Source organism: Lissotriton helveticus, chromosome 5_1 (genome assembly GCF_964261635.1).
Source record: "Lissotriton helveticus chromosome 5_1, aLisHel1.1, whole genome shotgun sequence".
In the NCBI taxonomy this organism is placed as follows: Eukaryota; Metazoa; Chordata; class Amphibia; order Caudata; family Salamandridae; genus Lissotriton; species Lissotriton helveticus.
Genome location: NC_136065.1, coordinates 1330642188 through 1330786366, shown reverse-complemented (window position 1 = coordinate 1330786366; position 144179 = coordinate 1330642188).

The following is a 144179-nucleotide window of genomic DNA, read 5'->3' as shown; positions in this document are numbered from 1 at the left end:
AATCATCCACTCTGCAACAAGTTGCATGCAGGCCCTAAAGTTCGATGCGGTTTCATTCACAGAGTGAGTCAGGGATACCATAATCTGCGTGTCGTCGGCATACGACACTACCTCCATCCCCTGAGATCTTACTAGTCTTGCAAGGGGGGCCACGTAGATGTTAAACAGGGTCGGACTCAATGCCGACCCCTGTGGCACCCCACATTGCAAAGACTTAGCAGGGGAGAGGTACTCACCTAGCATGACACGCTTCTCTCGTTGATGTAAAAAGGAGCTCAGGAGACTAAGAGCCGGTCCTTCGACCCCTGCCTCCCTTAACCTAGATGTTAAGGTAAGAGGAGACAGGGTGTCGAATGCTGCTGAAAGATCTAGCAGCACCAGTACGGTGGTTTGACCCAAATCCACCTTTCTGCGGATGTTATCCATGACTTTCGTCAGGGCAGACTCAGTGCTATGCAGCTTTCTAAAGCCATGTTGGGACCCATCCAAGAAACCCGAGGTATCAAGGAAGTTTGAAAGATGGAAATTCAAATGGGTCTCCAACATCTTAGCAGGGGCCGGCAGCAAGGAGATCGGTCTAAAATTCTTCAGTTCTCCAGGGTCTAAGGTGGTCTTTTTAAGCAGCGGCTTTACAATGGCTTTCTTCCAAAGTGAAGGAAAAATGCCCTGTTCCAAGGCTCCATTCAGCGATGACACGCTCTGACCTCGTTGCGAGATTCTTCTCTTGATGCGGTGCAATGCGACAGCTACAGCGGCGACACTCTCCTTCGGAGTTGCGACGGCAGCAGCAGCGTCGGTGACACGCTTCCTCTTCATTGTGGCACCCTTCTCTCCGATGCAGTGCAGTGTGACAGTTCCAGCGGTAACACCCTCCTTCGGAGTTGTGACGGCAGGCACAGCGACGGCGACACGCTTCTTCTCGTTGAGTCGCGCTTCTAGCTTCTTGCGACACGCAGTTCCTCAGAAGGCCCAAAACAGCAGCAGGCACTTCCCAAGAACTCTGGGGAGCTGGGGGTTGAAGTCTGTTGTCCCTAAGACTTCTGCAGGAGGGAAGCTCTTTTTCAAGCCCTTGGAGATCCTTCACAAGTTGAAAGTAAAGTACATAAAGTTCCTTTCTCCTTCCTTTGGCAGTAATGCAACCACTGCAGGCCAATCCCCCAAGCAGCACTTCAGCTTGGGAATAGTCTCTCCTCAGTGTCTTCAGGTTCCTTTCCTCAGTAAAGGGTTCTTCTTGTAGTCCAAAGTGAACTAATTTCATGGGATATGGGTCCCAATATTTATACCCCAAAATCCTTTGTTCTCTGAGGGGAGAGGGGCATTGCCCAGTCCAAACCAATTCTGAAGCACTCTGTTTACCAGACTTCTCCTTTCCTTTCACAGTGCAGGGCAGGCACATCAGACACCCTGCAGGAGGTGGAGCCAGTATTGTGGAAGGCAAGTACAGTCTTGGAACACTTTGTTTACAGAACTCCTACTCTTCTTTCACTGTGCAGGGCAGATATATCTGCCACTCCCCAGGAGGTGGAGCAAGCATTGTGGAAGGCAGCCACAGCCCTATTCAAGGTTCAGGTGAAACTCCTCCCTCCCATCTAGATGCAGATCTCTCTATTCTCCACTGGGTGACTCAGCCTGTCTCTTGGAATCCCCCAGCCCTGTCACTCACAAAATCAGAAAAGGAATACACAACCTAGCAGAGGCAGTTTTGAATAATTAGACAAGCAAATACCCACTTTCTAAAAGTGGTATTTGCAAACACAGAATGTTAAAACCAACTTCACTAAAAGATGTATGTTATCGTTCTGAGTTCAGGCATACTCAAATTGAATTTCTACCATGTTCCCTGAGTCAGTTAGGATTATAAACATGTAATAATCTAACAGCCCATTCTGGCCTATGGAGAACAGGTAGCCTTGCAATAGTGAAAAACGAAAATGGCTGTAATTCACTATTAGGACATGCCACACACATCAGGGCTTGTCTTACCTTATACTTACAATGCACCCTGCCCTTTGGCCTACCATAGGGGTGACTGATATGAAGAAAAGGGAAGGTTTAGGGACTGGCAAGTGAGTGCATTGCCCAGTCAGCATGACAGCACCAGACTGCATGCAGGCTCTGCAATGGCAGACCTTAGACACATTTTACAAGGCTACTTCTGTGAGTGGCACAACCAGTGCTGCAGGCCCACTAGCGTTTTTTAAATAACAAGGGAGACCCAACAGATAGCTAAGCACCATGGGTATAACAACGTTATAGTGAACAAAACGGTTCTTAGCTCATTTCGAAATCAACACAAAAATGTTGTATAGAAACACAATGGAAAACTATACACGTTTATAAAATTTCCAAACCCATCCGGTGCCGGATGCAAGTAGGACTTGCATCCGGCACCGACCGAGGAGCAACGTGAAGACGAGTCCTCATCAGGACTGACGTCCAAATCCCCATTGATGGGATCCCAGCTGTATGGTTAATGATACCTACACGCAATTTTATTTTACTTTAGCCAAAATATACTCCGGCTAATTTCCAACCTGAGGCTTCTTTTACAATCAGGCATGTTTTGTTCATTATAAATGTCCTGATGATGATCCCATGTATCTTTTCGAGCAATAGGGATCGAAACGTCGACACCCATGAGTGGGTTTATGGTTATGAACATTGACCAATAAGATTGTTTATGTTCCACTCCAGGAGATACTGTGATTGATCTTTTACTTGAATACAGTACCCTGTCTTTGCTCTCGCTCTTTGCCTGATAGACACCCCTTTCACCCTTATGCTATCTTTCTGTTTCCCTCTTTTCATGTACGACACAGGCTTGTGTCTTGTGATTACGAATTGATTACTGAATTGAACATTGTTTCTTTATAAAATAAAATCCTTTCCCGGCTGGGTTTGGAAATTTTATAAACGTGTATAGTTTTCCATTGTGTTTCTATACAACATTTTTGTGTTGATTTCGAAATGAGCTAAGAACCGTTTTGTTCACTATAGCAGGCCCACTAGCAGCATTTGGATTTACACGCCCTGGGCACACTCCGTGCACTAGACTAGGGTCTGACAAGTAATCCATGGAGCCAAACATCGAACCACTGATTAATACATCAATTTACAACAGGGAGCACTTGCACTGTGGCTCTGGATAGCAGTGGCACAATGCTCAAAGCATCTAACACCAACAAAAACACATGAAGTAACAGCAAAAAATGGAAGCGAGACCCACGCCAATGGTGCCAGGTCTAACATTCACTAATGACAGTCTCTTTGTTCATGATGAGATGATTTGTGTGGCTTGAGGAGTAAGTTGATGTTCTTACTTGCTGTGTCCTTTTTAACATATCTTCCATTTATCAGCATTCCCAAAGTAAATACAAGAGTCAACCACAGTAGAAGAAATAGTACACCCAACACAATCCAAAGCTCATTCCATGGTAAAACCAGATAAGTCTTTTCCAGTTAATGAAAAAGTTCAGTTGCTCGTTCTTTGAAAGTTCTTTTAGCTGGCGTTATTTCAGGGTCGCTGGGATCCTCTGAAAACATATCAAAGTTAATGAAATAGCTAGAGGCAGTTCTGTCAATTGTAGGGATTGCTTCAGGATTCAATGAAATCGCTGGAATCACTTAATTACCTGTTACATTTGTATAGTCAGGTGCTTTTTCATTGTAGACAAGCGTTTCTTGATGAACTACTGTTATTTGGGTCTCAAGAGGTACAAGTTCCATGGTTTTGTTGCATAGTCCTTCTTTTCACACTGCAGACTCTTCAAAGGTGATGAGCCTCTCAGTTTAAACCTCTTGGATAGTAGCCAGATTCGGGCGTCTGCTGCATCTTTGGAGTACACTTGGCCTACTACTTATAATCGGCCACTTGATGTGGTTTTACCAGGTCGATGGACACAAACCTGTTCTCCTTTCTTCCAGCAAGGGGCGGCAGTAATACTGTTCTTGATCCGTGGATGGCTAGGACAGGTACTGGTTGTCTGTAAGAAGGTGAGTACAAAAACCAGTGTCAATTATGCCAGTGGTAGAAATCTGGGTAATGGTGTATGGAGGGCTGTGGGAAGTGAAAAAAGTTGCAGTCTATAAAGCATAAGTGCTAATGAAAAGGTGGTGAAATAAAATTGACTAACATGGTGCCTAATAAACCTTTATTCAGACGGTCACCAAGGTGCCAACATTAAAAGCAGAGTGTGAATGGATGTAAGCATATATTACCATTCGTGAGTGGATCAATCGGTCGACATGTTTCAGCCTAGAGAGACTTTCTTCAGGACCTAATAAGACACTACTGCAACTGTAATAGTGAAAGTAAAAGTACATACCATGCCAAGGACAATAACCTACCAGTTTTATGTGAATGAATTGGTAGGAGATGAAGTCATGGTATTGTGAAACCAACTGCTCCTAAAACAAAGAAATAGTGTATACAAACAAAACAGGTACACATATTGTGAATACTCACACAACATAATGGGCTACAGAGACATTGCTCTATCGTTATCAATTGATTAGTTAATTAATCACTCACCCGCAATTTTGCTGGGAGAAGACCTCACCTCGCCTGGCGCTCGCTCAGGACAAAGAGGCCCCGCTCTAGTAAGAAATAAATAAAAAGACACCAACACAAAAACTGATTATGCTGAGAACATATCTATTTCTTTAACCACTTGGTGTTTAGAAGGGCAAATGTTACAGGACAATAATGTTTGCCAGCCTAATAAAGATGATGATAGGATGAAAAATGCAAATAGAAATAGCTTGCAATCTGTGTAATGGTTCTAGCTCACAAAAAGTTTCATAGTAAACAGGCATGAGCAGAAACCTTATTAAAACTACTCCTATCTAGTGAGTGAATTCACAGAACTAGAGTAGTTTCACAATGTTAAGCTTAAGAGCATTGAGGGAACTGGAAGCGTGCCATCAAGATCATCACTAATCAATTGCGGGTGAGTGATCAATTGATAACGATAGAGCAATGTCTCTGTAGCCCATTATGTTGTGTGAGTATTCACAATATGTGTACCTGTTTTGTTTGTATACACTATTTCTTTGTTTTAGGAGCAGTTGGTTTCACAATACCATGACTTCATCTCCTACCAATTCATTCGCATAAAACTGGTAGGTTATTGTCCTTGGCATGGTATGTACTTTTACTTTCACTATTACAGTTGCAGTAGTGTCTTATTAGGTCCTGAAGAAAGCCTCTCTAGGCTGAAACATGTCGACCGATTGATCCACTCACGAATGGTAATATATGCTTACATCCATTCACACTCTGCTTTTAATGTTGGCACCATTTTGACCGTCTGAATAAAGGTTTATTAGGCACCATGTTAGTCAATTTTATTTCACCACCTTTTCATTAGCACTTATGCTTTATACACTGCAACTTTTTTCACTTCCCACAGCCCTCCATACACCATTACCCAGATTTCTACCACTGGCGTAATTGACACTGGTTGTTGTACTCACATTCTCAAAGTGAGACACCTAGTGGATACCAAGCTGGTGCTTCTTAAAACCCAGATGACGAAGTTCCGCCAATGGGTGGGCTGATGGGTTTACCTCTGTTCTCCTCTTTCACTTTTCATAGTTTATATTTCCACAATTTTGCAGTACATGTCAGACATTTGAGGCTACTATTGACCCTAGCACCCCTTATGTGTTTTTACTAGTTCTATAGGGGTAGGGTGCTGTTAGGTCTTTAATCTCATACCCCCCAGACCCCCTCCACTTCTTTTGTGTTTCCTGTCTGTAAGAAGGCCCAAATTCCTTCTTGTCCCGATCTTTTCTCTGACTAGATCCCCAATCTTTGGAATCCAGACAGGTCTTGCTGGGAGGGATGGTCATTCTTCAGTGGTTGTTGGCTTCAGGAACATGTTACTTTGGCTTTTTCTTATTTAATTTAAGTCCTGCAAAACAGCCAAGCGATCTTTGATATCAAAGGGTTTTTGTTCTACCACTGAAATATGAAAATCGAGATCTGAGATAATCATTCTTGTTCCAAAAAGGATTTCATATGGAATGATACCCCCTAGAGAACTTCTTGGCAGATTATTAACACTACATTGGACACTTATTAGATGTTTGACCCACCCATCACCCTAGCCTAATACCCTAGCTGTTATAGATTGCTTTATGTCCCGGTTTTTTCTCTCCACTACCGAATTTCCCTCAGGATGGAATGGACTAGAGTACCGCAATGCAACATCCAATTTCCTTTTCTTGAGTTGTGTCCTCAAGATTTTCGGCATGTCTGATTTTAAACCGGCTAGCTTGTTTTTGGTGAATTGAGTTTTCTAATTTTTTGGAACGTGTTGATCGTCTTTGGACATCACGCGTTCCTCCTTGTGTTCTGACCATCCTCTTCTTTCAGATTTCTGTGATGAAGTCTGAAAGGTACGAGAGAAACGAGTATCAGTATCTTGATATCTATCAGGTTTTCTCAAAGTATCCCTAGGAGTAGGAGTGTTTTTAATAAAGATCTTTTCAGGACTTTCAGTCAGTTGAGGTTTCACTGGTTTACCACTCAAACTGTCTCTACCTAGTTCTTCATAGTATTTTTCAATTATTCTTGCTAGTTCTTGAGGTTGCTCAGTTACATCAAATTCTCTTAGCTTTTGGCGGATCACCACGGATGCTGCTTCACCTTTCAATTCAATTTAAATGTTATCTTTATTTCGACACAATTGCATCATAAAAGGTACACAAATATAATACATTCCTTTAAAAAATAACTCCTTCCATGATGAAACTCTTGATTAGGTGTGATTTTACAATATAAACGCAGAGGGGTGATGCTGATGCTATCGGAAAATTAAAATACAATAAATATTTAAAAAGGCACGTAAATTAAAATGTATCAATTTTCCAGGCAGTTTAGCAGTTCATGTTTACACAATCAACTGCCCCATACCATCCAATAAACCTGGGCAAGATTATCTTCCAATTCATTCCACATATGAGGATGAGCAAACAAGGATGTGCTCTATAACTTCTCTCCTGCCTTTGTCCTAATAAAGTGCACTGCTAACAAGAATCTAGTTATAGCAAAAACATAAACTTGTCTAGTATCAGTTTTTAATATCCTTTCCGCCACTTTGTGTGATCTTACACCTATACTTCTACACAAGGGTCTAATCCATTTTTTTCTTGCATTCACATAGGCCGGGCAAAAAAAATAGAACATGTGCAATATCTTCCCTTGCTCCCCCTAAACACAAGGTACATAGTTCATTTCTATCATTTGACCATCCTGCCATGCTAGATTTTAGCTTTAATACACTGTATCTATATTTCAAATAAAGTGTTTTTGCCAGTGGGGGATTTATCTCATTTAAAAAGGGTTCAAAACTTGGACTGGCTTTGAACAAAAGGAATTCACAAGTCAATGATCCGTTTACTCTATCATTTGGTCTATTTGACTCCACATAGCCCCAGAAGGAAGATTTTAAAACCTTCCTAGAGCTTGGGGTCAAAGCGGATGGATTGTTCCAGAAATGTGTTAGACCAATCTTCTTCAACCATACCTTGACATGCTTAAACCATGTGATACGGTTACAGGTGTCCAGGTCTTTTATCTCAATTATAGCTGCCCTATAGTCCAATAGTTCAGGTGTTGTCCATAGTCTAACCCAAAACATCAGAGACCTAATAATTACATGATAGTCAGTGTGCCTAACGTTAAGGTCCATCATCAACGGTGTTAACGGGGTACGAATGGGTATCTTTAACAATGCCCTAAAAAACTTGTTTTCGTTCACCTCAAACACCTTGTTGCATGATGGGCCCCACAATTCTGCCCCGTATATGGCAGCAGATTGCGCTTTAAACCGAAATACCTCAAGGGCCGGAAAGACCACTTTGTTTTGACTATACCATTTTTTTTAAGATTGGTAATGTGTTTTGTGTTAACAAGAGCTTACTCTTTTCAATTTGGGTTTTCCACTTCATTTTTTAATCAAATGAGACACCCAAGTATGTAAAATTCTGGACATGCTCTATTCTTTGCCCGTTTAAAACCATGTTTTCTTTAAAAGATCTGTGGGGGTTTATTGCCCTGTACTTGGTCTTGTCGGTGTTAATCTCAAGATTTTTATTTCTGCAATAAATTTGAAAGGTGGTGAGTAAACTTTGCAGACCCTTTGGTGTTTGTGATACAAGAATAGTATCGTCCGCAAATACCAGAGCAGGTATAGGCTCACCCCCCAGTTTGGGTGCATCATTACTACTGTCCTTTAAAAAGCAGGGGATATCATTTACAAAAAGGGAAAACAAAGTTGGAGCTAAAACACATCCTTGATGGACTCCCCTCTTTTTTGGTATTGGACTAGTCTGTTCGCCATCTGGACCCCACCTCACTTTTGCATAATTGTTTTGATGTAATCTATTTAATTGCTCCAGGAGGTTGGCCGGTAGTCCCAATTTTTTTTTAATGATTCCCATAGCAGGTGTCTCGGAATAAGGTTGAAAGCAGCTCTTAAATTGACAAATGCCACATATAGATGGCCCTTCCTTATGTTGACATATTTCCAGCACATGCAAGAGAATCTGAACACCTGTTCTATAGTACTGGTTTTACACCGGAAACCTGCCTGGAATTTGGTTAAAATCTCCTCATCGTCAATCCAATGGGTAATGCGGTTTAAAATGTGCCTTGCATACATTTTTTGTAATATGTCAATTAAACTTATCGGGCCGTAATTTGCGGGATTATTTCTTTCGCCCTTTTTAAAAACGCAAATGATTTCTGCACCCCTCCAGGTGTCTGGTACTTCCGCACCGGCAGCTACAGAATTACATAGGTAGTTAATGTAAAGACCCCAAACACTTGTATCATGTTTGTATAGATCTCCCGGGATCTTATCAAGTCCAGGGGCCTTACTGGCTTTGACTGACTTAATAGCCATAATAGTTTCTTCTAGGCTAAAGTCTAGATTACCTTTAGTCAATCCTGCAAACGCTATGTCAGTTTCAGAGCTGCCTAAATCAGGAGCGGAGTACAATCTAGTAAAATGGTCTGTCCAAGTTGCTTCATCTAGATAGACTTCCCTGGAACCCTTTTCTTTTCTGTTTCCTTTAGCAACAATGTTCCAGAAAGTCCTATGATCCCCAATTTTCGCTGCTTCTTGCATCCATGACCATACCTCTTCATCCCATGTGGATTTGGAAAGATCTAGTACCTTCTTATATTTGGACCTGGCTTCCTTGACTACCAATCCATCTTTGTGCTTGATTGCATTTACCAATTCCATTTTGGCACGGCGCCCGTTTTTGCTATACCAGGGTTTTCCCAACGATTTTTCGGTACCAGCAGGAGTCAGGCCAACATATACAGATGGTATTCATAGAGTCAGTCTTGCACAGTTCTCATGTTTATGTTGTCCAACAAACACAATTGTTTTTACTGAGCAATATACGCTGTATGACATTACGCTGCCAACGGTCTAGCTTGCATTCTTTTTTATTGGATCGCCTAAGTAGTTTTCTTTTGTATATTCAAAGACCCCTACTCACCTTTTAACTGGAGAAGTCTGTGGTGTTAGGGAACAATCCTTCTCAACTGAGTAGGTAAACCCTATTTATTGTGTGTAGGTTGTTCAAGCTTGAATTTTTTAAAGGATCGCCCCATGGAGTAACCCTCTCTGAATTATACATCTTTATATGATTGATGACACAGCAGTTAACATACTAGTAAACAGCAGACATGAGGTTACACAAATGCTGCAACAACATGGACTGCCCATTGTGTGTTGGAGACATTACATTTGTGGTTGAGGCTCATGAAGCATTCAGGATGGAAGTATTCTATTCATGGGTTACATTCCCAGCAGTATAAGCATAAACAAGACAATTTCAAACATACACAAGGCTGAAGTTCCTAACAACAACACAGCTCATGAAGCATTAGAAATACCACTAACATACCAAGAACACCACAATTGGTTTGAAGGTGCCCTTGCACATACAAGATAAAATGTTAGACTAGGTCCCCTTTGCAATGAGGGAGCAACACAGCCAGTCTTAGCTACTTGAACTTAGCTGTTGAGATCCAGCAGACGATGTGGGCACTTAAGAGGCATCGCTCTCCAGCTGTCACAAGTGAACGGTGTGGGTCCCTTAGAGGAGGTCTTTGATGTCCCTGTGACCTCCACAGTAGAACAGGAGGAACGCCAACAAGCCCTTGGAGAGCACACTTCAAGATGCCACACAGAAGTAGATAGTAAGCCCAGGCCAGCAACTGTTCATGACGGCTACATAGTCCTTTGCAATGGCAGTAATCCTACTTGTGAACAACAGATTTCTCTGACAGTGTGCACCACACAATTCCAGGAAATCCTGTCACACATCCCCACAAGTGTATCTCTACCCTGCTGATGTATGGCACCAATGATTATACTGTGGTATGCCTTTGAAGTACAAACAACTTTTCGGATGAGCTTTTCATGTACCAGTAGCAGAACTGTGGAAACAACTTCTACTCTCTTTTCGGACAGAATCATATTCTATAAGAAACTAGACGCTTGGCTGTATTTACTGTAATTTTCGTCAGTTCCTACCAAATCCACATGTTTAGTTCCCATTCATCCTCTGCTTACGAATTGTCTAATAGCGTCAGTAGACCCCTATAGTGTATTTTGATGTATACAAATATCATAATAATAACAGCAACGACAGCATCAGCCTGGGGTTCTGGTCCCAGCCCCAGGCCCTTTCTAGGCTGTAACAAGCCCAGAGACAACACCACAGAAAGTATTCCAGCCATAACCTCTAATTACTGGATGTCTTGGGAGGAGAGTTTCACACGAGTGACAGTAGTCAAAAATGGTGTCTCCACAGTATGAGAAAAAAAACAGTATTAGTAGGTTATGGACAGCGTCAAGGGCCTTAGTGCCTTGCAAGGGCTTCAAGGGCTCTGATTGGTTAGAGCCCAGGAATTATCTGGCCTTCTAAAAATCACACATTATTGCTCATCATACATGCGCTGTATAAAAACACTACAAATCACCAATTTTTGGGTTAGAAAACCACCTGTTGTTGTGTTGCATGATTGTCATAGAAACCGATGTGATGGGTGAGGAAGACTACTCGACAAGGATTTCACACCGTTCCCAAAACAAAACTAGCGCCTGCAGAGAATGGCGCACGGTGGAGGAGCAAGGACCAAGACACCTGGGGTGCATCAAAACAAATGCATCCCTGCTGGTTTGCACATTTATCGGTGCAATATATCTTCAAACTGCACTCCATTTTTCGTTTGTGTCACTTCATGGCTCCGAAGTTAAGGGGAATCACAAAATGGATGACTGCATGAGTACACAAGGAGCTGCTCACATAACTGCAAACACCCTGTTTGAAAAGTGTTTTGATAGCGAACTCTTAGATGTCATACTCTTAAATGCAAGAAACGGTCCCAGCATAGCATTTTATTGTTAAATCTGATCACGAGCGCGTTCAGAGGACACCTAACTCCTGAGGCTGAAGCCGGGAGAAATGCTTGCTAAAATTTTAAATATTTTGATGTAATATTGTGTTTTTACTCACTACTTCTTCTCCCTGGGCAAAGAAACATTGGTAGTTCACGATCTGGGCATCCCCGCGCAGCGGATCTTAGCGCTGCCGCGGGTCACATTTCTTCTTGCCGCCATTTCCCCGGGCCATGCCCAGGCCACGCCCACTATCGCCAGGCCACGCCCCCTCCTCTTATAACTATGTGCATTTCCAGGACGCGCAGCGGGCGCGCCGTCTGCGCGCCAAAGGCGCGCCTAAGGCAAGCCCGTCTGCGCCCGTCCGCGCCAGGTTGGGCCTAGGGACTAGGACGAATGGCGAAAACTACAGCTATACTTCCCTGGAACTCTGCTCCCTACAACACTCTCACCTCCCCAGCCTGGATTCCGCCACACGCTCCTGTCTAACGGCCAATAACATCTGTCGTCCCCAGTCAGGCCAGGCCTCCTCTGATAAAACTCCCCATGGCTCTCACTCTACTAGCAAAACTTCGAGGCCTAATGACCTTACACTCCGCTGCCTATACTTAAATACACAGTCTATGGTAAAACATCTACTAGATATCTTTCTACTTCTCAACTCTGATAGACCGGACATGCTACTCATTACCGAAACCTGGCTCACCCAAGACTCTCTACCGGATGTCCTTGCAGCTCTCCCGGCAGACTATTATATACTATCAGTGAACAGAGAACCAGGAAAGCTTGGGGGTGGCATTGCCGCCATCATCCACAAAGATCATAAGTTCACCACATTACCTTTCTTGGATCTACCAGATACCGAAAATCTCGTAATTAAATCCGACACAGACAAGGGAACTATGGTACTTGTACTGATCTATCGACCACCAAAGGTTATGCCCACCTTCCCGGTCTCCCTGAGCGAGCAAATGGCTGACTTAGCTGTCAACTATGACAAGGTGATGCTGATCGGGGACTTAAACTATTGGTTCAAGGACCCAGCAGCAGGGCCTCAGGCCACCGAACTCTTTGAGCTCCTCTTTCATCTGAACTTTTTTCAATTAGTCCTGACCCCTACTCACGAAAAGGGACATACTTTGGACCAGATCTGGTATCACAATGTCCCACTGTCCATCCCGACGGCAACCCCTTGCATATGGTCTGATCACCATTTACTGCAATTCTCCTACACTCTTCATGGCCACACGAAGGCCCCCATTCCTGCAGGAGGGGTAGTAAGGAAATGGAGATCATTAAACAATCACGATCTCCTGTCCTCCTTGGCTAATTCTATTCCAGCACCCACCCTAGATATTAATCATATGGAAAAAGATCTTACTGACTGGCTCTTGGCAGCCTGCAACGAGCATGTCCCACTCACCAAATTCTCTCTTGGCCGTCGCATGGATGCCCACAGGTGGTTCACGGCGGATTTAAAAAAACAAAAACTAGAATTGCGTCAATCTGAGAGAAAATGGAGACACGGGTACTCAGATGAGGACAGAATATCATATACGACTGCCCGTAGGAATTATAAGAACTCCATTCTATCTGCTAAGGCAGCATTCTTCTCTGACAAAATTGTGAACGCACAAAATAAATCTAGAGAAATTTTCAGGGTTGTGAATGATCTCTGTAATGATGCTAGAACCTCCCCCTCCCAAGCCCCCACGCAAAAGCTGTGTAATCAGCTCAATAATTTCTTCGAGGACAAGATAGCCATCATAAAAGAAAGCATCTCGAAAACTCCTAGCACGGCGGCCATCGAGGACATCTGCAGAAACCCGTCCAAATTCGAGGCTTTCCCTCCGATAGACCAATTAAGGTTAGCGGAACTGATGAACCGTGTGAAGTCTGGTTCACCTAATAATTGCTGTCCCCCACATGTACTGAGGGAAGTTTATTCAGCACTCCCGCTCGGCATACTCCCCCTTTTGAATGAGTCCCTAGCTCAGGGAATAGTCCCCATCTCGTTTAAAAATGCAATGCTGGTCCCATTAATTAAAAAACCGGGTGCAGATCCCTCTAATCTTTCGAACTACCGGCCCATATCCCTCCTCCCTTTTGGAGCTAAGATCTTGGAAGCCCATGTGGCCAGCTGCATTTCCAACTTCATTGAAACATCTGATTACCTGGAGCCTAACCAAGCTGGATTTCGCCAGGCGCACTCAACCGAGGCAGTGATCCTCGCAGTCCTGGACACAATGAGGTCCAATGCCGACAGGGGTGTACATCAGACCTTGGTGCTCCTGGACCTGTCGGCAGCGTTCGACACGGTGGACCATACCATCTTATTACACCGTGTCGAACAAGCCGGCCTGCGAGGCTCGGCCCTCGGCTGGGTGAAGTCTTTCCTGAGCGACCGATCCCAGGCAGTTAAGCTCGGGAACTTCATAGCGCCCAAATTATCCACTACCTGTGGCATCCCGCAAGGTTCGTCATTGTCCCCCCTCCTGTTTAATCTATATCTTAAACCCCTATTACACTCTTTAAAAAACAGGAGGGTTACGATTTATAACTATGCTGATGACCTGCAGCTAATTTTCCCACTGGACTCAACCGACTCCGCCGTGGAATTTCAGGCTACCATGCTGCACATTCAACGGTGGATGGAGTTGAACCACTTAAAACTCAATCCCGGGAAAACCGAGCTGGTACTCCCGGGTAAAAGCTCGATCAGCTGGGGCCCTCATTTCTGGCCCTCAACAATGGGATCTCCTCCCTCTCCCTCTCTCTCGGTGAAAAGCCTCGGGATCACCATCAACTCCGATCTCTCTCTGAAAAGTCAGGTGGGAGCGGTGATCTCGTCCAGCTTCCTTCAGTTACGCAAAATTAGGAAAATTGCCCATCTACTTACACACCCTGCCCTCATTCAGGTGGTTCTCTCCTTGGTCCTCTCCCGATTAGACTTTTCAAACTCTATCTATTTAGGCCTTCCCCTGTTTTTGTCTAAACGCTTGCAAATTGTGCAAAACCAAGCGGCCAGATTAATCTTCAAGAGCCACGGTAGGAGTTTGGCGAAACCATTGTTGGCCACTCTTCACTGGCTACCTATAGCCCAACGGGTAGTATTCAAAGAATGATGCTTGGCCTTTAAGGCTCTCCACGGGAAAAGCCCCATGTTCATCAACAGCCTAATAATAAAACATGAGCCGACCCGCAACCCCTGCTCTGCTTATCAGTCCCTTCTCATTCTACCCTCCTATAAACGGAAACGTCTTGGCGGGTGTCGTTTTGCTCATCTTGCCCCAAAGGTTTGGAACTCTCTCCCCTTGTCGCTCAGGAGATGCACCAATCTCATGGAGTTCAGGGGTGCACTGAAGACCTGGTTATTCAAGCAAGCTTCAGGTTAGGTTAACTGTTTTGCTACTCTTCCTCACTACTAGCGCCATGAAACCTCTGGGTGCCCGTGCGCTTAACAAATTCAGAATAACATGCTCCCTTTAGGACACTCTTTGTATTTCATAATTTTTCATAGTGCTTCTGACCTCACCATCCTCTCTCTCTCTCTCTCTAAATCTCAGGGCCAGATTCACAGAATGAATTTAAGACTCAATCCTAAACTTACTACTATTTTGGTATTCACAGATTGCATTTACTACTTTTGGCATTCACAGAATTAATTTACACTTTTGGTATTCACAGAAGTTAGGATTTTGCCTTAAAACAGACTTAAGACAGACTTAAGACAGATTTAAGACAGATTTAAGACAAAATCCTAACTTCTGTGAATACCAAAAGTAGTAAGTGCATTCTGTGAATACCAAAATAGTAGTAAGTTTAGGATTGAGTCTTAAGTTCATTCTGTGAATCGGGCCCAGAGTAGCTATCTCTCCAGTCCATTTCTCTGCCTCTGCTCAGAGGCGCGGCCTCTATTGGTGCACATCCACCCAACCCTGATTATTGCGGTATTTTATCATTAAAACAACAGTCAATGCATCAATTTTCTTCCTTGCACTAGTGTCCATTGCTACTGGCTCCGGCACTGCCTCCATCTTCTATTTAAGTCAGTTACTTCGTCCATCACGTGGACTCTCTTAGTGCTTCTTGGTCTCACGCTTACTATTTTTCTCTGTTTCGCATAGGTTATCTGGTAGGTTATCTGGTAGCCCCTCCTGAACACACGCAGTCTGTCTCTCAGTATTGATCGGCGTCTCTTGCTCTGACCCGGCTCTCCTTCCCAAACTCTCTCTCTCCCGGGCACTCATTAAAGCAGACTTGGCACGGCCACCCCAGCGCTCCCGCAGCTCACATTGCAGAAGTCAGCAGATCTTGCTGCAGGCGCTAGCAGCGGGCGGGCGTGCAGCCGGAGGCAGACATCCGCCGGCAGAGATGCTCCCTGAAGAGACCCAGCCAGCTGAATGAACGCAGCATCATGCGGTCTAAAGCCCAGCCCTCAGCCGGTCCACGGAGGAAGAGGAGGGTTCTGAGGCTTGGACACGGCAGCGCGGACCCAAGACTGCACCGGTGCTCCTCTGCAGGTGAGTGCTGTCGGGTTCAGTTCATTGCCCTCTCGGTTGTTACAGAAGCATTCCGTGCAATCCAGAGAAGTCATAAATTCTAACTCAAATAATGACCCAAAGGCCCTTGAGGAACATTCAAAGCTGCGAACTGCACGGCGCACCCAGGAAGCTGCAGGGCAAGGGCCCACTGAGGCATCTCACCATTCAAGGTCATCGAGGGTTAACAAGTTAAAGTCTGGCCCTTCCCCAACTCCCTTAAAATTCTTTTCAGAATTCATTTAGACCTTAAGTACGTTGTGTCCGTTTTCAAGTGTGACAAAGTAGGGAAAGTAATAAGGTAACAAAAAGAGAATGCATTTTTCTGAAGCAACAAGAAGTGTGTTAACAGTGTAGGCAGGTGAGCGTTTGAGGCTTGCAGAGTTCAGGTCACATATCTTTGGATTATACGCCACCAGAGAGACTGACTTGGTTTTGGTGGCAAGGTAATGGTCATGGCTACGGGCCTGATCTCTAAATTATGAAATGTTACTATCAAGGCAGTATGCCTGACGTATTTATTGTGAAAAGTGCAAGAAATTGTGGTTTTAGTCATGAAAGATGGCAGTATTTCACAAGAGATAGCTCTGCTACTTTATCTTTACTGGGAATCAATTACCCATTGTGGTACTTGACTCTCTCAGGGTAGCAAAGCAGAACAGCCCAAGGCCTACTCAGAGGAGGTGGTGTGGGCTCGTACCCCATCTCGCTGGTACGCAACCCCACTCAATAAATCATTGTCCAGTTACAGCTTCTTCTTATAAAAAGGAAATGTACTTTATTAGATGGACTACCAACAACTATACATTCATTCACAAATATGTACAAACACGCAATTGGAAACACCTTTGGTGACACACATAGAACAATTTGCACCCCAGCAAGTCATAACCATAAATCGCAGTACTAATACACATTTGCATAGACACAATATCCTAGGGCACAATTATAAAACGTCATGCCTACTGGCTTTGCCAGGTGTCCCACAATTGTATAATTCGAGAAATGACATTAAAATTCATTGCAAACCACATTTATAACATTTTCTGATGGTACCATTTCTCCATTGCATTTATTATTATGTATTATGGCCCACTGTTCATGTAAGCATATTCAATAATAAATTACAGTTTCAACAAGATGTGGGCATGAGTTCTGTTGTTATCTTTTACCATGCTGCAGCTGTAGCTCTAGGGCCAACCAACCCACACTTTAAAGTCTATGTGTATAAGTCCCAGAAATGGTTCAAAACTTTAGAAACTTCTCCAGGGGTCATAAATATGCACTCTCCACTGGCAGACTTCGAGGTACATTGGGTGGCACTCGCTCTGGAGGGGATTGTTACACTCTTCGGTAGCCCTGGAACATTTCTGTACTCATTTCTGGTGCCCTTGCCCTTTCTTGAACACCACAAAAGTATATATGCAAATTCGAAACCCTTTGTGGAGGCTGCTAGTGATAGAGCGCGCAGGTCAACTGTCTGTGAATTTACTATACTCACCTGCGCCCATAATCAATAATATTTAATTTAATCAGGTAACCTTCGCTCTACTACCAGTTATTTTACCTACTAGGTCCTATACCATTGACTTATCAATCTTTGTCTTTGGTACCTGTAAACCTATTGGATTAGGGTGTTAGTATAAATTGGAAAATACCTTTGCACTTATATAATAACCACAGACTCGGGAAGTTTTAACATCTTTATCTAAGTTTCTTAAATGGTCATGATCCAAAGATTAAACACGAGTAGACTCTCAATAATGAAAATCAGAATCACAATGTAACTATGCAGAAAATGTCATAAACTACTTTCAATCATTTAGTAAAGGGAAGGTAAAGAAAGGGAACATAAAATACACAATCAAAAATGATTTAAGCATTTAACTATAGGGAGGGTAAAGAAAAGGAACATGAAATACAATTCAAAAACGTTTAAGCATTGACAAAGGGAGGGGAAAAAGGGAACATGTCAAAATTTAGCAATAGGAAGGGTGAAGAGAAGAACATAATATGCAAGAACTATTATCAAGCATATAACCTTTAGGGAGGGGAAGAGAAGGAAGCAAACTATGATAAATCCACACAAATTTATATTTACCTAGGAATGGTGTGAAGAACTAACCCTGACCATAAGTCAGTTTAAAGGACAGAACCCCGAAAGTTGCAGTCGCCAGTAGGCTTGTAGGTGCAGATCAGAATTAGGACAGGTAAAACCAGATTTGGATCACGACAGGACCACCACAGGTTAAGACCAGCACCCGCAGTTCAGTTGCAACGCCTGCGCTACTCCTTCTCTGCAGCTAATAGTCAGAACCCCGATTGGGTTATCGATTTCACCGACAAAGTGCTTCGCCAGCACCTCAGCTTCCCGGACCCCGATTGGGTCAGCGAATCTTCTGACAGAGTGCTCCGCAGCACTTCTGCTCTCGATCACCTATTGAGTGCATTGGGTCAGTGACAGGTCAGCTATTTGGACAAGTCGGACAAATTCTCTAGCTAAACCCATGCTACTTATACTATTTTCCAGGTCAGTGTACCACCCCCCAAGTGTTGCAAGTGTAAGGATTCCCAATTTTGATTGGACAGAAAATTGAGGAGAGGTCATCACACCATACCAAAATGAAACTTTTACCGTCTCATATTTAAATTTTCGTTCCGGCCCATCAAATTTAGGTTCTCATGACGACTTTATTCCACCCAACAATGAATGTTCTATTGGTAGATACATTGTTATAACATTGTATAAATGAGCTTCCTTCGACAGGGGTAAAAAATCGTCTTCCCAGGCACATCTTGGATGAAACTGTTCTTTGGCAATCATTCAATGTCATGACTGATGGATTTCAAACTCTAGTGCGCAGACTCAAAGGTTTCAATATGGAGTTCAGCATCAGGCATCAGGCCCAAAATAATACGCATGAAAAAAAAATAGAAAAGAAACAGCTTGAGAACACAGAATAAAAGAATGCACTGTATACCATGTATCTCTACTCTATACCCATTATTTTATATTTAACTATAGCATTAGGATTAAGCAGAACGAACAGCTTGGCAAAAGCAGCAGTGCAAGCTTTGTGCATGTGAAAACATAGAGCAGCCATATTAATACTAGTGCGCAGAAGCAAAAAGATTCCCTCCAAAGCATAGAGTACGTCATGTCACGTGAGTATGATAGATGCATGCACCGTAGAAACCCTCGCGTAGCAGCAGCCATCTTAGATGCAAGCATATTATGGTCAGTAAAACACATAAACAAGCTTCTCTCGGGCATCCAGTGTTCATGAAAAATGCAGTTTTAGTAAAACAAACATGTTGATTAGTTAACGTTATTCGAGGTTTATGAATACAAGCAAGTCGCTTTACGTGCGAATCCTTGCTCCATCAATCCCCTCTTTGATGATATTTTATATCATCACCAATTAATGAAACAGATGACAACTTTTCACAATTCACCCAACTCAATCTCTTCAAACTTTCTATTTTGCTTCTTTTCATTATTATTATGAATTTTTTTCATTTTCTTATATATTTTTCCATTCATTTCTTCTAATTCTAGTTCATCAATATTTCTCTTTGCTCCTCGCTTATTTACTGAGTATTTCTTTTTATGCTTCCGACATTTACAACAGATTATTATTCCTAAAACTAGTAAGCCTACTCCCACCATTGGCATCAGTATTCTACCTACAAAACTTTTCCCTGCGTTAGAAAGCCAACTACCTATAGAGGAGAGACCATCAGTGAGTCTCTTCCATACACTATCAACCTCCAGTGGTTTAAGCTCTTTTTCCAAATTAGTAATATTTCTCACATACTTTTTAATTTCAACACTTTTGTCTGGTATATAAGTGCAACAATGTTGCACTTTCAACATTCTACAGACTCAGCCCTCTTTTGCCAATAATGTAACAAGAGCAAGTCGATTTTGTAAAACCATTGATCTGATCGCAACCAATTTGGTATTGACCATTAAGAATCCTCCAGCAGTGTCAGTTGATAACAGATCCACTACTGTTGACAATTTGCAAATTCTATGCGTAGTTAGAGCCACTCCCACTGTAGGTATCAATGCACTAAATATATCACCTACTATTTCACCAAAACTAGCTCTTTTGCTACGTATTAATCCATTAGTTTCTTCATTGCTTCCAGTGATTTTATTCAAATGATATATTTTTGGGAAGACTATTCCAAAATAACAACTCCCATACCAGTGATCTGGCAATTTATAGTAAGCCTTGTTTCCACATATATAATAAATTCCAGGAAACACAGGTTCAGTTCCATCTTTGAAACCCCAACCCCCAATTACCTTATAATTGTGTTCACATTCACTGGAACCAATGAATATATTGTTATAATAACTAGTTCTTTCTCTATGGAGACAGAGTTTCCCTTTCGTTTCAAAATCCAGCAACATAGCAGCATGAGTCTTGCCACTCAGGGTAGACCCTATATTTTCAGCCCATTTGGGAATTTTATGATTCTTGTCATTTGCTTTTCTTTGGAAACTCTCTCTTCTTTTCTCTACCATATTCAAAAATATTTTCTCTTTTTCTTGTAATGAGCATGTTAAATTATTCTTGTGTGCTTCAGCTATATCTATTGTACCTATTGTTAGAAAATATTCACCCATGTAACGTGTTTCATCACTAGTAGTATGTACAGGATTCAGGTTACTACGCATAGGAAGTTCAGAAATTATCACATCTGAATTAGAATAGTAATACTGTAAAGGTCTTTTCTTATAGAATAAACTAGCTAAAACACTACATGAAATACCATATGTTAGAGGTAAATGGTGATAGGTCACACCTGCGGCTACTGAAGTAGGCAATTTCATACAAACATGGCAATCTTCTATTTCCATAGCTTCTACATAATGTACTAACATATTTTCAAATACGTTTAGGGGAGTTCTGTTTTTAAATCTAGTATAATGCAATCTTTCCTCATCTGATGCTTCTAAGTCTGCTTTTTGTGGTCTAATGCTAAGTGCTTCCTTTTGTGTATCTATTCTTACAGTGGTATCTTTTGTTTGTAGCTCATCTGTATCTACTAGTGGTTGCTTATTAGTATCATTCTTCATTTCTCTACTCATGATGTAAGGAATAGCTATTGTCAGTCCTATCCATACTATGAATACTATGGCTATACTACATACACATACTCTACAGCATGTTTTTAAACAATTTCTTTTCAGTCTTCCATTAACAGTACGATCAGCCATTTCTGACTAAGGAGAATTGACCCCTCTTTGTAACTTTTACACAGCTTCTTTACCCTATGAGAATTTCAGGTTGGTCTCACTCCTTCGTCAGTTTGATCAGTAATTAATTCTTCATCACTTTCATCACTTATTTCCAAGTTTTCAAAATCTTCCAAAACGATGTAGGTCCATTCAGGGCCTTTGTATTTATTAGTCAGTCTTTTTAATCGTGGACTTCTTCTTTTTGGTTGGATCACAGGTTGGTCAGCTTGACTTGATATCTCATTTACCTGTTCAGGTTCTTCATTAATTGTCTTTAAATGTAGTTTCAGTCTTTTGAGAAACCTAGGCCATTTGTCTCCTTTTCTGAGACTTTTAGCTGGCACTGTGCTTTGGCCTTCTTCCAATGCTCTTTTATTTTCATTCAGTTGTGGCACATCTATTTCGATGTTTTCTTCTGTATCCCTCTCTATCTGACTAGGTCCAGGTCTTATTACAGTTTCTTATGCCTGGTTACTAATCTGGCCTTGTTCAGGTATTTGCTGAATTTGAATTTTGTCTTGTTTTGATTCACCTTCTTCTTCCTGAACACCTTTTTCTTCGCCTATCTGGTCCTGCTCGGGCTCTTCGAACTCTTGCTTTTCTTCCGCCTGAGCTTTCGCCCTAATACCTGTCTGTTCCTTCTCAGTTTCTGGAGTTCTTGGTGGAGTGTCGATTATCTGAGTATTCTGATCTATCCCTATCTGATCCTCCTCAGAATCACTTTTGACTTGTATTTCTATGAACTGAGTACCTTCTTCTAAACCTGTCTCATCCTCACTATTATTCTGACTGTCTAGATAAACTTGGCTTCTGGTTCTCACATATTCGCCAGGTATATCAATTATTAGAAGCCCATCATCTTGACTGGTGCTCGGGTGTTCCTCTTCAGCTACTTCAGGATCGATATCTTGAGACCTTTCAGCTGCACAACCATCAGCTTCAGTTTCATCAGGTTCAGTCACTCTTTTTGTGTGACTAGCATGAATCCAATGTGGAACTCCTGCACATTTTACAGTTGTGGTGGTAACTAAAATCACTTGATGTGGTTTTCCCCACCTCGGTGCAAGGCAAGATTTTCGAGTATGTTTCTTTAGTACTACCCAATCACCTGGGTTCAGATCATGTGCTGGAGTGGCTTGTCTGGCGACAGCGTCTTCCCCAACCTGGTGAGAGATATAACACACTTGGTCAGCCATTTCTTTGCAGTACTCCAGTACTAACTCATCATATATACTTATCAGCTTATGTCCTTGCACCCATGCTTGCCTCATAGCTCTTCGAATTAGTATTTCATGGAGACTCAAGCCTGTGTTCTGGTCTGGAATACTTCTAAGTCCCATCAGAACAAGCGGCAAAGCATCTGGCCACTCCAATCGGGTAGACTCATACATGTTTCCCAGTCTTGACTTGATTGTGCCATTCAATTGTTCTACCACCCCAGAAGTCTCTGGACGATATGCACAGTGCAGTTTTTGCTTAATTTTGAATGCTTCACAGATTAGGCCAATTATTTCATTATTAAAATGGCAGCCTCTATCTGATTCAATTGTTACTGGAAAACCGAAACGTGGTATAAGCTCTCTAAGTAGAAGCTTGGCTACAGTGATGCTATCATTTCTGCATGTAGGGTAAGCTTACACACATTTTGAAAACAGGCAGACAATGACAAGAATGTCTTTTAGTCCTCGACAAGGAGGTAACTGAATGAAATCAATCTGCAATCGTATAAAGGGACCCTCTGCTTTCCCAATCTTTCCTGGTACCACTACTGTTTTCTTTCCTGGGTTCACTTGTTGACAAACCAGGCATCTTTGGCAAAGCACTTCTGCTATGTTCCTGAATTTTGTATTACACCATGACTGTCTGAACAGACGTATCATAGCATCTCTTCCCAAATGAGAATCTCCGTGGACCATCCTAGCCATAGGAGCAAGCATAAAGTCTGGTAACACTGGTCTTCCATCAAGATATACAATGACACCATCCTCAACTCTTCTCTGACAACCTATTTTCCTCCATTCTTCCTTTTCCTTTGGTTCTGCTTCAGTTTGCAAATCTCTCACTTCCTCCCACGTATTCACAACTTCCAGCAACATAAGTTGGCAGCTGTTTCCGCCCACCTCAACCTTTTTACTAACAGCCATTTTATATTTTGCACAATGTTGGGCTAACTGGTCAGCATATTGGTTACCGGCTGTCACTTTGTCATTACCAGATTTGTGAGCAGCACACTTGACCACAGCCACTTCTTTTGGTAATTGAATTGCTTCAAGTAAATCATTTACATATTGACCATTTTTAATTGGAGTACCTGAAGATGTCAGAAACTCTCTTTGCATCCATAGTTGGCCATAGCCATGCACAACCACATAACCATACTGGCTGTCAGTGTACCTTCCAATTTTTCCCAAATTTGCAGGCTTTTGCTAATGCAACCAATTCAGCTATTTGTGCAGACTTGACTCCAGGCAAATAGGATGCTTCAATTGGGCCCCCCAATGTGCACACCACATAGGCAGCACTTAAACCTCCTTCTTCATGTCTCATGCATGAGCCATCTACAAATAGCTCATATTCTGAATCAATTAGTGGCTCTTCTCTTATGTCAGGACATGGTTTTGTGCTATATTCAGTCAAGTCAATACAGTCATGTTCAATTTCTCCTTCTACTTCTGCAAAATGTGAATAAGGTAGCAGTGTTGCTGGGTTCAGAATATTACACCTGGCAATGGTTACATTTCCTGCACCTACCAGGATTCTCTCATACTTAGTCAGCCGACTACGTTTGAGATACTGGGTCTTAGTCCTGGTTAACAAAATTACAACTGCATGTGGAACATACACAGTCACAGGATGTCCCATAATAATGGATTCACTCTGTTCCAGGCTCATGCAAGTTGCAGACACTGCTTTCAGACATCCGGGCAAGGCAGATGCCTCTGGGTCAAATATGGAAGAAAAATATGCCACTGTACGTCGCATCAGACCATGAATTTGAGTTAAAACTGAAAGTGCAGAATTATCTCGTGTGTCACAGAAAAGTGCAAAATCTTTTGAATAGTCAGGCATCCCTAATGCTGGAGCTGTACACAAGCATTCTCGCAATTTTACAAAAGCATTCATGCTTTTGTCATCCCACTCTACTGGGTCCTTTGCTCTTTTCTTTGTCATTTGTATCAGTGGCTTTGCTAGGACTGCAAATCCCACAATCCATTGCCTGCAGTAACCTTCTCCTCCAAGGAACATTCTGATTTCTTTGGGGTAAATTCATGTTTCTGATTATCCTGATTCTTTCTGAGGTAACCCTTCTGACACCCCTTTCATTCTGGTGCCCCAGATATTTTACTGACGTTGTGCAGAATTGTAATTTCTCTGGTGACACTTTGGTGTCGATTCCGATCCGGTAAAATGCGCTCCGAATAGAGCAGCCATATTAATACTAGTGCGCAGAAGCAAAAAGATTCCCTCCAAAGCATAGAGTACGTCATGTCACGCATGTGCAGTAGAAACACTCGCGTAGCAGCAGCCATCTTAGATGCAAGCGTATTATGGTTCGTAAAACACATAAGCAAGCTTCTCTCGGACACCCAGTGTTCATGAAAAATGCGGTTTTAGTAAAAACAAATATGTTGATTAGTTGTTTTTAACGTTATTCAAGGTTAATGAATACAAGCAAGTAGCTTCACGTGCGAATCCTTGCTCCATCACTAGGAGAGTGGCTGTCCAGAAAAGTACCACGGGAACCCCCAGTATTTCCCAGCAGCTTCATTCCCTCTACTGTTCCTCTGGGGGCATAAAGAGGCCACGCCACTGGCCATGGAGATGCCTGTCCTGGGTGCCAGCTGAAGTCAAAGTTCTTCAGCCCTTCTTCTCAGTGGGGTCAAGTAGTTTCTACTTGAAGCTAGGAATTCTTTCATGGTTGTTGCTTCCTGGTCTAGTGTCTTGTAAAGAGTCTTTTTCTTGTGCAGGGGTTTTCAAGTGGTGGTGGAAAGTTCTGGAAAGTAGGCTTCTCTTCCACATCCTAGGGTGCCATATCATCACCCGCTGCTGCAGCAACCCACATGCACAGCATTCAGAGATATTTAAAGATGATGACTTTACGTGGTCCATGAAAAGACCTTCCCTGGGAGCCTCAAATCTGCCCCAACTGACACAGCTGTATGATTCCTTCTCACCAAAACATCAAAGAAGAGCAAATCCTGTTCTTAGCTCCATATATCTGGCCTTTTTCCTTTGTTTCTGTGGTCTGGGCTTTCCCAGCTGTGTGCTGTGTAAAGAGTTAATTAGCACATGCAGATCTTGTCCCCAACCTTTCCTTTCCCAGTAACTGGGCCAACATTGTCAAATGGCTCTTTTGTGTGGGGAGGCCGTTGATTGTCCTGCTGGCCAGCAAAGTAATTAACTTGGACTAGTAAAATGTAAAAGTCCTGGAATCTGATTATGACTGAGCCAAGGAAATATAATGCTCAAAGTGCCATAAGGAGTACAGTTATCATCACAAAAGTGATAGTGGCTCTGCACTCAACAGTACATGTTTACCTTAAAATTCAAACCTGGCAGGTATCTCTAGGCCTAAGTATGGTGAAACTATGTAGTGGTGCAGATTTCGCACAAAAGGTATAATGCAGTGAGCACACAGCCTTTTCAGTAAAGCACTACAGACCTGCACTATGATGCCCAATCACATTATATGGTCTACTCCAGGAGATCTACACAACATGGGACCTGCTAGACCTCCTGCTGACCGGGGCAGTGAAAATGGTCCTGTCTAACTGGAAGGATACCGCTAAGACATCATACAAAGGCTGGGTTAACTGGGTGACGTACCTCAAAGGCGCAGACAGCACGGCCCTGCAAAACTCACCCTGGAGACCAACCACTAGGGGGATGTGGAAGTCACTCGACACATATCTAGACTCCTATGAACCCCCGTGAGAGCATTTGGGGCGTCAAGTTTCTCACACAAGGCTACAAACCCAGAATAGGCTCATTGCTATAGAACACTTCTTGTATCTTATCTCCAATCTTTCTTTTCTATCCTCTATCTCTCTTTCATTTCTGTCCTAAACTTCCTAGCACGTCAATGTAAAGGGGCTCAGCTAAAACGCATACCAAATACATGTAACTACTGCAAAACCAACCAGGTTTGGCTGGTACCCCGCAACGGAAATGCGAATGTACTTGTTTATAACAATTTTAATAAAACACTTTGAAATCAAAAAAAGAAAAGTTAGGCCTATATTACGAATTGGGAAAAGCAGGCTCTAAAACTAATATGCCTTGTGCACAATGATAATGTTTACTAGGCTCTATTAGGGGGTATTTTATATTCTTTTGACAACTGTAACTTTGTATAAATTTGATATTTGATTACATTATACCTGATGATTGCATTGTGGGAAAGTGTATGCCCAACAAAGAAGGTCTGAATTCGTTATGGGGAGAAGCCAATAATAAATATTGTAGACTTGATTCTTTGTTATGAAAAGTTACCATATAGGCAGTATGTCTGAAATATTTTTTGTGAAAAGCATATGTTAAAGTCAATAAGTATTTAATGGTGTATGGATACCACTCTGTATTAAAGCCCATAGAATGGTGTTTTGTTACATGGAATCTCACAGATTACCATAGAAGACAAATGTTGTAGTGTTGGCTACCCCTCTCTTACCGTGGGTATAAAAGATTTGCACAATGAGAATCCTTCTTGGGAAAGATGAGATTTTGCTTTGCCATCTGTAATTTTGGATACGTTTCTAATTTTATGACTGTATTACTAATGGTTGCCTTGTGGTTAAGCTTACGCTGAGTAGAGCAGGCCTGAGTGGGGTATCGCGCCAAGCTGAAATTATCAGTGATGGGGGAAGGCAATGCCACAGGAACAGAATATTTATTTGGGAAAGTTATAATAAAGGCAGTAGGACTTGCTTAAATATTGTGAAAAAACATGTTCTAAAGCCGATAGGCCTCTAACAGTATCATTTTGTCACGCTATTAAAGGCTGTAAACATGTATTTTGTTACAAGAAATCTCACAAATGACCATAGTAGGAAAATAATCTCGTGTTGGCACTCACTCTGACAAACCCTGGGAGAGATTTATAGTGTGAGTATTCTTGATAGGCTCTCTAAAGAGAGGTTGTATTTTTCTTTAGTATTGTAATTTTGCTTTGTTTGTAATGTCATGTCTGTGTGTCTGATTGTTGCCTTGTGGAAAAGTCTAAGCTCAATACAGTAGGCCTGGGTTAGTTTTGGTGCCAAGTCAATAATAAAAGCTATAGGCCTGATTGGTGCAATGGGAAAAGGTATTTCAGATGCCATAATTCTGATCTATTTATCATTACAAGTTATAACAAAGTCAGTAGGCCTGATTTATTCACTATTTAACACATGTGGAAACCAATAGGCTTTTAAGGGTGGATTGTTCTTGCACAATGTTAAGGCGTGTGATCAGATATTTTGTTACCTGAAATCTCGCAAATTACTTTTGTAGGGAAGGATTTAGGTGTTATGAAACCCCTTTGACAAATCCCAAGGGTAGAAAATCTGTACAGAAATAATGTTTGTTAGAATCTCTTCGTAAGGGCCGACAGGCATAGATGTCTGCCAGGATCATGTAATAAACAAATATTTAATTAATGCATACATCAATATGTATGTAAATATACATATATATGCATATAGATATTTTGAGGGCATTTGTGTCCATTCTCTTCTACCATTGGTCTCTTTGAATATAATTTACACCCTGACCTCATCCATAACAGTGTATTGCATGGGGTAATGGTTCAGTCTTAACCAGTCATTGTGTCCTTGCCCTTTGAATGATGGCCTTTTCTTATTATATATGCACATCCATCTGAAAATGAGTGTGCTTCAGCGTCGGAGCTGGTTGGCCAGTTCTTTTGTTTTTTAATTTTCTCCTTTTATAGTTCCCCTTTCATTTCTCTGCTTCTCTTCTTTTTAGTTTATTTTTTCTTAAGAGTATATTAATACTCTCTAAATGAGGAGATCATCATGGACTGCTGTTGTCTAAAGTGTATCACTCGTTTCCCATTCCAAGATGGCGAGCACATTGGTTCTAAATGTGGCGGCCAGTTTGGAACTTTAAAACTACTATAGACTGCGTACAATACTACTGCAAGACAGACACCCAGTGCTACATTTAGTTTTATTATGGCAAGCATATGCCTGTCGTGTTAAGATGGCAGCATGTTTTCTTTTTTCTACTTGTACTCTTTTAATTTATCTTGCATAGGTTGTTGGGTTGAGTCACAGAGTGAATAAAAGAATGAGTCAGTGGATAGATGGCAGCATTAGTGCAAGGATGAGTGACTGAGTGCCTGTCTCAATGCTTATTGAGAGCCTTCACCCATCAATGATTAAAGGCATTTTGATACTTAACACAGACATATAGGGATTGCCATTGTGTGTTTGTGTTTCTTTCTTTGGAATTATATTTTATTTTAAATGTTGGTACACAGTCAAGCTGTTATTTCAAGCCATTTACGATGTTGTTGCTCTCTGGCCAAGCTGTGTTCAATACATACAAAATAAATCAGTATGTGCAGTTTTGCATTTTATTAAAAGGTTGGTGATCCACTTCTCGGTCACTTAAGGCAGTGTCACAAGGCAAGTGTTCTCAAAGGGTGATGTTCAATGATAGGGTTGTTCCTGCCCCACAAAATCGACACTGCCACCAGAAGAAAGAATTCTAGAAACATGCTGCCCACACATGTGTGTGCCACCTTCCCTCACAAAAGAAGTCAACCCTCCTGCTTCCGCTGAATCCTTAAGAATTTGAATTCTCATTCCCTTTCACCTGCAAAAGCCTCAACTGCAGGGCCACTTTCATTGCTGCTTTTAGTCTCCTGCTGTGCACTTCAAAAAAAGCCATGTACATTCTTTTACAGGATATTCACCCTGACCTCATGACTCTTAAAGAAAAATTTAAGTGGCCCAGGTGCTTATGTCCTTTTGTCAGTTCTAACTTCCCTTCTTGTTCCAGGCTTTTCACAATACGGAACCACACAGCCACTACCAACATCTTTTACCACTGTAGTCAATGCAGCATGTAGAGCACTTGGTGCCCACTTCTCCCACCTTTGCTGTTTCACAACATAGATTCCTGTCACTGTGCCAGGTGTGCTGCCCTACTTGAGGAGGACAGTGCTGCACCGTGCCCAATTGCTTCTCACTTTACCCTGCAGGACTGCAGTCAATGGGGTATTCTTAGCCCTTCTTTTGTCACTGGCTGGGCATTACTACCCTTTCCTTTGCACTGACCCCCAGGAGAATGTGAAGGTTTGGGATTGGGTGGACAAGATATGACCACCATTCTGTCACCTCTATTACAGGACTCATGATATGGTCCCCATTTAAATGGATGCAGTGTAAGCATGTTTTGGAGGATCACAACAAGGAACACATATGAAGTATGATAACAGATTTTAGTCACAATAAAAATCGTTTGTTCGTGGTTCCATACTAATTTTATGAATTGTGGTGTGTTCTAAGGTTAACTTATCTTGTGAAAATTGCTTATCCCTTGCAGGGATTTGATGAACCATGTTTGAGAGATAACTGTATTCTCTCTGAATTTTCTCATAGAGGTTATCAATAGTGTTCCAACAGCAGCAGCAGTTTATCAGTTGATTCCCCAGTGTGCAGCTGCTCCTTCACCACAGTGTTCTAAAGAACAACCAGACTGCTAACATTCTGTATTTATGGCAGAAATGTGGCGCACCTGTACTCTATATGGATGGAATGACAGCTGTAAAACTGAAACTATATCCTCTAGAAATTAAGAAAATGAGAGGGTTCATTTTGTCAAATGAATTATGGTTAGTGCTCTAAAAGTTAAAATGAATACACATTATCTAAATACTTGAATATCTCCTTTATCAATGTCATGAAAAAAGTCTGATATGCTAGGTGAAAGATGTACTTTCAACAATAGCAGCAGCATGTCAGATTTCCAGTGTTCAATTGCAGCTACACCACAGTTTTCTAATGAACAACTAGAGCGCTAATATTCTTAAATAAGGACAAACGTGTGTCACACCTAAATGCCATCTTGAAAGAATCAACGCTATAAAACTGAAAGCATTTCCTACAGAGGATACTGCAGTAAATGAAGAATCAAGGGGTTTCTCTTTGTCATAGACAGTATGGTCAGTGCTCCAGAAAATGAAAATCCTGGCACACGTTCTATGAGTTCTCACATATATTCCTCATCCAGATCAATAAAACATTTTGATATGCAGGGTGAAACATGCACTACCAACATTAGCAGCAGTCTGTCAGTTAACTCCCTAGTGATCAAATGCAGCTTCACCACAGAGTTCTAATGTGCATGTTAACATTTTGTATTTAAGAGAAAAGCTATGCACTCCTAAACACCATTTTGTTGGAATATGAGCTTTTTAGTTGGAAGCTTATCTTTATGAGTAGGCTTACATAAATAAGCATTGAGATGTTAATATAGCTATGAAACCAGTGGGCTACAATTTGAGGGATGTATTGGTTTTTAGTAGGGGTGGCCATAACACATGTAATTTGTTGAAGAGTAATTACATGAAATTACAGCAAAATTACTCGAGATTGCACAGAATTATGCGAGGAGCATAACTCAACATTTAACGCTATTTTCTTACAGCTAAATATACGCTTGCGTCAAAAATGGGTCCCAGGATGCATTTTTCCCTACAAAAATAGCACTATATGCAACAGAACACAAACCGCAGCAGCCAGCAGTCACTCGCCCTTGCTAAATTCATTCTTTCCATGCTCTTACAGTCGGATGTTTGTGCCAAATTACTCATAATTACTCAAATTGGCATAATCTTGTAATTTTCAGTAATTTCACATCAAAAGAGCAACACAAAATTACCAAAATTACTTCGACACAATTAAAATTATACTCAGCCATAACTATATTGAGGCATAATGTATTTTTAAAAGGGCTACAAATAGATAAAGAGGGAGACATCTGAATAAGTACAGAATCCCCTTTCTATATCTGTTTACTTACCCATACCATCCTCTCAGTTGCTTAATAGCCCACGAAGTTTAAAACAATAACTATGTTTGTAGACAAACTTTGTGCACAATGGGTGGTTGTCTGCTCATGCACAATTGACCGCACTGAAGGCATCCCTCGCTACACACAAGTTGGGTACCTGCAGAGAAATGCCCACAAAGGATTGGGCGCAGGCCCAGTGGCCAGCCTTATCCGCATATGGTTAGAGGCTGTGCCCAGCAGGTATCGGCTGCCTGCTGAGGGTTCTGCGCAGGGCCTGTAATTTAGGCCAAGCCTCACAGCCAACCCCAACTGTGTACGGCCTAAAGCCATGCACAGCGGGGTTGGGTGCCAACAGAGAGCTAGGCACAGGGCCTGGCCGTGAAACAATGTCTTAAGGCCAACTACTGCTGCGGACAACGTAAGGCTTTGTGCAGCAGGGTTCAGCACACTCAGGTTATTGAGAAATTGCTTGAAAAATAACAAAGATTAATGTGACTTTATAATTAGGTGTTGAAATGAGAGAACTATTAAAAAAAAAACAATAATACTGAAATACACGAGTTGTAGTTTAGTCAATTGACTACATCTCTGCCCCCATCATGTACAGACATATTTCATCACTAATGACATGTTAAATAACATAATTGATGATTTCTCTCACTAGATTCAAAGAACAATATTGTTCAAATTACTAATGAGGACTCCAGACTCCAATGATGATATATGAGACTTTGTTTTTAGAAGCTTTTGTCTGAAGAGTTGAAGGGAGAACAGGCTCATAAATAATCAGAGTGTCTAGTGTCAACATCACCCTCACTTAAGCTGCTACAGTGGGTGTTCACAACACTACTGTACCCTTCCTACTAATGAACTTCCACTCTTTTTTAAGGAGAATACATCCAGGACTGTATTAGAGAAAGTGCCCATGGCACACTTAGTTTGTGCATCTGTTTTTTAGCCCCTTGGGACACTTGGATATTATGGAAGGGGAAACAGACAGTGTGCTCCCCATTCTGAAATGTGGATTATATGTTTGCACATTTTGTGCTTGCCTGTCCCTAAGGGGGAGTTTCCTCATTGGCTTGGTGGTGCCACCCCATGCAAATGACAGAAACCTTTGCCCCGTTATGCAAAACATATTAAAGATGCAGGAGCAAGGGCAAACAGGCCATTAGGAGGCACACCGATTGTGTCCCTTAGATTAAGTTGCACACAGTCTGCCTCCTGTTGACTCCTCCGAGTGGGGGCACACAGAACCCAGGGACCCTCAGTGTAAGCACGTTGGTGCTAGGGTTGCCCCTGGCCGGTTTTCTCCTGGCACCACTGGTATTTTAATGTCCCGCTTGGAATCAACTAAAGCCAGCATTTTCAAGCCTTATCTGTACATAAATCAAACAGCAACAATAAATAAAAAGTACTTTTAAACGTGTTCTAGAGCAGCATTAGCGACCCCTGACTAATAATTAAAGTAAACGAAAGCAGAAAAGTGATTAAACAAATTAATGCATACAATTTTGTTCAAAGTCCCATTTAGTACAACATTGGAGCCTTTGCATACTCTTACAAAAACACAACAAATGGCCCTTATTTTTCTAATGGAAAGGTGGCAACCCTAGTTGGTGTAGTCTTCCTATGGGTGGATGGGATCCTTGCCGCCTCCTGGCTGCAGTCCCAGACCCTCTGCAATATAAGACAGGCAAGAACTTTAAAGCTGCCAGACCAGTCTGTCAATGCTGAGGTGCACCCTCTACCCCCCCCCCAAACCCTTGCCCCCACCATGGGAGGGAAAAACAGTGACGAATTGAGAAAGCAAGGAGGAAAAAAGAACCTACAAGAATTAGATAAGGGGGCAGTGAGGATATATTGATAAAATTAAGGAGCATGAGTTGAAATTATGAATAAAAAGCAATAGTATTCAGCACTCCCGACATTCAGCAGCCGTGCTGGGCCTCTTTTCAGAAACATTTGGGCCTGGCACTTATTATTTTGCAAATGAAGTACTGCAGGTAACCATGTCAATATTTTGGTTTTTGTTCTGTCATTCTGCCTCTTCTGGCTGGATGCCGTAAAATTCTATCAGTCCCCCCGCCACACCCCACCCGGCACATAGCCCAAAAGAATTTGCCATAAATTGCCACTTCAGGCATTTTCCCTCATAACTATTGCCAGGCCTATTGCATCCCACTTCTTTGCCCGAAAATCCCAAAATTATTTCAAAGCCTATCAATAAATTGTGTATTTTGTGGGAGCTAGAGATTTCGGGGCTAGATGAAGTGCCATCACTTACCTAGTCACCGAACCTCTTGCCCTATTAGGGCCAGACTCTCTTCTGACTTTGATGTCAACCCACAGAATCATGCTTTGTGTGAGTGAGGCACTGACACCGCAACAGAGATGTCAGTGCTTCAGACATGTTGTGCCTTGAGTAGAATATTCAGTCTCAAATACTATGTTACCAATTGTTGGGACAGGAAGGTCCCTGTATGTTAAAAGAGTGTGTAACCCAATCCTGAGTGCCCAATTGCATGGAAAACTGGTATACAGTTTTTGTTGTTGTATGGACGCGGCAAATCTAGCCTATGCATCTAGGTCTGTTCTGAGTAATGCAAGGTCCAGAATCTGTTGGGTAATCTAGAGGGGTGAACCAAGCATGCCCTCATAGAAGGCTGTAGACTACTGTCTATGACCTGTGTGTACCACATAAAGCAGTGTTTTGTGAACAGACCATTTTTTTCTCTGAAGTCAGGAAGGCACAGTCTACTGGCACCTCTCACGCAAAATTCCACTTATGTGAAACCCAAACTAACAGCCTGTGTACATGGCGACTGCGGGCATGTGCCGAGAGTATTTGTCACATGTACAGTAGTAGAATTCTCAGTGTCTGAACCTGAGTACTGTGCCCAATGGGATCCATTCTGGGCTAGCATGGCATAAGATGGAGGATGATGACAGCTTCCCAATGTTAAACAAAGGGTTCAGGCAGGTCAGGTCGATTACCCCTTTTTCCATATTTGCCCGGCGTTAGCCGCTTCTCCCCATCTCATGATTACCAAATAAAGAGGCAGGCGCTGGAGACTGGAAGGCAGGAAACAGGAGTTTATTTCCGACGGAACAGAACACGTCAAATCAGACAACAGGGTATCTTCTCGAGGTGCTCTAACAAGTTTCTCTACGGATCCGTCTTTTATACTCAGGTTTATGATGCACAAACATTCCTTATTGCAATAAAGACACTTTGAAGTACAAAAAAGAGCATGTTTGGGATCCCAGCTCCAGGCCTATTCCCATACCGGTCGCTCTGATGTTGTTTTCCCCTCCCAAATGTAACATGTGATTGCAATCTGCAGCCGGACATTCCAACAGGACACGAGGGCAGGAGGGGGTGGTCTGATCTAAGGTTGGGCAGGCGATAAGATCACGTTTTGCTGTGCGGGCCGGGGGGGGGGTACATCCACGAGACCTAGTTTTATGACTTGGGACTGGGTCGAGAGGCCAGGTGTAGCCGGGGGTGTGTGGTACATAAACAATGATGTGTAGTCCAGTTGTAGTAGAAGATCCCTCTTTATTGACAGGTAGATAGGTGGCAGGTTACAGGATAGTAAGATACAAGTAGAAACCCCACCAGGAGAGAGCTACCAGCTCCTCAGCCTCAGATGACCAACTGACAATCTCCACACAGGGAGGCACACCAACATTCCATGATGTCACAGGACATTCTCATAAAGTGGTAGAGAGGGAAAATACATAGAACTATTTACCACACATCCTCTTCCGTTAACAAACATCAGCAAGAAAGAAGTCAAGACGGAGCAGAAGGATTCAGAGGAGACTGTAGACACCAGAGCTAGTAAAAGAGACAATTTGAAAAGCAGGAAACTCAAGCATGAAAGCAGAAACAAAGGACAATAAAAAGAGGCATGTAGAAAGATAACATAAGATGCACAGATGAATTAAATGCAAATTACATAACATGCCCATCCACCCTCCTTAATAAACAAGGTAGCGATCCTAGCAAATCAAGCAGAGTGTAACAACTTATTGACAAAATCAGTGCAGATGGAATAAGCACAATGAAATGAACATAGCTACCTACACAGAAAAGGAATGCCTTGCAAAAGAGAGTAGTGCATGACATGCACTGACAACCTCCCCATAAAGGGTACACATAGAAAGGCAACCTTAAAACCGTGGAACAAAAGAACTCCCTAGGAAAGAGAACACCAGAGGAACCTAACACCCCTGGAACAAAGTAGACAGTAGCCACACAAAAGTGGCACAACTACACCAAGAAGTAGCGCTGACAACGCACCCCGACAACCCACAAAGAGTGATACAACTCCTCCCCTAACAAAAGGGTACACCATTGAACAAAGCTGAACAAAGTAGAGATTGTTCAAGATAAAATCACTAAATGGCGGCGCTGACAATGCACACCACATTGTACAATGTAGTAATTGCTCAAGATAACATCACTAAATGGTGGCGCTGACAACGCACACCACCTTCCCCAGAAAAGGGTACACAAAGAAAACCAATCTTTGAAACTTTGGAGCAGAATAGTTACATGCAGACAACCTCCCCTAATCAAAGGGTACACCACGTGATAGTGCGCAACGTAACTTCTTCAAAGAGTAACAACAAGACCCTAGCAAACAAAAAGTAGGCACTGACCAAAAGTAAATGGAACAATCCATTATGGCCAACACACACATTAATCTTCAACATACAGCAAAATACACATAAGGTAAAGCATAGGCAAATGAAGTAAAAAAAACGAGAGTTTTTAGCTCCGGTGAGCGATTTCTCACCCGAGATCTTCATGGCCAGGATTGTCCATAGACACCGATGAATTACTTGACACCAGGCGACGTGCAGGCAAGACAAGGAAAGTAGTCCACAAGACCCTCCGCTCCAGGAAACAAAACATCCAACCAAGGGAGGAAAACTGCTGAAGAACTGCTGAAGAAGAACATACAATGTTGAGACCTCGACCGCCCGTGTGCCAGCATTGGAGAGGAGGAGAACTGAGTGATGTGCGAGAACTACACAGTGACTCCGACAGTCCCAGGAGTTCGTCAAAAGTTAAAATATCCACAGTCTCTGCACAGACTCTGCAAAGGACAGTTGAACCATATAGGAGGCAGAGCGATAGACGTCCGCGAGGGAAAACGACCACGTTGCTCAAAGGTTGTAGCTTCATAGAACCAAAACTGCTGTCGCCTGTGTGAGAATAATAGTACTCGAAGCTGCCGCAGACTGACATGTAAACCCACGAAGGCGGTATGACATCATGACGCTCTGCCTGGCGCTCACCGAGTGGTTCAAGGCACGCTGCTGCACCAAAACTCGTCAAGGCAGCAGAAGCAGTACAAACGAAGACAGACGTCATAGAGTCGAGACGGGTGATGCCAGAGGAGAGGTGAGGAGCGCGCGCCTCGTGGAGATTTTGAAATTGAAATATGTCGGTTTAACAGTGATGAAGGGGCAGAGACACAAGCTTTTATCTGATAGACAAGGCAACCAACGACTGTAAAAGCAGTGAGGAAACACTTCAAATAAATGAAGTTGAAAGGACACTCACCACAAAATGCAATCCGGCTTTCTAGACTCATAGCGAGGACGCTGTTCTCGAATTCACTGAAATAACACTGAACGAAATTTGGAAAAGTGAAGGGTAGTGCCAGCGCTGGGCAGTCGTAAAAGGATACTGACTGATGTTGGCAGTTGTGAAAACTGCTAGTTTTGGGCAAACTGTCAAGGTGCAAAAGCCATAGAGAAACAGTAGGGTGATCAGGCCAGATGAATCTCACACGCTTTTGTGGCTGGAGAAATTAAATTTCCAGATGACAGCAAGGTCGCAGTGGACTCCTTCACTTATCAAACGCCCAGGGTGGAGGCTGTCCAGGGTGAAGAGGACACTGGTGGGGTTTGCTGGGCGTTTCTCCAATTACAAAAGGAAATAAACTTACTTCTTTTTTAATTTTGACTGGGTCCCAAAACAGTCCTTGGTTTCCTTATAGCTGAGTATCGGTATTCCTTCTTGACTGCGTAGGTTAGTTCAAGAAACGTCGCCAAACTGTGGTACATAAACAATGATGCGTAGTCCAGTTGTAGTAGAAGATCCCTCTTTATTGACAGGTAGATAGGTGGCAGGTTACAGGATAGTAAGATACAAGTAGAAACCCCACCAGGAGAGAGCTACCAGCTCCTCAGCCTCAGATGACCAACTGACAATCTCCACACAGGGAGGCACACCAACATTCCATGATGTCACAGGACATTCTCATAAAGTGGTAGAGAGGGAAAATACATAGAACTATTTACCACAGGGGGGTCATCAGAAGAGAGGAAGGGTGTTTCTGGGAGGAATGCAGGGGTGTCGGTCAGATCTAGGGGTGTGAAGGCCTTTATTAATCACCGCTCCTCTGATGTGAGGCGAGGTCCTACTGTAGGAAGCAATAAACTGCATCTGTTGGGCTAGGTGATGGCCTGGGATCAGGCCGGGCAATCGGGCAGGGAGGAAGAGGTTACCGAAAGGATCTGTTCTATGGGTGGGATGAAAGAGCGAGGGGGCAGGGGTTCAGCACGGAGGCAGGGTCGTGTTTAGAGGTGCGTTTATGGCCCGCACAGGAGAGACCGGGGGCTGTCAGGGCGCGGGGGAATACTCGCGAGGCTGGGGAGTGGGGGGAGAGAGAGAGACGCAGGCTATTGGCAGTGGGCAGAGAGGTCATGACACAAAAATGGCTACTATCTTTATTCGTGATGGGGCCTAAAAGGGGACAAGATGGCGGGGCCACTGTTTCGTGACTTTCGTTTTACCTTCAACAGTGGCGAGGGTGAACACAAATGAACGCCGCTTATGTACATATACATTGTCATTTTCCACAGTCGCCGCTTTTTAACATAAGTTAGGTCATCATAACTGACGGGGTGTACATATAGTCATGTGTTGTCAATGAAATAGCGTTTGTCAATACTGGTGGACTTGCATATAACCGTGTGCAGTTGATGCGACATACGAGGTGGAATACATATAAATTTACATTTGTCGTATTTAAAAAGTGACCGATGAAACATTTTACAGGCAAAAAGTGGTTGAGGGAGGAATCTAGTCCAATACAAGCAATTAGTCAAGGGGTGTAGAAAGTTCAGAAAAAAGGGGGGGGGTCTTCGCCACAGTGTCTTTTTAGTAGCGAGCCATCACTGGTAGGCTCTGGTAGTTCGTTTTCTTCCGTTGGCGCTGTTGAGCACCGGTGGTGGAGCTATAGTTCCAGCTCGGATCCTTCTTTACACGTCGCAGGGTGCGATCTGTCTTCTGTTGTTAGACCACAGTCCTGTTTCCTAACTAATCTTTTTAAGGGCGCCTCATGCTGGGCACCCGCATTTCTTTCTCCTTCCGTGGCAAACCCTATTCTACCTAAATGCTGTTCTTTTTCTCTGAGTCAAAATCCACGATAAAGGGAAAGAGGGGGGTTTTGTAGGATAATCGAGGGAAGAGAGGGCGGAGTGGGACCAGATCTTTGAGACAAACCAAGGGAGCAAAGGGTGATGTGCAGGCAGGTCCATCAATCGGGCTCAAAGGGGCGGGGACTTCTGGCACGCGTTGGTCAACAAGTAGAGGGCTTTAAGGCGGCCCTCCATTCCTTCATTTTCTGCGTTTGAGAGTGGTGCATCGTCCCGCGTCCCGTTGCTCTGCGGCTCCATCTTAGGTCGAGGTCACACGTGCCTCATGATCTGTGGCCAGGCTGTGCGTCACGTCCGGCCCCTCTCTTCCGGTGACTGTGTATCCTTGAATGGGTACAAAACAGGTTTTAGAAAACTGACAAGAGAAGATATTTATACATTTCAATTCCGTCCCAAATCTAAGTAGTTGGGGGTTCGTTCATCGGTCACGGTCAGAAGTTATCACTGTGGAGCATGTATACAGGCATGTCTACTGGGTATGTGCTAAGCCTATTTGGCGTTCATTCATGACGTACAGGGAGAGATCCGACTCTTATTGACTGTGTACTTCATCAAACTCGAAATCGAATCCTTCGGTAGAGACTCGTTTTTCTACCCCAAGCCCTGGCAGTCTTCTATCATCATGAGAGAGAGGTAGAGGCTAAACACTCTTTTCTCGGGGAGCAACAGTTAATCGGGGTCATCAGTTATACTTCGAGTTTACGGAGCTGGGGTCAAGCGGGAGGAACGGGGACGTTTTGGACATCCGTACTTGGGTGCAGAGGGGTGGGGCAATCTGGGCATAGGAGATTGTGTTTCTAATGAGCTGAGAACAGAAGGCCACTGACGTATATTCCTCCTAAAAAAAGGGCCAGATTAGGGGACATCAGTCGTCTTACCTGTCCTTTCCTTCATAGCCAATTCAAGTTCTATCATTTTTACAGAAAGGAGAGGTAGTAATATGGCAAATCACAATTGTTTTAGTTTCTGGCAATTTGTCGAACACCTTTGTGTTCGAAAAACCAATTAGGCTCGTGCCGGCGGGGGCACAACGTTACCACACAAAGGAAGAGGGAACAGGGGGACCCTCGGAGAGAGAGTCGTCCGCATTTCAAATGAACTATTCGGTACACGTACGACATGGAGAGAAAGAAAGAGAGAGAGAAACGTGTACAATAATAGGCCATTTTAGTGCGCACACAACACAAAACAGTAGGGGTCATGTTATATAGAAACACAGACTGAGGGACAACGTAAATCCATATACTACGTACACATGAATTCAGGCGGGGGGGTACATGTATTACATACAGAACTCAAGACAAAACATAGAACAGTACTTGGCCAAATATATTTCCTCCTGCATGCTGCGCATCCTTAGTTTCCTATTTAATTCGCCTGGCTGTCTTTTGCTGTTGGTCTCTGTTGCAAATACTTACACTTTCGTCAATTGTTCGGGAACTAACCTGGTCGGGCTAGTACTTACGGTGGGATCTTTGAATCGTTTTTAGCGAATGGGTATCCAGGCTGAGGCAACGGAGGGTGTCAGTTGGGGGAACAATGGGCAGCTTCGAGTTTCATGTCGTAAGAATCTACTCGTAGGTGCACTTCATTCTTCGTTGCATTATTCGGGGGCCGGTTGGAGTCATATTTTAGTCATACTGTAATAACCCGCCAAGTCTCTGTTTCAGGCCACCCCTCCAGTCGCTGGGTTCAGAGAGAGAGATGGTCGTTTCTAAGTAAGGGAGTGTTATATCTATGTTTGTTCATCGTGTATAGGTACTATGTTCAGACCCCCTTTTTCCCCATTCCATCGGCCGTTCAATCATCACTCAAGTCGTACAAAAACATCTCTCTTATCAGGTCAACGCGTGCAACGTATATCCAGTCGAGTTACACACATCCGGTCATACACGCGTGCATTCATATCACCCAAATTCGCGTTGCTTAGGTCTTCTCCACACTTTAGTCGATGTTCCGATGCGACCTGCAGAAAGAAGGGGAAGAAGAAGGGGTGGGGGCAGCGTTTAAAACACATCCGCGCGCATAAACCCAAACGGCTTTTACTTACCACGTATTCGACCTATCTCCGCGGGGTGTAGTCCCTTCCATCTCGGCGTTTTAAGCCCAGAGGGACTGGTGGTGCGGGAGGCATAATCATAGATGGACTGTATATTGCATAGATCGCCCACGTGTGGTATTGCGGATCTTGTGTGGGGGGGGTCGAAACAAAAGGGCAGTCCGTGCAAAGTGGGGGTGAACTCGTGTTCTTCCTTTGAGGAGGAGGGGTGGTCTACAGTGGTACCGGGTCCGGCTTATGGGCATCTGAAACAATTTCCCTGAGATATGTGGCATATAAAGAAAAGCAGAACATCGGGACCTTTGTCGATTGCTTTATGTTGCACAAAAGTAAAATAAAATAAAAAAAACACAACACACGCAACGAACTTGGACCATTCATATTTGCAATATTTCTGGGTACTTTGCTTTTTAACCTTTAAGTGATCAAATTGCTTTATTTTGCCTGTACTTTACGTATATCGGAAACAATGGTCATGTATTCGAACTTACCAATCCAAGAGCTACGACTATATTTGCTTTTCACAAAACTTTTATTTAAGAAATGCTGACGTACAAATGCAGGCCTACAACCACGTGGGCCGGCCACGGAGCAGACTGGAACTGTACCTGAGGGCATATTTATTTGAGGAAAACGTAACTGAGTCGGTGGTCGTTTTATTTCATCAAGGTACAATAAGTGCAATAAAATCATATCGAAAATTCATTGTGAGCAAGTACCATAAGTGTTGAAAATTCGAACTTTCAATAATACTGTAATCAATGACGCGTCAGAACTTAATATCAAATCATTGTCCGAATGTTCAATCAATACTCATCCCCTCCCGCCATGTGCTTAAAAAAAAACTGCATACATATCTCATGATATCAAAATCTGAGCATCCGGAACACAACAGGGAGTTGCGGGTTTCGTTTGTACCGGCGCCATTTTAGGTGGGGTCAGGTGGGTCCAAGTATAGTCAAAAATGTCTCCACCAACTCGTGGTCGGACCAGAACGTCTTTCGGCAGTCCAGAAGTTTTGTTAAGGGGCAACAGAAGGGACCGGTGACATGAACCATCAATCAAAGAAAAGGGAGGTGGCAACAATCTTTCCTACCGGGTCATACTGATGTTCCACCGGAACTGATCAAATCGGTAGTCTGCAGTATTTTTGGTCATTCAAAACTGAGGCTGGCGCCAGCATGAGGGCGCCAACGTCTCGTGGCTACGTCTTGGTCGCTCTGCGGGCAATCATGTCAGTCGTTCCCCATCGGGGGCCTGGGGCCCCTGCAGTTCTCGTAGAATCTTCAAAGCTGAGGAGAACGCTTCTGGACGGGGAACTCGATTTCTAGCTGGCCAGCGACCCGGCCATCCTTGCACGCCAGGTTCATTCCTGCAGAGTCGACCGCCATTTTTAGGAGTTCTGCAGCTACCGGCAGTCACTGGGTCGAAAAAGCAGACGGATTCCAGCCTGCCGGGCGAGGCGTCGTTGCACCGCCGCAGTGGACGAGACCCTGCTGGGTGAGTGGAGCGTCGCTGCACCGCAAGAGTGGACGAACCCTTTGCCGGGTGCGTGGAGCGTTGGGGGTGCAGCTGAGGAGCCTCCACCTGGGGAGGTGGGAGAGGCTCGTCTGCGCCGCCTCTCCCTCCCAGTGCACCCCACGCCGTCTCGCTGACATTCATTATGGCTGGACCAGGCGATGAAAGAGGTGGGGGAGGGTCAGAGGCATATGCAAGACATCCCCCCCCCCCGTGGCCTGCAAGGTGCCGGGAGAAGAAGGGAATGGGAGGACCAGTACATTCCGGGCCGGGCCATTCACCCCACGACTTCTCCGGTCGATGGCGGCCAGCCGCTCTTTGCCACGGCCACAGGAGCGGGTCCCCCGGTCAGCCAACCGCGGGGCTCGTCGAGCGGAACGCTGATACATCCTGGGGGCAGGCCTCGGCGCGTGGTGTCGTCTCTGGGCTGTTCACGCAATGGCCCTCTACCCCAGGCCGCCACCGACGCTACCTCGCCAGCTGATGGCTTTTGTAGACTTTCTAACGCCCAAAGACCTACTAAAAAGTAGCCCAAAGTAGCCCAATATTGCTACTTTTCGCAAGGAGGGACAGGAACGGCGTCAAGCAGGCGGCGAATTGCACTATGGGTTTGGTGTTGCAGCCGTTTGCCATGTAAATAGTTGTTTAATATATAGTTGTATATTTCTAATATTTGCCTAGGGTTTGTCGTTATTTGGGCGGGGTGGGCGGTGGAGCCGAGCTGTCTTGCAGTCATAGCGTCGAGTTCGGCTCTTCTCACTAGTTTCATATTTCCTGAGGGGTTGTTCCTAATGTTTCCATTTCAGCGAGGTCGAAAAGAGATCTCATCAGTGGCCTACTGATTTTGCTCGATTCCTTTTGCTTTTCCTAACGATTTTTATGTTCTTTAATTTGCTAGCACGATACAGCGGCTAATCCGCATTTTTCTTTATATATGTCCTTTTTATTAGGGGTGTCCTCCGGTGGAGCCAGAAGGTCTACCTCTAATAAATGGTCCGGGCTGAACCAACTACTGAATAATGGGGAGAAGATAGGCATGACGGGTTACAACGGGGACAAAAGTCTGCACTACCTATCCTTCACTACTTTGCGGAGACTAGATAGAATATTTCTATTCTACAGTATTCGCAAATAGGGAATACCCAAAGAGAGAACCAATTCCAAACAATCAGTGTTCGGACAAACAATCAATCAATCAAATGAGGAATAAAAATAGGCGCGACGGGTTACAACGGGGGCAAAAGCCTGCGCTACCTACCCTTCACTATCTGCAAAGAGAGAGATCTTCCTGTTCCTCCCTGTTTGTAGGCAAGAAGATCCTTTCAGAGAACCAATTCCGAACGATTAATGTCCGGTCAAACAATCAATCAGTGGGGGATAAAAAATAGGCACAACGGATTACAACGGGGGCAAAAGCCTGCGTTACCTACCCTTCACTATCTGCAAAGACTAAACAGAGTATGGCGACTCTGTGCTTGTTTGCAAATAGAGAATGATCCAAAGAGAACCAATTCCAAAACAATAAATGCTTGGGTAACAATCAATCGAATGGAGAGGGAAGTAGGCGCGACGGGTTACAACGGGGGAAAAAGCCTGCGCTACCCACCCTTCACTATCTGCAAAGGGAGAATACTCCTATCCTTCCCCGTTTGCAGACAGAGAATCTCTCAGAACACAACAATCAAATGCGTAATACTAGTATTTTCCAATGACAATCAAACAATCAATTCGCAATTCGTCGTGTTACACGACCTTACCCGGACCGCATGGACAGTTTCTCGTCTTCCGTCTCCAGCGTCCGATCGTCCTCTATTCTCCGTAATTGCTGTGGCACTCCTGATGGTTCCCAGTCAGGACCGTAGATCACTCGAGAGAGGTCTGCTCGGAACCAGTGAAGTTCGGATGATCGGCTACCAGACAAGGGTCTATCGGGCAGGAGCTCTTCCCGATCGTTGCAGTCGTTCACTCTGTCATTGGGACCTCTCTCACTGGATCCACGTGTCGCTGATGGGCCCCACGTTTGGGACGCCAATTGTTAAACAAAGGGTTCAGGCAAGTCAGGTCGATTACCCCTTTTTCCATATTTGCCCGGCGTTAGCCGCTTCTCCCCCATCTCATGATTACCAAATAAAGAGGCAGGCGCTGGAGACTGGAAGGCAGGAAACAGGAGTTTATTTCCGACGGAACAGAACACGTCAAATCAGACAACAGGGTATCTTCTCGAGGTGCTCTAACAAGTTTCTCTACGGCTCCGTCTTTTATACACAGGTTTATGATGCACAAACATTCCTTATTGCAATAAAGACACTTTGAAGTACAAAAAAGAGCATGTTTGGGATCCCAGCTCCAGGCCTATTCCCATACCGGTCGCTCTGATGTTGTTTTCCCCTCCCAAATGTAACATGTGATTGCAATCTGCAGCCGGACATTCCAACAGGACACGAGGGCAGGAGGGGGTGGTCTGATCTAAGGTTGGGCAGGCGATAAGATCACGTTTTGCTGTGCGGGGCCGGGTACATCCACGAGACCTAGTTTTATGACTTGGGACTGGGTCGAGAGGCCAGGTGTAGCCGGGGGGGGGTCATCAGAAGAGAGGAAGGGTGTTTCTGGGAGGAATGCAGGGGTGTCGGTCAGATCTAGGGGTGTGAAGGCCTTTATTAATCACCGCTCCTCTGATGTGAGGCGAGGTCCTACTGTAGGAAGCAATAAACTGCATCTGTTGGGCTAGGTGATGGCCTGGGATCAGGCCGGGCAATCGGGCAGGGAGGAAGAGGTTACCGAAAGGGTCTGTTCTATGGGTGGGATGAAAGAGCGAGGGGGCAGGGGTTCAGCACGGAGGCAGGGTCGTGTTTAGAGGTGCGTTTATGGCCCGCGCAGGAGAGACCGGGGGCTGTCAGGGCGCGGGGGAATATTCGCGAGGCTGGGGAGTGGGGGGAGAGAGAGAGACGCAGGCTATTGGCAGTGGGCAGAGAGGTCATGACACAAAAATGGCTACTATCTATGTTCGTGATGGGGCCTAAAAGGGGACAAGATGGCGGGGCCACTGTTTCGTGACTTTCGTTTTACCTTCAACAGTGGCGAGGGTGAACACAAATGAACGCCGCTTATGTACATATACATTGTAATGTTCCACACCAAGGCCAGTGGAAGTGCTATTGCCTGCATTCCTGTGGCTGAATGCTGGAGACCTAGACAGCAAAGTGAGGATGATGAAGACATGGTTACCATTAGAAATTCAATTAGGACCTTGTTAGCAAAGTATGAGTATGGTCATTTGATAGATGGAAGGGGTTAATGAGTTAGACTGCAGTTTCTCTTGTTCAATGTAAATAATTTTGTAGAGAGGGCTTGCTCAATTGTTTGTCTCTGAATACTGCTTCAGGATGCAGATGAGAACCAGGTTCAAAGAATTCACACTTCACTGTGCCCATTGTTTTAATACTGTTCCTTGGTGCAAGCCAAATTGCTGTCTGTTGTGAGGGCCTTTACTTTCCACAAGGGCTGTCTGGAGAGCAGCCTGAAATGTAATTTGAAGATAATCAACCCTAATTGATTTTAAAGCCTTAGATAGTTAATTCAGCTCCCTATCTGGAAGATGTATATAGAAGTGGGATTCAAACCACTCCACTTTGTTCCAGTTCCTATGTCTTCCAGACCAAGGAATGGACTACCTTGCCCAGGACTGGTATCTCCAGGCAGTCAGTCTCCAGAGGGGAGGGGACATCACCTGAAGTCAGCACTTTCTGGTGGAGTAGCTGATGGACTGCCTGCTGTGAGGGGGGAGGAGTGTGCATAGCTCTGCAGGAGTAGAGACTGTACTGGAGGAGACGCCCAATATATTCCTGGCATGAGGAGTACCCAGTGAACAATGACTTCCCTAGATCACGAAGGCAGAAGTTGCCCATGTCTTGAAAGAGTCCAGCAGTCGCCCTGAGTGAGTTGCAATGTGAACTTTAGCATGACTGTACCTGAACAACTGCAGTGGACTGAGATATTTGTGCTACCACTGCCTGTGCTGTGAGGAAAGGCTGCATCGCTGTCAAAGCCCCAAACAACGTGAAGGTCACAACGGACAGCAGATACCATCTCAAAGGATTCAGCTTGGAGGATGCAACTGCAACCACAGGATGCATGTCATAGCAAGCCAAGAACCCTGCTGCTGGTAAGGTGACTGTTGCAGTGCCGGCCTTCCCCACTGATTACCTCTGTGACCATCGTCCAGAGTGAGGCTGCCTGTGCGGCCTACTCTGTAGAGTAAATGCTGTCATGAGGACATGAGCCAATCTTCTCCTGATGGGCTGCCCGTCACTGCTACAGACGCCAACAGGTAAAACATGGGGTGGTGCCTGCCCTAGGGACCAAAGACTAAAATGCTCACAAATGAGTCTGCCATGCACCCTAAAACCTTTCCCACAAAGTAGTAAAGATACATTGAAATGAGTTGAAGATTTGACCTATGAGAGTATTTGATCCATCTGCACCTGTGCCTAATCCTCGCATCACTGTATTATGTTAAGGCCTCTAGATACTGGGTCTCAACTATAGAAGGAGGAAGGCAGTGGGGGTGTACTAGGAGGAGATGGTTGTTAGCACCTCACTATTTGCACCCACCTTAGTTGGTATCCCAGTACATTATCTTTTGAATAGTGTAGCATTTAATTCTGATGTGTGATTAAAGTGCTTTATTTTCACATAAAAGATGAACACTGGACTGGACAACACATTGTCTCTGCTGGGTGGATACTGAGTTCTGAGCTCTTGCCCTGAAAACCACCTTCCTGAGAAGCCTGTGACTGCTTGCCCTCACTACCAGATAGTCAAGTGTGGAAAGGGTTGTACTTGGCCCACATTCCAGACCCAAAGTACAATGGACACCCGAACATCAGTGGCACAGTATGCTCTGTGGCCATGAACGGGGTCTATCAATGCACTCAACAGCCTTAGTATCCACGGTTCCTTGCTGCATCACTAATACACAATGGATACTAGTGTTTCACTGGTTACGCTCAATGTCACAGTCTTTTTAGAATATGTGGCGCCCCAACTATGTCACTGGGCTGATGGCAGTGGGCTGAGAGGTTTGTGCTGCCACTTCCTGTGCTGTGAGGAAAGGCTGCATCACCGTCAAAGCCCCAATCATCTAAAGGTCACAACTGCCAGAAGATACCATCTCAAATGATGTAGCCTGGAGGATGCAACTGCCACCACACGATGCCTGTCATGCCATGCCAAAACTGGCCAAATTCCAAAAAGGCTGTGCTTTCATGATTGTCAACTTTCAAATGTTCCTTGAATTCATGTTTATAGGGTCATCAGTGTTAGCGCCAGTGCTGTGCCACCTTGATGTATTTTGGGGATCTAATGGATAGTCCGAATGACTGTCCAAATATTTTGGGACATGGCTAAGCCTTGGAAACAGATCCATATTCAGTGGGAAGATCTCACAGCCCCAGAGACATGCAATCATTACTCCCATTCTAAAGAAACCTACTGCAGAGCCTGGTGTTGTGGTGAATTATAGAACAGTTTCAGGGACACCCTGTGATACCAAGATAATGGAAACAGTTGTCTTCGGACAACTCTCTCATCACCTGGAGGCTAACCCCATCTTCAGTGATTTCCAATATGGATTTAGGCCACAGAGGAGTACTGAAACAACCCTACTAAACATTGATGAACTCCTAATGGCTCGTGAACTCACCTTGGCTGGCCTGGGGTGTCCACCTGAAACAGCGTTCATGTGTCATCACCACTAATCAATATTATCAGGGTCAGAGTATACAATCCCTCCCTTCAGAGGGTACTCCATCATTGCTGTTATGATGTCTCTGTAAAGGTAACATAACTCATATTAGAAATAGTGAGGCCCAATTGATGACCTTCACTAACATACAGAGGTACCCCTTACCTATAAAATGTCGTCAATTTCTCCCCCATTAAAAAAATATCAGCTCACACAGATCACTCGTATTGTAGTGGTTCACACAAAAAAAGCCTAAAAATGTAAAAGGGAATTATGTAGAAAGTCCTTCACACCCAACACCTAATTATTGTACTAGAAACGGTGCCATCTCCCATTCCATTATCAACTTATGTTTCCCTTAAAACAAACGTATCACCACTACAATAGAGCGGGGAAACAATATCCTTCCAAATTGAACTGTACAATATATAAATATACAGCCCTGCTGACATTCAACCTGGCTTCCTACAAGATCCAGGACACAGCACAGCAGCATTTTTTCCATCTATGCCACCTAAGAGATTCTGTCACTGCTATATTTTTCCAAGAAAACCACACTGGTACTGTCAGTTCTCATGTCCCAGTTGCATTACTGCAATGGCCTCTCTATGCATCTCTCACCAAGGTGCTGCAAGTACAGAATCTGCCTGCTCACCTGGTTCTGGTCTGAGGCGTGATGGCCAGATCATAAATCCATTCACTGGCTCCCGTAGAAAGAAAAGACCAGATTTTTAAAATTTCCTCCATTATTCACAAGACTTTACATAACAAAACTCCGAATTACATCTCTAGCATATATGTCCAATACAATACGACCAAAATCCTGAGGTGAGCCAATCACTGGCATCTTGACTCAAGCCTACAGGTAGACCGATTGTCCTAGGAGTATTGATGAGTTGATATACATATGACCCACAAGTCAGATGCCTGAGGCCAGTTTGCCCTTTCCCCCCGGGTGCACACTTCATTTTTTAACGCATTGTCATCTATATCAATCTGCTAGTGGGACTAATAGCATCATAAACAGGGCTTTTTTTTATTACATATATTGTCTTTCCCAGCTCACCCCCGGGTGCCCCCCTTAGCACCCAAATGGGTTGGCTTGCAGTGCGTAAAAACTGCTTGATAATAATAATAAAGTGACTAGTATTAGAAAAAAGCAAGTCTGATGACCATATGGTCTTTTCTAGGTGATGGTCGGAATAAAACTTGGATAGGAATGGGAAAAATATTCCGGTAAAAATGAAATAGGAGTAATCTGCTGTATATGTGTTTAAGGCTGGGGCATTTGACGCGACCGAATGTTGCCTCAGCCAGTGAGTCTCTGCTTTGTTGCGTCTCGCTGTACTAGTGTGGGAAGATGTTTAAAATGCACTTCTTGGCTCTTCTTGTCGCAGAAACAACTTCTAAACCATGATACTCTGTCTGTGTATTTTGGCCATGTATGATGATGGTTGGTTGCCTATTTAAATTGTTAGATCAGGAGATGGAGCCTTCAGTTGCTTTCCAGATAATACCAATTTACGGTTATGGAACATGGTAGGCAATTTGATCATTAAAATGGGGGATTTAGAAACCTTCTTGGTTCTATGAAGTCAGCATTAGTCCAGGGAACAGTGAACGTGTTTCTTATATATGTTTGAACTAAATAATATTAGATAGACCGTGTTCTAAATATAATCCCTACTGCCTGAATGTTTGTCCTCAGGTGGCCTTCTGAAAGTATACAGCTCGAAATTTTTGGATGATGAATGTGCTTTATGTTTCGGCTCCTTACCTTTGAACCAGTTTTAATAATCTCTCCAAGCACCAACATTTTGATTTATAGATGTCTCTCCAGTTTCCCGCTCTTGGGAAGAACTTCACAACATCAGCAAAAAATGCGTGGAAGCATGGGGTTATAGTTTAGAGGTATTTTTTGAGAGGATGTACTGCGGCTCTATTTTTAAAATCGAAGAGATGCTATTCCAACTCAATATACTCGCTATGTGACTTGCCTATTCTTTAGCTCACTCCTCAGTGGCTACTCTGTTTGCAAAGGCACTGTATCAAAGGACTGTTGAATAACTATAAATAATATTTTTATATATATCTCTTCACACCGCATCTTTTGGTGTTTCAATGCGCTAATGGTACTGAGTTTATCAAACTTGGAAGGATAGAAAGTAAGTCTGGGCGGTGAACTCTGTTCCTCTCGCAGAGTTTGCGGAGTTTTCCGCACTCCGTGTCACACGGAGCTCGCGTTTGTCAACATCAAGTTGGTGAGCGTGCCTGAGGAAAATCCACATCCCGGCGAGGTTTTTCCTCGTTCGTGATCGTCATCATCAAGTTGACGAGCTCAAGCGTGGAAAATCAACCTCCCGGTGAGATTTCTCAATGCAGGTGGTTAGATTTCTCGCTGCGAGTGGTTGCGTGTGCTCGCAACCGCTTGCATTGAGAAACTGTCTGTTTGCGTTGAGGAAGCTGCCGCTTGAGTAAAAATCTACTCGAGCAGTAAAAAGGAAGCAGCGCCCGCTTGCGCTGCACATGGTGCCGTTCGCGATGATTGAACAGTGCGGACAAGCACCTGGCACTGAAAATAACCGCAAAAAGCTTTTATTTAACACACTCCGTCGCTTGCGGAGCTCTGCACAGCGGAGTTTGTTTTGTACTTTGCGGAGTAACTCCACCCAGGAGTCATCCTTGCTGCGATTCAAACACGATACTCGCAGATGAAAGTAGCAAGTATTAACTCACCGACCCAACATGCCAGGAAATCGAGGGCCCAAAACCTATAGGAAAACCTATTGAATCTCCACCCTATGTAGCAGTTCACCTTGGGGTGTAGAGCAGGCCCCTGCAGTCCCAGCGGCGAAGGGAACACCTAGTCAGCCCAAGGTGCAAGAGTATCTATGAGGTATGGGAGACGCGGGGGTATGTTTTTGTGTGACACCAATGAGTTCACCCTTTTTACTTTGTTGTTGCATTTATCCAGTAGAACAGATTTATAAAGAAACAGGCTAGCAACTCAAAGGGCAAAACAAAACAGACTACAGAGACCCAATGGCTTGTAAATTCTTCAAAAAGTTGTTCTTGAAATGTACTATGTAAGTTTAATTTATTAACTGACTTGTCAGAGGCTGGTTTCTGTTCAGCCATGTGTGGCATAATAAAGTTGATACATGTCCCTGGGTTAGCATGTCACCAGGTGCCGAAGTGACATTGACTGGAGGTTACGATCATGGATTTAATGACAGCCCAGGAACCACTTAGAGCCTGATTTAGATCTCGGCGGTTGGGTCGCTCCATCAAAACGGTGAGGGATATCTCATCCACTGAAATATAAATCCCATAGAATATAATGGGATTTATATTTCGTCGGATGGGATATCCGTCACCATAGCTCGTAGTAACCCGTCCACTGAGATCTAAATCAGGCCCTTAGACACAGTTCCAACCCAGTAAGAAGAACTGTTTGATCACTTCTTGTTTGTTTCTTTTCCTACTTACTTTTGTCACCTCCATAATTATTGTTTACCTAGAGCGGACTTTTTAGTAATCCCCTGTGCTGCATTGGTTTTTCATTAACACATGCTGCATTGTATACATTTTACTGTAGAACATGGGTAGCCCTGGAATCAGACAACAAGGCAGGAAATCCGTCTTGTGTACTATTTAATCCAAGCTATGTAAGTATCTGAGGCAGGGGTAAACGTGGTCTAAATCCGGCCTTTGAGGCGGGTACACCTTTTTTGGTCTTGCACCTGGCTACATCACTAGCACACTTTGAAATGTGGTGAAATAACTTAATTTCTGTAGCCAAAAATACTGATAAAGAAAACATAATATTTGGAATTTAGATTTCTTTAAATGTATTCCAGGTCCAATATCCCATTGTAGCACATCCTAATGACGCGCTTGCTCGAACTGTGTCCATGGGATGTCCATGGCTTTGGGAGATTCAGGATGTACTTAGCATAGAAGAAAGCGAAGAAAGACTTGCTCTGCTAAGCTTGGTCTCAATTACTACCTAAACAGCACACAATCACTCCCGCATTCAAGTTGTTTTGATCTTCACTTTGAGAACAGTTTGTTTTTTTCTTTGAATGTAAAGAGTAATTTTTGCAACGTTCTGGAAATTCTGGATGTATGACGTTATAACGCATACTTTTACAACGCCTACCTTTACAACGAAATTTTTACAACGCAAAAACTATTACAACGCATACATTTACAACGCATGTTTTTACAACGCAGATACTTTTACAACGCATACCATTACAACGTAAGTATTGGTAAGTATATATTTTTTTTTAATGTAATATAAGTAAAATTAATATAATTTAATTTAATTTAATTTAATTAATTTATTTTAAAAAACATTTTTTACCCTGTACCCCTGTACCCCAAAAACCCAAAACTGACCCTGAACCCTAAAAATACCCCTTTACCCAAAAACCCAAAACTGACCCTGAACCCTAAAAATACCCCTTTACCCAAAAACCCAAAACTGACCCTGAACCTTAAAAATACCCTTTTACCCAAAAACCCAAAACTGAACCCGAACCCTAAAAATACCCCTTTACCCAAAAACCCAAAACTGACCCTGAACCCTAAAAATACCCCTTTACCCAAAAACCCAAAACTGACCCTGAACCCTAAAAATACCCATTTACCCAAAAACCCAAACCTGACCCTGAACCCTAAAAATACCCCTTTATCCAAAAACCCAAAACTGACCCTGAACCCTAAAAATACCCCTTTACCAAAAAACCCAAAACTGACCCTGAACCCAAAAATACCCCTTTACCCAAAAACCCAAAACTGACCCTGAACCCTAAAAATACCCTTTTACCCAAAAACCCAAAACTGACCCTGAACCCTAAAAATACCCCTTTACCCAAAAACCCAAAACTGACCCTGTACCCTAAAAATACCCCTTTACCCAAAAACCCAAAACTGACCCTGAACCCTAAAAATACCCCTTTACCCAAAAACCCAAAACTGACCCTGAACCCTAAAAATACCCTTTTACACAAAAACCCAAAACTGACCCTGATCCCTAAAAATACCCCTTTACCCAAAAACCCAAAACTGACCCTGAACCCTAAAAATACCCCTTTACCCAAAAACCCAAAACTGACCCTGAACCCTAAAAATACCCCTTTACCCAAAAACCCAAAACTGACCCTGAACCCTAAAAATACCCCTTTACTCAAAAACCCAAAACTGACCCTGAACCCTAAAAATACCCCTTTACCCAAAAACCCAAAACTGACCCTGAACCCTAAAAATACCCCTTTACCCAAAAACCAAACATATAACATTTTAAATATAATTATATACTTACCAATACTTACGTTGTAATGGTATGCGTTGTAAAAGTATCTGCGTTGTAAAAACATGCGTTGTAAATGTATGCGTTGTAATAGTTTTTGCGTTGTAAAAGTTTCGTAGTAATGGTAGTGCGTTGTAAAAGTTGCGTTGTAAACGTAACATACCGGAAATTCTATACGAGCTATTTGGAAAAACAGGAATCTCGCGTGTGAAAAGGTGGCAGATAATGGATCTCCAGTATGGATGAGTGTCCTGGCTCAAGATGAGGTTTCCACACTCATCTATTGTGATCTGTTGTAGTCGATGCACACGGTGATATCCAGAGGAGCACCCAAAAGAAGCACAGATAAGGACCAAAGAAATGTTTTTAACCCCTTATGATCTTCTATTTTTCTTCACGTGCATGGAAATCTTAGTACAGAAACACGCTAATGGCACTTATAGATGGCTTCCAGCACATTACAATAGATATACAGTATTCGATTGTAAGTAGAGCATCGGCAACTCCCATCCCCTCAGAAACAACTGGTGAGAACCAATCTAACGGCTTTGCTATTTCAGAAACCACACTGTCTGTTCCCAGTCGCCCGGTTCCCCGTTCCACATCCTTCTGGAATCTGCCAATTATGCTTTGATGTTTCCCCGTCTGCGTTGTACAACCTGACCGCTTCAGGGCATTGTACAACAAATATTGATATGAGACCAGAAGTTGGTGCATGTAAAACAATTGTGGATTTACTGGGGTACAATCCAGTGTTGTGTCTCAGAGTGAAGCGCTCGTTTCTGGTGTTTGAACTAAATTAGCCCCGTCCCTGCATTAAAAAGTTATTTTTTCCCAGTGCAGCACTCCTAGACTATTTTGAGTCATTTAATTCCCTTGGCGACTTCTCCCCCCATCTCGGTTTACTCATGCTTCTAATGGTATCATGTTGTATCTCTGTCACCAATCCTCCAAGCGTTATGTTTCAAGAATAAGTCTAGTATGATTTTCTACTGTTCGAGCATACAAGAGGCAACATGTTCCTCTTTCTCTGTTTCCACGTATGTGTCATCCACGTGGACATAAAAGAATAAATGATGCAGAAGCATTTCTCACCGTCTCTGCATCATACATCTTATGAACCTACCAGGTCCAACCTTTGTGAAGCTGATGGGAGTATTCCAGGCCTGAGTAATTCTTAATTGCCACTGCATATCTCATTTGAGAAGACCTGACTGGGATATATTACTCCTTCCTTGAACTTGGCAGGGCAATTCAATACAGAATTTCATCCAGTTGTTTGAAGAACACCAACCTAGCAATAGATTAGTCGAACACTGAACAAGGGCAGTAGTCTAAGGTACAATTCGGGATCCTTGTCATTGAAGAAGAATTTTTGTGGTGTATCATTTAGTGTGGAGCTATACTATTCTATGAAGATGATGGGTCTTCAACTATTTCCATAATTTCAGAACATTTCGGCAGATCGGATGTTGAGCGGTCTGATCTTACAGGGATAGTAAATGGAGAAGGCTTATCTTCTAGTTTTCTCTTTTTGACATTTTTTTTGTTCTTCCAGTGTGTCAATGTCGTGGCGTCTAATATAATTATGGTTCACATCACTTTTTGTTTACCATTCATAGGGCCTACTGGACCCTAAGTAAGTTGGCAAAAGTGACAGATTCTTCTTGCCCAAAGTGTGGAGCATTGCAAGCAGACGATAAACATATGTTTATGGGCTGTCCTTCATTGTCAACATACTGGAATTATGTTAGGTAGATCTTAAGTGACATACCTGGTGGCCAGATCAAGGTAAGCTCCCAGTTGATCTTCTTTGGCAGCAGGAGCGGCTCTAGGCTCATGGCGGCCCTGGGCAGGGAGCGTAGGTAGGGGGCCCCGGAAGAGGGGGTCCGGGCGATGCGGAGCGCAGAGGCCAGTGAAAAGGGGGGGGGGTTCAGGGTGTTTGGAAGTGGAACAGAGCCAGAGGCCGCCAAATCCCTGCCAGGGGCCTCCATGCAAATATGTATCCATCCTCAGAGGATTATGATATTAAGGATATATATTGGCGCGGTGGCCCTGTGCAGGTGCACAGCTTGCACATGCCTAAGGCCGCCCCTGTTGGCAGAGACCCTTCATTAAGACCTTAGTCTGATGATAATATGGTGAGATCCTTTATTTTATCTAGCTCTGCTTGCAAGGCACGAGATATGTAGGAATCAGAAATCGGTGGACACCCCCCCCTCAACATCAGAGACCTACTGAAGTATGCTAACCATGTTTGCCAAGTAGATATAGCATGTGATCCAGCAGCTATGAAAGGGTATGGAAGTACTATCTTGAAAGGCAGTAACATCTGTATTGTCCGATGTTTACCCTGGAAAGCTGCGTGGATGATGGGTTGGCAAGTCCATCAAGTTTGCCGCGGTTGTCTCAGCGAGGCAGCTTCCCTCTGTGGAGGGAACCACACTTTGAGAAACTGACGGTGTGAAGAACAAAAAAAAAGTTATGGTTCATACCACAGTCACATAAAGCTAGACATATATGGGGTGCTTGTTGCTTGACAAGTTCACAAAGTATTTGTTTTGGGTCTTGTTCAACAACTCATAATTATGTTTGTCATTGCCCTTCTTGCGCAAGCTTGGTGGCACAATAGGTAGGTATGCTGCTATATCACTATCTAAGGAGATTTCACTGCTAAAGGACACATGTTTCTGTACTCATGGGATGTGTCGTGGGGGCAGCTTCTGCTAACGTTTGGTTAATGCTATCAAATGAGTCTCTGACAAGAAGAAGAGCTACACAGCAGCACTTGCTCTTTCCTTGCATTCCTCCATCCTGATCTGTCCGTCGCTATCCTTAAAGAGGTAAGGTGGCCAACCTGGGGTCTTCTATCCCATGCTCTGTTAGCCAAGTGCAGTTGATTTCTTTGTCTCCCCTCTAATTGTTAGCACTCTGGGCTAGACTGATGTTTCCTCGGTGGCTACTTTACCTCAACCCCTGAGGGGCACAGTGCAGAATTCAACCCTCATGCCATCTTATATTGTTTCCCCTTTCTCTGCTGCTATATCCTGTGAAAGTGCGTGGGTCTTTGGAAGCACGTGTCCCAGAGAAGTCGACTTTCTGTAGTAGGTATATAACTACCTTCTCGGTGCACCATTTTTCAGCCTGTTCCCTACACCACTGCAGTTCACATTAACCAAGTAACTCCCCCCCTCCTATCTGTTGACAGACCCACAATGGCTCCCACATAACTCCGTCACTCCATCTATTCCACTCCTTGCTGGTGCCCTTGCTACACCAGCGCACTCCCCTCCGTAGACCCCCAGGATGCTCAGACTGCCCCAGGGCCCATTCCCTAGAATTCTGGCTCTGCATTCAAGTCTACAAACCTGGCTGCACCGCCATTTTGAGACCGCGCCATGCTGCCTACTGCAAATTCCCCAGACACCAATGCTTCCTGTGAAAATCATCATTAAAATATTAGGCAATAACTGAAAATCACACAGAGTAGGAGAAGGACTCGGGGACCCAGGGATTCTAGAATCTTTGATGCTTCTCAGCTGCCATTACTGCATTTTCACCATCACAGACACACTCGCACATTCGTGCACATGCAGGTAAACACAAAGGTACAAACACATACAGACAGAAAGGCTCATGCGATCACACCCACGCATGCTATGGCTTCACAGATCACGGTACAGCTTTAATGGGAGCAATCCACAACAGTGAGAACAATAAAGGACAAGCTGCAGTGCATTAAAGCCAGAAGGGGCCGCTGTGTCTACTAGCGCGGGAACGGGATCGAAAGAAGAGCAAATGAGACAGAAAATGAACTGATGGAGCTTTGATCCATGAAGTAAACTCTGCGACCTTGAGCAGCTCGAGGCTTTGTGACTGAGCGCAGGGGGATGGCATGAAGGACGTCAGCTCTTGCTCAAAATGATGCTGCCGCTGCGGGAAGCTATCTGCACGGCCCAGGCGCTTGTCATACCAGCCGTTTTCAAGTGGATCGAAATGTTCTCTCTGGTTCAGGAACACTGGTTTCAGATTGGCCTATGCCCGTAAGTGCCGGAGAGTCATCAGCAGCTGGTGAAACTTGGGAAACTGCACAGGACCGTGACCCTGTGACATCGACACACTTTTAAGCGTTTGGGTTCGTGAAAGCTGCATGCTGTGATGTGTATTGCTTTAAAGTGCGTGCATGACATGTTTCAGAATGCACAGAGGGGCAAGTGAAGCACAACTAATGGAAGCTTGGAGAATAAAAAACAAACATCCGGAAAAGGGAGGGAAAAAACGTAGAAAACTAAAGCACATTGGTCAATGCAGAAAAAGGGTCTTAATCAGTGTGCTGCGAAACGGACCTGGCGGTTTGACATCCCTAATACTTGCGTAACAAGCTCTATATCTTCAAGCCCAAATTACAACCCTCATTGCAAATCTGAGCATAGGAACGTCTACAAGTGCTTAGCAATGTAACCGTTGTGAGAAATGTCACTGCAGCTCGCTATAATTCGGTGTGCACCGATCTGTGACCCCATTTGCAATGTGCAGAATGTTCATTTCAATAAGTAATTAGATTGGTATCTGTGTATACTGTTGCTGCCATGGTGCCCCTCTATTGCACTCTAATGTTTTCAAAATGGCCACAAGCTGAGACTTGTAAGAATGGTTCCTCCAATGATATTATGTAATCTTGAGCTAGCATGCATCTGCTCTAATGCAAGCAACGTCTTGATTAGGTTGTTGCCCAGTCCGGTTTAGTGCACGCCGGCGCTTACATGCCAGGTTGTTAGACTGGATTATTGTGGTGTGGCCTATGAGGAAAGTGTTTGTCTTGTGCTTGAGATTCTGAGAAGTGCTCCGAAAGTGATGCTGGAACTTGTTGTGGTGTTGGGCCTAGGGCCCGCATTCCAGAAATAAGGGATACCGACACCAGGAGAATTGCTTTAGTAACTGGCCTCGAGCACGTGCGCTCGGCCCCTTTTAATGACCGGGTCACCTGACTCGTGACACCGGTGGTGGGTGGGTGTACAGTGTGGGTTACACTTCATATAAAGACTAGAACGTGTCCCGCAGGACACTACGGGCCCGATTCACAGAACTAACTTAAGACAAAATCCTAACCTTACCACCATTTTGGTATTCACAGAAGGCACTTACTCATTTTGGTATTCACAGAAGGCACTTACTCATTTCGGCATTCACAGAAGTTAGGAGTCCTAACTTTAGGACTCCTAAATGCCTTCTGTGAATCCCGAAAGTCTTAAAATTAGGATTTTTCTCAATTTAGTAGCAGTAACGTTAGGACTCCTAACTTTAGGACTCCTAAATGCCTTCTGTGAATACCAAAAGTCTTAACATTAGGATTTTTCTCAGTTTAGTAGTAGTAAAGTTAGGACTCCTAAATGCCTTCTGTGAATACCTAAAGTCTTAACATTAGCATTTTTCTAGGTTTAGGAGTCCTAAAGTTAGGAGTCCTAACTTTACTACTACTAAATTGAGAAAAATCCTAATTGACTTTCGGTATTCACAGAAGGCATTTAGGAGTCCTTAACCACTTCCACGCTAATGACAAAGCCAGCTCGTCATGGGCGTTACCTGCGCTACGCGGATGACGAGCTGGCTTTGTCACAAACCGCGCATTTTTGAAATTCCAGCGCACAGCGGGAAAACGCAGTAGTGCGGAAGCGGTTAAGTTAGGAGTCCTAACTTTACTACTACCAAATTGACAAAAATCCTAATTTTAAGACTTTCAGTATTCACAGAAGGCATTTAGGAATCTTAAAGTTAGGACTCCTAACTTCTGTGAATACCGAAATGAGTAAGTTTCTTCTGTGAATACCAAAATGAGTAAGTGCCTTCTGTGAATACGAAAATGGTAGTAAGTTTAGGATTTTGTCTTAAGTTAGTTCTGTGAATCGGGCCCATTATTCCTCCCAAACTTTAATTAAAATGGAAAAGAACAAAGTCCGAACCTGCGGGAGGAAATAGACATATAATACACTATTGTCACAATTTTACAAAAGTTTCTTCAGCTGCTTGACGGATGACGACGGTGGAAACTTGCAGCTGGAACTTCCAGTTCATATGGGCATGACATCCTGGTGCTCCGTGGAGGTGCCTTTCTGAGCTTTCAGCCTCGCTCTTGTGGTGACGACAGACAGATGCCAAGATGGCAAATCTGAGGGATGTTGTTCTCTACCAGTCCATCTGATTTCTTTACTGGCGGCGGCGTGGCTTCACTTTGCAAAGGAGGGATAATAGCAGGACATCTTCTCACTAGGGCGCCCCTCTCGCGGGTGTTCTCATGCCACGAGATATCCCGGAGGCCCTCTTCATCAGGTTTCCACTGAGCCGGGCGTTCCCCGCAGCGTTGCTCCAACTCCACAGTCTGCGTGTGAATGGAGGAGACGATGAGAGTACTACTTCAAAGTCCGTAGCTCCACCTGGAGGGTGGTTGTTGACTCCTGCCTTTGTGCACAAGTTCCTCTTCTTCCTGGGACATACAGGGTAGACGGCGATGGATCCATCTCTCTTGTCGGGATCCTCCGCCACTGGTGTGCCTGAGGCCTTTGCCCCTTGGATATCCACGGGTTGGTGTGGAGTGGTCAGTTCTCCTTCTGCCGGACGTCTGAGCGCTCACCCCATCCAGACTTCCACTCAATCCCAAAGGTGGGTGTTGCCAATGGTCCAGCCTTTTCATTCCTATAGTCAACAGGTTGTCAGAGGACTTGTTAATAGATGCCTGTTCTTCTCCTCGTGCCACCGATGTTCTCCTGGACCTGTGTGCCAATGTGCTTAATGTTGTGGCGCGTGTCACCTTCTCTTCTGGTGTGTGTTGGCTTGGCACACCTCTTCACAATTTCCTGGACGTTGTTGTTTCTGGTGGCACCATGCCCTTCGCTTCCTTTCCTCCTTTCTTTCCTTCGTGGAATCGTGCCACTCGTTCTCCATCTTCTTTTCTTCCTCGCGACGCGGTCCTGTCATCTTGCTGCTCTTGTCCTCCTGACCAGGCTTCTCTGAGCGGCGTGCACTCTGCCCGTTTCCCTCTGGTCTTGTCCTGGCTCTAGGACACTGTCTTCTTTTCACTCTGTGACTGGACCAGTCGCCGCGACCTTCTTCTGTTGATAGTTTTACTTCTGGTTCTTGATGGTGTCGAAGTTCGTTGGTCCATGTTCGTGGACCACGTCTTTTTTTAACTTCTCGGACCTCTTGCCAGTCCACTCTGCCGATCTCTGGCAGTGGTGTTGTTTGGCGTAGGTGCTGATGGCTGGGGTGATGGTGATTGCCAGCCATGTAGTGACTCGGGATGACAGGTGTTGGTGACTTGCTGGGAGCATTGGATGTCCGGAGAGACGTGGCAGCCATGTACCTCCGCCTTGCTGAGGTGGAGTGTCTGTGGCGGCTTGACACGTAGAGTGTGGGGATACTCTCTTGCCTGTTGTGGGGCCACTGCCAACTCCATCTTGAGGCGGTGTGAGGGTGGGCACTCAGCACTGATCTTCACCTGTGGCATCTGCGGACAGGAGCAGGGATACGCTTGACTTAGACTGCCGACGCTCAGGGACGGGCGGTCGCCTGGGAAAGCGTTAGGATGAGACGCGGTTGACGTTTGCTGCGGCTTACGTTCGGTTCATCCATGAGGCTGTATCCAGTGCCGTCGGTCCGCCTTGGTAGCTGTCTGGTGTGTCATGGTGTGCTTTTGGCTGGCTGTGAGTCCTCAGTCTTCTCCTTTCGTTGGCTTATTCAGCCTGCCTGTGCTCATCCGGTCTTCGGGGTGACAGGGCTGTCACTCTTCTTCTTTTCTTCGAGGGCGTTGTGTTTGGACCTCGAGGCGGCGCTGTCATGGCGCCGGCTTCTGCCTTTGCTCTGGCATGCTTGTCTGGACTAGTCACTTGGTGAGGTGCTCCTTGATTGCTGGGCGACGTGACGTCTGGTCTTGTGTCGCTGGTTGTTGGAGTGCCTGGTGCTGTGGCAGCTTGCCACGTGGGGTGTGCGGCTTCTCTCTTGCCAATCTTGGGTTGCGGCCGACTCCGTCTTGAGGCAGTGTGAGGAAGGACACCGTGGGTGGTCCTTGGCCTGCAGCAGGGCTTCGCGGTGGAGATGTGTGTGCTCTCCAACCTGCGTTCAGCAGTGCTTCTGTGTGGAGATGTTTCCTGGTTGCTGACTGTGCAGTCAGGTTCACTGGCGCGACCTCCTACGCGCTTCCGGCTTGGCGTACTCGGTCTCGTTCCTGGATGATCTATTCTGGCACTCGGGGTGCCTGCGTTGTGGTTGATGGTGGTGCCTGTTTGCCGGCAGGGGCGAGTGATGTGACCTTATCACTGGCGGTGGCTTTGGGCTAACTGTGGTGGCCGGGCTTCCAGTCTTGCTGGTAGAAGCCTGTGTTGTAGTGGCTCTGATTTTCTTGTAGCTCCTTGTGGGGTTTGCCCATCTCTCCCCTGAGTTTGTAGAGGTGGCAGGCAGTGCTCTTGCCTATATGAGGCTAGTGCGGCTTGGGGGTACCTTGGGTGTGGTGGCCACCTGTAGACTTTGCCGTCTTCGGAGGTGTCCTTGCTGCTCTCGTTTGCAGGGTGTAGAGGGCTACCCTTGTGAGCATTCTTCTCTGAGAGCACGCTCTGCTGTGCCTGGCGCACGTCGTCTCGGCTGCTGGGCATGGGCCGGTTGGTTAACAAGATGCGGTGTCTTAGTACTGCAGGTCTGTAGCGCAATGTTGGGTGGCGTAGGACTCCGTGCAGTGATTGTCTGTGGGTTGCGGCGTGGGGCCAAGCACACTGTGTGGTTCCCTTTCTGGAGGGCTGTGCTGTGTGGCTGATGCCGGTGGTATCAGCAGCTTTGCTTTACTTGTTGTGGTTGCTTTTCGCATGGGTGTGTTCAGTGCCGTCCGGGTGCATGGGGCTTCTCAGGGTTGAAGTCTCGCTGGGTTTCCGTGTGCTGGAGCTCTGTGTTCCTCCCTATCGCCGGCACCGTGCTGCTCCTGGTGCTGGGAGGTTGAAACCTGTGGGGTCTCGCGGAGACTTGTGGTGCGTCTATGCAGGCTTTGGTGGCACCTGGTACGGAGGGACCAGCGAGTGCTGGTGGCGCGGTCGGCGCGTGCAGCAGGTTTACTTCTGAGAGTAGGAGTTGGGGCCTTTGGGGGGGCTGCTAACGTGCAGTAGCAGTGTGGCTTTGGCCCTTATGCTGGTCGACAGGACCATCTGTGGCGTTCTTTGTAGTGCTGCGGATGCGCAGCAGCAGCAGTGTGGCTTTGCTTTTGAGTGAGGCATATGGTGTGACCTCGGCAAACATCCGCGAGGTGGCACGGCCTGCGGAATCACCACGCAGCAGGCTGGGGAGGCTTTCTCTTTTCCCCGGGGTAGGGAGGTGCGTTGCGAGCAACCGGTGTGGGACCTCCCTCAACGTCAGCGCCTTGCCTTCCTGTGGTGCCTTTTCTCCAGGCAGCCATCGACGAGCAGGGACCGGCTGGTGCTTCCGGTCCTAGTCTGGGCGGTCTGACGGGATGGCCTCGGTGCGCATCTGCCTCCTTTCCTATGCCGTGTCCCTTCGGACCCTGCTGGCACTTCCGGCAGGCTGCTGGGGCTGTACTGCGCTACCTCTGGGGGCCGTGGGTTTACCCTGCTAGACGGCAGGGGATACTTCCGCTTCTCCTGTGCGGGCCGGCGGGGGTCGTGGCTGGCGGCTGTGTGGTCAGCGAGACGTGGCTGGGCCACGGGCGCTCCCTCCTTTCAGGCTCCTTCGGGCCTCCATGCCCTCACAGTGTGGTGGCGCCGGACATTCTCCCTGCCACACGGGCAGCAACCATGGAGGCTGGTAAGTCCCCACAGTGCCAGACGCAGACGGACAGTGCAGGGTGCTGCGCGGCATGCAGGGCTGGTGCAGTCTCTCTGTAGTGTCGTAGGCGCAGGGAGTGCTGTTTTTGGAGCCGTGCTCGTGCTCACGGGTGGCGGGGATGCTTTTGGGGGAACCGCGCAGTGAGGGTCGCGGGGCTCCTCACTTTCAGCGGAAGTTGCCGGAGTGCGACAGCAGCTCTCTTTCTAGGTTAGTGAGGGGACTCACGCTTTCCTAGGCACTCCGGTGGCTGCTGCAGGGTGTCCGTCCACTTCCTTATCCTGCCAGACCTGCTGTGGGTAGAAGACAGCCAGGCGCCATGTCACCCTCCTTGCCGTCAGAGGGTCGCGTGGCGTGGTGGAGCCTGACCTTCCAGCAGTCACGGGTGGCAGCTCATTTCCTCCTCACGAGGGAGGACAGAGCATCGAGCGGCAGGCGTGCGGAGTTGGCTACCCGCCTCGTCACCAGTGTGGTGTTGGGCCTAGGGCCTGCGTTCCAGAAATAAGGGATACCGACGCCAGGAGAATTACTTTAGTAACTGGCCTCGAACACGTGCGCTCGGCCCCTTTTATTGACCGGGTCACCTGACTCGTGACGCCGGTGGTGGGTGGGTGTACAGTGTGGGTTACACTTCATACAAAGACTAAAACGTGTCCCACAGGACACTACACTTGCCACATTGTAAAGACACATTGGTATGTCATAAGGTGGATAGAGTTGTCTTCATTTGGTTCAATACCTATTCCCACTGATTACTCACTTCAAATTGATATCAAATTGATGTAGTATTGTGTTAGGTTTGTCAGACTAGTACCATCTAGCCCATATCTCTCCTAGCAGGAGACACCTATTGATAATATTTTGAATAACACTATACTGACATATACAAGTCATTTTTACAGGTCTTTCTTGGTAAGACCAAGTAATTGGTGTCCTTATAGCTTAACTGGATGACAGCTATCAAATATGTGATAGCTATGTATAGATGTTTCTGGAGAAGAGGGAAAATCATGACTGTCCTTGGCAGCTAAATGTGAGTCTGTCGCAATCAAACCATATACTTTTTTTTAAAGAAAAATTCCATTTATTCAGGCCACTCTTGTTGAAACTGCTGCACCTCTCAGATCTGCCCACAGAAATAAACAATGTTTCATAGAACCCCTGGACATTCTACAAGAGATAGCATAGTGACCCCCCACGATGGTCATTAGAACATGGGGCGTGAAGTCTCCTTGAGCAAACTCAAATAATGCATCTCTGAAGATTCTTGAGCAATTCTTCTGGCGTCAGTGGAGTGCATTGAGAAAAAGCAGAAATCTGCTGCTCCGCAACCATTTCCTGGGAGTGGCTTCCTTTTTCAACTTTCTCCTTGTGTTTCTCAGGTCTGCATCCGTTCGTTCTCCTCCAGCTCCAAAGTGTAAGTAGGAGTGGAGGTCGAAGCTCTACTCCTACTTCCACTTTACATATTTCCCTTGATTTCTACCTTGGCACTTGTCCTCTTGCTTCAACAATTGTGCTCTTAACAAGTGTAAATTACCAAACTTTCATCCCACTCACATTGATTAATCAATAATCTACAAACTTTGAGAATTTGCTGAATGCGTACTGTTTTTAACAAGCTCATCCGCTCATCCCTCGTGTATGTATTCAGACAGTTGACTCCATTCACCCTTTACTTGTGGTTCAACATTGTCTCCAGGAGCTAAGACTCTGCTTTTCCTGTAGTGGTGACGTGATAGGGTCTTGATTTGTTGGCATTTGGGTGCTTCTGTGTGAACTCCCTGTCCTGGGTTCCCAACTGCGGAACTCGCTTCAAAGGACAAAGAAGAGTAGATACAGTCATTCTAAAAACTGAAAAGCAATAAAGACTTGACTTTTCCCAAAAGCAAGATTCAAATGACTCCAGGTCATACTGAGTTGGTATCCGCATACTGTGATGCTCGCCCTCACACCCACCTCACACTGAGCTCCACACATAAGACAATGCTGCATGCTTCTGCAGCAAGTCTGGAGAACATTTCTGGACTTCATGCATGACACCAAAACTTACCATTTCTGGGTGACACTGCTAAACATACTTCCCCAACCATGCACAACAAATGGAGGCGTTACTCAAACAATTAGAAAGGGATTTGAGCTTTGTCAAAGTGTAGGGAAACCCTACTGGAATACCACAATGCAGTGCGTGATCAATACCCAGCAGCGGCTGGTGCAGCTAAGCGCAGTGGGGCAGGGTGGGGAGGATGTCAACAGAGAAGGAATAGGATTTCTATATTTTCCCTATTCCGTCGTCTGTCAACTCCCCCCCTCCTAACTCGCCCCTCCCCACCACGCTTACCTGCATCGGCCGCTGTTGTCTAAACCTCAAGCGATCATACATTTTCTTTTTGATATGCTGTGTATTCCTGTTACAATTTTACAGCAGTTTATCAAACTTACTTTTGTAATAAATGAATGCATAAAAATACTTATAATCAAATAAATGAATAAACTATATATAAATGATGAGTTCGACTAGAGACAAGGCAGTTGCGTTGCCTTCAACTATGAAAGATAGCTGCTCATGGGAATTCAGTACGCAAGCCCTCTTTAATTCTCAGTGGGCAAATGACGGACATCCCATTAGAAAAGGGATTGCAAATAAATTGAATTTCCCTGTTTAGTACTAAATTGAATATTTCCCAGGACATTTTGCGTTAGTGCTGTTCTTGAAGGATGTGCTTTCTTATAACAATCTGATTCCAATAAGAATGTAAAGAAGGACTTGATTCCCTTGTAAAATCTTTGCTATTAAATAGCAGGGGCGGTGGAGAAAGCTAAAGGGGTCTTCAGGAATACAAAAATTATGCATAAAACAGAGCTTAATCTTTCAATAACATTTTATCCATCTCAGGAAATAAGTGCTGCTGAGTGTTTGAGCGGCTCATCATTCGTGGGTTTTCATTTATAGATGGTATACAGCCTTTACTATGCAGTGTTTACCCTCAGGAGGTAATCACGCATGCCTTTACCATGCAGGTAAATACTAAGCAGACCTATATTTTGTAACGTTACCATGCAGTACTTCACCACTCGGATAAGTATTGTTTTTTAATAACATAATTAAGTCATTTAACACCTTGTCTGTGGCACGAATTCCGCCGGGGTGCTGGCATTCGAATCAGTGGGGGGGTTCGGCTGGTCCCCGGCCGTCATCCGCACATGCCCACCGTCACGTGGGACGGCCGGGGGCCCTCTGCTGCATCGAAAGAGTTAATAAAAAGGGGATTCACTGGTTGTGGGAGAGTGTAAAGGTTGAAGGTAGTAATGGTTTTGAAGGTGTTTTTAAGAGTTTGGGGTGGGTGAGGTCACAGGTTAGTAAGAGTTTAAAGGAGTTTTTAGGACTCAGGTATGGGGTGGTAAGGGGTTTTATAGGGTTCAGAGATGGGTAAGGGTAAGCCATGGTAAGGGCTCCTAGGGTTCCAGTAAGATAGGGTTTTTTAGGGTTCAAGGTTAGATATTGGTACCGGGTAGTACGGGTTTTTTAAGTGTTTAGGAATTGGTAAGCATAAGTGACACTAAGGGGTACATTTAAAGGGGTAGCGGAGAGAAAAAAAATATATATATATGTATTTGAAATATATATTTCTCTAAAAAGAGGTTAATGGGTGTGTTCAACAAGTGTGTGTATTTATATATATATATATATATATATATATATATATATAGTTCAAACCAATTTGGCGATATTCCTCTTGCCGGCAAGGTCGCCAACCTTTGTAACTCAGCACCAGTAATCCTTACAATCTCAAGGAAAAACGCCGAGCCCCAGTTTTCTTGAAGCAATGCTTTATTCACAAAGCGATGGCAAACAATCCCCGACGCGTTTCGGAACCCTCCGGTTCCTTGGTCACGGGTCAGTTGTTGTTAGTGATCATCACATGATATAGTGCACAAATCAAAAACAAAACATAGACAAAGGACTACGCAGTTGCCCTTAAACTTAAGCCAGCAGAAACACCATTTTGTAGTGGTTTAAATTCATTCATATTGTAATCAGATTACATAATTCCAAAAAGGGTTTTTAAAGTCCATTTTGATGTTGCAATGGCATTTTTTCTTATGTTAAATAACATATTTAATTATCGGGTTATAACCAACTGTCACCAATGTCTTGTGGCAATTCCGCCCAAGTGGGCTTTCAGTTCCAAACAAAACAAAACAACCAGCAGCAATTCTGCCCCAGTGGGCAATGATTACGTGGTTTCATTCATACTACAAAGGCATAATGCATGGTGTCTTCATACCAGGGCAGAAACACTCCGTCTCCAATAAAAAAATTAAATGGTCATATCAATAAAAGGCATCATATGCAAATTTTAAAAAAACAACAAACTATTTGGAGCAACACTGCGATATTCATTATTTAGAAATTGTTAAATCTCGACAATCATGCATAATTAGAAGAAAAAATTGTCCATCTCAGCCGAGATGGACTGATAATTCCTCATCCTTATTGATCCCTCCTGGCTGCATAGTCTCATATTTGATTATCATTCGAGACTCTAGTCTACGCAACTCTTGTAGTCTGTTGCCACCTCGTTCAGAAGCAGGAATTCTTTCCAATGCACAATATCTCAAAAGGCTAGCATCTTTTTTATGATATTCTTTAAAGTGGCGGGCAATGGGATATTGTTTGTCCTCGTTAGTAATTGCCCGCATGTGTTCTAAGATGCGTAGCTTGACTGCATTCATAGTGCTTCCAATGTATATCAATTGGCAAGGAGAGATCAAAGCATATATACAAAAATCCGATTTACAATTCAGATGTTTAGTGATAATAAATGGTTTTTTGTTGGGTGACAATCTGATTTGTTTACAGTTTGGACTGTTCCTACAGGTCTTACAGGCAGAACATCTAAAGAATCCCTGAATAGTGGATTTACTTTTAAGCTCTGTAGGTAAACTGCTTTTGCATAGTATATCTTTGAGGGCTGGACAGCGTCTAAAGGTCACACTTGGATAACTTTGGATATGTTTTTTCAATGTCTCATCGGTACCCAAAACATGCCAAAATGTATTAAGACATTTCTTAACCTCCTTAGCCTGATTACTATAGGTGGTAATGAATCTTATAGGATCTGTCTCTACCACTGTTTCTTTCTCGACCAGGAGGTCCATTCTTTTGATTTTCTTAACTTTCTCATGGGCTTTTTTTATTATTTTCTCTGTATAGCCTCGTTCTTTGAATCTAGTCTGCATGGTACTGACTTCCTCTGCAAAACTAGCATCCGAACTACAATTGCGTCTGGCTTTAATAGTTCGCCATAAGTTATGCTGTTAATCAGTTTAGGGGGGTGGCAGCTGGTAGCACATAAAATGATATTCCCAGCAGTGCTTTTACGGAAAAGTTCGCTTTCTAAGTGATTTTCTTTAGTCTTGACAATTACATCTAAAAATTCTATGCACTTTGTGTCCATAGTGCATGTAAAGGTAAGGTTTAATTTGTTGTCATTTAGACTATCCACAAACGCTGCCGCTTCAGAACAGTCACCCCTCCAGATGCAGAAGATGTCATCGATATATCTTGCCCAGAGGACCACATGTTGGGGAAAGCCACTGATCTTTTTGGCCACCTGCTCCTCCCACCAGCCCAGGTATAAACCTGCGTAACTGGGGGCGAAGCAGGTTCCCATCGCGGTCCCCCGGGCCTGACAATATATCGTGTGATCAAAGATGAAAAAGTTATTTTTCAAACACCAAGAAATCATATTTAATAACATCTCAGTGTGCAAAAGAAAACAAATTGGTCTGTCTTTTAGGTAGTGCCTGCAGGCTTCCAAACCTAGCTCGTGTGGTATGCACGTATATAAACTGTTGACATCCAGGGTCAGCAGTAGCATGTCCGGTTCCCAATGTATCTCATCAATTAGTCTTAAAAAGTGTCGTGTATCCTTCACATAGGAAGGCAGTTTCTCAACATATGATCTAAGGAAATGGTCTATATATTTCGAGGTGTTCTCAAAAAGACTGCCCATTGATGACACTATAGGGCGTCCTGGAGGTACTTCTGTGTTCTTATGTACCTTGGGTAACAAATAAAGTGATGCCAGTTTAGGATATTTGCAATACAGGAATTTATGTTCCTCCTTAGAAATCAGATTCTCTCGTTTCCATTCATCAACTTGTTTTCTATATGCATCGTTACATTTTTCATAGCAAAATCTATCACTGCGAATGTAACTTTCTGTGTCACTTAATTGTTTTTTACCTTCCTCCAAATACATTGTCAGCGGCCACACTACAACGTTTCCACCTTTATCCGCTTTTTTTATTACAATAGATTTATTCTCTTGTAATTCTTTTAGTGCAGTTTCTTGTTTCTTAGTTAGATTACTGACAAATTTACTCTTATTGTTTGAGAGTCTTTTAAACTCTTTCAAAACTCCTCTCTCAAAAACTTCTATTGCATTGTTATGTAACTGTGGCAAAAAAATAGATGTTGGTTTAAAACCACTGTCACATGGACTGTTATACATGATTCCTTCCTGCTCTAGACTAGTTAATGGATCATCAGCCCAATTGCATTCCCCCAGTTCTCTCATGGTGTACAATGTTTCAATATCACCAATCAAAAGTGCACTGTCTTTCTCCACAATAGTATTTCTTTCACGCTCATTTCTGTTGGCATACCACTTTTTCAATTTCAACTTTCTAGTAAAAAAGAATAAGTCAATGCGGCTGTCTGTATAATTAAAACTTCTAGAAGGACAGAAGGTAAGTCCAAGTGAAAGTACATCATTCTGTGCTTTGGTTAAAATAATATTTGAAAGGTTCAATACCGTGAGGGTGTTCTTCATTTGGACATTGCCTTGCCTCTTGTCGTCATTCCCATCAGGCTCTGGATATTTCCTAGCTGCTTTGCGACCTACTTGCCTCCTCTGCCGCCTCGTCCTCGACCTCTTGTTGTTTGCGGGCTCGCAGATTCTTGCCGACCCTTTGCGATGATATCGTACTCCCTTAAAATGCTGGATTTTACTCCTTCTGGTGTTTTGATAGACCCTTTATCCTTTGTACTTTCATCTGGTGGTTGCGAGGTTGAAGCGCTGCTAGCTATCATTCCGTTAGTACTTGTTTCCACAATGGTGGCCGCTTTTGTTTGTGCATTGTTGCTGCCCATTCTTTCCCTCAGGTGGTCGAACCTTTTCCCAAAGGTAAGAATTTGTCCCTGATTATAGTTTTTTCAGTTTTATTTCTTCTTCCGCTTTATCTAAGCGTTTTTTAGTTTTTCCATTTCCGTATCGAACTCACTCGTCGTGCATATGTTTTCCAGCAGATCCAACAACTTTTCAATTTCTTCAGACAAACGGTCCGTTTCTTTAAGGGCATATTTTACCAATAATCTCAGCATTACGATAGAACACTCATGATTGTTTTGTGTCCATTCTTCGATTAACTCTGGGTCTGGGTCTTGAAATGTGGGTGTAATGAAAATGCGCAAACCTCTTGGCACTCTTGCGCAGTCAATATATTTCTGTAAGGCCGTCGCCTCCCACCACTTTGACTGTTCGGTTTTGGCCGCCTTCCACAATTTGTCCCAGAGTTGCCGTTTGTTGTATATATATATATGAAATACCCCAATACTTATTGGGATTTCCAGGAGGGCTCCAACATACAGCATGTAGAAGGTCAGCAGGAGCAGCGTGAGGTGCTTTGTATCGGAGAAGCGGAGGAGGGGCAAGTGACCACCTGACTGGGCGTGGTTACAGCTATATCACTGCAACAGCTGACCCCAGGGAGAAGAGAAGCTACTTGAAACATGGCACTGAGGAAAGCCATACTGGATGCGTTTCAAGGACCTTTTTTACTGAGCGCTTTTAACATCCTAATAAAGCCTCTTTTCAAGATCACCCCGGAGCGGTGTCGTATTCTTCCCTACCTGGGAGAGTAATTTGTTCTTGTGTTTGGCCGGCGCAGCAAGAGCTGGCGCACAACACCCTCTCGATCTGGTTCACCGCGGTAATCCTGCATTTCTGGTTGTGCAGTCATCTGCAACGAGGAGCTCCTCAGTCATGGTGATTCCCACTTGGAAGGTACGAGGACATGGGGAGAGAGAAGGCATCATTGAGTGCCTGAGAAGGGGGACTGGAAGAGGTTTTAACTACGGCAGGATGTTGCGGTGATGTGGGGCCCACCGGCCACAGAAAGTGGGACATCACTTGATGTGGGAAATACCCCAATACTTATTGGGATTTTTAGGAGGACTCCAACATCCAGCATGCAGCAGGTCTGCAGGAGAAGGGCGAGGTGCTTCGTATCGGAGAATGGGAGGAGGGGCAAGTGACCACCTGACTGGGCGTGGTTACAGCTATATCACTGCAACAGCTGACCCCCAGGGAGAAGAGAAGCTACTTAAAACAGGGCACTGAGGAAAGCTGTACTGGAGGCTGTAACGCTTCTGCCAGCGTTTCAAGGACGTTTTTTACTGAGCGCTTTTAACCTCCCAATAAAGCCTCTTTTCAAGATCACCCGGGAGCTGTGTCGTATTCTTCCCTACCTGGGAGAGTAATTGGTTCTTATATATATATATATATATATATATATATATATATATATATATATATATATATATATATATATATATATATATATATATATATATATATATATATCAGTCAATACCATTGCATTGGATGGCAAACCCCTGCGTGGTAAAATAACATTGTATAAGGGTTAACGTGTTGAAATGCCTACAGGGTAAAGGCATCCGTGTTAATGATATTCTTGATATTGACTGATATTCTTTATAGATAACTCAAGTTCTGATTTGCAGTAAAACACGACAACATAGTACCAGCTGTCCCTCCTGAAAAAAGTGAAACCCTACCTTGCCTAAACTTCAGAATGACAGTGCAAACCGTAGTCATCTCTTACAGCCTCCTCTTTGGAAATCTTACACCCCTGAAGCACATCCTGCATTTTGCCTCATGACTCATCAAGATCTGAAGAAATGCGACCACCTCTCCCCAAGACTGAAAGAACAACTTCGAGAAAACCTCAACATCAGCATCATCTTCAAGATCAACTGCATCATCTAACAGCCTGCACCCCTGCTTACCTTGATGAGAGCCCAGCTCAAATACGTGGATACTGCAAGGCTGCAGAAGAAAACAGACAAATGGAACTGCTGCATCTATACCTGCAGGATTTGTGAGAACATATCCATCAGAATCAGAATGACTCATATAATCCTGCAATTCAGAACGTACTTGAAATCTCTATCTCTTCCAAGAACACAAAGCCTCACTCGAAAGGAACCTACCCTTTTTAGTTGGGACTTCTAAATACTCATTAATTGTATCCTAGCTTTAAGTCTCTTGTTTATTTGTCTGTAGCTCTCAAGCTAGTATTCAGTTAATAGGTACTGCAACATACATATTACCACAAATTTACTAAGAAAATCCATATGGTAGCCAGACTGTCTAAAACAATGGGGGGGCAGGGTATTCCTGAAACTTAACCCCCTGCGACAGCAGTGAGAGTAGGAGTGCATAATAACTTTTATTGACAATTAATTAAAACCTTATCAAGACCGCCACATTACACAGTATAGTAAGCAGGCAAAGAAATACTTTTTCACGTTAACACTTCTTCAGAGACGACCATGAAAAGGGGCCTTATTTGTAGGCTGGTCACACTCAATAAGCATCTCCCCACAGAGGACTCTAATATCTCCAATACAATAGTCCCAGGTTTGTTGTAATTATCTTCATCAGTTTCAGAACGGCACTCAGTAAGTGCCCGCCAGGCCAATGAAGTAATAAAAGAGTATTGTCCTTGCTTGACCTAAGGCTGAGCAGACACAAGGACGGTTGCCGTAGTTTCTTGTAATTAGAGGAAACGGCGGGACGGCGTAAGATAGGATGTGGAAAGCTTTCAGGTTTATAACCGCAGAATCAGCAGCTGTCGTTTTGCCATTTGCGTTTCCACGCTTGTAGAATTTCATCTCGATCAAATAGCCCATAATGTAAGCAGAGATATTGCAGTTTTAGCTCCCATGAAAGGGGCAGATGTTTGTAAGCCTGATGTTGTGCAGAGTCATAACTAGCTAAAACAAGTTTGCTGCGAGATCTTTTTTTATAAGAGAGATAAATCATTGGCAGTAGAGTTTAATGTGATCTGGTTTATTTTTTCAAAATTCTTTCAACCCATGAATAAGATAACCTGTGCTCCCATGGTGTCTGTATTTTGGTTTGTTGCAGAAGGAAATATTGCTTTCTGTCATGGTGTTGCCTTTTGGTCGAAAGAAAATTCCAATCACTAAAATAAAGTTGTCAGGAGCGTTGCCCTTGTAACTTCTAACAGCAGCATCATTGAAGGACCTGCCAGAATTTGTGACAATTTGTGGAAAGCAAAATGTAGGGGTGCAATCTTGTTTTTCAATGAGCTGTAACGAGCCGTGATTGAACCATTTGTCTGAAACATGACTACAAGATATTTATAAGATTTAACACTTTGTACATTTATACTCTGAGGATTCCAAGTGTAGGTAAGCCTTGTATGGCTTACTAGATCTACCACGTTTTACTTGTCATGGTTAACCTCTAGTTTGTTTGTACAGCAGCATTTCTCCAAGGCATTCAATGTGAGTTGAAGTCTATCCCTGCTTTGGTCCAGCAAAACAACTGTATCATATGCGTATTTGTGGGACCGGACATCCTTGGCATGGTTTTCCCTTCCATCCTCCTCTTTTGTGGACTTCCTTGTTGCTGAATCCGCACAATTTACCATTGCTGTACAGTGCTAAAATGCTTGTGGCCTCGCCATTAAACATGGTAACATTGGCTTATACCTAATTGGCACATTTAATGTACCTGTGTGTTCCTAGAAAAGTGGTACTACATCTACCCAGGGCCTGTAAATTAAATGCTGCTAGTGGGCCTGTGGCACTTATTGTGTCACTGACTTAAATAGCTTTTGAAACACATCTCAGCCTGCCGTTGCAGCCTGTGTTTGTAGTTGTAAAGTGCCATTTCGACCTGGCAAGATAAACCTGTTACCAGTCCCAAACGCCCCCTTTTAATATACATAAGTCACCCCCAAGGTAGGCCTTACACAGCCCAGAGGGGAGGGTGCAGTGTATTGAAATGTTTGGATATGTACTTTTAAGTTGTAAATGATCTGGTAGTGAAAAAAGTCAAAATTCATTTTTCAGTACTGTGAGGCCTACCTCTACCATAGGATAACATCAGGTCCCCTTAAAGTAAAGTCCACATTTGTAAAGCGCACAATCACCCGTAAGGGTCTCTAGGCGCTGGGGGGCCTTCGGGAAGATTAAGCGAGCTATTGCCCAGAGTCACATGGTGCTGGGCTAACCTGCTGCCGGAGCCGGGGATCGAACCGTGGTCCCCAGATTCCAGCGTCAGTCGCCCTGGCCGCGGCGCCACACCTCTTCCACAGTGGTAAATTTCAATTGGATGGAGATTGGAATGTCAACTTTGGTGTCTAAGGAATACCAATTTAAATCCTACTTCAATGGTAAAGTAATATTTTATGTCACTATTCTGAAAATGAGAAAGTTGGCATTGTCTTGTCCCAACCATTTGGTGCCTGCAGTCTGCATCCTAGGTCGCATGACTAGGTGTAGTAGCAGTTGGTTTTTGTGTATTACTAACAGCCAGTGAGACAAAGGGGAGATAGATATTGGCAGGATGAGCTAGCCTTGACTTGATGAGAGAGAGATGCAGGCACCTACCATGCTTCCACATCACAAAGGTTCTGCCTTAGCACACTCACAAAGGGCTGACACTAGTCCTTTATGACCCCAGACAAGCTGGGGCCAGGGCAGGGAACAGGAAATTCCAGACACCGCTGTGGGTGAAAACATCCAGAACCTTCTCTTACTTCAAATGGGCATCCGGTATAAATAATAGACCCTCAAACCCAACTCTTCAGTACACCTCTGGACCTGTGGAAGACTCAGAAGGACTGCTGTGCTTCTCTGCAAGAAGGGCTGATGCTCTGCTGCCCTACTGTCTGAGTTAAAGGACTGGACTTGGATCTTAAACCATTTACCACCGGAGTGACTTCAGGATGTAATTGACTGGCCTCCTGATCAGAGTCTCAGGAACAGAAAATGCTCCAACCAGCTGGAACCCAGCACCTGGAGACTGTCTGCTGTGAGCCATGCCCCCAAGTAGTGCCATCCCAGTCCCAGACTCTTGGAAGTAGTCCTGAAGGTTCTCTGCCTGCCCAGCTGTGGTCCTGTACACTGAACCGCGTCAGTACAATTCATGCCCGCAGCCCATAGTCTCCTTGGAACCACTGCTGCAAGACACATCCTCAACACAGGCCTTGACATCGCAAGCCCCTCATCTAATGCTTTCTGGATAATGATACATGTCTCCTCATTACAGCCCCGCAGCTCTTTGGAACCGCTGCTGTGAGATGCATCCTCTACACAGGATCTTGCAAAGCTCCTCAAACCTGGATTTAATGTATTTTGTTCACATGGCCTAACTTGGTCCCAGTATCCAGGCCGTGCTCCATCTGGTCAACCTGAACTTGTGATTTTGCTCTGGTCCGTCACAAGCAGATAACCACAGTTGGTGTGACTTTAGGTACTATTTTCCATCTTAATTCTTTGAATTTGCATATCTCCGATTCTACTAATGGGATTTTTGTTGTTTTGGTCTCAAATAATTTATCAAGTTTTACTCTATTTTTCTAAACTGGTTTGGAGGTTTTCTTGTGTTGTGGTTTCACTTTATTACTGTTGAAGTGCTGCGTAAATACATTATATATTGCCTCTAAGTTAAGCCTGACTGCTTTCGTTCCAAGCTACCAGAGGGTTAAGCACAGGTTAAAGTAGGGTTTGCTTGTAGTTCACCCCAACAAGAATTGTGCTTGCCTTTTGGGTAGGGTTTCACCCCCCTCAACCAGTAACCCAATTTTCAACAGTATTGCTTTGTATATACTGATTGATTGCCTAGTTTTGGTGGGCATGCTCTTTGGTTATTTAATGCTGTTACAATATATGTATCATACACATTGAACATGAGCAGTGTCAGGACCCAACATTGTTTTAAACCTTTTTCTGTGATTATTTTATCAATGAAAGTTGATTTGTCACCCAATTTTTCCTGAATCCCATTTTTTTGTCTACAGCGCTATGAGCACTCTAGGTAGGCTTGCAGGTATTCCCCATTTTGGCTATATTCCCCAGAGTAGACCGATATTTACACTATCAAAAGCTGTTTTAAAGCCAATAAAATGAGCAAAGAAGTGTTTTCTCCTTATATTGCTTCTATATCTTGGTAACGGTTGAGCTACTATTTTTCAACTGTTCCACAACTTGGAAGAAATCTAGTTTGAAACCATGGGATTATATTTTGGGCTGTAGCCTAAGCATATAGTTTGTTTGCAAATAGGATAGGATAGTTTTTTGTGTCAACATCTAATAAGGCTATCAGCATGTGATTTGACGGTTCAGATTGTGGGCCTTTGTTATGTGCAGGGTGAAGTATTGCCCCACACCTAGATTCTGAGATACTGTTATCATTTTAACAAACATAAATCAGTGCTGATTGTATCTGACCAATAAGAAGGGTTTGATTTAAAGACTGCAGTTGGGAGGCCACTTGGGTCAATGGATGTGTATTTCTTGCTTGCTATTATAGATCAAATAACTACATTGGCGGAAAACCAGTTGTTCAAGGTTGAAGTACTAATTCAATGGTGTAATGAGGTTGAAGTTATGCTCAACTACTCCTCAGGCATCATCTTGATTTTTCAGAGCAAAGAATTAGATTTTTTAAAGCACTGAGTCTGTTGCATTACTTGTTACATAAAGAAAGATTTTAAATATGTTTTCCAAGTTGCAATATTCACATTGTTGCCTTTGCAAATTTCCTTTTCGGTCGTCAACTGAGTTTAAATAGTCCCAAAATCTCTTTGTGAGTTTTGGGCAATGCTTACATCATCCATCTTTCTCCATTGTCTCTCCTTTGCATCTTTTTTCCCCCTGTCAAATCAGTTTCTGAAAGCACTTTCAAAAATGTGTACTTCCTCAGAGAGGCTGCTGCATGCCTGCTTTTTATTTTGTATCTGGCCATCTCCTTTTTCTTTAGTTATAGAGTAAAACATGTTTCTGTGCTTTTATAGATGAGCACGGGAGGTGCCACGTGCTTATGACCGTTAACGTATTTCTTTGTTAGTTTGCCCCAGATTTTTTCAACAAAGAGGGATCGGCGTTCTTAAAATAGTATAGGAAAGTTGTAAGATATGGTGCTGTTTCTTCTAGTCAATTTAAAAATGTTGCCACGTTAGCAGAGTTCCATTTATCCTTTTCAGTTTCTGGGCACTGTTTAAATTCCTTGCAACTGCAGTATGTGTGCACAGTTAAAGCATAAACACGGTATTAGAGGCAAATGTTTAACTTTCAAACCTGTAATTGATTTCAAACTGATTCGCCTATTCAATTGACATGAAAGTATAATCCAAGATGGCTTGTTTTTGATAAGTGATGGTATTTTAATGGCTTGCCAGCTTGAAACTGACCATTTATGGCTCTTAATCTCATACTTTGTAATAAATTGAGCAGATGTGTGTCAATACAATCATTACATTGAGCACAGGTTGAGGCCTCTACGATATTTCAATGTTTTAACTTCCTCGTGTTAGAGCACACCAAGTTTTTTTTTGTTTTTTTATTTTGTTTAGTGGCATTTTGCACATACAATGACAATATTCATACTGATCAATGTCAGTAAATGATATGCATATGGTACAGCTCTACAAAAACATAACAACCAATTTACCGGACAGCAAGTTCAAAAAGAAATCTTGTCAGCGAATCTGGTTAACCATTCCATCGTACATGCCTATACGATTGTTTTTTTTTTACACTTTTGCGTCATTTAACTACCTCCTCTAAAGCAAAATTCGTGTGTGGTAATATTTAAATCCTTTTGTGTAACTAATGTAGTTTCAGGTACTTGACTCTACCATATAGACTAGTACTACCAGCGTCTCCAGTTTGTTTTGTGCGTATCCATTCCAAGATTGGACCCCAAATATCTTTTGACCTTGAGGCAGATGGCATAAGTTCCCAATATAAAGCGAGTTGAGTCTGACAGTAAGCAATGTCCTGCAACCAGGTTTTAATCGACGGCGCCATGGTCTTACCCCAGTGCATAGCCATTCGCCTCCTTACCCGAAGCAGGAGCATTGCGTGTAGTTTCCGTGAGCTCACCGGGGTATCTTTCACGTATCCCAGTAAGCCTGTCAGAGGTGTGGGGTCTGTTGGAGCACCTAGGGATTCCCCAATTATGCCAAAGATATCAACCCAGTATTTTGCTATGAGCGGGCAGCCCCAGGCCAGATGCAAAAACATAGGCGGATCAGCCCTACATCTCCAACAGCTAGCATCAGGTCTAAGCCCAATGTGATTAAGCTGGACTGGGGTTCTATAAAATCTATGCAGAAACTTGAAATGTATGAGTTTCAGCCTGTAATTGGGAGAGAGCACACGCAACTGGGTGCAGCAGATTTCCACTGCTTTTCCGAGACTGGAGGTTGAAGTTCGGTGTTCCATTCCACCAGTGCTTTTGGGATCAACACTGGGGCAGTGTTATGCACGGTGCTGTATAATCATGTAATGAGTCTGCGTGGAGATGGGCCAGTCATCAAATGTTCAAGTGCATGTAGCGTGGGTGGGGGCCTAGGCAAGGTGGTGTGTGCTTGGCTGCAAACCGCCTATATTCGATGATATAGAAACATCTCTGAAAAAGTTGGTGTTTTCCCTTTCTGTTCTGCCAGCAGGGGGCAAAAGGTAATCTCAGGATACAGATCTGCAAATGTGTTTATCCCTAGCCCATGCGCCAGTGTCACACTCCCCCCATCATCCGGAGGGGGAATACATGGATTACGCGCCACCGGCATAGAGGGCGAACATTGGACCTCTAATTTGGCTCTGTTTCTCAGACCTTCCCAGCCCTATTTTAGTGACTCTACTGTGTCAATGTCATTGTGCGGCCTTTTATGTGGTTGGTATATAGCAACTTGTAGTGGTGTGGGTGCAGCTTTATCCTGCTCGACTGCAACATGCGGGTGAAACGGCATAGGGTGGATCCAGTAATGGAGGAACTGAGCTTGGGCGCAGTATCCATATAATGGAATGTCCGGTGCCCCCAGCCCTCCCTGTGCCAGAGGAAGCGTCAGGAGCTCCCATGAAACCGAGCTTGTTTTCCAGCCCTGATCAGAGAAGTTACAGGGATCTCAGTGTCTTGTGGAAGGCCTGTGTTAGTGAGAGCGGAATATTTATGAACAGATATAAAAATGTGGGTAAAGTTACCATTTTAGCTATTCCAATACGACCAGACAAAGACAAAGACAGTCTATTCCAAGTACCTATCTTGCACTTTAGCCTCATTATCACCCTGCCATAGTTCATGTCCCACAGTTCTTGAATATCGTTGCTCAACCATATTCCCAAATATCAAATAGGCCCTCCAGCCCATTTCAGAGGGTACTCCATTTGACAGGGCTTAGTATTTGTCGTGAGCGGGAATAGAACCGACTTTGTCCAATTTATTTGTATACTCAATAGCCCCCCATATTTCAGGATTTCTCACAGCACTGGGTTTATGTTATCTGCTTGGTTAGTAATATATAATGTGATGTCATCGGCGTATAACGATACAACGAGTCCCCTAGTGGAGAAGCCTATTCCCCTGTCCGCGTGATGTTGCCGCAATCTCGCAGCTAGTGGCTCTAGAGCGATTACATACAACAGGGGGGACAAGAGGCAGCCTTGTCTTGTACCTCAGGTGATTGGTAGGTGCGATGAAACCAATCCATTTAATCTAAGTCAGTTTGATCTGATTGATGTATATTGGGCTAAATCCCAATCTCTCCAGTATAGCAAAAAGATATTGCCATTCTAGCGAGTCGAATGCCTTGGTGGCTTGCGTTTGGGGATTCAAATAATGCGGTACAGCGAAAAAGGTGTGTAAATTATGTGCAGTAGATCTACCCGGAATGAAGCCCGATTGATCGGGTCTGGTGATCAGGGGAAGTAGGGGATGCATTTTGTTTGCCAATAATTTAGCATACATTTTAGTATCAGTATTAATTAAAGATAGAGGGCGATATGAGTCTCTCTTATTGGCCGGTTTCCATGGCTTGAGTAGTGATAATATGATTGCTTCTCTCATAGTGGAGGGTAGAATCCCAGTTTACTGGGCCTCTCCATATAAGGTCACGAGCTGGGGGGCTATCAGGTCTGCGTAGCTTTTTTAAAATTCAGCTGTGAGGCCATCTAACCCCGGGGCTTTATCCAAGGGCAGGCTGTTTATTACTTGTTTTATATCTTCTACAGCCGTGGTACTCATAGTACGGCCCACGGTCTGCCAGCAGCCCGACAGGGCTTCATCGGCGGCTTGTGGACCTTGCCTTGTCGTTTCTACGTTTCCAGTGAGGCCGGCAGTAAACACAGAAGATGACCACAAGAGCCTACTTAGTGAATACCTATTAAATGCTCCTGCAGCCATCTTCTGTGTTTACTACTGGCCTCTGTGACATCACACAGGGCACCGTCAAAAAGCTTCCCAAAAGACCCTTTAAAAGTTAGCTGTAAGCGCTTTCACAGCTGACTTTTAAAGGGCCTTTTGGGAAGCTTCCTGTTTCATGTTGCAGACGAGAGTCCTCTTCTCCAGCAGCAGCTTCATCTTTGTGTCACTATCCCTGAAAATTAGATGTAAGCACATTCAGAATTTGGACAATTGTGCATGGAGAGAGAAAGGCAGAGGCACAGAGATAGAGAGACAGAGCGACAGAGACAGAGAGACACAGAGAGAGACAGATAGAGATAGGTAAACAGATAGAGATAGCGATAGACAGAGATAAATAGAGATAGATAGAGACAGATAGATAGAGATAGATAGAGAAAGAGAAAGATAGACAGATAGATAGATAAGGATAGAGATAAATAGATGGAAATAGATAGAGATAGATATATAGATAGAGATAGAGAGAGATAGAGATAGATAGATAGATAGAGATAGATAGATGGATAGATAGAGATAGATAGAGATAAAAAATAGATAGAGATAGATATATAGATAGAGATAGATGGATAGAGCTAGATAGATAGATAGATAGATAGATAGATAGATAGATAGATAGATAGATAGATAGATAGATAGATAGATAGATAGATAGATAGATAGATAGATAGATAGATAGATAGATAGATAGATAGATAGATAGATAGATAGATAGATAGATATGTGGATGCTGGGTCTGGTGGCTCAGTGGACTAATGCGTCCGCTGCAGGGGCCTGTGTTTGACCTCATGGTCACAGCTGTTTTTTTTACTCTAGCCCCGCCCCACTCTCCCCGCCCCCACCGGTGCAGCACTCGGCCGCAAACCACGCTGTAAATTTGGCCCCCGAGAGAAAGTCTGTGAGTAGCCGTGTTCTACTGTACAGGGCTCATCCTGATAGGCCCAGTGTCCTTCGCCTAGATACAGCAACTCAATAGAATCTTGATAAGTCTGCACCTCTGCAGGTATTGTACAGGAGGATGAGGTATATAATGTGGTGTAGAATTTAGTAAATTGGTCTAAAATTTCTCGGGGGCCTCTGACCTCAACTCGATTATCATCCAGTATCTCGACTATAAACATGGCATTACCGGGTGGGCGCAGCATATGAGCTAGTGTTCTGATGGGTCTGTCTCCCTCACCATATCGTCTGGCCTGTGCATATTTCCCCAAAATGTTTACCTCTTTAGTTGCCTCCACTTCATATGCAGAGATTAGGCCCCTAATGTTTCCCAGGAGTTTTAGGTTACTCATTCTATCATACTGTATTTCCAAGGTTCTTATATTAGATTGCCATTTTTGGAGGGTCAGCCTAATTGATTTCAATATCCCAGCCTGTCTGGAGATACACTGCCCCTGTATAACCACCCTAAAGGTCTCCCATAGAGTAGCTTGGGATTGTACTGTGCCCGTGTTTGTAGCAAAGTAACCTTCAATATCCCCTCTAATTTCTGAAGGCTGTATCAGTTAGGGTGTGTGAGGGGAATCTTCAATTATTGACTTTTGGGTTACTCTCTGGTATGGTCCATCGCAACAAGATAGGAGCGTGGTCCAACAAAGTTCCGGATAGGTGTCTGACCTCTGTCGTCCAGGCCACAATGTCTGGTGACACCAACTGGTAGTCCAACAGTGCCCTCAGATGTGGCCGGGTGTCTGTGTCTCAAAATATCTGATAAGTTTCCCTCTGTTATTATGGCATTAAGTACCTTGTTAGATCTTGGGTGTAATCTGTGAGCTCCGCCCCTCCTGTCCATATGATCATCTATTAGAGCATTGAAGTCACCACCCCATATGACTGTGTCGTGTCCCACCATGTTTATTTTAGCCCACACATTTTGGAAGAAATCTGGCGGGTCGAAGTTGGGGCCGTATAGAGCCGCGAGTGTAACTTTTATCGCGCGCAGCTTGCCACCTAGGACCACATATCTGCCCTCTGGGTCTATATGTGTCGTGGTTTCCGTCCATTCTATGGCATGTCTGATCAATATGGACACCCCTCTAGCAAAGTTGGAGTAGAGTGAAGAGTAAATTGAGCTCCAGCGCTTGTTATTTAGCTTAATTTGCGTATTGCTGGTTAAGTGCGTTTCTTGCATAAGGCATATATCTATATTGCGTCTTGTCAAGTAAGCGTGTACAAGTCTAGTCTTCCTGTAGTTATTTAGTTCTCTGATGTTCCAAGTAAGTAGATTAAAGGTTGGCATGAATGATTTGCTTTACTTTTAAATGACGAATCAGTGTGCCTGCTGACTCTGGGTAGTTACAATAACAATTCTTGTTGATGTGACCCAGTAGTATTTTAAATGGTGAACCTAGTGTAAAGACCAATCTTATATTTATCCTGTGTCTGATTCTTCCTATAGATTAAATTATCAGTTTCCTACTGTCCTGTCTGACTTTATTAACAATCCCACCCTTCCCTCCACCCACACCAACCACCGAAAAAGGTTGAGTATGTGATCCCCCCATCTGTCAAACTAAATGAAGGACCCCAGGCAAGGACCCTGGGGACTTCAGTGGGAGTTCTCCCTCGGGGCATAGCTATACCAGCGTACAGCCCCACACTGCTGCAGGGTGGCAGCACAGGTGTGTGAGAGACTACCTGCAATACAACCATACGAAATGTAAATAGCAGTACCGGCTAGCGGCCTACTGTACATTATGCTAACATTTACAAGAAGTTTACTACTGAGCAACAGCAAACTGAGAATCATAGCAACTTGGTGTCATCTTATCTATACCTGGCGGCGTCAGGCATCACGATTCAGTCATTGTCACTGAGTCTGGCATCAGTTGATGCAGCCGGGGCTGGCCTGGTTGCCTTCCTCTGGCCCCCAATATGCTTAGCGTATTTCATTGCCGATTTTGCATCCGTAAAATGTGCACCGACCCCTCGTGCATGATTTAAGTTTGGCCGCTTAACAGACACAAACTCCCTCCTGGCTGCCTGTACCGCCGGGGTGAAGTCCGCGAACATGGAGATGTTGTTGCCCTTGTAGTCGATGTTGCCTCGTTTTCTGGCTAGGCGCAGGATAGTGTCACGATCCAGATCGTTTAATAACCGCACCAGTATTGGTCTTGGTGTGGCTCCAACCAGTGGCCTACGTCCCAGTCTTCTGTGGGACCTCTCTACTATGAGCATTGCTGAGAGCTCCATGCCAAATAGGTCACGTAGCAGGTCTTTGACAAATGTTTCCATCTTAGAGATCGCCGTGGTTTCCAGAATGCCAATTGTTCGTAGATTATTTCGACAAGATCTTGCTTGAAGGTCATAATTTTTGGCTCGGATTACATTAAGTAGTTTGTCCATATGAAGCAGCTGCTCTTTACGTTCGAGTTGGTATTTGTGCCCTTCAGTTGTGCGATTGTCTAATAGGTCTAATCGGGTGTCATGGGAATCTACTTGTTTCTTGACCGGATCCATTGTGAGGTAAGTAGGTCTAGTTTATTGTCTTTTGTTTTGAGGCTTGTTTTCATTTTTAGGGCCGCAGTTCACACTCTCCCCCGTGCCGGTACGCCCAACAAGTACAACGATCCCGACCAGGGGAGGGCCACAGCAGCTACCTCCCAGCAGCAGAAGCAGCCTCTAGCCCAGGCCAAAGGGCGCCCGCAGAGCAGCAGCAATTATTACCTACATTCCATTTTCCAATTCTCAAAAAGCGATTCCTTAAAAATTGCTATTTGCGAATCGCAAAATGTGAATTACCTACATATGCCCCTCAGTTTCCCTTACGTGGGGCTATTCACGTTCGCTCTGGAGCCGCGGTGTTGACACAGCAGGCCCAGTTCTTCCGACTGCATAGGCAGGCCGGGGGCAGGCTGGGGGTTCCGCCTGCATTACAGCCGATTGCACAGGCGCTCGCCAATTTTCTGCACCGCAGCCGGTTTCTGCCTCTATAGCAAGTGCATGCCTTTCAGCCCGAGCAGTTTTAGGCTGCCATTACGTTAGCATTGTAAAGGAATGTTTTGCGGCCAGCAGAGCCTCTCAAAGAGTGGCCATCTTACTGCTCGGCTGGCCACGTCCCTGTGAAGCACACCAAGTTCAAAGTGAAGTCACCTGTGACTTTAATGGTGCTGTTATATGATTTGCAGAGATGTTAAGTGGTTAGTGATCAGATACATTTTTACATGCTTATATTAAGATCCCAGATGCAGATGTACATTCAGAATTATTAGTTGGGAGAAATGTAACAGCTTTGTCTTCAATTTTAACACGACCTCCAATATCTTCAGAGTGTCAATAAATATTTCTGTAACATAAATTTGCAACTTAGCCGAAACAAAATGTGTTAATTACTAGCAGTTCTTGCCCTTTAATGATAACTTAAAAGCTGGTAATGCAAAACTTCCCTACTAGGCTAAGAACTTGGTGGCTTGGCTCTCTGTTTCTTGAAGGCTTATGACATTAAAAGTGGAAATATATGCAATTGCATAATTTTGGCTCTGGAGAGATTCCTGGCCGCGTGTACCATGAACATATGCTTATGTGACATACTTTTTTGTAATTAATACCTGATAGCTGGTGCTCTTGTTTAAAAATAGGTAAATGACATTGGAGAAACATAGCTCTTTTTATGAGCTCGTTCTTATGCAAAACTCCTGCTAACCAATTCAAATATGCCAAATGCTTTTTTGGAGCTTTTTGCTTACGTTGCATCGGCGATGGCCCTCCAAGATGTAGTTAACATAATTTCTTACTTCTATGGTATAAATCCGAGTTTAAGTACAAATAGACGTTCTTTACTTGGGTAGATTGTTTTTACTGACTCATGATGGACAGAGTTGTGAGGAATTAAAATTGTTCAATTCTGTGCTGGCTGGCAAACAAGCACTTATCTCCTTTTATGCAACAAAATGTTTGCTTGCGAATAGTAAATATGCATCCTCTCCAGTAATCGCTGCTAATTGAGGACTTTCTTGTGTTCTTCTAGGAAACAAGGATTCACATAGGATGCTAGTAGAAGAGTTATTGATTAAATTGAATCGTTAACCGGATTTTAACAATTACAGAATATTTCTATTTAATATATCCAAGCACCCTTTAGAAATATAGGGCCCGATTCTCTAAGGCAACTTTCACTTTGCAGTACGTTTACACGTTTTCCGTGTTCACAAATTTAGGGCCTAATTTACAAGGCCAATGCGCCGCTGGTGCATCACTTTTTTTGACGCATCGGCGGCGCAGTGTGCCTGCTTATAATTAACAGGCCACATAAAGTCACCCTGTGTGACATGTCATGGCCTCGTAAATATGGACCCCTTTTACGCATTACTGTGCTTGAAAGGGGTGTTCCATGGGTGTTGTGTGGGTATTCCCACACAGCATCCATGGAACCTGACACATTCCCAGATTGACAAAGTTTTGTAAAGCTGGGAATGCGTCAGAACCCTACAGCTCCCCAGGGGAGGCACAGGAGTGGCACAACAAGGAGAAATACTTTTATTTCACCTGTTTTTTTCCTGTTTCTGTGCATGCTGCATTCTGAGATCAAAATAACTTGAAATCCATTCGAGCTCACTTAATCTGCACTGTACACGTTATTTCCCTGACCAGAACAAGCCCGAACAGGAGAGCCCACTACACTCATACTGAACTCTCTGAAGTACATGCTGCATTCGGAAGCACAAGTCAAAAATGTCTGCTCCGGGCTTAGATGCATTACATTTATAGACACATTGCAAGAACACATTTATATCGCAGTCGGTTTTCAGTTGTGTGTATAGAGAGTGAAAGACTGGTGACAAAAAAACTTCAATCCGTAGGCAAAAACTATTGTATTGCCATTCAGTTTTTATATCGCTAAACAAAAAGATGATGGCTGGAAACTGGGTAAGGGCTCTGCTTATAACATATGCTGTGCTGTTAATATGCTTTCTTTGGCTGCCGAACTCTATGTGGATCGTATATTCCAATGCAATGCGCTACTCGGGTCTCTGTAATGTGCTTATATTTTTGAAAATGCTAATAAACACGTTTAAACATAAGATGATGGATGGAATGCTGAACAATGGACCTACCTGGCTTGACAGTTCCCATGAAGAGCAGGGCCAAGACTGATTTGCATATGGCTGGGTCCAATCTGGGGTGGCATGGGTAGCAAATAAATGATGGATTTAATCTAGATCTGTGACTGGGGGGGTGTGTTTGACAATGTTCAGCATTCCGTCCATCATCTTTTTGTGCTGCAACAGGTTTTATATCTCCATCACCTGTGTATCAAATGAGTATGTGCGAGGGGTAAGCTGCGGAAGGTTTGGCATTTATACAACAGGTGACGCAAACTTCCCATCTTCTGTCATGCCCTCGGGCATCTGTGTTCCAACATCTGAAGTTAAAGCTGGATAAAAACAAGGAGGGTTCCTATTTGCTACTGGTAAGGCCTGGAAAGCGTCAAGGACCAGAATCCTTCCTTGGGAAGGTTACTATCATTATGTGTCAGATTGAAAACATGCTTGCTCAAGCTCCTCATCCACATACAAACACAAATCCACACTACCCCAAATCCCATCTCATCTACAACCCACTAGTCACTTCAAAAAGCCTCCACCTGCAGCAGATGTCCATCTCATACTCAGTCATTCTCATTATTCAGCCAAGCATACAGTGAACATTTCTTTGAGGCATACATAGAAACACATTTGTGGAAGAGGACATTAAGTAATACGTAACACTGTCCCATCTTCATCTCCTAGAATTTCCCCTTCACACTCTCCCAAACAGTCGCATTCCACCAGATGTACATACCGAGGGAAATGTGACCTCAGAACAACCTATAGATATCATCCTAAAGACACGCATCACCCACACCATCAGCAGCTTCCCCACATAACTTCTCATCACTAGCAAAATACAATCCAACATACTGAACATTTAACAGTACTTCACTGAAGCTACCCAGATCCTTGGCAACCCTCTCAGTCTGATACCCCCTTCACATCATACTTCAACTGCATGCGCCAATAGCGCTGTATTGAACAGACCATCTCATCAAACAATTCACCCTTGATCACACACCAATCATTTATTATAAAATGTTTAAATCCAGGATAACAACATCTTTATTCATTAATGATTCCCTATCAACCCATTTCTGAAAAGAACTACAATGTATCGTACTGTCAGCATCTTACATCCTAAGTATATCATACATCTTATGATGAGAGGTATGACAGACTCATTTATATATCATAAGCGTATGAATGTGTAAGTGATGATAAAGAGTCCAATTGTGGTGTAGTTTTAGAACAATGACTCATATTTGTGGGGCATATTGGAGCTACTTTTGTGCACTATGCATGATGATCCAACATTGATGGTCCAGGAAAAATAAAGATGGTCCCATAAAACTTAAAGACTAAGATGAGTAAATATGACAAAGCAAATGCAGTACTGGAAAGAACTCGGCAATGCAGCGTGCGCAAGGTAAATAGTTTTATTTATTCACTTTACTCCGTTCTGTCAAATGTCTGAGTCCCTGCCCCTCCCCCGCCCCATCACACCGCCCCGCAGCACTCCCTCTGCAAGCCGCCACTGTCTAAGTATCTCAACTTTCTTTTCATCCCTTCCATCGCACCTGCTGTCTCTTGGCACACAAGCCAATTAATTTACTTCTGTCTAGCTTCAATTCTTTAATTCCGCTATGGCCCAATTTAATTTGTGACTAATTCCATCTGCGTGGCAAATCATGACTAACTAGCCTTAATACACACACTGCTTGATCAGTCAGTGGCATGCGACTCCACACACCAGTCAACATGGGCCTCCCTTGGAAAATCCAGCCCAAACTGATTTTCTTTCCCCTATCTGACCGATCAGACTCCGTTTCTTTGTACTGTTCTGACTGTCCAGCAGGCTCGCGAAGTTTTTGTATCTAACATATCATGTGCATTTGTAAAGCACACGTTCAACCAAGGGTATCTTGGTTCTGAACAACAGATGTTTATTGTTACCTAACTCAATGGTGCTTATTTTATCAACCTCAGAAGGATGAAAGGCTGAGAGGACCCGCCAGGATTTCAACCTGTGACCATGAGATCGAACAGTGGCCCCCACAATGAAGTCATTAGTCTACTAAGCCACCTGACCCGAATAATCAGCATTATTTCACTGAGCCACTAGATTCGCAAGGCTCAGTCAGAAGCCGGTTTCTCCTCTCTAAAAATACAAACTGCTAAAGTGGCATGCCTTTCTCCTTTTATCTATGGAACTGAAATGCTCAAATCCTCACACCAAAGTCCAGCCTCACAGTGCAGACTGACTGACAGGATTGCTCACACATCTCTAATGCTAAGCTGCTCCGCTCTACTTTCTTGCACCCACATAGGCGCTTTGACACCATGTACTTTATGCCTGATTCGCTCATGCTACCCCTTAAGGTAGACAGACGGACACACTTTTCAGCTCATGAAACGCAAGAACAATCACACGTGCAAGAATCTGACAAGTAATGAACATTTTAAAAAATCTGTTTAATCTTCCCTTCCATTCACCCAAGGACTTGATCAATGCAATAACAATGAGGACTGATTATTGTCATACTGTCCTCATTGGGTAACCCAATTATGAATTTGCGCCCTTAGACATGCTCATTTAAATATGCTATATATACACCCTCTTTGAAATTCCCAGTGTGATACCCACCCCCCGTCACTACACAAGGTTCGATGACCTGAGCTGAAAATAGTCCACAATAAGGGTAATGATTATTCTCTTTCATAACTCACCAACCTGCTTTCCTGCTCCTCCTTTGTAAAAACGAACTATGTTCTGTCAATTGCAAGTACTCCTCGTTGCACAAGTAACCAACTATCAAATGCCCTGAGGGGTTCCCCTCCTTGCCAGCATTCTAAAAACAACCTTTTCCAACTGGAGCAGCTGGCAAGGCATTAAATGTGCACATGTAACATATTCTATGTTTTGTATTACTTTGCCTTTGTCTTACGGCTCGTAACATCACTCAGTAATCACTGTTTCCCCCACTGCTAAACGTGTTTGGAATCATGGTCCCAGGCAGAGCTTTTGCGACTGCACCAGCATTTATAGATGGGATGCTATTGTTTTTGCTGCACAATTATTAATTAACCATAGGAGTAAATAAATCACTGAAAAATTGGAAGAGGCTGGAAAACAAAACGTGCATGGTGTATCATGGCTCTGATAAATGGCTGAGTGTATTTAGGTAGGCATGGGAGAAGAACTGCTGCATTCCACTCTTTAAATTGTTTGCATCACGTATTGGGAGATATTGAATTAGCCTGGCAGATGTCCCAATTTGTTAATGAAACATTGAAAGCTAAATTAGGCAGCACACATTTGGAATTGGTAATGGTTCTTGCATGTCTCATGTCGAAACTGGATAGCTTGTTTCACTATAATGAGAAAAGCAAACATAGTTTCACTGATATATCTTGCCCACAAGGAGGATTAGAATGTATTTCTAGCAAGTAGTAGGAAACACGTTTCTTATTGATTTTTCACAAAAATAACCATCGGCTTTCTAATAGTCCCACTGATTCTTCTGCACACTTTAATTGTCTCCACATTCCACACGACATGCATTCATACACTTTAATTCATGGGCATCAATATAATGCAGTCAGAGATAGCAGCTGTTACTGCCCATAGCTTACACTGCTTAACCTTCCCATAGCTCCTGGGCAGCAAAGAGGAGTCAAATTATTATCTAATAGTTAAGAATAGAGGTCAACGCTGTTATCTCACTAAGGGGGTCATTATCATGACATCATCCTAGCGGGACTCGGGACCGCACGCCATAAGGGCGGGGGTCCCGGGGTGGTATTAGGATGTGCCCGTCACTGTGGCGGGCACATCCTGCATGTTAAGCATTGTGGCGGGCGGTGCTCTCAGCACCGCCCGCCACAATGCTGAAAAAGCACTTTCACGTTTGCATTTTGAAAGCGGCAGGCACCGCGCGGTGCCTGGCGCTTTGTAAAGGCAAATGAAGGGGGATACCGTGTGCACCCCCCTACTCTCCTTCACCCTGGGGCCCACACGGGGCCCCCAGAGTGAAGTCCGCCTGCCTTTCCATGGTGGCATTGCCGCCACTGAAAGGCATTGCCAAAAGCGCATCATAATATGGCTGGCGGTGTCTGATAGACACCGCCACCATATTATTCTTTTTCCGCCCCGGCCGCAAGGCAACCGGGGCGGAAAAGCGGCGGACGGTCTTTCCGTCCGCTGAGGTCCCCCCTGCCATCCTAATATGGCGGGGGGGGGAAACGAGAGTGGATGTCGGGCGGATTGCCCCCGCCAGGCTGGCGGTGGCCACCACCAGCCTGGCGGGGGCAATCCACCCGCCATCATAATGGGCCCCTAAGTGTCAAAGGAGGAAAGGTAATTCCCAGTGCAGTTGACACACTGGCTGAATTGGCATTCCATTTAGTGAAGGGGGTGGCAAAAAGTGGAGCATTTGCATCCTTCACTAGTGCGGTTGATGTGCTTCTATGCTGCAGTGCTTAAAACTGTAAACATGGTGTACTTGTCCTTCTGTATGGAATGTACTGCCCACTTGTCATTGATAAGTTAAGGCTACAATGAGAAGAGTGGCTGGTAATGTGTTGAACCTGACATCTGACTTAATGACTTTGCACCCTTTACTAATGCTAACAAGTGCTAAAGGGCCTGTGCTCTCCTTTAAAGACGATGAAACAGTTTCACACCCAATTGGCACATTGAATATCTTCTACGTCCCTAGTACAATGGTAATACATGTGCCCAGGGCAAGTTAATAAGATACTACTAGTGGGCCTGCTCATTGATTGTGCCACCCACTTAAGTAGCGCTTTGAAACAAGCCTGCCTGCTATTGCAGAGCCTTTGTGTGCAGTTTAAACTGCTATTTCAACCTGGCAAAGTAAACCTTTTGCCACATCCAAACCTTCCTTTTTAATGCATAGAAGTCAACCTTAGGATAGGCTCTGAACAGCCCAGAGGGCAAGGTGCAGTATATTATAGGTTTGACATGTACTTTTAAGTTTTACATGCCCTGGTAGTGAAAAACTCCCAAATTTGTTTTTCACTACTGTAAGGCCTACATCTCCTATAGGATCACATGGGTTACCTTATTAAATTTAATAAGTGATAACTTTCAATTGGGAGCAGATAGAAAGGTCAAGTTTGAAATTAGAAGCCCTCTTTAATTAAAAAGTTAGATTTGTAGTCGCAATTCTGAAAATGCCACTTTTAGAAAGTTGCCATTTTCTTCTCCTAACAATTTTGTGCCTGACGCCTATTCCTGGGTCACATGATTATGTGTAGCTGGCAGTAGGTTTTTGTGTATTAAGCGTACACAGTGAGACAAAAGGAATCTAGCTTTTGGCAGGATGGGCCAATTCAAGCTGACGAGGGCGTGGCGCTATCACCTACCACATTTGCACACTCAAAGGCTGTGCATGAGCACACTTACAAAGGATTTGACACTGGTCTTTAGGGCAGGGAGGAAGGGGATGCCCGACAACTTGGGGTGTGTATGTTTCTAAAAATTTCTCCTACTTCAAAGGGGGCACCAGGTACAAATACTAGACCCTTAGACTCAATTCCCTAGTACACATCTGGCCCTGTGGGTAAACTCAGAAGTAGGACTGCTGTGCTGCTCTGCAACAAGGACTGCCACTCTGCTGCCTGAGTGAATGACTGGACTTACTTTCTGAACCCAGAATCACCATAGTGACTTCAGAGCTAGTTGGCTGGCCTCCTGACCAGAGCCTTAGGGAGAGAAATCTCCAATCACCTTGAACCCAGTGCTTGGACTCTGCCTGTTGTGAGTCCTACCCTCCCAAGTTGTACAGCCCAAGTCCAAGACCCTAGGAAGTGGGCCTGGAGGGTCTCTGCCAGCCCAACTGTTGTCCCAGCAGTACCAACACATCTGAGCCGCAGCGTACCTTATCGCTGACCAGAAACTCCTCATCAGAGCCCTTGCTCAACGCATCACCTCACCAAACTCTACATCATGGACCACTGCATGGTTCAGCTCTGGCACTGGACTTCGCATCACAGCCACATGCTCATCAGAAGTGCCACTAGGCAACGCACGACGACCAGGACACTGCATCACAAGCCCTGCTGCTGCTTTGGAACCAGCCAGTGCACAACTCATACTGGATGCTGGACTTCACATCACAAGCCCCTTTATCAACAGCCTCCTTGATGATGGCACAGGACCTCACATTGCAGCCTTGCAGCCCCTTGGAACTGATGCTGCGTGATGCATCTCTGACTTTGAACTCACATCGTCTGAGCAGCGCATCCTCGAAGCACAATCTCGCAAAGCTCTACAACCAGGATCTAATGTACTCTTGTTCAATTGGCCTAAATGGGTCCCTTTAACCAGCCCGCTTGATAATGGTCTGTCTGAATTTGTGACTCTGTCCAGGGTCAGTGTGACCAGATAGCCACAGTTGACGCTTTGTGTGCTTTTTGATGCTACAGTCACTTAAATCTTTAAAACTACACATCTTCAGTTCCACCAATTGGATTTTTGTTGTTTTGATCTAAAATTATTAATTACATTTTACTAATTTTTTCTAAATTGTTGTAGTATTATTCTAGTATTGTGTTTTCATTTTATTACTGTTTGAAGTACTGCATACATACTTTATACATTTCCACTAAGTTAAATCTAACTTTTTTGTGCCAAACTACCAGAAGTTTGGGCACAGGTTAATTTGGGGTTGGCTTGTGAACTCACCCAGACAAAGAATTGTGGTTTCTGCTTGAGAAGGGTTTTACCTCCCTCAACCAGTAACTCAGTTTCTTATATGATCTTTGTGTGATCATGTTCACATTATTTTATTGAACATACATTGAGATTTGTCATTATTACATCACTTAGGATGCTGTCATGTATGTGCATTCACTAGCCTTCTACACTTTTAGAGTCAACATATTTACGAGACTTAGAACCATTAAATCTAAAAATGCAGCAGCACAATATTCTACTACAAAGATCTTCCCTGAGTAGTTTCATGTTACAGTTTAATACACCCACATAACATGGTGCCCACACTGGGTGACAAGTTAGAAATGTGTAAGAAATTGAAAAGGATTAGATGTGGATGACAGAGAGGAAATACAAAAAATCAAAGGCTGGGGTAATGTGAGAGCAAAAACCCTACCTCAATATTTTAATACACTCCGAAAAATCAGAAACCCCAAATTTACCTCATACAGTTCTGCAACTAGAAATTATGGAGTGAAAAGGGACCCTCCCCAAAATCAGTTTGGCAGATTATCAACATTAGTGAGTGGGACCACTCAATAAATGAGTTCTAAATCAGAGAAAAAGTTAAAGGGTTTCAGTATCAAGTGGTACAGTATAAATGTCATGAAGGCTCAAATGCAAAGTTATACAGAGTAGTTAGAAATCAGTTTAAGTCTCAAAAGAGCAGCAAAATCAGAAAGGAAACAAACAGCATCCCTCTTAGAAAAGAAAAGTCTCTGGCTCAGCTCCAAAACAAGGGGTCCTTATACACAATGCTTGCATAACCAATGAGTTAAAACTGTAGATTTGCAATAGCATGATCACAAGTAACAACTCTCACTCCCTTAGCACAAAGGGACTATCTCATTTTAAGAAAGCACCCAGCGTTTTCTGTGCTACCGCCATCTGGAGGTGTTTAAACAAAATATGAAACATTTCAACAGTATCAATCACACAAATGAATAGGACTTGTCTGCACTACAGAACTACAGCAGAAATACCCTGGAACTTGCAACCTATCAGAAACACTCAAACGTTAATTCTAACCTTTGTATTCATAACAGTTGGGAAAATCAATTACATCAACTGTCTTCGCTTCTGCAGAGCTTGTGAGGAGAGAAGATACACAGGGGAACATGATGGGAGGAATGAATACAGGAGTGAATGACAGAAATACCATCCATTTTGTCCAATATGGACTTTTCATATAACTGTGGCACAACTAAATCATGTAAATAAACACTCTTCTGTACCTCATATTAAACTTGTTTCAGCTGTAATCATATTAACTCATTACTGGATCCAACATAAAACAGTATCATTCATTATTATTTATTATATGCAAATATAGATTTGAAAACGGTCCCACATTATAAAGTATGAATAAAGATAGAAGTTGTGACTGGCGAATTGTTTATTGATTGAAAGGTGAGCATACTGCCACAGACTGGCTATGTGATGGGGTTTCACAGGAATAGCAGTAGTGATTATTGGAGTGCACAGGTCAAAGTTTCACTGTTTCCCCACGTACTGTACCCACTCCTGGAGCTCCGACTGCTTATAAGAGCACAATCTCAAGCAAATGTTTTTCAAAAAAGGAGGGCAGCAATATATTCTTGTTTTGTTACACACATCCCTCAATTTTGTGTAGCTGTAATCACTCTTATTTTCCTTTTCTTTTAAAAACGAATCTTAGAATGTTGAAGCTCATATACACGTCCTTAATTCAAACCCAAACATCGTTTCTTGACAGACCCAGCCAACGCATTTCATCCCTTAAAGGGACTCCACCAAAGCCTAAAAATATTTAAACATATATAAGATTAAGTGCAGTACACACATTTTAAAAATATACAGTTCTTTTAAATATAGTAAATTTCTTTCTCTCAACTTTTTTTAGTTTCCTCAATATTTTCTTATTTTCCAATTTGTTTTATTCATTAGACTTTTGAATAAAAACCGCACGTACTTTGGGAATATGTATACCACTGCATTTCCATTTCAATTAATCCAAGAATACCCATGATGTCCCCTGTCACTATCTCTTATCCATATGGAACTGATTCTTATTCTTCTTTTGCTTCTCATTTTGAGTGATTACAGCTAATTCTTTCATCTATTCCTACTGTACTTTTCATGCTATTTCTATTCTCCATCGAGGCAGTGGCTTAATGAAACTTGAGGAGGGCCCCCCTGCAAAATACATGGAGGGGGTCCCCCACACTCCCAGTCAGTTAAGAGCTCTCGGGCCAGTGACCCGTCGTACTGCAGGGGCAGCGGGGGCTATTGTTACTCCACTGTTACCAATATGGCCAATATAAGTAACTATGGATGGTGGATGGTGGAGTTAATATTTAGGGACACTCTGCCAGCAGTCCAACATAGGTGGTGGTCTATCCACTATAAGGGTCTCTGCCATCAGTACGCCAGGGAAGTTTGTTATTGTTATTGTTATTGTTAGTTCCGGCTTTTATAGCGCCAACTCACCGGCAGGTCTCAGGGCGCTTGTGACCGAAAGGCAACAACTACATCATTATCGGAAGGAGGGAGCAACAAGAAGTTTAAGCTGAGCTTAGTGCATCCCTAAACAGGAAGGTTTTCAAACTTTTTCTGAAGCGAAGGAGATTACCTTCTTTTCGGAGGGTCTCAGGGAGTTTATTCCAAAATTTTGGGGTCAGAGCAGAAAAGGATCTCCCCCCTTTTGTGGCCAGCCTAAACCGGGGGCACACCAACAACTGTGCGTCTGAGGACCTTAATCTTCGTTCTGGTTTGTCCTGTTTTAGTTGGGGTTCCTGATGCAGACTCCTGTCAGGATACGCGACATCAGGCTCACTCATCTTTCAGTTTTGCCAAAAGTGCATCCACTGCTCCTTCTCTTTCACACCTCATTCCTACCTCTTGCTTTCTATCTCTTTCTTTCCATTATTTCTGATCATCCTATCTTTTCCTCATTCTCATACCAGCCTTTTTCTTTCTATTCTCTGTCACTTTTATCTCCTACTTTTCTCTCCCATCCCATTGAAATCATTCCACAATGCCTATCTCATGTGCAGTATTTCTCTCCCTTTCTCTGCTCTTTTTAGCTATCTGCTTTGTATTTCCTTCGTCCATTTTCTCACCCTCTCCTACCCTTACCTCTCTTTTCTCGTTTCCTCTTTTATACCCCACCCTTTCTGCCTTATCAGCTTTTCAGCTAACCTTGTTCTTATAGCACCTCGTGATTTCTTTCCTGCATACTTTCTCACAGTGTACCTTGATTAGAGCTTCCAGTGCATTCTTATCTATCACTATGCTCATCAATCCTATACAGACCTGCAGCCTGGATCTCTCGTCTTGAGCTCTTATTCCCCTTCTTCTTCCTCCTAGTCTCCCAGAACCTCTAGCCTCAAAGGTTGTATATATTTATTCCAGAGTCTTCACTGGTGTCTCTACAGAGGCCAGATGGTGCCTGTTCCCCAGGGCTATTTGTCCTGGCTCTCAGAGTGCCCACCACCACAGCTGCTTAATGTATTGGGTGACGACAGAAAAGAAACAGACACTGTACCTTGCCACACATATTAAAATGTCCAACTACCTATTGTAGCAAATCACTGTTGTTTGATTACAATGTTTGAATCTCTCTCTCTCTCCATCTACACACACACACAAACACTCACACACAAACAAAAAGGCCACTGATGTAGGAGAGGATTTTGCTGGAGTGGGGGACACATCCTTACCTCTGACCCACCACACACACCATGGACCATGTATAATAGTCTTGTTCAAACCCCTTCACTTCCCTTATCACCCATACAGCATTCTAGTTGTATTCTGTACAGTGACTTTTTTAATTTTTATTAATTCATTGGTGTCCACACTCTGATAATTAATTGTAAATACCAGGCAGGGCTAAGGTTTTTAACACATGCAACTGTCTGCTGCCATTCTTGGACAGATGTATTTAAACATATGATTGTTGTATTTCCTGATGCTACCAACTCGCTCTTGCTTCTTTTTCAACTTCCACAACAGTACCTCGCAAAGCCATTTACCAATAAGCAATACTATTGATCAAGGACAAAGTCACCTAAAAAAATAAGCTGTGTTCCAACCCCACACCGTCTTCCCAATAACTCACTTTAAAATACTCCCTAGAGGGCTGATCCATTTAATGTTTGACACCAGCCCTTGAAACAGACTTCCTATAGAGCATCACAACCCATCCAACCTGCTCCTCTTCAGAGAACAACTCAAGGATCTCCTGCCTACACCCAACCTACCAATATGTGATACCGCTATTCAAGACACGCTAGTTTCCCTAACTCCTGACTTATTGATCATCAGCCCAAATCTAAGACCGACCTCTTTCTCCAACCTACAGTCCTGCAGAAACAATCCAAGGTGTCTTCCACAAATTTTTCAAAATCGATAAGACAAAGACAACCAGTCACAAACATAACCTTTCACAATGTGCAGCTTCTTCTTCCAGGGTGTATGAGAGACTGACAGACAGACACACGTTCCCTGTGGAGTGAGTCTCAGCACTTCTCTTGTGAAATGACAGAGACAAGGCATTTGATTGAGTGCACTGGCCTTTTTCTGTGGGAAATACTAGATAAGGTGGGTCTGGGTACACAATTCAAAACATGGGAATTGTGCAACAATTCTAGCTCCGCAGCTTGGAAACTGAGCTGGACTTTCACGTCATCCAAAAGAAATGGACTGACATCCTCCACAAAGTGCATGCCTCCTCATTCTGTGCCTCAGGAAAAGAAGCAATGCTTAAGGTAACACACTTTTGGTACTACACCCCAGCCAAAAGGTGAAATGGAAACTCAACAGTCCTAATGGCTGTTAACGCAATTTCGGTCACACAGACACATTGACTCATCTCCTCTGGCCCTCTCCCAAACTCAAACACTACTGGTAGATCGTGTTGAAAGACATCAATTAAATGTTTGCAACAGATATACCCTGTCTTTCTAGCGACATCCTACTGAGACTCCCCAATGCCCGACACACCCTCTACACTCTAACAAAGGGAAGGCAATGATAATGGCTTTGGCTTTGTGTGGGGCTAAACATGTCATAAAAGCCAAATGAGGCACAGATACATTGCCGTCTCACTTTGACTGGCTGCATAAACTGTGGGACATTACAGGGATGGAAAAGCTTACTGCTTCCCTGCAGAACAAGTTGCTACACTTTGACAAAACGAGGGGACCAAGCACCAAATCTCTGCCACAGAACTTTTGATAACTTACTAGTCCTCTTTACTTATGAGTACATCAGCTTACAGGACGAGGGGGCATGCCTGATCAGCAAGACAAAGACTGGCTGCAGTGGGTACAATGCACTAAAAAGCCCAGCCTGCTGACACTGATTATGTTGCGAAAGTGCTAATTCTGGTGAGAGAGACTATGCTCACTGGGTGACAACCACTGACATTTATCCCTCACCTCCTGCCTTTCCCAGTCCCCCCTGGTATCTTCCTTCCTCGCCTTCTATCTCCTTCTTCCGTCCTCCCACAGTAATCTCCCACTGTTTTGCCTATTCGGCCTTTGGATTTAGGTAAGAGTATTTGTTTCTGGATAAATGAATAAAAAGATCTGAACCATAAAAGATCAATGGGTCTGCAAAATATTTAAATGTTAGAATTGTTAATATAACATTCCATCCACACAAGTAAACTTCAAAGTGTTGTACGTCAATAAGAAGCACTATTTACAAGGCGAATAAAGCTAAATAAAACATTTGATGGAAAATGCCATGGCCTCATTATAACAAGCAGAATAGAATATGCCACCAAATACTTGGGTATTTTATAAACAAAGATATTCTAATTGCACCAAGATTGAAGAATAGTACATTCACGTTGAATATTGTGATGGCAAATGTGAGCCTTAAATGTCAAATCATCATTGTATTAATCTCTGACACGGAGTTGGAATTTAATTATGGAATATGCAGTAGTGGTCCATGATTCTTAATGAAGGAACCTCGATCCCACTGAGCAGTCTTAGAAGGTAACACTGTTGGGGGATACGGCTGTGGCTGATCAGACCATTGTGAGCTATTTACACTCAACTAGATAGCTTCAAACTCTGTGCTCACAATCCAGCACATCACACATGCACTGAACACTGACAACCGAACCATGTGAAGAGAATACTGTTCTCCTCTCCCTTCGGTTTTTCCTTTATCTAATTTTCTTCCTGTGTGTCTCCTTTACTCATTGTTTCAGTGGATTTCTCCTTCCGCATTATTTCTCTTTCTTTTGCAAAGTCGTAATACTTTTCAGAAGCCTTCTCCCTTTTCCCTGTGTCTTTCACTTGCTCTCTCTTTTACTTTTTCACTCTATTTGTGGGTTCCTGGACTCTTCCACCTATTTTTCTATTTGCAATCTTTTTACCCAATATTTAAGAAGCGCTTTCTTTCTCTTTTTCAAAATTTTTTATCACCTCTCTCTGGGATTGTTTCTTTCACCCTTTCATGCCTCCCTAGAGTCATTACTATTGCTCCCTGAGGCCATACTTTGGTCATCTTTGCCCCATCTCTCGATCTATTTGAAGGGATTTCTTTCACTCTCTCCTAGGTTGTCTAATATTACCTTTCTCTGTTTGCTAATCCGCCCCCCCTCTCTTATCTATCCCTGACACACAACACAATGTACCATCTCTGGCTTTTTCAATTTTCTCTGCACAACATATTTTGATGATGTTCAACAGAAAGAGAATGTATTGTTTTCAGTGATCCTTACAAAACTCAAAATGTAAATGCTCTCTCTCTAGTGGCTTTGCTGCCTTTCTCCCTCATTCTCACGGGTGCCTCATTTGCTCTTGTTCATGTGGCTCTTTGGGTTTCTCAGGCTCCTTTGATACTTTCTCTTTTTTGACTTTCTTTCACCTTTTGATCTTGTACTCTTTCATACGCCGGAGTGTTTTTTTCCTCCGTGCAAATCAATAAATTTTCCATAGCTCTAACCCTGTTTTATTTCTCACATGCACACATTTGTGCTCTCTTTAAAGATTACATTTTTGCTCTTTGTTTATATATTCACATCTTGGGGTACTTTAAGGTTTCTCAGAATGTGGTCTAATATTTTCGCTGTTGTTCTCAAACACTGTAAACTTATTTCACTCTCCATTGGTCTGCAGAGCTCTCTGATAACCCTCTTCACCTCAAGGCACCTCTCATACTAAAGTGTTTCTTTGTTCTGTAATTCCACAATCTCAAAGGCATTACTGTACAAATTTACCAACCTCAAAAAGATTAAACTATGACTAGGCCTAGTTGAGATTCAAATTCATGAACAACAGATCAAAAAAAATGTCTTCTCTCCCTGTAAGGTCCCACAGTGTATCTTCTCTCTCACTTTCTCCCTCTCTCAAAGTCTTCATCTTCTCTTCTTAGTTCTCTTACCCTTTGTCCCTCTTTCTTTCTCTCTCTCTGACTCACTTACTCTCATTCTTTCCATTTATCTCTTTCTCATTATCTTGCTCCTCCTCTGTTTCACACTCTGTTTTTCCTCCTTCTCTCATTCTTCACCCCTTATGCTCTGCTTCTTCTAATACCTAATTTTTTCTCTGGCTTCTCACATTTGTTTCCACTCATATTGTTACACTTCTCAATCACATGTTTCCCTCTTCTCGTTGTTTTGCTCTGACGGATGCGCTCTCAGCTCTAATTTCATCTTCTACTTTGTCCCTTATATTTCCCTCTGAGAGTTCAGACTTCATTATGTGTAGATGTCTCACTTTGCACTTGAGATCTAAACTATAAAACAAGCTTGGAATCCCATAACGGAGTAATATGTTAACTAACTCCAAGGGCTGCATCACCTCCTGGATAGTCAGCATTCTAATATAACGCTGCAAATAGGTTTTAACAACACAATGCCATCTGAAAAATACAAATAGCAGCATTTTTGCCCCTATGTTCAAATATGCAATGGCTGGCGCTTTCTGGTCTTGGGTCCTCTGCAATGTTTACCATGGAGCTCAGGTCAAGGAACCTTACTCCAGCATAAGTGTTGTCCCCAAATGGACTGCTTTGAATGTAAGCACATTTATAACATTGTGTTAATGAACTCTGGCAGCCCCCAACAAATGGAAAATACTTTGCACCCCAGGAGGGACTGTATGTACAGAAAACACACTTTAGTTTAATGCCAAGTAAGTGCCTATGTATCTAGAACAAGAACAGAAGCACTCACCTTCGTTCACCCTGGAAAATCACTTTGTCTTCCTTAGATGTGTTTATTTAAACTTTCCACTATGGGTTCATTTTTATAATTTCTTCTAGCTTTTAGGGGAAAAAATGCATATAACAATTGAGCTTGGGAGTGGTGAGCAGGGCAGTGCGAGTGCTGCACTAGGTACTGACCTGGAGAGGGGGCACTGTACTCAAGAGGGGCGCTATGCATAGCAGCTACTTACGATTTAAAAACGCCTTGTTAGACCTGGCATCATTGGCCTGAGTCTCCCTTCCATTTTGTCGGATTGCCTCCTCTGTTTTTGATATGTTTTTGCTGGTTATATGCTTTGGGCACTGTGCCACTGCTATTCAGTGCTACAGTGCAAGTGCTCCCTATGTTAATTTGATGTACTAATTAGTGATTCCATGATTGGGTTATTTGATTTATCTGTCAGCCCCTAGTACAGTGCACCATGTGTGCCCAGGGCTTGTAAATCAAATGCTGCTGGTGGGCTTGCAGCACTGGTTGTGCCACCCACAGAAGAAGCTTTTAAAGTGTGTCTCAGGCCTGCCATTGCAATGCCTGTGTGCAGTCTAGTACTGCCATGTCAACTTGGCAAGTGCACCCACTTGCCAGTCCTTAAACTTTCCCTTTGCTTCATATCAGACACCTATGGTAGACCCAAGGGCAGGGCGCATTGTAAGTATAAGGTAGGACATGCCCTGGTGTGTGTAGCATGTCCTAATAGTGAATTACAGCATTTTCGTTTTTCACCATTGCAAGGCTACCTGTTCTACATAGGCCAGAATGGGCAGTTAGATTATTACATTCTTATCATCCTAACTGACTCAGGGAACATAGTAGAAATTCAAATTGAGTATGCCTGAACTCAGAATGATTACATACATATTTTTGTAAAGTTGGTTTTAACATTCTGTGTTTGAAAATACCACTTATAGAAAGTAGGTATTTTCTTGTCTAACTATCCAAGGCCTTCCTCTGCTATGTTGTGTATTCCTTGTCTGGAGTTTGAGTGACAGGGCTGGGGGATTCCAAGACACAGACTGAGTCAGCCCAGTGGTGAATAGGGAGATCTGCATCTGGATGAGAGGTAGGAGTTGCACCTGGGACCTGAATAGGGCTGGGCCTTCCCTCCACAATGCTGGCTCCACCTCCTGGGGTGCGGCTGATGTCTCTGCCCTGCACTGTGAAAGAAGAGAAGGAATCATGTCAACAAATTGTTCCAGGGCTGTGCTTTCCCTCCACAATGCTGGCTCCACCTCCTGTGGGGCATCTGATGTTTCTGCCCTTCACTGTGAAAGGAAAGAAGGAGTCCTGTAAACAGAGTGCTCAGGAACTGGTTTGGGCTGGGAAAAGGCCCCTCTGCCTTCAGAGAAGAAAGAGAAATGCAGTATACATATTGAGACTCAGACCCAAGAACTTTAGATCACTTCTGGGAACAAGTAACCTTTTGCCAAGGAGAAGAACCAAGGAAGCTGCAGGAGTTTGGACTGCCCCTCTGCCAGTCTGCTCTTTGCTGGGTTGGCCTGCAGTGGTTTCCTTATTGCCAAGGGAAATGAGAAGGAACTTTTTAAGGACTTTCATCATCTACAGAATATTCTCCAAAAGCTTGAATTTGTGCTTGCCTCCTGCTGATTGAAGTCTCAGGGAAAAAAGACTTAATCTCCAGCTCCCCCCTGAATTTCCTTGCTGGGAATTCTAACTGCATTATCCTGTGTGTCGCTGGGAGCTGGAATCGCGACGCAACGAGAAGAAACGTGTCGCCAACACAGCTGAAATCGTCGCACCGCAGGAGAAGCTTGCCGCCGCCGCATCTCCCAGAAAGCGTGTCTTCATCGAAAACTGCCTGCTGTCGCATTACCGGAGAAGCGTGACGCCATCGAGAGAGTCGCCATCGCATCACCCGAGAAGTGTATCGCAGGGCCTGCCGCGGCTCCAAAGTACAGAGTCGTCACAAGGCTGCCAGGGTGCCTACGCATCGCCATCGCATCGTCATTGCTTCGTCGCATCAAGGGCACCATCTTCTCACATTGCACCAGGATCATCGCATGACATCAAGGCACCATCTTGTGCATCGCAACGCAACGCAGACCGAGAATCTACACATCACTTCCGCACCGGTAAGGATCACGACGCATCCCATACTCTGTGCAAGCATTGAGGCAGGATGCATCATTTCACCCAGATCACGGAACCGACGCATCTCCCCTATGCGAGCCTTTTGTTCACTTTTCGTTACGCATCCAGGTACTTTGATGAACTAAGTAACTTTTACCATCTTTAGGTCAACTTTAAGTACAGTATTGTGGATTTTTGTCATTTGTGGTCTTGTGATAAGTCTATATAAAGAATACTTTTTTTTTATAAAACCTGTGTTGTGTCCATCTGTAGTGTTTTCACTGTATTACTGTGTATATTCACAACTGCTTAACACACTGCCTCTGAAATAAGTCTCTCTGCTCGTGCCAAGCTACCAAGGGGATGAGCAGGGGTTAATGAGGAGTGTAATCCCCTTATCCTGACTTAGAAGTAAGGGTCCCTATTTGGACAAAGGTGAATACCATTGCCAACTAGAGACCCCCAGATCTAACATGCCTGTTGCAGAGTTCCTTGTCCATCCAGCTTTCAGGTAGCAACAAAAATGTCAAGATAACTCTTGTAATTAAGGTTTTTGCGACAGAAATAGATCAGAGTTATGTCTAGTGACAGTTTTGACTCGCCATTAAGTAGCACAGAGGGTTAATAGGCCTGCTGCAAAGAACAGATCTGTATTTTATTAGGCTAGCTGAGTGGATTAGTAAAACCAGCCTTTAATAGCACTTTAAAACAAATTAAATGTATGTGAGAGAGGGGCTATGGAGAGATGAGGGGCACTTTTGCCAGATGGTAGTGAGGGAATCCGGGGAGAAGGTCATTGGAGGAGGGGTGCCACAAAAGACTGTAGCATCGGGCACCACCAGAGCTAAAGCCGGCCCTGGTGGTCAATGACGAACTGAAAGCATTGCATGTGCCAAAAGTACTTACCCTGCCTTCTCAGCACCCCCCTCTAAAGTGACTTGATTGTGAACTGCTCTGTCATTAAATGGCTGATGCTGCACCACTCACTTAGAAAGCACCACAGCTCCTGACAAGCAGCCAGAGCACCATCGCGATGCAGCCTCTCAGAAATAATCTACAAATTAAACCATTTGCTCATCTCTGATGCCTATCTGTGGCCGGTCTGTTTTTTCTCTACCTGCCCTTCCAGTTTCTTTCTCTCCAGTGAGAGGAAAAAGAGAGGTTGGTGCAGGGCAGATATGAGGAAAAACACTGATCTGAGGAGCCAACGAGTAAAATAAATACAGTCTCGATAGGCAAGCAAGGTGGGCACCACTGATAGCTCTGTCCCTGACTTTGTATCTTCCAATGTGTCCCAGCAGAGTCCTGTAACTGGAGCTGCAAACCTTCTCCTGCCCCAGTTAGCTCTGTGCTGCCTCGTCCCTTCTCAGATGCGCAGGGCCCTACCCCCATCCTTGTTCCAGCCTGACTGAAGAGAAACAATGTCAGCTGTTACTTTGTTTCTCTTCAGTCCTGGGTCAGCGTGAGGAGCTCAGAGCAGGCTGCACCCTGCAGCTGCCAGAGCAAGACACACACAGCTTTCTGTGGATGAGCTGAGGGGGCCCCTTCACGCACTGAAAACTGGGAGCCCCACCCACACCACCTGTTTGTCACACCCCTGTATCAAGGGATTCTCTCTCTTCCTCCCAATCTCTATAAACAGTAATATTTGCATGTAAGAGGACCAAATCCATACTCACTAATTATTATCTGAGGTTTCATTCCCTGTATCGCTATTTCTCCATCTTGATCAATATCACTCTGTTCTCACTGTCAGAAAACAGCTTGGTTTTATTTTTCCTTCTAGTCAGTGTTACCTTTACATACAGATAACATCCTCACTTTTAATCAATCATAGGTTCTGATTTCGAATTTCTACTTTTTTGCTCTTATGCTGTTTATTTTGAGACTTATCATGCAGACCAGGTATTCAACATGTGTTCAAACCTACATCTAGATCATTCAAGCCTCAACGTCCACATGTCTCAAATACCCCTCTTCAAAAATGCTCCATCTCAATTGTTTTCCATGTTCTTTCTTTGCACACATGTGCGCCATGAATTTCCCACAGGTCCCTTTAATTTTCCGTATTGCTTTATTTTCTCCTACATTCTGCCGTATTCAACATGACCTTTGTCATTCATTTTCCCAATCATGCCGTCATGCATGGTTTTACATGGAATCGTTACTCTCGTTCAGTCTCCCTTAATCCTCATTTTGTCAAGCATCACAATCTTTAGAACAGTTTCCTGACATACCAACTTTCAGTCCCAATTCACGTCCTTTCCGCATCACAATTTTTTTAACAGTTTCCTGACACACCATATTTCAGTCACAATCCACTTCCCTCCCATAACCCAAAACCCTATCATACACGCCCTCATCTTCATTCTCTTTGACCACATGCGGTTATGTACACACTCTCACTCCTACCGTCTTGTTAAACGTGTTGCGGGCTCTTTAGCGGCATCCAGGTTACTTGAATGCCCCGTGCCTCCATGGAATTCCTTAAAAAGGCTACTAATTGCCATAATCAATTTCACCTGTTAAGAAGCCTAATTCCTTCGCACTTTTCCTTCTACCGCGTGCGCCATCTTAGCCTGACGTACCATTTACTTTATATTATACAACAGTATTGGTGTAACACCCATGGCATTTGACACATTCCCAGATTTACAGGATTTCGTGAATCTGTGAATAGATCAAAAGCCTACGCCTCCCAAGGGGAGGCATAAGGGAGGCACAGTGAGGAGAAATAACATTATTTCTCATTGTTTTTCCTCTTTGTATGAGCGATGCATTCTGCAGCACACAAGGGAAGAGGAAAAAGCCTCTTGTGACTGTTTTGTGCAGAAAGGTGTGCCTTCCTGCACAAAAACAATCATCCCTGCAACGCAGGGATCATTGCACCATGGTGGGTGAGTTGGCACATTGCAGCCCACTGTGTGCCAACGCAGGGGGAAAGGACAGGAATGTGCTACCTCTGACAGATACAGCAGCATCCTGCTCTTTTCTTTTGCTGTAGGGCAGCACAGCAGGAAGGCTTGCGGCGCTGCCCTGCAGCAAAACCTTGTAAATGAAGCCACAACTTTTGACTGTTCAAAAATGTCAGTACTTGCAGTCTTTGTCTACAAAGTAACAGGAATCAGCAGCTTGTGCATGACGTGGTAAATGGATTGTTTGTTCCAGTGGACTGATCACAACCAACACAGTGAAATACCATTAATTTATTTAGTTATTTGTTAGATTAATAGGGTTGGAGAAGAACTTCTATGACTCAGAGTGTCTTACTGGGGATTCCTGGAAAATGTCATTGCACTTGTGCCACAAGAGAAAGCAAGTGGGCTACACACAGTTGCCAAACTGATACCAGGAACAGTGCACTCATTTTTAACAGTCCAGGTTAAACTGCATTTTACCAAAGGAGTGCTCCACAGGCACTAAAAGGGGTGTTTCTGAGCCTTGGCCACTTGTGGTACCAAATGTTTGCTATATTTAAATAAATTATGGATGCACCAGCCCTTGCCGCTATGCTCCAACAAAGCTAACTATTGCTAGAGAAAAGACAGTGTTGTGAATAACTTGTGTTGTTAAACTCTTCCTGGTAAACCCTTATTATACAGGGCCTCAGTCATCCATGTGAATGAGACCCTGTAAGTCATGAACTTGGCTTGCGGCATCAGATGCATCCAGCATAAAAACAATTAATTCTACCAGAGAAAATACAATGCCAAACTAAGAAAATGGGACAACTACCGAGAAGTTCAGAAAAGGATCAAAGCATATCGATCAATCAATCAGGATTTGTATACTGTGGCTAATCACCTGTGAGGGTATCCAGGTGCTGAGAGTTCTGCTGCAAAGGGGGCTCAGTTGAACAGTTGAACAGTTAGGTCTTGAGTCCTTTTCTGAATTCCAGCAGATAGGGCAAGGTCTGTAGGTGAAGTGGGAGGTTGTTCCAGGACTTTGCAGCAATGTAGGAGAAGGAGCATCCTCCCTTGTTGCTGCAGCGGATGTAGGAGGTTTGGGCAAGGCAGAGGAAAGCAGAGGCAGGTGTCCAGAGGCAGGTGGAAGTTTAGTCGGTGGTTGATGTAAGCTCGTCCCTAGTTGTGGAGGTCTTTGAAGGTGTGAATCAACATCTTAAACTGGCATCTCTTCTGATTGGGAAGCCAGTGGATCTTCTTGGGATGGGGGGGTTATGTGGGTCCATCTAGGGAGGGTTAGGGTGAGTTTGCCTGCATAGTTCTGTATTGTTTGCAGTCTCCTGAGGAGATGCAAGGTGATTCCTACGAGTGCAATGCTGTGTTCCAGTCTGCTGGTAACAAGGGCTTGTGTGATGGTCTGTCTAATGTCGATTGTGAGCCACTTGAAGTTCTTGCGGGGAATGCGAAGGGTGAGGAATTAGATTAACAAGACTAAGTTGAGATGTCTTTTTATGGGAATCTCACTGTTCTGGATGATGCCATGGTAGTGGGCATAGTCGGTCAGAGTGAGTCCTACTTTAGGAGGCCAACAGGCATCATTCCATGGGGAAGTGTTGTTCCGGAAGCATACAATTTTATCTGGCACCTCTCTGTTCAGGTGAAACGTTATCTACTGAAGTATCTGATGACCAGGAACGGAGAAGCTTGAAAATACTCTGACACTTCATTTCATTTCGAGAGCTGACAATCTTACAGGAATCAGTATCGCATATCATCAGAGGCATTAGAGAGGATCAAATGCCTCTCTTCCTGCCCCATGAGAAATGTACTGAGGGGGTGGGTATTAACCAGATGCAGAATTTACCCAGGATCACCTGCACCTTAATTTTAATGTACATTTTATGTACTATAAGGAGAGAAATTTGCTTACACAGGTAATCAGTTACTGGATCCTGAGTGATTACCAGCTTGAAATGTGGCTGCATACTAATATGGATTTATTTAGGGACAAATTGTGTAAAGACTGTAGCATGCTGTGTAGTTTTAGCCCCTCTGCAGATTTTAATTATCACATTGCACTAGGTGTGCCAAAGCCACTCAGTGACACCCTAAATCTCTACATATTTTTCTTTGTGCATGGAGCCATGTGGGTGACAAATGGCACCTTTTTGTTCTGTCTATGCTTTAATTGAGGACAACTGTCTGGGTGTTGTTTCTAGATCACCATTGCAAGACATTCTCCATACTTTATTGTTACACATCCAGCCCCATAAGACGTCATCTATGTTATCTTCATGGCTCAGAGCTGAAATTCTAGCAGCAAAAAACATTGATCGTTTTATAGTTTTACAGATTTCTCCTGCAAAACAATGTTTTGATTTATATATATATATATATTTTTTAAAGCTATTTTACGTTTGATAGATTTGTTACTTTTTTTCAGCTTTGACAAATGTAAGATGGTGCTAATGTTTGAAAAATCACGGACTAACCGGAACATAAAATCATAATGAAAGTAAAACAAAAAGCTATTTTTGTGCCTGGGGATGAAGGTGAAGCTCTATGGAATTCAGGCAGGTCTGTCCTTTCACAGCTCCTATCAATACATATGTTCCTTTTATTTTCATTCAAACCATCCACTTCATGGCCCTAAAGAGAATCCTCAGCAAGGGTGGCCCACGTCTAATGTGACACAGCTAGCCCTACAGCAAGACTGGCACAAGTGTATTGTCACACAGCTGGCCCCACATCAATCCTGGCCCATATCTACTGTGACACAGTGGGTCCAAGTCTACTGTGACACAGCGGGTCCCCCAAGAAGACTGGCCAAAGTCTATTGTTACAAAACAGGCCCAAATCTATTCTGACACATTTAGCCTAAGTCTACTGCGACACAGCTGTCCCCATAGCAAGGCTAGCCCAAGTCTGTGACACAGTTGTCCCAAATGGTTTGTGACACAGCTGCCCCAAATCTGTTGTGACAGAGCTGGCACAAGTCTACTGTGACACAACTGGCCTCACAACAAGGCAAGTCTGAGCCTATTGTGACACAGATGGCCACACAGCAAGGATGTCCCAAGTCTACTGTGACACAGCTGACTTGTGTCATACCGGTGCAACTATATTATTAAGAAAAGGAAGAATTTGTGTGCATGTTGGGGTTCGAAGAGAAAAAGTGGAAGCTGGGGCGCTAGAGGGCGCACGAGCTGAATGGCCGCACTTCAGTGAGGCTCCAGCGGCCTGGCACTAATATCCTTCGATTATCCTGTTGACCCTGCTCCCACCCGTCCGAAAATCCCCTCGAGTGAACTGCAGGCACCGTTGGACACTCGTTGCAATTTTGGTGGCTCTACCTCCATGGGTGACGAAGTTAGAGCCCCTTGAAAATCCTGCCCAGGTTCCGCCCTGCCGCTGTGAAGCCCTGAGGCGGCACGGGAGCCTACGACACTCCGGGGCTCACCACGAGGCGTGCAGGCCTGCGTGACTGAGGCGGGCGGCGCTCATGGGCGGAGGCGGGCCCTGCCTGGCACCGGGAACTTTGCCGGTAAGAGACATCTGGAGTATGCTGCTTGCTGCGACTGGGAGGGCTGTCGGATGCTAGCGGCGGTGCCTCCGCCTCTGTGACACCCGGACTCTATTGCTGCGGCTGGCGCATTCCCATAGCGCCGTGGCGGCCGAACGGCTGCCCTCACACAGTGTGTCCCAAGCCCTGGACTGTGGATGGTGTAGCGGAGTGCTATAGCCGAGGCTTCCGCTGCGAACACAACATTAGTGCTGAATTGTGCACGTGTGTGCCTCTCATTGCCCGGGCGCCTGCGGTGGGCCTCGGGGACCTGCCAGCTGCCCTCTACTGTGGCCCTGATTCAAGCACTCGGAGCCCTGCCGCTCGCGACGGCTTATGCGCCACGCTCTACTTCCCAGTGAACCTCCCCGGTGACCGATGCCAATAATTTCCTTCCTGACCTGAGGCACAGCAGATACGGCGCTCCTACTGAATGGCGCCGCATTGACGGAGGGAGGCCACTTTTTTCCTCACGCTGCACCAGGTGGGATTAGCATATTACTGGGACGGAGCGATTATCTCTCCTTGGCACCATGGGAAAACCGGACAACAGGCAGCCCAAACTGCAGTTTGAGCCCGCGGTGCAAAAGAAGGTGACAAGGAACACTGTGGATAGCGGGCAACCTCGGAGTCCGTCTGCGGAGATGTCCACATCGGCCCACACAGTACCGGACATTGCCACGATGCTGCAGGAGATGCGCCAGGGCTTTGCCACTGTTGTTGATAAAGTTGATAGACTATCCGCCAGAATGGACGGCATAGTCCAGAAGATGGATGTCCATGAAGAGCGCATTACAGAAGTGGAGCGCCGGATGTCCGAAAATGATGATACCACGGCGGGGCATACCTCGAGGCTCTCAAGAATGGACAATGTACTACGGGTGATTGCCGCCAAAAATGAGGAATTGGAAGCGAGAAGTCGGCGCAATAATATCCGCGTCACGGGCATACCGGAGTCGACCAACACAGGGAAGATGGAGCTCTACATTGAAAAGATACTCATGGCGGCGGTGGGGGCGGAGGCCCTCTCGAACCAATCCATCGTGGAGCACGCTCATCGCTCACTTGGACCTCAACCCAAGCCTGGAGCTCCGCCGAGACCCATAATTGCGCGCCTGCTCAATTACAGAGATCGTGATGCGGCACTGCGAGCGGCCCGGGCGAACCAGAACCTCACATACGATGGTGTGTCCTTCTCTATTTACCCCGACTTTACCCCAGTGGTACAAGAGCAGCGGAGGAAGTTCCTAGCTGTTAAGAGAAAGCTTAGGAGCCTGAACATAGACTATGCTCTTTTATACCCAGCCAGGTTGCGAGTGACCCATCAAGGCACACAACATTTCTTTCTCAACCCACAACAGGTCGAGGATTATCTTAAAACTCTGCCTAAACAGGGAAAACGGCCTGCGGATGCTGAGGGTCAACACGACCTGAGTTCTGAATAGGCGACGGATGGCCCGGTGCTGCTGAGGACTCGCACGCTACTGGAACGTGGTAACTACCCCTCTGCATAATGGGTGCTCTCACTATGACCAGAGACTGCGACTGATGTTTGGGGTGCCAAGGACGGGTGCTGGACTGCAGACGGTAACGTATGCCAGGCCCCCACACCCCTACTCTCCCTCCCCCTTCGGATAGAGACACTGGGGAGTGCCCTTGCACGGAGCGAGAGACATGGGGGTGGACGGACGTGCACCTCTGATGACCCCTAATGGGTATACCCCAATGATCTTCACTCTATTTCTTCTGATGTTCAGTTGTTTTGGTTGTTTTTTGGGTGGGGGGTGGGTTTGGGGTGCTGGCAAGTTGGGGCTGCTTCAGTGGGTGGGGGGAGGCGGGCGAGATGCAGTGTATGGGAAGAATGCAGATGGCAGAACGTGGCTCTCTCTGGTAGGGCCGTATAGATTGTACAAGCAGGGATGGAAGTCGATTGCTGCTGTTCTTCCTGCGCGTAATGTGTTCCTGTTGGGACCTCTTGGAGGGGGGGCGGGAGGGAGTTACATATGGGGGAAATGTTTGGTTTAAGTTCTTAACATTTGCACCGGGTATCGGAGAGTTGCTTCTCTGTCTTGGCAGGGGACATTTTGATTGCGTCCGGATGGTGGAAGGATCTGTTTTGAGCTGTGTGGGTTGTGTGTTACAGAGGCGTGTCAATGAGGAACGAGGCGATGCCCTTGAGCTGGTTCTCCCGTTCTCCATGGAGACTGCTGGGCGGGCAGGATTTGAAAAAAGTTTGCTACTTGCTGGCAGTGGTTACACGCTGCTAGCTGCCTTGATTTCTGGTTTTTATATCCCATTGCGATCATGGATGACACGAATTTGAATATCATCACGTGGAATGTGAGGGGGCTGGGTGATCATAGAAAAAGAAGGCAAATTCTGAGCTATCTTGATCGACATAAAGCACATATTGCATTCCTCCAGGAGACGCATTTCCACCCTCATAGACCACACTCTTTTGGAAAGAGATGGGCCTCGTATGCAGTCTTCTCCTCATATTCCACATATGCACGGGGTATGGCTATTTTGATTAAAAAAAATACACCTTTTCATTTAGCAGGCTCAAAGGCGGACCCACAGGGAAGATATTGCTTGATGTGGGGCAGACTGGGACATGTGGCTGTGACACTGGCCTGTTGTTATGGGCCTAAGGTGGATGATCCACGGTATTTTACTGACTTGTGGGCGGCGATAGTTGAGACTGGGCCACAACACCTCATCTGGGGGGGGGATTTCAATGTAACCCTAAATCCCGTTTTGGACAGGTCACACCCCGCCCCATCACTACACTAGTGGGAGGGAGGTACTTCGTGCGACTATTGATGGTAATAATCTCATAGATGCATGGAGATCCCGGCATGGGGCACTGGGTGAAGGTACACATTTCACCGCGCAGGCAAGTTCTTGGGCCAGACTTGATTACATACTCTTGACACCACAACTCTACACATCACTGGTACACTCGACACACCTCCCCAGGACATATTCCGATCACTCACCTGTTCTCATCACACTGCGAGGGACTGAACTGGGCCCCCCTGTTACGGCATGGCGTATGCAATCCTCGATGCTACTGGACGCGGTGTTCCGGGAAGAGCTTCGAGAGGAATGTCTAGACTTTTTCAAACATAATAAAGACTCAGTCCAAGATGTCAAAACGATATGGGATGCCTTTAAGGCCACACTCAGGGGTCTCTGCATATCTAAGGGCTCTGGGGTGCTCAAGAGCATACTGAATAGATTGAAATCTCTAGAGTCGGACCTCGGGGCCGCGGAAGAGGCCCTCCGAGCGAGCCCTGGGAGTACTACGCTAGCTGTAATACGGGAAAAATTATCAGAATATGCTGATGAAGCGGCACGGGAGGTAAAGTTCAGGAACAAACACTGGGTGGCCAGACGTTATGGGGAGGGTGAGAGGCCTGGGAAGGCCTTAGCTGCAACGATAAAACTTATGCGTTCACCAACTGTCATACTCGAACTGGAAACTGCGGAAGGGTTATTGCTCAGGGACACTGTACACATATTAAATCAATTTGTTCAACACTATAGTACACTGTACTCCTCATCCAGGACAGGGTAACTGACACTAGATGACTACTTGGCAGATGTATCATTGGGGTGGCTGAGTGATTCACAGCGGGCTTTTCTGAGTGCCCCGTTCGAACTAGATGAAGTCAGGGAAGCTATCATGCACATGAAATCGGGCAAAGCCACCGGGCTGGATGGCATTCCCATTGAATTCTATAAGACCTTCATCGACTTCATGGCACCAGTGCTGCGCGAAGTCTATGAGGATGCGCTGGAGGTTGGCCACCTCCCTGCCTCCATGAGAATCGCTCTCATCACGTCCCTGCTTAAGCCGGGGAAGCCCGCCACTCATTGCGATTCGTATAGGCCCTTATCATTGTTGAACTGCGACGTGAAGATTCTCGCCAAATTGATTGCGACGCGCCTTAGCCTTTTATTGCCTGACTTAATACTCCCTGATCAGGCTGGTTTTGTCCCGGGCAGGGCGACATCGCATAACCTCCGCACCTTTTTCTCGGTCTATGACTCTGTTCACGAAGACCTGCCAATGGCGGCCATTTTTCTAGACGCCACTAAGGCGTTTGACTCGCTGGAGTGGGATTATGTATTCCGGGTGCTCGAGCGTATGGGCTTCCCACTTATCTTCATCTCCTGGATCAGATTATTATATACACGCCCAGTGGCCAGAGTACTCATTAACGGGAGACTGTCTTCGGAATTCCCTGTATCAAGGGGAACCAGGCAGGGTTGCCCCCTTTCCCCACTCCTGTTTGCCATAGCCACAGAACCCCTTGCGGCTAAATTACGTCAACATCATCATGATAGTGCATTGCGCTGTTTTCAAAGGCAGATACTCATTTCGATGTACGCCGATGATATTACCCTCTATGTCCGCCACCCAGGTGAGAACTTGCACCCCATCCTCAGAGAATTCATACGGTTTGGAACACTCTCTGGCGTCCAGATAAACTGGAAAAAGTCATGCATTTTCCCTCTCACCGCCTCGACACGTGAGTTTCCATTGGAGTATCCGCTTGCTTGGTCTGAGGGTGATTTTAAATACCTGGGAATACATATTGAAAAAGACAGAGAGGCACTTATCCGAGCTAATTATGGCACGGTAATGAATAAAATCAGTGATAATATTTCCAGATGGATAACCCTTCCCCTGTCCATGGCCGGGAGAGCCTCATTGATTAAGATGGTGATACTCCCTCAGCTCCTATATCTTTTTTTGAACATACCATTTCATCCCGGGGCTTATTTTTTCAGACTTCTGCGCACAGAACTGCTAAAGCTGGTATGGGGCGGGAAATCCCCTAGACTCAAGTGGGAGGTCCTCATCAGGCCTTACTCGCAGGGTGGCTTTGGGATTCCAGATTTTGAACTTTATTACCGTGCAGCCCAGGCCCACTTTGCTTACTTCTGGATTCGACAACCTAGGTACATGCCCCAACTGGCGGCTGAGCATTGGCTGGCACACCCGACTCCGATTGAAGGTGCGTTATACTCACCGGTAGAAGGTAGAGATAAAACCCCCGACACTGTATTGAGCACCGTGACAGCGTGGCATCATATATGCTCGAGACTTGATCTACAGCTATTGTATGCCCCACTATTGCCTCTGACTTATCACCCGCAGTTACCGCTGTTACAAGAAACTGGCTTTCAGAAGCTGTTGAAGAAAATACATGTCCGAACATGGGGGGACCTATATCATGATGGCACCTTCCGTACCAAAGACCAGCTCTATGAAGGGATACAGCCGACGCCGCTGGAAGTATTTTACTATATCCGGCTCCGGCGTGGTCTGCAGGCGGTTACTCCCGACTTCCCGCACGAATCTCCTGTACTTGTCCCACTACAGAACCTTCTTCTGCAAGATAGCCCCAACAAACTGGTTGCTACACTATATAAATCGGTCCGTGTCAATATGGACTATACAGAGTTGCCTGCCAGAGGGAAATGGGACCAAGAGCTGGCTGTGACACTCACTGACAAGCAGCGGGATTTCTGTCTGCAACAGACGGAGCACATATCGTCTAGTAGTAGATATAGAATTATTCATTACAAATTCCTACACAGGTTATATCACACACCAGCACGCCTGCACAGATTCCAGTTACGTCCTACTGACACCTGTGACAGATGTGGGGCACCGGGGGCGGATTTCTTACACCTTGCATGGGGATGTGAACAGATTTACAGCTATTGGGATCAAGTTTTTCAAGCCATCTCCAAAATGGTACACATGGTGGTAGACCCGTCTCCGATAATGGCGCTGCTGGGCTATGTTGAACCGCTTCATGCGGCCCACCGCAAATATGTGGCACTGGCTATGCTGCTAGCCAAGCGTAGAGTGGCCTGTAGGTGGGGGAGGGGCAGGGCCCCCAAATTCAAGGATTGGATGTGGGACATGGTGTATTGTCATGACCAACTCCATATCTACTCTGAACTGTTGCCGGTTGCCTCCAGGCCTACTGACATATGGGCTCCGCTGCAATGCTACTTGCTGGAGATATCTCCAGAAGACACTAGTGATTAAGGTTGGGCTGCTGGGATGGTGCTGTGTGGTCCCTCTTCCATTGGGGGATGTGGAGATGGGGTGTGCGGATATTTGCTCAGCTGCTGTTCTTATTGTTCCCCCCCCCCCACATCGACACCTGTGGACTACTCCTGCTACGAGTGAGGTGCCCATCTCCCTATGTGACCCTGTAGTACTGTCTGCCCTGTGACGTTGATGTGGTAGATCGCTTGGTTGCCTTGCATGCCGCACTGAACTGCTCCAGCTCTGATGTGACTCTCTTGAGATGTACTTTGTGATTTGTCTCCTGCATTGGGATAGGCCAACCACCATACTGGCGTACGAACTTCCCCTACTTATGGATGTGATACCGCACATGTTATGGTTTAAGAAAAAAAAAAAAAACAAAGCAAAAAGAAATCGACTTAAAAAAAAAAAAACAAGACTAATTGATGTGCTAATGTTTAATATGTACACTGTCCTCATGTCTATACGGCGTCTATATCGAAATATCTATGCCATGTATGATGTGCATTTGAATATCCAGATGTTTTACACCAATAGCGGCCGGCCTCAGGGTTGTTGGCGTGACGCTGTGTATCCTTGACAGTACTTAATAAACGTCTTGCAAAAAAAAAAAAAAAAAAAAGTGGAAGCTAGAAAGTAAGGTAGAGTGTAGTAAAAAAAGGGAGTAGAGAGGAAAGCGGAATTATATATAAGATACATAAAATGGGTCTTACTGGTGAAGGGTGCATCTAAAGTGGCCATATCATAAACAGGAGGTAATCACACCAGAAAGAAGTGTTAATTGAAGAGAGGAGTTATCTGTTGAATCTGGAAGTGAAGGAAGGGGGTCGAGGAGGGAGGTGTAACTGATTTACCTGCCACATCAAAACAAATCTAAAATACATTTCCAAAATGACAAAAACATTTCTACATGGGAGGAAGGCCTCTTTAACAGAAAGCATTGACAAAGCCAATATGTCTTGGTTTAATGTGGTAACAAACGCAGTGTTAAACAATTAGAACAAGGCGCATAGAAGGGAGCCACAAGAGCGCACAGAGAGGTATTTAGTTGTAACTTAGTCCTCATATAGTTCAGTGAAATCGGGGAGAAGCCTACACCCAAACAGCCAATCACATAAGATGAGAGATGGCTGCTGTACTTATCTGATCCAATGGCTGAAAGTAGCTGATCGAAGAAAGACAATGGCTCAAAGGGTCAGGTCCAAAGCCTACTCTATGCATTTTGTTTACTATAGGTGTGTCTGACAGCTGCACTGTCAAAACCCAGGTCTACTTTAAAAGTGGATAGATTAGGAGCGGATGGTGGATTTACCTCACACAGGTATACCAAATAAATACCCTCAGGAGACAACGAGCACACTTGAGGGAGGTTTGAAACTGGGAAGGCGAAACAGGTATAAAAGAGAACAAGATAAGAAAAGGGAAAATGATGGGTTGAATAATAGCAGTGTGTGCAGGGAGATGGAAAAATACCAGAGCATTGTGGCGATGTCAAGCGTAATATAAAAAAGAAGCAGCGACTAGACCATAATGCGGAGACCTACTACAATTTCCACTGCTAATCTCCGTCCGTACTTTTCTGTTTTTTTGTGAATAGGGCACGTTCTATTTGGCTGGAAGGCCTTAATTGATAAAAGAAAATGTATCAGGTTATTACGGACGACAGTGTGGCTAATGTTCATGCGTTTCTTGAATATTTTCGAACCACTGAGGGCAGGATGAAACTTTATAAAATAGTTTCTAAATAATATTTTATGTAAATTGTTGTTACTGGTAATTGCACCTGTGGAATGTATCTTGGAAACTGTACACCGTATGGTAAGCTGTTTTAAAGTTATTTATTTAACCTAAATCAGCTATTTTTTTAAACTGGAAAAAGGAGAATGTGATCAAAAAAGGATACCGATGGGTTGAATAATAAAGTTCTAGTTCATACAGTGACATAGGGGCATATTACCAAGGGTCTTATCGCCGCTTTAGCGGGAATTTTCCCCGCTAATGCGGCGATAATTTAATCGCCCTATTACCTAGCTGTCGCTAACACCAGTTAGCGACAGCTAATAGGCGATAGCGAGCATTTAGGGGCCCACTATGCATGTCAGCGATAATTATCGCTAATGACATGCAAAGTGGGCGTGCCAAGATGTTAGCGACTGGAAACAGTCGCTAACATCGCTATCACCTATTACCAAATTTTGGAAATAATCGTGCTAAGCGCGATTATCTCCAAAAGCTAACACCTGCCCAGAGCAGTTCTTAGCCATGTTATCCAATGGAAGGTGGATAACATGGCTAAGAGCATTGTCACGATAATGCATAAATATCGCTGATTTTCCAGCGATATTCATGCATTTCCCCGGTTTTTATCGCTTTTGAGATAAACCTTGATTATATCAAGGTATCTCAGCGGTAAAAATCGTCGGAGCGCGGCGATATTTTTATACCCGCTAACCAACCTTATCGATAATTATCGCTATACCTTGGTAATATGCCCCATAGATCGTTGTGGAAATGGAAAGTATAACCGAGAAGAAGAAACAGAAGACAAAAAATAGAAGTACACAGTCAAAAGCATCTAACATGATAGAGATGACCATGTAATGTCATGAACCAACAGAACAAACACAAACAGGCTCCCTGAGACGGTGTTAATTTACCCATAACTCTTTTACACTGAACAATCAGATTTTGGAAAAACTCGTTATCTTTGAAGAAGCTAGAGACAAGCTCACAAACTATGATGTGAGGGTGTGAATGGCAGGGCACCTGCAGCCACTCGTGCAATAATTAGCTGCGAAGCTAAAGCCTGATCTCCAGCCTTCCACATGCAGTGTGCATGTAAACATACCTGCAGCCTTCACAAAGGCATATGCCACCCACATATCCAATCCTCCCCTGTGTATTGAATGAGACTGACATGCAGCTATAGCTATTTAGCAGAGGAGGAGGGGTCCTTGGCAGGATACGCCTGTCCCTGATGCAGGGTCGACGCTTTATGTGTGTCATTAGTTTTAACTGAGCTAAAGAACCATCTACATTTCAGTGTGGATGCCTGCCAGTGTGGATGCCTGCAACAAAAAACAGAAGAGGGAGAGAGAAAGAGATAGAGTGTGTGTGTGTGTATGGGTGCGTAAGTGTGTGTGTATGTGTCTGTAACCCATGTTGTGAGGACCGGATCGGTTCTCATAGAATGGGTAAACCCTGACAGGACCAGACTAAGCGCACATTTTATCAGGATGGGAACATGATGGAGCAGGGTTTGTGAAAATAAAACCTGCTCGGATTAACTCCTCAGTAATATTTACTAACAGTGTGCTGTGAAAATAACATACACAAACACGGAAATGCTTTGCAAATGTGAGCACTAATGCGAAGACTAATGCATGCCAGACTAGGCCGCATTTGCATTTTTGCTTTTCTTAAAAAATTAAAATAATGCTGCTTTTGCACATTAATCCTCTTGCTAAGGACATAACGTGGGATAGTGCAATGGTGGGTGGTAAACAGTGAGAAGTACATTTTGTGAAATTAATAATGTCTGTGTTTTGTTCATTGTAGTGAAACGAGTAATGGGCCTACATTTCTGCATGCCAATAGTGGGTTAAAAGAAATATTGGAGAATAAATAAGCCAAAAATTGAGCTGTGAGAGTGAAAAAAACAAAGGCCAAAAACCTTCAAGGAAAATTATATGACTGCCAAGTAACGGAAGGATGGCCATGAGAACGAGATGAAATGTACAAACGTCTTCCACAGAAGTGGCAGTGATGAACAATGGAAGTGTAGTGACTTGCAACATGTTACTTACTGAAGGAAATGTGTAGTCATGAGACGTGGCTAACATAAAGCAAAATGTATTAAACAAAGAGCACTATGAAAATTATGAACGTGACTATCAGCCACGTTCAGACCAAATTAGCCAGTGAGAGATTGAGTTTCTGTAAATGTTACAACAAATGTGGGTTGGACAGGTAGGTTTTAGGGTATAATTGAGGTACCCAACGGGGTGTGGTTTAGGTAGCACTTGTAGTGGATTCTGACAGAAGCTTAGAGGGAGATTGTCGCTGTCCGTCGGTTTTGCTGATAGAGGCCTGCCTCTTCCTGTCCTCTACCCTGTATCCTGATAACCTTTGATCCCTGAATCTGTCTCAGGGAACTCCTATTATCCCCGTGGCCTGGGAGTGGTAGTTCTCTGATATTCCTTAGGTTGGTATAGCTAAATGATCCATACTTTCCATTATAATTAGGGCTCCCGGTTTTATGGTATATATTTTTCTGCCATTTCCATCTGTATTTATCCATATTGATGTTTTGGCCATTTTATCAGTATTTATCCATATTTATTTTGTGTTTGAGTATAAATGAAGTTGTAAAACTGTACATTTCCATATCTATTTAACTGACAGACGAGCACTCATACTTTGATGTCTGTCGTGTTTTAGCTATTTAAGCTGCCAAATATTACACAATACATACACTTGTAGATATTAGCACTATGTTTAAAAGGTTAGGTGATACCCTTCTTTAGAAAAAGGAATGGGTATATAGAGACATAAATAAAATCATCTAAGCAAAAATATAAACATTATATTATTAAAAAGAACTGGTAATCCTAAAGGTACATTCCTCTTCTTCAATACAGTCAGATGTTATCACAGTTTTCTACATTTGTTTTCATATCCTACTTTGTTTCATCACATTTTTGTTACTATTTAGGGTTAGTAAATATGGAAACAAAATTCTTGCAGTTTCGCTCGATATAGATCTGCTGCTTATTCTTGTCATTTATTCACATCTTGAACAACAATGTGGAGTGTTACTTCCCCACTGTTTATCACATGTTATTTCCTCTCACAACAAACAACCCTCTTATTTGGCAACACATGGACTTCCACTTCTAAACCACTCCTTGATGGATTATATCGAAAGCCATTTTCTAAAATATTAAACACTAATTGTCAATGGCAGCTGTATTGCTGTCATGGCGTACCTGAATTAATTTTATGCGGAGCCTCTGATAGTCCATTCCTTGTTTGGAGTCTATATATAAATGAATTAGCATTATACAAAAATGTCATTGTAAATTTGGTAACCTGATGAAGGCTCTATTCCATATCAAGTCCCCTCTTTTTTCCTTCTCTTTCCTATAGAAAACCATACGATATTAATCTCTTCCACCTAAAATAAGGAAAAGGGAAACTTGTTTTTATTTGAGATATTAGCACTATACTATAAATATATGTTAACATATTTCGTTATTTAAAGACATTTCATACTGTTTTTTAATTTACCATGCTGTCCATCTGCTGGCCTATAATTCATGAAAGAAAGCACGGAGAGTAACTTAAAAGAAGCACAATTTTTTGTATTTATCCACTTTTAAAGATAAACGTACTTATCTGTAAAAATCCGTAAAAACGGAAAACCAGGAGCCTTAATAAAACTTTGCAAATGTGTTTTGTCTCTGAAACTACTGTCTGTACGCCTATCCACTCCTTCATTTGTATTTATTCATTTTAATATGAGTTTGACATTGTTTGCATTAATAAATGTTCTCTCTCTCCGTGATTAATGCATTGTTTGCCTTGTGAATCTGTACATGTTGAGCTCTTATTTCCTACATTATTTGGTGATAACATTATTAACCTTATATCGAGCTTGTGGTTATTTAGTAATATAGATAGATAGATAGATAGATAGATAGATAGATAGATAGATAGATAGATAGATAGATAGATAGATAGATAGATAGATAGATATTATTACCATCAACTTCTCAACTTTAGTTCGATCGACCAGAGGAAAGGATTTGATATGCAGACTCAGTTATGTATTTAGAGTGTTAGATATGAGTCTGTATAATGAGCAACTGATTTCAAGGATTCATTCGTCTTAAAACTCAACAGCATCACTCAGGGGATTTTTGCTTCTTTTGGGTAAATATGTATGGGCCAGTGTTATGTGTTGTTATTGATTATCGATCCATGATTGGCACTGGATCAAGCGTAAGGAGGACCAGTCCTGGTAGTGTATTTAGGTATTTTCGAGTGAGTGTATCAAAAAATGAAAGTGCATTTATAGTTGCTGCAATCTGCTTTATTAACTACCCTACAATCAAAGCGTGCATGGAGTTAGAATAGTAAACACACACTTCATTACAGTCAATGGCTGGTCCTCATGATATTAGGTGTGTTATGTTGTGTGTGTGTGTGTTGTTGTTTATTTGTGGGGCCTATTCTACGGACCTGGAGGCTGGTAAAATAGTGCCCTGGAAAAAAGGCCAGGCTACTCAACGTTCAACGCGGGCTGACCTGTGCTGGTGGGCTGCTTTTCCTGCCTCAGCTTCTGTGTAGAAGCGCTGCTGACTGTGTTTGGACCCGGCTCCTGGCCCCGAGCTGCTATCGCTAACTTCAGGACCCGCCCTCCGCCCACACCGCTGCGGGACTGCGAGGCACTACAACAGCTGAAGCCTCTTCCCGCAGCGGCCCCGCCCCCCGCCCGGAGTGTGTATTTAACTTTCGCAGCACCCGCTGCGCGGGTGCTACTCAACGTTCAACGCGGGCTGACCTGTGCTGGTGGGCTGCTTTTCCTGCCTCAGCTTCTGTGTAGAAGCGCTGCTGACTGTGTTTGGACCCGGCTCCTGGCCCCGAGCTGCTATCGCTAACTTCAGGACCCGCCCTCCGCCCACACCGCTGCGGGACTGCGAGGCACTACAACAGCTGAAGCCTCTTCCCGCAGCGGCCCCGCCCCCCGCCCGGAGTGTGTATTTAACTTTCGCAGCACCCGCTGCGCGGGTGCTACTCAACGTTCAACGCGGGCTGACCTGTGCTGGTGGGCTGCTTTTCCTGCCTCAGCTTCTGTGTAGAAGCGCTGCTGACTGTGTTTGGACCCGGCTCCTGGCCCCGAGCTGCTATCGCTAACTTCAGGACCCGCCCTCCGCCCACACCGCTGCGGGACTGCGAGGCACTACAACAGCTGAAGCCTCTTCCCGCAGCGGCCCCGCCCCCCGCCCGGAGTGTGTATTTAACTTTCGCAGCACCCGCTGCGCGGGTGCTACTCAACGTTCAACGCGGGCTGACCTGTGCTGGTGGGCTGCTTTTCCTGCCTCAGCTTCTGTGTAGAAGCGCTGCTGACTGTGTTTGGACCCGGCTCCTGGCCCCGAGCTGCTATCGCTAACTTCAGGACCCGCCCTCCGCCCACACCGCTGCGGGACTGCGAGGCACTACAACAGCTGAAGCCTCTTCCCGCAGCGGCCCCGCCCCCCGCCCAGAGTGTGTATTTAACTTTCGCAGCACCCGCTGCGCGGGTGCTACTCAACGTTCAACGCGGGCTGACCTGTGCTGGTGGGCTGCTTTTCCTGCCTCAGCTTCTGTGTAGAAGCGCTGCTGACTGTGTTTGGACCCGGCTCCTGGCCCCGAGCTGCTATCGCTAACTTCAGGACCCGCCCTCCGCCCATACCGCTGCGGGACTGCGAGGCACTACAACAGCTGAAGCCTCTTCCCGCAGCGGCCCCGCCCCCCGCCCGGAGTGTGTATTTAACTTTCGCAGCACCCGCTGCGCGGGTGCTACTCAACGTTCAACGCGGGCTGACCTGTGCTGGTGGGCTGCTTTTCCTGCCTCAGCTTCTGTGTAGAAGCGCTGCTGACTGTGTTTGGACCCGGCTCCTGGCCCCGAGCTGCTATCGCTAACTTCAGGACCCGCCCTCCGCCCACACCGCTGCGGGACTGCGAGGCACTACAACAGCTGAAGCCTCTTCCCGCAGCGGCCCCGCCCCGCCCCCCGCCCGGAGTGTGTATTTAACTTTCGCAGCACCCGCTGCACGGGTGCTACTCAACGTTCAACGCGGGCTGACCTGTGCTGGTGGGCTGCTTTTCCTGCCTCAGCTTCTGTGTAGAAGCGCTGCTGACTGTGTTTGGACCCGGCTCCTGGCCCCGAGCTGCTATCGCTAACTTCAGGACCCGCCCTCCGCCCACACCGCTGCGGGACTGCGAGGCACTACAACAGCTGAAGCCTCTTCCCGCAGCGGCCCCGCCCCCCGCCCGGAGTGTGTATTTAACTTTCGCAGCACCCGCTGCGCGGGTGCTACTCAACGTTCAACGCGGGCTGACCTGTGCTGGTGGGCTGCTTTTCCTGCCTCAGCTTCTGTGTAGAAGCGCTGCTGACTGTGTTTGGACCCGGCTCCTGGCCCCGAGCTGCTATCGCTAACTTCAGGACCCGCCCTCCGCCCATACCGCTGCGGGACTGCGAGGCACTACAACAGCTGAAGCCTCTTCCCGCAGCGGCCCCGCCCCCCGCCCGGAGTGTGTATTTAACTTTCGCAGCACCCGCTGCGCGGGTGCTACTCAACGTTCAACGCGGGCTGACCTGTGCTGGTGGGCTGCTTTTCCTGCCTCAGCTTCTGTGTAGAAGCGCTGCTGACTGTGTTTGGACCCGGCTCCTGGCCCCGAGCTGCTATCGCTAACTTCAGGACCCGCCCTCCGCCCACACCGCTGCGGGACTGCGAGGCACTACAACAGCTGAAGCCTCTTCCCGCAGCGGCTCCGCCCCCCTCGGTAGGAGGTCATAACCTGCCTACCTGCCACGCGCAGCGGGACGCGCGCGGGACGAAGCCCGGACAAAGGGCGGGCCGTCTGAGGCTGGACAAGGTTGGGTTGGGTCTGGTCTCTTTGTTTGTGGTGCTGTAAAAACGTCGTTTTTACTTATCTTGCACTTTGGTGATTCTTTCACGTGTTTATTTTTGTAGTTGTGTGCACATAGAAATATGCCGCCTAAAAAGTTAGTTACTCCTAGTAACTCTATTGAGAACTATCTTGTACAGGTTGTTGAAAGAATTAATAGTGACAGGAGATCTTCCCTGGGAATAGATTTAACCACCCAATCCCCCCTCATTGATACTGATTCAGATGATCCTTTTGGGTTTCAGATTAATAGTTGCTCTACTGGCGAAATGCTCGATTCTGTTCCAGATACCAGTATTATTCAGCCCAGCGGTATTGTTGCTGGAATTGTAGACCGCAGCATTAATGAAGCTCTGATAGAGATAACAAATAGCAGCGAGCCCTTAATCTCCCCTTCAGCTCCCACTTTAGTTCCGGGGAAACGGGAGGGTTTAAGGTCAGCCAAGAACAGAGTAGCAAACCCCCCGAGGAAACACCCAGAGGAAGAGGAGTTTGATTTGACCAATGAGGCTTCTGTTACACTTTCTAATGCCCAATTCAACAAACTACTGGCTTTGATTGATAACAAAATCAAAGGTGTGGTTAAACCTCTGGTCAGCAAAATAGATAAGTTATCATCTGAGGTTAGCCGACTAGAAGGTCTATTAGAAAAGACCGTGGGTGAGATAGATAAAATCCCAGAACATGTTTTTACTAGGATCGAGGCCATTCAGAGTAAACCAGTTACTATAGATGGCAGTGGATTAATTTCTACCTCTGTCTCAAACCCTCAAATGGCACCCAAGAGTATTTCCACTGGTGATGCTTCTAATGCCTTTATCCCAGTTCATGTTGCTGATGACCCAGTTGTTGAAAAAGGGTCTTTCGAGCTTGTAGTAGAAGCTTCCCCATTGGTACTTGTTCTTGCCAATGTTCCCCCATTGGCCCATGATGAGCGGGAAACAACATCTTCCTTAATAAATAAATCTCTATCATGGTTGTCCAATAATATGGTTATTTCTCCATGGGGTAAGCAGCAACTCTCAGAAGAGCTCGTTAAAGCGAGAAGGGTACAGTGGATTGGGGACAGAGTGAAAAAGTTTAAGGAGGAGTGTGTTGTTCTACATTTTTCCGACCCAGGGGTTTTGCCTAACATCTTGCCCAACATTTTTCCACCACAACGGAGATCAACCTCAATTGTTCCATTGACTTTGGACTTCTTTTACCCAAGAAAGGGAAGCGGTCCAAATCCAAGTATTTTACGAACCAAATGGAACATTGTGACGAAGAGGGGGAGGAAGGATGTTGCTTCAGTGGACTGGGGCTTGGGGTTGGAAAACCGCTTCTCTGTATTATCGAACTTGAATGCTTGCGATTGACAACCACCTAGCTGCAAATCCTTGTCTTTGTCTTTTTGTGATGGAAGTATCATTAATAGGGTTGGCAATTCAACTAAAGATTGTACTCAGGGGAATCCCGTTGATGATTCAGTAGCCCCCCCCAATGAAAATATTAGTATCCAGGACTCTGGTGGTAGGGTGACACATGAGATTATCACAAACCCCTGTTCTCTTACGATATCTAACTCAGGGAAGCTCTTGTCCTGGAACGTGGCTGGACTCTGTTCCAGGATGGATTGTGCAGACTGGTTTGGATTTATTAACAACTATGATCTATGTATCTTTCAAGAGACTTGGGCGTGTGACCCTATTTTCGCTTTGGGGTATATAAATTTTCATGTTCCTGCTACTAAGGGCCCCAAAGGGCGGCCGATGGGGGGTCTTACTATATGGACCAGGCAGTCTTTAAAAACCATTGTAAAATGTGTGGAGCTTGACTATAAAGATATTCAGCTTATCAGATTGACTAGTGACCTATCCATCTCCATAGATATTTACAATATCTATGCTAGAGGTGGTAGTAAAGGTAAATCAGAGGTTCTTTTGAGTCTTTTTAACTTTCTTGAGACTCACTCTGCAGGTAAAAACATTTTAATTGCAGGCGATTTAAATCGCACATTCGAACCTCTTATCACTGGTGACTCTCCTCTTGGAGTAGAGGAAGATAAGCTTTGGGACATCCCCACATTAGAATCTCCACCGATAACTCGCTGGACGTCTGACATATTAGGCTTGAACGCAATGTGTCTGGAGCACGGGCTACGAGCCCTGAATGGTCGAACTAAATCAGACCGTGTTCCTGCCATGACTTTTAATAACGGGCGTAATAAAAGTCGCATTGACTATGTCATTTGTAGCATGTCTATATGGTCATCTCTCAATGACATGGTAGTAATAGCTAGGCCAGAAAGCGACCACGACCCTCTATGTGTTTCGCACAAATGGTGGACATCTAATGAAATTGCCTCAACCCCTTGTGATGAACTTGTGCTCCCAACGATTCTTCCATCCAACAACATGCGTAGGTTAAGGTGGGCAGGTGTTAAGGCAGATCAGCAGATCCTTGAAAAAATAAGTGCAGCGACAGACAAGGCCATTATGGCATTGGAGAGTGTAGATGGGTGTTCCCAGGCCCATGAGGATATCACTAGTGCACATACGACTCTCTTTAATGAAGTTAAAGGTTTCTTCTTGAAACCTGCAAATAACAAGAGGGTCTGCCCACACAAATCAGCAAAATGGTATAATCCAGACTGTAGGACGGCAAGATTAAATCTAGGAGCTGCAATTAAAAGTAACAACTTGGACGGGATTCGTTCTGCTAGGAAGCACTACAAAAATTGTATTGTAAGGGCAAAAAGAGAATGGGACGAAGATCACTGGCAGAAGTTGAAGTGTGCAAGTGACCGTAAACATTCTAGACTATTTTGGCATATTGTCAAATGGGGTCATGATAGTTCTCCAGAAGCTCCCAATAACAACGTCTCCCATGATGCATGGGTTAAATTTTTCAGTGAGCAGTACTCTTCCAGGGACCAATCTGTTAACAGCTTAAGTTTAACTTACCTGTATGCAGATGACGACATTTTTGTGCAGAGTGAAGTCCTGTCTGCCCTGAAATCTGTTCACACTGGCCGAGCCCCGGGTATTGACGGAGTCCCTGCGGATGTCTTTTTAAATGACACCGCTAGGTGGAGTAAATACATCTGCCTTTTACTAAACCACATTGCCAGGGGCGCTGAAATCCCGGTATCATGGCGTGGTGCTGTTATTATCCCAGTATATAAAAAGGGAGACCGTGCCCAACCTTGCAATTACCGCCCAATTAGCTTAATTGACACGGTTCAAAAAGTTGTTGGGCGTGTAATTATTAACAACTTGTTAGATTGGGCTGAGGAGCAGAATGTTTTATATCCTTTCCAGGCTGGGTTTCGCAGAGCAACTAGCACTGTGGACCAGGTCTTCCGTTTTCAATTGATACAATGGAGGACTGTGGTTTTGGGGGGTTGCAGTCTGTACGCAGCGTTCGTTGACCTACGGGCTGCATTCGACCTGGTGCCAAGGGCAAAATTGTGGGAGGTGCTTGCAGCTCTAGGGGTCCCAATGACTATTCTAACCTTGATCATGAGACTCCACGAGGGCACTTACGCTAAAATCCAATGGGGTGGCTACGGCAACGATACCATTGATTTTCCAGTCGACCGAGGAGTTCGCCAGGGCTGTTCAATGGCACCAACACTCTTCACACTTTTCATCAATGGAATTGTTGCCCGCATGCAATCCCAGTCTGTGGATGCTCCCTCCCTTGCAGGTGCAAAAGTTCCTATTTTAATGTTTGCAGACGACACCTTAATTTTATCGAAATCCCCTAGCGGTCTGCAAAAGGCATTGGTAATTTTTGATAAATTTTGTAGCGACCATGGCTTGGAGGTAAACACAGCTAAAACAAAACTCATGGTTTTTAATCCTTGCAGAAATTTTAAATCTAAAATAACCATGAGTGGGCGTTGCCTCGAAGTAGTAAATTCTTTTACCTACCTGGGGATTCATATATCAAACGACAACAGATGGAACCAACATTTAAACATTGCAGTTCTAAGACATAAACAATTGGCTGGTACCATCATTAAGGAGCATTTTAAATCTTTGACCAAACCAATCAAACCTCCTTTGATCATATATGAGGCAAAGGCCATAGGGTCAGCTTTGTATGGGGCAGAGATGTGGGGGCAAGAAAACCTTCAGGAGTTACAGGTATCAGAAAATAACTTCCTTCGGAAATTAACAGGCACCCCACAGAGCAGCCCCCTTTTGCCTCTTAGATATGATCTTGGCAGGAAAGAAATATCGGCAATGTGCAAACTTCGTCCGATATTATATTGGCGTAGAATCTGGACCACCCCTGAGTTGTCACAATATGCAGCAGGGTTTGCTGATGTCATCAAAGCAGACCGATTTCATAAAATCAGATGGTTTAGATCTTTAAAATCAGCATTATGTGAACTAGGGTTAACTGAATTGTGGTCCGACCCAACTGGGTCGTCCTTCCCATCCAAGACATTTATAAAAAATCTTTTCTGGGAACAGGTAGAAAACAGGAGTCTTCTCAGTAACAACCATGGGTCTATGACGGCTACTTTCCTTGAAGCAAAGCTTTTTCCCATGTACGAAATATATTGGGATTTAATAACGAAACCCATGGACAGGAAACTGTTTTTTCAAATGAGGGCTGGCTCTCTACCTCTACGTAATTTAACTGCAAAATGGAGAGATGGAGGCCCAGCTATATGCCCAGTTTGTGGGGAAGGAAAGGAAACGTTGGGTCACTTTTTGTTTTCTTGTTATGCATATTCTGTTCCCAGACGTGTTTGGCTGGCTCCCATGTGTAGAAATCTGGGTACTAAAAGTAGCATGGTAGCTCTACGCATAGTAAAATCTACCTCCTTAAATTGGATTACAATAGCGACTGCAAAGTTTCTGGGGTGGGCGTGGGTAATTAGGCAGAGATTGCTAGTAGGGTAACTACTCTCTGCTTAGTTGAACAGAGATTGCTAGATTATCTACTCTCTGTTCCCCATGCGAGGTGTCTTATCTGGTTTTAATCTGTTTTTTACTATATGAACTTTGCACTTTTGGATTATATATACTGGATGAAATGAATTTTATTGTCTTTTTAACATGTATTGTGCTTAAGTCATATTCGATTTTGTAATTTAATTGTATTTTTATTATGTGTTTGTTTGTTTGCTTTTATGAGTAAATACTCGAATAAAGCACTTTTGAATTGAATTGTAATATAGATAGATAGATAGATAGATAGATAGATAGATAGATAGATAGATAGATAGATAGATAGATAGATAGATAGATAGATAGATAGATAGATAGATATTATTACCATCAACTTCTCAACTTTAGTTCGATCGACCAGAGGAAAGGATTTGATATGCAGACTCAGTTATGTATTTAGAGTGTTAGATATGAGTCTGTATAATGAGCAACTGATTTCAAGGATTCATTCGTCTTAAAACTCAACAGCATAACTCAGGGGATTTTTGCTTCTTTTGGGTAAATATGTATGGGCCAGTGTTATGTGTTGTTATTGATTATCGATCCATGATTGGCACTGGATCAAGCGTAAGGAGGACCAGTCCTGGTAGTGTATTTAGGTATTTTCGAGTGAGTGTATCAAAAAATGAAAGTGCATTTATAGTTGCTGCAATCTGCTTTATTAACTACCCTACAATCAAAGCGTGCATGGAGTTAGAATAGTAAACACACACTTCATTACAGTCAATGGCTGGTCCTCATGATAATAGGTGTGTTATGTTGTGTGTGTGTGTTGTTGTTTATTTGTGGGGCCTATTCTACGGACCTGGAGGCTGGTAAAATAGTGCCCTGGAAAAAAGGCCATGGTTCTGGCACTAAATGGCATAATGTTGGTTTTGGCATTACTGCAGCATTAGTGACTTAATTCCAATGATCCTGGCATAATAGTGCCCATGCTTTACATACTGTGGGTGTTATTGATATAAATAGAGTAGGCCAAGGTTTAAAGGGGGATGAAAAAAGTGATTGTGAGGGAGGGGTTCTAGAAAGAGCATGTCCTATGTAAATAAGGAGGGTGGCTTAAACACAAACTACATTTCTGTGATTCCCATAGTGTGCCTACCAACCAGTGTTTTGGGGATCTCTTTGAGGTTTCACTCAAATATATAACACAATGGACAACACCTAAAACCATCCAGGGCTATGGGCTTTGCCACTGGTTGTTAGCTGCTTAATATAAATGAGTACTAATAATGATTTTCTTGCAAATCATTGAAAATGGTTCAATACTGAAATGTGTTGAGACTGTGAATTAAATATTAGAGACCTCTGTGGAAGGGGTAGTGGTCTTCAGAGTGTCTCAGTCAATCCATTTATGTTCACTCTGTTGGACAAGCACACCCTTTTCCCCCCACATTGTATCCTTCTGCATACTTTACACCTTAGCTCTTCCTCTTCTGCACCCTCTTTTCACTCTCTCCTGAATGCACCGCCTCCTGTCTCCTTTATTTCAGCCCCACCCAAACACACAACACACTCACTCCCGTTAGCACTGCTTTTTCTTTTACTTTCGCTTTGTCAATATTTTGACAACTGTGCACCTCCTTCGCACACATTTACACAGAATCACAAATGCAACAGAAATACATGATCATTGTTCTATGCAGTCTGCTGAGTGGCCAAACATTACATTGCCATATATTCTGAAATCCTTTTTGACCCACTGACAGGCACTGTGAGAAACTCACACTACCTTCCCCCTCTACTCCATAGTTCTTGGTCGTGGCCCCTATAAACACCTGGTGACAACTCAGTAAAAAAAGCACTATATAAGAGTAATATGCTACACAAAAGGAAAGCAACATTAAGTAAAACGTGTGAAAAAGAAATAGGAGCTAAATCGTAACATGAATTGATTTAATGTGTTTTATAACCATTGTTCAGTCACCGATCTGTGTTATTTCTCAGCATAGTTAAAGAGATGAATGTACGGCCCGAAAGGGGCCTATTTCAATGCCCATTTAACATTGCTGCTAGGTCTGAGACCTGGTGGGACCCAGCCGACTTAACGCCCTGGAATAGGCTATCCTTGGGCATATTGATGGCCCTGATACAGTGCAGTCATTCTAAGATCTGATACAATTTCTGAGGTTAGAGGCAATAATCTGGAGGGTGGATTTAACTCCTTCCATGCTCATGACGAGCTGAGCTCGTCATGAGTTGCGCCGCTCGCATGCTCATGACGAGCTCAGCTCGTCATGTAACGCGGTAAATCGAAAAAAGCCGCACAGCGCAAAAATGACCGCAGCACGCATGCGGTTAATTAGAACCTATCTAGCACTTTAGAGAGCTCAGATACAAGGTCATGTCTATCAGTGGCACCAGCAGAACACGCCTCCAAGTGTAAACAACATAAAAGCCTACTATCATTTCACCCGAATAACCCTTCATGTATTCCAAGGCCTTATTTTTAAAAAAGACTTATGGGCATTTTAGCAAGAACCTCGTTAAAATTATCGCCGTTTTAGCGGCAGCCAGCACTGTGCTGACAGACTCTCAGAGAACCCAGTCACACCAGCATGGAAATCCTTTTCAACGTAGTAAAATTGAATAAGTCCTATTGTTACCCACTGATACCACTCACAATTCTGAGGTGAATAGCATCCCCTTTATTCACAGTTACACATCTACAATTAAATATTGCCTAACACAAGCTCTTCCACTGTGCATGTGAGTAGCACAAAGGAAGTGAAGACATTCGGAAGCAATGTACAAGAGTCCTCCTCATCCAAAACAGCAACACTTTGCATTCTGCCTCCTCCTCCACTCAAATGTTTAGAAAGCTTACCTACAGTATAGCCATTCTTTCCTCACCCAAGCAAAAAAACAAATCCATACCTTCTGACCTGCCGCCACCCTTGGCAACAGTCTGTGCATTTCCTCCAATTTATCTTCCTTTTCTCTTTCCCTTCATACAAAACAATGCATATCTTGTGTCCTAGCACCCTTCGCTATCTGAAATATCCCCCTCCACCCTAATGTAAAATGCCTGGCATCTGGCCATTCTCCACCACCACCCTTTCTCCCACCCAAAGTTACTCACTCTGCTCTATTGAGAGAAGATAGAGACAGTACAATGCTGGAAAGTTGTTGGTCAGTGCAGCATGTTTTCCCCTGTCAGCATTGGTCAGCAGAGACCATTGACTGAAACGGAGTGTGGCAGTTGGGAGAAGAACAGCACGAACTGTAATTTCTGGCCTGTGGAGTCTCTCTTGGGTTGCTGGAATCCCTAGTTAGGCAGGGGAACACACATAATGCAATTGTTTCCCTTTAGCACGTCATTTTTGCTACCTCACTCCAATGAAAAAACAGATTTAGAGTCCGGTACTCCCACTACTGCTCCCAATGAGAGCAATACATAACACAACAAAACTCTGCCAAGTATCACACTGATCAGAAGGTATTTAGTCACTCTCCCAGCACAGCTCAGTTGTATCTACACACAACCAACTGCCAACTTACAAAACCTTTTCTCAGCTCACTTTTGATGCCCAGTTTTCATGGCTGTAGGGCAATTGTTTTCTTCAGCGTTCCATGTCTAATCCTCTTAGAAATTGTGCCCATAAAAAGTACATGTTGCTTCCTCATCACATCAATCATTTCTCAGACCTCCATTCCGTGGAAACGTTTGGTCCCCTTCTTTCACTCCATCTACAAGGACCATCCTTTCAGGTATGTCCATGAGAATAAAGCATTTAAATCCTCACCATAGCAATCCAGAAACAAAATAAGCACCCTGGGGGGTTATGCTGCAGATAAAAACAGTATAACTACAAGCACCTCATCCTGGTTGTTCTAATTCAAGAAAACAAGATAGCAACTGTCTAATTGAAACACATATCAATAATGGAACCATGCTTTTACTTAGGGTAGCAAGCATTTCAATTTATTTGAATTTTTATTAAATCAAATTAAAATAAAATTAACATGACCACGTAGCACACTGTATATAATACATATTTGGAGAGCTTTCTATAAAGCACAGGTAATTAATTGAACACGTTTTTTTTCTGATCTTCATCCCCAGTCTAATGGGCACGCAAAGTGAGCTAATCAAAGTTTGAACCAATATCTACGATGCAACTGTTTTGTTTAAAAAAAATATTTTTTACAATAATGAAACCCACAGTGGCACCAGTGACATTATTGTCTATCAAAATTACAATACAATTTTGGAATTAATTGGTTGAAGAGCTATAATGTCAAGTACTAGATTCTGAGAAGGTCTGATGAGTCCCCTTCTTGATGGCTAGAGGCAAAGGCAATGCTTCCCAGAAGGTACAATATCACCCACAACAAAATAGTATACATGAAAGGTATCAAGTGTCTCCTTAAGATGGTCCAAATTTTAAGTATACACAAAGCTTAAAACACCTCCTTGGCAATCTTTTAGTCGTTGGCTGTAGTTTAAATGATTAGCAAGCTACCAAACTCCCCTTGATATCAGGAAAGCAGAGAGTAGAAAATATGCAGAACTGTAATGCCGTAAAATAGCCAGTTTCTAGAAGCAAAAATCGGGGCAAAAATAATTGTAAGGGGTCAATAATTTGTTGAAAAATAAAGGAACAAATTCATTGCAACACATTCTTCACTTAGAAATAACTCCTTATTTGTGGTTCAAACATAAACTGATATCACACCAAAAAGCAGTACTTCACCTTGATTGGGAACCTCAAATAACATCCTATGGACAGATCACCACCCTGGTGGAAGTATTAGGGCTCGGCGGTGGTCACGGAGTTGAACTCCACAAATTCTATGTAGTCACCTAAAGACTCTGGGAGACTCCACGGAGTTCCGCCCATCAGCAGAGCAGTGTGTGGCAATTTAAGCGAGCAAGCAGATAATTAAATGCACAACCCTGTTGAAGCGGAGACAGGAGCCCCAGCCTTACTTCATCCACTGCAGGCTCATTGCAATGACCTTTCTCACTTTCTCCTCCATCCAGAAATCCCAGCTCAGATGAGACAGTACCAGGTGGGTGGAGGGTTGGGGGCATAGGTAAAACAGTCTAGGCCAGGAGCCCTTGGGGAGGACCGGAGCTGTACAGCTGAGGGCCGGGAGAAGAGTGCAGAGTCAGGAGGTACTGGGGGGATCCCTGTGTAGCGCGACCTCTGCCAGCCCACTCACTCCATCCGAGGAGGAGAGGCTCATCCTGTGATGCTGGTCCATGTATGTTCCAGAAGAGCATGGGGGGCTGTGAAACTGGCACCTGCCTCCTGCCATCTCCTCTCACTGGTTATTCTGGCTAGTAACAGGAAGCGGGAGATAGCCGGAGCTCCCACCTCCCAGAAATTGTAGTTTGTTGTACATGATTGGTTCAGCAAGCACGAGTTAGCTTTGATGAGGCTCTCATCAAAGCTAACTTGTTTTTCTTGTACAAACTACAATTTCAGTGTGCGCTTATTGGTTCAGAAAATGCAATTTAGCTTTGATTATAGCCTCACGTTTGCATTCCCGGCATCACTTTTATTTTAATGTCAAATGATTCAGACTGGAATAACGCTGTTTATAGTGTGGTGACTGGCAAACACTTGAGTCTTCCAGTGACTCAGGCTAAGGGACAGAATCACACTTCTACCAAAAGGCAGGGGACTCAAGTACACCTGCATCACCCCCAACGTGTAACTCTATTCCAACATGTCTGACCCATTTCCAGCCATAGTAGACATTAATCTCTTTGTCTTCAATGGCATTAGACTCTGACATTTCCGTGAACGAATGCTGGGGTGCTCCTTCTTATCTCCTCGGTTCATGGCTATAGAAGTTAGCACTGCTGCTGTTGTGTCTTCCCAATGGACTATAGGATGTTGGTGCCCAGTTCTCTGCCCAGGCCAGTTATCCTATCCTGTTTTCGTAGAGCCCTGCTGGAGGCTCTGATGAGCAACTGTATTTGGGCAGTTAGGACAGCTACTGTGATCCAGACCATGTGGCGGATGGAGGAGGAGTGTTTGGCCAGGTCTGGGCAAATATGGGAATAAAGTGAGCTAAATTTCAGTGCCAGGAATGGACCCTTCTTTGTATTTCATTGGATGGGCGGTAAACTCCGCCACGTAGCGTAATTAGTGGATTGTTTGCCCAGCTCCGCTCTTCAAGCAGAGCAGGCAAAACTCTGCGAACTCCACCGGTGGAGTGGAGTTCACAGTCCACCCCTAGGAAGTATGGCTTATAAGCCTAGTCCACATACCTTTCAGAATATTTCATTTATTTGGTACATGACTGAGCCCAAGTTTGGCATCCTTTGCTCAAGATTTAAATCTTCATTACCACCGCTGCCCTTCAGGAAAAACCCTCTGGGTGCTCGAAAAGTTTGAGATGCCTACGTGGTCTAGGTGGCACAGATGCTCAGCCATGAGGTGAGTTTGGCATACAATTACACTCTGCCCATAGGCATGTGGAGTGCTTCTTCCTCTCCTTATTGCAGACTGTTAGAAATTGGGTAACTGGTTGACTGGAGTAATGTGCCTGGTCAAGCAGCAACCCCAATCCTAGCCATGGTAAGGGGCAGGCATACCCTAAATTAACCTGTGCTCACCCTCTGGTAATTTGGCACAGAGCAGCCTGGCTTAATTTAGAGACAATGTATAAAATATTTGTGCAAAACCTCAAACAGTGGAAACACCACACAAAAAGGATCCCACACTAAGTAAAAAATAGAACTTAGTTTACTAAATGAAACAATACCAAAACAACAAAAATCCCTTGAGTAGAACTGGAGATTTTTAAGTTTAAAGTTTATAGTGAGAAATAGCCCTAAAAAAAAGCACAAAGCGCCATTGGGGATATCTGGCGTGGGTAGGCTACCGGGGCCTTGGTAGGCCTGCTGAACAGAGTATCTTAAATCCTGGTTGCAGAGTGTTGCATGGATCTGCGTTGAAGATGTGTCACACAGCCGAGGTGATGCATTGGTTCTGTATTGCGGCAAGGCTTCAAGGCGCAGTCCTGTTACATCGATGTTGAGGATCCCATCGATGGGACTTGCAATGGAAAGTCCAGTGTCCGGGATGCTATGAGCAGCTGAGGAGATGCGTGGATTCTGACATTGTCGAGGCTGCCATTGATGAGAGATGCGAGGCCTGTGCCAGGAAATGTGTTGTGCAGTGTCAGTTCTGAAGGCAATGAGCCGGGTCAAAGATATGATTTGCGGTGGTGATGAGAGTCTTTTGCGATGGGTCCAAACCATGCAGCAGTGGCGATGCCTAGGTTTTGCTCAGGGATGTGCCGCTCAGCCTATGAGAAGCGTGGTTTCCACTGGCAAGCACCTTAGGTCCACTTCCAAGGCTTCAGTACTGGGTGGCACCACTTGGTATGTTATGTTATATAAATTTCTAAAGTGCAACGGTTACCCAGGGGTACTTGGCACAGTAGACTCACAGATGGCAGAGTCCAGGTGCAGAGGCTAGAAGCCTGTTATGCCCCTGAGACTGCAGATCAGTAGGCCAGCCAAGTTGTCCTTGGGGTCACTCTGGGTTGCGGGGTCAAAAGATGCAGGACCAGTCCTTCTTACCCAGGCAAGAGGGCAACAGGCAGAAGATCTGCACAGCAAAGCAGCAGACCAGAAGCATGGCAGTACTTAAGCAGCACAACAGTCCTTCTCCCTGGCAGAGTGTTCACAGGTCCAGAAGTGTATTGAAGTGGTGGTGTCTGAGGTCCAGTCTTTATAACCAGTGGTGCCTTTGAAGTGGGGTAGACTTCAAAAGACATACCTTTGATGTGCACATGTATCCTGCCCACCCTGCCCTGGCTCCAGACCAACTACAGGGGGTATGAAGCCCTTTGTATGGGGACAGGATGCAGCTTAATTAGATGAGAGGCTGTGCCCATCTCATCCCTCCCATCCTGCCAGCGACGGGCCATTAAGACACACCTAAGTTCCTGTTGTGTGTGGCTTTCTAGGAGGAATACACAAAGCCGAACTGCCAACTACACCCAATCAGGTGACCAGAGACAAGCTGCAGACACCAAATGGCTTAGGCAAAAAATGCTAACTTTCTAAACGTTGCGTAACAATGGAAGGGGAAAACAGCACAAGTGCACTCAAAATTAATCTGATTGAACACAGTAATCTTATCTACAAAACTATAAGATTAAAGTGTGCACCCAGTAAGGGGCTCTGTCGGCCTCCTAAATACAAAAGTAGAGAATGACTGCCCGGATGAGTGTCCAGAGACTCAAGGTGCACTACTGTAGTGTCACTTAATCCAAAGTGTACAATATAGTAATCACAAAATTTAAGTTGTTGAAACAGACTCAAAACAATTGCTCAATGAATCATTTTCCTTCAACATCAATTTTCAAGACCTTTCAAAATATTACAAGCAAAGAGGAAATGCAAAATCTGCTGTTTAATCAATCCATTGCAGAGTTTCTTCAAACAAAACACAATGATGCTAAGCTCAGCATAATGAATCTGGTAACAAATGTGTTCTTCTTTCCCAATGCATTTCGGGCATGATTTTGCCCTTCGTCAGGGGTATCTACAATAACAATAGTTACAATCGGAGTCAAAAAAAGAAACAATCACAAAACTAAGTATGACTTGATGTGGTATTACAGGGCTCATACAGACAAGCAAACAAGGCTCAAAATGTAACATTCAAGGACCTCAGTGAGAATCATAGGTTTCTTGAATCAGTCATATCTTCCCATTTAGAAATGAAACTTATAATTGGCATTAAGGTAATTAGCGGGTGCCGCTCGAACTTGGGAGCAAGCAGTCTGACCCTCTCTGACCAGGACTCACCCACTGAGGAGGCTGTAGCGATTTTGGCAGGCGGAATCACACCACCGGCGCACCAGCGGGACTGCGAGTCCCAGGAATCCAAGCGGCTCCTCACACGCCGCACCTGGTGGCTCTTCCCGGCTGGCCGCGCCTCCTGCCTGGGAGGCTAAAACCGCGACTCGCGGCCCCCGCTCCGCGGGTGCCGCTCGAACTTGGGAGCAAGCAGTCTGACCCTCTCTGACCAGGACTCACCCACTGAGGAGGCTGTAGCGATTTTGGCAGGCGGAATCACACCACCGGCGCACCAGCGGGACTGCGAGTCCCAGGAATCCAAGCGGCTCCTCACACGCCGCACCTGGTGGCTCTTCCCGGCTGGCCACGCCTCCATAGACCCTTGGCTATAGAATAACGCCCCTAGACGCGCAACGCGGGACGCGCGCGGGCGGGCGCCGGGCTAAGCCCGGGCAAAGGGCGGGCCGTTCTAGGCCGTTAGAGGCCGGAAGAGACCGGACCGGGCCATCCCTCTGACTCCTGGCCTCTTCTGATATCTGTCCTTGCTTTGCCAAGTTTGCCCTTCCTGTTTGAATCACCTCCATGGCTTCCAGAGGATCCCGGAGTAAGTCTGCCCAACAGCATGCTAACACCCTTGAAAACTTCTTCCCTAAGGCTAGCGCTGCGGCCAGGAAAAACTCCATAGTGACAGAGACACTGCTTGAGGCGAATATCGAAAATTTGTCTCAGGAAATTCTGGTTTCTCCGTCAAATGAAGCCAGTACTCCAATAATTCTTCATAACACTCATCTATCACTCCTGGATAGCATTGATGAGACAATTGAGTCAGTGCTCCAACAACTTAGGACCCCGACAACTCAACCAAGGGACAGTCAGTCCTTGTGTCCTTCCGGGGTAGTGGAAACCACTCCGTATGTGAACTGTGTGGAATCAATCGAGTCAATGGAGGAGGGCCAGGCCCTACTGGCAACAGACTCTGTAGGTCGTGGAAGGTCCCATCCACCGAAAAGGAAAAGGTCAAGAGAGATAACAGGCTCAAAAAGGGCTAAAGTGGATACGACTACTCTAACACTGGATGCCAGCACGGACATGTCGGCATCTTCTGATAGTATTGGTTTGGGCTTTGAGTCTGACCATCCAGATTCACCTTATGTTGCAGCTGAACCAGGGTGCTTGGGGCCATTCATTTTTGGGGGGCCCCCACTCAACCCTGCAGATGCTCTAATTAGTTCACTCACGGTCATTTTCAAGAATCTGTTGGAACCGCTATCTATAAAATTAGACTCTATAGACGCTAGACTCACAGCTATAGAAAATGCGCATATGAGAAACACTTCTGGTGGAGGGTTGGATGCAAGCGCACAGTTGGTTCCTCGAGAACCTGGGGGGAATGGTCATCCTACTGTTGAAACATCTATACAGGCCCAGACGGGGGTACCAAATAGCACTACAATTGACCATGTCCCCCCACTTCCTCCTTCACAAACCCGCAGGCCCCCTATCCCCGCACCAAGAAGATCCAAGCCACTAGTAGCACCTGAACCAAGGAGTGTGGGGCGCGACACTAATGTACCTTCTGGTCATATTACCAGTCCTAATACCAGGCGTAGGGTGGTTAATCTGCCCCCGGAGGCAGTGCCCTATACGGCAATAATGGTGGGAGTTCCTGAGCTCACTGGTGGTACCAGAGAGCCACAGGACTCACTTCGCAATAAGGTAATTAGTTGGCTCAATATTAACAGACCCCTCCCCCCCAACATCAAAGGAGATGTCCTAATGGTTAGAAGGATTCCATGGATTGGAGTCACTCCCAAGAATAGGGCTGGGGATTGTGTCATAATTAGCTTTAAAAGTCCACTAGTTGCTCCCTACATCTGCAACTGGCTGGTAAGGCCGGATAAGTCTAATATAGAACTAGTGCCCCTCTCAGATTTCTATCCACATGTGACCAACCTACCGACGGGGAGGGAGCAGAGCTGGACTAGAGTGGGCTTTGCAATTGATGGTTCACGGTACAGACCCAAGTATAACCCAATCCCCGCTCTTGGTAACTTTGTTCACCAGAACAGATTTTCTTGCCTGGACCATGTAGATTGACCACAATGGGGAGTTATACTAAAACACTCTGTAAAATCTCCCCATGCGATCTCAGTTAGAGGGGCGGACCTTCTCCACCCAGCAGCTGAGGTAAAGATCCAGGCTCTTCCCAATGAGGGGGGGATCTCTGAGGGATGTACCCAAGTGCAAGTACAGGAACCATTATACTCAAGCTCTGTCCCCATATCGCAACAGGAGGAGCATGCTGTACCATCCATCTTGCAGCCTACCACACCTGGGTTGGGCGCTTTGGCAATGCACACATGCGATACTGCGCCCGCACTAAGCGAAGTCTCCCCCCAACCCCAAGGCTCGGTACTAAGTGACGTTACCCCGCAATCCCGAGGCTCAGGGCTGGTTATTCTGTCATGGAACGTGGCGGGTATTATGAATAAGGTGGGTACTCCGGAGTGGGAGACCCTGGTCGATGGGAGTGACATTCTTCTCCTACAGGAGACGTGGGCAAGGGAACCGCATTATATGAGGGGGTATGATATTTATGAAATCCCGGCAAAATGGAATGGAAGGGGGAGACCTTCGGGCGGGTTGGCAATTTGGGTGGCGAGTCACATTGGGTGTCAGGTGGAAAGTATGGATACTCTCTCCCAGGACATCCAGTGTGTTCGCCTCAACTGGCCTGGTAAAGGGTCCTGGGCAATTGTAAATGTCTACTCTCGACCAGTTGCTGTGGGCAATGAATCTTCCACCTTAGTCGAACTCTCATCCTTTCTAGGTCAACTTCCAGCTGACCTGAAATTAGTGATGGGAGGGGACTTCAATTGCCACTTTGAACCACTTGAGGGTCTAATGGAGGGACCATTTACAGCTGAGGATGATTATTGGGGAGTTCCCCCCTCCTCCTCGCCTCACCCTAAGGCATGGTCCCCGCTGGCAATACAACTCACTTCCCTTACTTTGAACTTTGCACTGAGGGCGTGCAATGGGCGCACTCCCTCCGATACTCCATCGGTGTGCACATTTAATAGAAAGGGGCACGAGTCCAGGCTGGATTATATATTTATTGATATATCCTTATGGCCTAAAGTGCAAGATTTCAAAGTGGCATCAAGAACAGATAGCGATCACAATTCTCTCCTCTTGGAAATTCAGCACCCAACCTCCGTTGTAGGGCTAGCAACCACTGACGCCGGAAGTGATCAGGGGGACATACTCCTCACCACAAGTAGACGACGGGTGAAATGGGGGAAGCTGGTCAATAATGAAAATGCCATGAATAAGTTATATGGTATAGCACTCCCCATGTTTCAGGAGGTGGATGCTCTCATTAGTCAACCTAGACTCTCTGACTATAATGAGAGACTATCCGGTATCCATCAGACTTTGGTCAGGGACCTTGCAGATGTTTTTAACCCGGTGGTGCCCTTAAGAAGGAAAGTTACCCGTATTGCGACTTGGTACACCCCTACCTGTAGGAAAATCAAATCCGATCTACTTTCAGCCATCAAAGAAGGTAGTGATAGGGAGAGGGTTGCAACCCTGAGGAGGGAGTACAAGTCAGCAGTGGCCAGCGCTAGGGCTGAGTGGGATTGGAACCACTGGCAGGAACTGTTTGAAGCCCTGAAGTGCAGAGACTCTAGGAAGTTCTGGGCTCTGGTTAATAACGGTACTGGGGTGCTCACGCCTGCTGTAGAGCCTAACATTGCCCCCTCTGTTTGGGAGGCCCATTTCGGAGCATTATACCATGCAACCACACTATGGCCCGATGGGTTGGCGCTGGATTTTCCCTGTCCCTCAGATATGTCCCTGGAATTTTCTCTAGGTGAGGTGAAGACAGCACTGGAATGTCTGGCCTTGGGGAAGGCACCGGGGTTGGACAAGCTACCCGGTGATCTGTTCAGGTACCATCCCGACATCTGGGCCCCGTACCTTCTAATTTTATTTAACGCTATACTAGGAGGTATGGTGGTTCCTTCCTCTTGGTTAGGGGCCGAAATTGTGCCAATTCATAAGAAAGGCTCCCCTCTGAACCCAACTAACTATAGGCCAATCAGCCTTATAGACGTCCCCCAAAAGCTCTTTGCGCGTCTTATTCTGAACCATCTATTAGACTGGGTAGAGGACAATGACATCCTGAGTCCTCTGCAGGCTGGCTTCAGGAAGAACACGTCGACCATGGACCAGATCTTCCGCCTTGTCCTCCTTTACTGGAAGACCGTGATCATCGAGGGGGGAAGACTGTACATGGTCTTCGTGGACCTGAGGTCAGCCTTTGACCTAGTCCCGCGCAGGAAGCTGTGGGAGGTGCTGGAAAAGCTAGGAGTTCCCCCCCAGCTACTTAACATCTTAGTCAGGCTGCATGAGAACAACTATGCGCAGGTCAGGTGTGGGAAAGATGGCAAATTGTCATCTAGGTTCCCCGTTTCTCGAGGGGTGAGGCAGGGTTGTGTCCTGGCACCAACCCTGTTTTGTTTGTACATCAACCATGTCATCTCCCACCTGGAAAATGTCAATAACAACGACGCTCCTTGCTTGGCAGGAAGGAGGGTACCGGCAATTATGTTTGCCGACGATACCCTCCTTCTTTCCAAATCCCCCATGGGGATTCAGAGGATCCTGGATGGATTTGGACTTTTCTGTGCTCAGCACGGGTTGGAGATAAACACAGAGAAGACAAAGTACATGATTTTTAATCCACCGACTAAAACAAGATCTAATCCAACCCTGGGGACGTCCAGCCTCGAGAGGGTGTCCACCTTCATATATCTGGGGGTAACATTACAGGAACACTTATCTTGGGACCACCAGATAGCACGCTCAAGGGTAAAACTGTCTCAACTGTCCGGTGCAATTCTGAAGGTGGCCAATTCTTCGTCCTTTAAGCCTGTGAGCCCAGCCCTTGAAACCTATAGGTCCCAGGCCAAGGCAGCGGCCACTTATGGCTGTGAACTCTGGGGGCATAAAGCGGCGAAGGACTTGTCTACAGTTGAAAATAGTTTTTTAAGGCGCTTATTGACTCTTCCGCGTGCAACGCCACTCTTGCCCTTGAGAATGGACCTGGGGCTCCCCCCTATTGCAGAGGAGCTTGTGTCCAAACCAGTGAAGTTCTGGCACAGGCTCTGGTCCACGAATGAACTGCACCATTATAGGGAGGACCTTACCCACGTCATGAGCCTTAATTGTGGTGGAAAAATTCCGTGGCTTGTCTCTGTGAAAAATGAATTGACTACAATGAATCTCCGTGATCTTTGGGAGGACCCAGCGCGAGGCTGCCAAGCAATCTCGCGCAAAGCCCTGTCAAAAATTTTTAAGGACAGGTCCCTTGCACTCTTGGTAAATGCGCAACACAGTGGCACCCTTACCTTGCGATTTTTAGAATCCAAAAATTCATATATTTTTGAACC